This window comes from Manacus candei, unplaced genomic scaffold (genome assembly GCF_025592945.1).
Source record: "Manacus candei isolate 608988 ecotype Guabito, Panama unplaced genomic scaffold, ASM2559294v1 h1tg000010l, whole genome shotgun sequence".
NCBI lineage: Eukaryota > Metazoa > Chordata > Aves > Passeriformes > Pipridae > Manacus > Manacus candei.
The window spans coordinates 8,203,711-8,347,889 of NW_026138058.1; the positions used below are offsets into that span (position 1 = coordinate 8,203,711).

The 144,179-nt window shown below is 41.9% G+C and overlaps 1 protein-coding gene across 1 annotated transcript; it reads right to left on the reverse strand.

The window, feature by feature from the left end:
* Positions 1–4,001: 4,001 nt before the first annotated feature.
* On the reverse strand, positions 4,002–120,462 carry CPLX1 (complexin 1). Its single transcript, XM_051777528.1, has 4 exons — positions 120,265–120,462; positions 119,335–119,436; positions 46,513–46,688; positions 4,002–8,586 (listed from the first exon to the last, which is right to left on the reverse strand). Exons 2-4 carry the CDS (start codon positions 119,363–119,365, stop codon positions 8,389–8,391), a joined length of 405 nt encoding a protein of 134 aa, XP_051633488.1. The 5' UTR covers positions 119,366–119,436; positions 120,265–120,462; the 3' UTR covers positions 4,002–8,388.
* Positions 120,463–144,179: the final 23,717 nt, after the last annotated feature.

Genomic DNA, 144,179 nt, shown 5'->3' on the forward strand with positions numbered 1-144,179 from the left:
ATGGTAGGGAGAGGCCACTGTTTGATGAATCAATTAAAATTAATTTCCCAACAGCAAAGCCAGTTTCGGGCTCATTAATATGGTAAATTTCTTGTCAGTCTGTCATTTTTCATCACATTAATACCATCCTAAAGGCATGTAAAGCTTAGGTATAATTAATTCTCTTGAAGATGGGAGTTGTTTCTTTTTTTTCCCTCTGCAGAACATGGAGGTCTTCCTTGGAGAAGCATAAATAGTTTCTTCAGTGTCAAGTGCCAAAGTCTATTGGCAATAGCAAGGCAGCCTGTGAAAGATGTAAGCTTAAGTCTCCACCAATTAATGAACCAGAGCAGTGTTAGATGTCTGCAGAGACTTAGGGTAGACCAGAGCCAGACATTCTCTGCCAAACAGCAACACACTGGGGAAAAGTTGATGTGCATGTCTCCAAAAAAACAAGCTTACAGATGTTGGGGGTTTTTTTCTTACCTGAACACTCGGTGGTAACCTCACATAAAAGTGCTGCATAAGACGGGGTGAAGCGCTCACTCTTTGGAAAGAACTGGAGCCACCCTGTGAGGCAAATATGTTTCTTAAGCCCACCACACAGGATAAAACAAGTCTTAGGCTCCTAGGCAAAATGGATGCGTTTTGCCCAACAGCATAGAAGCTCAGCAAGAGCTCAGATGTCCCATCTGAGAGAACGGATCTGTTTCAAATCTCCCTTCCTGGCTGGTTGATACCTAGAAGCTGGGAGAAGAACCCAGGTTCTCACCAAATGTGTTGATAACCAAAGAGTCAGGATTCCATTAGGCAGATCATTGAAAAGAGTGTGGAAGGGTAGTAAGGAAGGAGGTATGGAAGCAGAAAGCAAAGTATGAAGGTACTGTATGCTGTCACTGACCTTCTTCTGTTCCAGTGACTCTTGGGGAACCTGCTGGCACAGTGTGCAGCTTCTGGAGTGATCTCTCAGAACGAATGCGGACATCAGCTTGCCAAGCTGCCCTTGAAAGCCAAGCTGAATCATCTGCTCTGCTGCCTGAAACTTGATCTTCACCGGCTTTTTTTCTGCCTGGGAAAACTTCTAGCATGCCTGTGATGGCTGGCACAAGGGACAAGAGAAAAAAGACACTACTAAAGTTACAAATTGGTAATGGTGAGGGCAGAGGTCCCAGCTCCAGGTCAACAGACAGGCACAGAAGGAATGAACCCTGCAAACAGTGTGGTAATGGAGATATGAGACATTTGGTGCCAGGGTGGAGCTGATAAAAAATGTTTTCACTCATTTCTGCTCTCCTGACCCAACAATACTGTTCTGCCACAGGAGATCTGCTGGGCAGCAGGCTCCTTCTGGCAGGCCCGTACCTCTACCCTGACAGCAGCTGGTACCATATCTGAGATCCTGGATGTAGCTCACCCTGCTTCTGTGGGGAACTGTCTTCACTGGAGACTTCCAGTCTCCTGTCTGACAGTGACTACAAGCCACATGACTACGGGTCGTCACTCACAATGAACTCTGCGTTTGTTCAGCCCTAAGCATTGCTTTCCATGCTGACTACAACCTCTCCTGGGCCCTCACTCAGAGCTACTAGTGGGTGAGAGAGGCAGGAAAGAGACTTGCAAAATTTTCCCTCTTCATTAATGTCTTACACTACTTATTAATATTAAAGTCTTAAGAGTTTTATTCTTCATCTGTTTTCATTTTCTTTAAAACAAATGAAAAAACCAAGAATTTTGTTTTCATTGTTTTTCCTGGAACATCCTTGGTCTAGAGAGACTATGATAATCATAAATTTTAAACAATCCTTTTCTAACTCAAAATATGCTCGACTGCTGCAGCTTCAGCTTGTCAAACACACTGCTGTATCTGACCCTCTCATATAAAAATAGGGTTTGAGAGAAAAGTAAATCTCAGATGAAAAAAGTATTTCCGTCCCACAGCCCTAGCAGAATTCAGCTTCTCTGTAAATGCTGAAGGCTCAAGAAAGCATGGGTGTTTGACATCACACGCTCCAGCCATTTGCCTTTCTCAGATGTACTTTTACCACCTATCTCAAACAGTCCGTAAAATCCGAAGAGACAGGCTGTAACAGAGTTATCTTCAACAAGGAATATCCCAATGCAGTTACATCCCTAGTTGTTGGGGTTTGCAGGGTTTTTCGTTTGTTGGTTTGGTTTTTTTGGGGAGGGTTTTGGTTTGGGGTTTTTTTTGGAAGGGGGTTGGTTTTTTGGTTTGGTTTGGTTTGGTTTTTTTTTAAAAGAGGAGGGATGGTTGGAGGGGAGAATGAGAAATTTCGATTGGGATTTTTTAACTGGGGATGTTGATAGTTGCCACAAACCTCCTGAGATGCCAACATAAAGAACAGCATTGTGCCAGCACTGTTCAGTAGGCTTCACTCAAGTCCCATTTTCAAAGAGAACTTTATTGGGCCTACATTACCCAGGGTACGTCAGGAAGAAAATTAAATCAAGCCATTAAAATAGACTTAATCAGAACAAACCATGATGAGTGTCTTTGCACACAGCTTTCCATTTGGAAGTTTAATTTCTACCTCAAGTATGTGAAGGCTGGGAGCTTCCAATAGGGCTAATCATTGCATCTCAGGATCAATGTCTGATAAATAGATCACTAAGGCATCTCCATAACTGGAGTGATTTTTCACCAGAAGCACTCATGATGTGCCTGCTGATTTCTTGTCATGTTCTGCTCTGGAGAATATTTTATCTGACAAAGTGTACTTTTAAAATGGTAAAAGGTAGATTGCACCAGCTTAACCACTGAAATGTATCCTTCTCTATTTTTTTAAATAAGGCAGAAGCTGGTTTGAAAGAATAATTTACCTCTGTTGCAAAATGAAACCTGCAACAATCATCTGCTTCCCTTCTTTGGTACCTGAACCTTCTCCTCAACAACACTGGTCTGATATGATTATTCTGGTTCCCTGGAGCTGGCTGTTTCTTAGGGGAACCAGTGATAAATATTTTCTTGCCCTGTCATCTTCCTCAAACATAGACCTTTCATGGAACTTTCATGGAGCAGACGGAGAGCCTGCCCTGGAACTCACAGCCTGCAGTAGCATTAGCATGTGTTAGTTTTGGCAGTGCTGGGCTCAAAGTCCGAGCAGGTGTTACATCATGTAACATATGAGTTGATTCTCTGTGACAGTCCTGTGGCTGCTTCTGTTAGCAAAAAAACCCAACAACACTATATCACCATGCAGTGGTCCTAAGGAAGAGCTTTCCTAGGGGAAAGGGTATCAGCTTTTCCTATGAGATGTATGGTAATATCTCTTTCTAACGTGATGCAACACTTTCATGCTGAATATAACAACTACTGATTTGTCCCCAAGCAAGTAAAATGAGGCTGAGCTGTGTGTAACTTGCTATCCAAAGAGTTTTATATATATATCACAAATTCTGGATCCCGAGATACATTTGGTGTCCTTGCAAATTAGTGTTTTACCTTTTTTGTCTTAAGATCCAAACATATTCTCATTAAACCTTAGTTAGATGTCTGTTTCTTTCAAAGGAGTGTTGTTTTTCTCTTCTAAGGAAAACTAACTCCTAACAGCAAAACTGATTTAAAATTTGATAATCACCTGCAGATGTCAAATCTCACCAGTGTTTTTGACAGATGAAAAAATGAGCATATCTATTCAAATAGCATCCATATTTCTCCTCTAGTCTGTTAGCATTATATTTGTATACCAGAAACCATACTTTGATTTCCAAGTGTAGCCTTGTAGCAGTTTCACAGGAAAGCATTGCAAACAATTTATGAAATCACTGGGGTTTTTTATTGGCTGTGATTCCATTTTAAAAGAACATCATACCATTTACCCATATCATGCAGGAAAAAGTACCAGAAAAATAACAAATTGAAATCACACTCACAAAGTTTCTACTTTAAATCATCTTCTAGTGCTGCATGCATCTGAAAGAAAGCTGGGGAGCATTTTTGCTAGAAAATGCATTGCTAAGTTGAATTTTGCTGTGTGTGTGAGAGAAAGAGAGAAAACAGGCAATTTTTTAATGACAATACTGAAACATTTTACTAACTCAGTGCATGAAGAAACAGTTATCTTGATAACATATATTCAGAACAGATACAGACAACTTTCAGATACATAAGACTTTACGTTTAGATCACAACAACTAATTTCTAACAATGCTTATTCTAGCACAGTAAGCTTGGCAAAAAGATGTATTCAGCAGCATTGGAATGGTCTTTTTTGATGAAGGAGAGGGGCTGGGAGGGATCTAAGTCAATGTATGATACTAGAAACATAGACAGAGGAACTCCAAAGTGATTTAGCATATGATCTTACATTTTGTTTTATTCATTTTAAACACAAGAGTAGCATTCATAATTAATATTGCAGTCTGATTTCATATGGCTTTCTCTAAATACAAATGTGATTTTACAAGGTCAATGGCAAACTAAATCATTTACCCTCCAAATGTGAAGGCCCTTTGACTATTTTTTAACTAACCAGTAAGGTCTTGGAGCTGTGAGGGAAAATGACTGCAGTGTCTAGCCACCAACCTTTCTGTGTAAATAAAAACCTGTTATAAAATTAAAATACCTCATTTACCTGAGATTGAACAGACCAGTGATGCAAATAAAACAATGTCATGAAAAGACAAAGAGATATTCAGAATCCAAACAATGAACCATGCTTCTCTTTGGTCTTGTTTAAGTGCTTCATCACCTGCTTGAGTGCCGAGGGGAAAACTGTCTGAGACAATTCTTCTCACTTCCATACATGAGCCAAAGGTGTCTGTGTACCTTGTTGCCAGTTCTGAGTGGGAAGGGAAATAGATGGGCAGGAGAGAGGGGAGAGTGCCTGCTCTCGAGTCTCTTCAGCATGGCTTAGGCACTTCAGGGACAGTGGAATGACTTGAGGAGAGGTCCACAACTCATGCAGCGTGCCAAGAGTCATGTGAGGCAAAACCAAGCAAAACCTACCCAGCACCTATGATAGATCTTCTGTCATGTTTCTATTTGAAAGTAAAGGAAAATGGGAACTACCAGCTCACACCTGGCTGAACTTTCTGCTGCCCATGGAGGAAGGTTTGCTGCAGATGTTGAGGTACAGAAGTGATGACATGGTTGAGCTGGGAAGCTCCCATAATGAAAAAGACTCAGTAGACACTTTAATAAACCACCTTCCCTTTCCCTTCTGCTTTGTGAGTCTGGCATAAGGCCTACCAGACTCAGCAGAGAGTTCCTATGGACTTCTTAAGTGTTTCAATCCAGATGTTCATACAACTTAGGAGCTCAGCTCACAAAAGGAGTATTTTTAATGTTCTGAGCCCAGGGATAGCAGTACCTGCTGAAGAAATTTGAGCACAGGCCACACAAGATCCTGACTTGTAGACCAGTCATTCAATGGCACAGCTGCTGAGGCAGTCAGACTAAACTGTACCAAACACTCCTCCTTTATCTCTCCTCTCCCTTTCTTCTTTAATTTCCCAACTGTCCACACATATGTGCACAAAGATGCACACCAAGCTGCCAGAGAGACTGTGAAAATAATCAGCGGTAGCATTCTGCAGGGAGGATGCCAGGCAGAAAATTCTGATACTGTGTCAGGAACAGTATTTGGTGGATGAGGAAGGGAGTCAAGGATGACGTCAGGAAAAGGTCAACCAGCAAGTGGTAGGGAAAAGCCAAAGTAAAATGGAGTAAGTTTATCCTCTTTGTTTGCAAAAGTTCTCCAGCACGAGGCCACGGGACAATATGAAGGGACATGTTTCTTTTAGCAGAGGCAGATTTCTGGTTCTACTTATGTATTGGAGGATGCAGGCCACGGAGATTAATGAGGGCACTGCAAAAGTATTGATATCTGTAGGTCAGTTTGATCTAACTTAGGAGATTTAACTACCAATGAGGGGCTGAAGCAAAGATCCAGACTCTGCCTTGCAGCTTTCAGGGGTGCTCTGTGGTAGAGCATCAAAAGGAGCTGCTGCCTTTGCGACAAAAGGAGGGTTTTCAATTCTTTGAGGTTTGCTTAAATAGGCTCAGATTACTAGTTGCTGAGTTTGCATGGGGTGAGTAGGGCACTCTCCCTCGAAAATGGTACATTGTTCAACACTGCTGTGCTGTATCCAAGCACTTACTCACAGGGCGTTCTGGGTCATTAAAAGTCTTAAAAGGGAGACACTCATCTTGCTTTAAATGAAAGTTAGGGTAAAAAACCCCACTGACATTATCCAAACGAATAAAACCTGCTTTCTCTTTCCTCTGGATAGCCTTTGGCAGCCTGTACTTGAATGAGCATGTCCTGTTTGAAGATCCAGCCTGAAATAAGTTGCATCTTTATCAGCTTGTTCTGACTTGTAGATCAGTCAAACTTCCTCAGAGTCCACCTTGGATTCAGCAGAAACTTACAGTCAAAATTATTTGGGAAGAAGCAAGGACTATAATACATGAATAAGAACTGGGTGAGGAGGGAATGCTGTATTTCTTCTCTTTCATAGTATTTTTCCCCTATTATGAGAGATGCTACTGGAAGGCACAGAGCTCACAAGCTCACTGCCTTAACCATGGTGCAGATTTGGTCTCCTTACCTGAAAAGATGATAAACATCTTCTAAAATTTCTTATTCAGGAAAATATTGAGATGTTTGCCCAAACTCAGTTCCACTGAACAACCAGTGCAACTAAGAAGTTCCACTGAAGTAAAATGCTTAATTTAGGTACACAATGAAGTGTCTGAGATTGTTCTCCTTTCTGTGGCCAGCTGAAAGTGTGTATTGGCTTTCAAATCTCTTCCATATATTTAGGAAATCTTTCTTTTTTCCAGGACAGGGATAAGCAATGCTAGTTCCAACAGACAAACCCTGATTTCTTTTACAAGACCATAAGACTGAGATGGCAAGATCCTCTCAGAGCATCAACTACAGAGACATAGCCAAATGCAAAATTTCAAGATTAGCTCTTCAGTTGACCAGCCAGATACCTAATCATGAGAATCTACGTTCAAAATAAGTCTGTCTGTGTATTGAATCTATGCATGTACTACCAAGTCCACATCTCCCACAGAATTTTATTTATCTTTTGTAGTTACTTCAAACCTACAGTGCTGTACTGAGAAGCCAGCCCTCTGTACCTGTATCTGCAAAAGGCAAAAAAAAAATGGTGAGAAAGATACTTCCTCCCAACCTATTAGCATCTAGGGATACCACACTCTGCACTAATATTAATTAACTCCTGCACAGTACTGGAGAAGCATCCTCACTTCATGCCTTTATAGCAGGCAGAGACCGAAACCTACATTTTGCCATTGGGGCAGAAAAATAAGTGACCTCCCCAAGGCAAGGCAGTAATTTAGCACGATACATATCAGGCATATCTCGAATTTCTGGATCTCCAGGGCCATAACTAACACTCGAGCCACAACACACACCCACACACTGCAGGAAGAGGTGGGCATGACACAGTCACAACAATATGCTGGAAACCCAAATGCCCAGCCTGCAAACAGTGCTGGAAATGCGAGTGTTGAATACGGTATTGGGCAGAAAGAGGAGGGTTAAACAGAGCAGCAAACGTACTTGGTCATTGGCTTCAGAGGGGCTGGGAAGGTCCTCTACCAGAGCACCATGCACTCTCCTGTGGTCTCAGCTCTCTGTATAGCAACTGTCTCACCAATATGCTCTTTCAAGTTAAGTGTATGGCTAATTCCCAAAGCAACATGACTCTTGCTTAGATTCTGAGGCATTTAACTTCTACAGCATCTGAGGGCAGATGACTCACTTCTTCCACAGTTCTGCGTGATGTCAGCTGTGTAAGTCATGCATGATTTACTTTACAAATGATCTTTTATTTATGTCAGCAATGGAATTAAAACTGAAAAGCTCTGCTTCCATGGGATAACTGAGATATCCCTGCCAAGAGCAGATGCGGTCAACAAAAAATGGCTAGTGTGACCTAATCAACAAGAACATTGTAATAATGACTAATTATTATCAAAAATAATAATTAAAAAAAGATAATTAAAAAAAATTAAAGAGGCCACTGTTCATACTTAGTGAACACTCCTTCTTGCTCTGGATGGAAATGAGATTGTTCCTTTTCTATGCTTGATGTGCAGTTGCCTTATTTAACATACATAGTACTATGGCTTATAATAAAAGTTGTGTAGTCTGCAGCTTTTTAATCTTTACATCCATTCAGAGGCATCTACTGGATGTGAGACTATGTACAAAAAAGGAATGGATAAGTCTTGGGGTGGAGGAAAGGGAAAGAGGCTGTTAGAAAGGAATGGGAAGCGAAGGGACTCCTAGTGAGCAGTAGAGGGCAGAGGTGGGGAGGGCTGCGTGATGGATGGCAAGATTGTAAATCCCCATTGGGCAAAAGAGAAATCCTTTGCAGTACTGTTTATGCCCATCTAACAGTCTGCAGCTATTACTTCTTGAACATGTCCTGCAGGGGCCCTGGTAGGTATTTGATGACTGTGTCTAGAATGCTCTCTTCTTCCTCCTCCTCCTCATCCCCACAGCCAGGAGGGATTGCCTTCTTTGGGCGTGTCAGACTCCCTTCAGCATTAGCTTCCAGTGCAGCCTGGGCCTCTGCTTCCTTTTCTTCCTTCTTCTTTATCCCATACTGCAGGAGAGAGATAACACATTGTCAGTCACCGACTGAACAGGATGGCTGACAAAGCCAGCCACTGCACATGGTGCCTCATATTCTCCAGTATGAACATCACTGTTAATATTCTCATTTTGCTCTTTTACACAGACACCAAAACCCAACCTGTCCCTAAGAATAGCCCATTGGATGGACAGCTTTCACAAGACAAGATAGTCAGCTGCTCAGATCACTCAGAAACAAGCACGTGAGAGAAACTGGGACTATGGAGCTGTGGGCCTAGTAAAGAGAATATAAGCTCTGTGTTAAAGTTTTAGGGTGACATTCTACTGGTGTTGGTCCTCCTCTCTTCCAAAGTCCAACATGATTCTGAAATTCCATCTGCAGCATTTTATTGTAAAGGTTTATGGATGTGGCAAAACTTCAGGGAAAAAATAATTATCAACAAAACAAAGCAAACAAGACAGGACAGACAGGACTGCAGTAAAAATGACAGCTTCAGATATTTTCATGTGGAACATATGCTATACCACTTCATCCATGTTTTCTTTGTATAAGTGGGACAGAAAGAACTCTTTGTGAAAATAAACCTTCATTAGAAATTCAGCTGTCCCATACTGTTTGAAGAGAAACATCCTTAAGTCTGTGAGTAGAACAGATACCTGAAATTTGCTACTCCCACTGAGAATTAAAGGCACTCCACTAAGACATTACATGAGTAACCAGAATCTCATTTTATGATTTTACATTCAAAATGCTATATTTAATAGAGAAGTAAAGATATGCATCTGTGAATCAGGCTAGGGAGAGAAATGTTGTAATATCTCAGTTCCCACAGTGACTAGGACATCCTTTCCAATTGCTAGTTTGAAGGCATGTCCAAGGAAAACAATTTCTGCACAACCAAACCTCATCAGTCAACAGTCTTCATACATTTCAGCATTCCTCAGGTTATGCTGATATTTCCTTAAGTGTTTGCAATGTTTTGAATGTTATGGTGCTACAAAGTAAAAACAAAAAAAATCAGCTCAAACTGTCACATGCAAATCTACAGGAACAAGTATACCTGCAAGCTACCCTCTATTACAGAATCATAGAATGGTTTGAATTGAAAGGTGCTTTTAAAGGCCATTTTGTCCAACCACCCTGCACTAAGCAGGAATATCTTCAACTAGATTAGGTTGCTCAGAGACCTGTTTATTCAGACCAATTCAAATTTAACAGACTGTTTCTACTTGTTCTGATGATAAATGGAGGTTAAACTTTCTTGGTACTCTGATCGTGATGCAAAGTCAGGAAGTCTCCCATTTCTCAGTGCCCAGCTGTGTTGCAAAGAGGCCAGCTGCACATTTCGAGGATAATTCTGGTCCCCAGGCCCACAGCTCACAGGCTGGCAGCAACATTCTTCTGCTCAGTCTTTTTACCTTTTAACCAGCTGCCTTCATGGCTGCTTTCATCCGTTCCTGCCCTATCAGCTCCTCAGCCACCAGTGACATCAAAAGCACCTGCACAATTGCTTACAATCCTTTCATTTCAGCTACATTAGGGAGGAATTTGACCTTTGTGAGGAAGAGGAAAGGCATTCAAGTTTGCTGTAGCAGCTATCAGTTTCAAAATTATTGCTTTGTAAAAGCCATTCCTTTACTTATGCCCAAATTTTAATTAAAGTACCAAATAGAATTAAGATTGTTCTTAGTACATTGGAGCTATAAAGTAACTAACTTAAACCCATGCAAAGGTCAGCAAAACATTTTGCACGAATAAACACATCAAAAAGAAAATTAGATATTATTTGAAAAACATTAAAGAACTATGCTGGTACCATGTACTCAATATTTTCAACTATCATTGGTATGGTACTACTGAATAGACATGAAGTAGATGCTATTTTCACTATTTTTTCTTTTCATTTTTCCAATTAAAAATAGTCCAAATTGTTTACCAGTAAAGCAAAAAGTCCACTCCTGCTGTCAAGACTTTCTGATTTCAAAGGGCTGTTAGGTTTGACGAGAAACATTTCCTTCCAAGCATTTACGAGCAAAGGCAATATTTTTGCTTCCTTTCTCCATCATCATTAATATTTAGGATGACAGCCTACAAGGTTGAAACCAGTAACTTCAAAAACACTCTAAATCAATTCTCTCAAGCCAGAATGTTCATTAGGGCCATTTGTCTTATGATTTTTGCACCTACTGGTCAGACCAGATTTCATGAGAGAGATGTTAAATGATGTCTCCATTCGTATCTGGGACAAAGAAAGCATTTGATCAACTCGTAGTCACAGGGCTGCACACCACAGAGGAGATTAAGCATAGGACCCGCTACCATGCAGGGGGAATGGCATGCAATGCTAGACTGTGGTCAGTCTGTATGGCTGATTGATACTCACTCTCCCTCTCAAGTCGCAGGCAGATGTCTCTAGGTGATCCCCAGTGTAATTTGTCTACAGACTGTACCTTCCTATGCCAGCTAGACAAGAACAGCACTGGAGACAACAAAAATCATGGTAACACACGGGTTACTGTGCTTTCAAATTCTCCACCTCGAAACAAGCATCAGCTCAACATGTGTTGATCATCCAGGCCACGGGAAACTGTGGAGCAAAAGCAGCCACTGAAGCGCTACTGTGTGCTAGGACAGAGGGAAGCTCAAAGACTACACGAAGAAATTAGCACTGTGCTTGTCAGCCTGTCCTGACATGTCTCCTTAGGAAGCCCTCACTGACTGCCATCAGAGAATTGCACAGTCCTAGACAGACCTTAAATTTTACAACTTACGGGCAGTCTTACAGGGCAGCTGCGGAATCTGGTAATACATTGACTGGAAAGAGCTTTCTCACTGTAAAAGGGCATTAAGGACAAGCAGATTCTACTGTTCCAGCTTACTGACACTAATGCCAAATACAGAAATTATTTTTTCTTCGTTCCTACCTGTAGTAATGCTACAACATGTAGAAAAAAGACATTTTCCCTAGTATATATATAGCATTCAAATACAAATTTATTTTGGACATAGGTATTCTCCTTTTGGAGAAAGATGACATTACATCAAAAGCAATTTAAAGGACCAGTTATGAGAATTCATCTAAACCTGGCAGTATTTTTATTTTTGTAATAAAAAATGTAAGCTGTGACGTTTCATAAAATGGCATACTTTAAGCTTGAAATTGTTTCAGAGGAAATAAAATTATACAAGGAAAATATTAATACGAGGAAAAATTTTAAAGTAGTGTCTTCACATGAAATCATTTAGGTGGAGTCAACAAAAAAATTTTTAAAATATGACTAAAACCAATCTTTCCAGTGTTCTGACTTTCCTGGGGACAGGAAATATTGCATTCAAAAAAATTTGCTTCCAACAAACTTGAAGGATGGGAACAGTTTCATTTTTATCCAAGGTTCAAGCCCACAAAATTTGGTGTTGTATTTGTATCATGATGTTGTATTTGTACCATTGCCTTCTTGGCCTTCACTCATGCACTCATGTCTTCTGCCATATGCAGAATCATGGACCTAACCCAGCAAGACACTGAAACATTTTCAGTATGTATAACACCTTGCTACTCCTAAAATCATTACTATGCTGCCACATGCAGATTGTTTTCACTGCGTACTATGTCACGAAAATACTGGCAGGAAAAGACCAGACTTACCATGCTGCCATCAACTTCCTCCCCATCTCTTTCCTTCACTATTCCTCCTGCTTTTCACAAGAAGCCAAAGTAGGTGCCTGAACTAGAAACATGCTGGAAATTTGATCAAACTCTAATGACATTAAGAGTGTCAAGGAGTAGAGGACTGTTGAGCCAAGGGAAGCTGCAGGTAAAATGTCAACCCACCATAAATATAGTTACAATTTCCCATAACAAGCTAACCATTGCTACTAAAATGAGCACATTTATCCAGTAAATATCTAGGCCACTGAATGAATCAACACTAATAACACAGTTGAGACACTTGCAGAAGTAACTGCCTGTCTTTGGGTCAGGTATGGAACTGGCTGCAGGATGACAGCTGCAACCAAGGTGCAAGTGAGTGGTTTTCTTTGGATCAGATTTGAAACTGCCTCCTTTGAAGCACCTGGAGAAGCTAGTGAAATACAAAAGGGGGACGCAAAGAAAACTCAAAGACTGTATGGTGTGATCAACAGAAGATTACTAGTGCAGAGGATCCTGGAGTCTGAGAACAAACTGCTGCCCAGATGAACGGACATTTCCACTGACAAGACGGGCAGGATGCCTCTCCTCTGACTTCCATACACTCTATGGGGATTCAAAAGACCAACAGAGTGCTGACCTTAGCAGGCTGGGTTAACCACAACACAACAACAATAACATTATGCTACTAATATTTACCATGATTGTATGCTCTAAGATTATTATATTTACTTGCTAAGATTATTATAGTAACTCACATAATTGTATCACTATTGCCATGGTTGAACTATGATCTTTTACAGTCTCTATAAACCACTAAATATCATTATGTATATACTTTATATAGTCCCAGCTTCTTTCTTTATTGAATATTTTCACTGTACACTTTTCTTTGCTCCTAGTTATCTGTACAAAAAAGGGAATGAGAACTGGTGCTTTTGGAACTACACACATGTCCTGCAGTACAGACTTGCAGCATCAGCTGTTGGGAATGTAAAGAAAATAAACAATGGCACATTTCAGTTCTTTGGGCAGGGAAAGGAACTATGATCCTTTGGCTATCTTGACATATTCACAACTCTAACACACAACTCAGCTAACTTAAGGTGTGCATGTGAAGCCTATGGCACGGAGTGGGATGCACACCTCGCTAAGGCAAAGCCATGAAGGCAGAGAGAGCTGGGATTTTGTAATGGTACAGCACGTCCTAGGTGGGTCTGTCTGGCCAGTATGTTTCATGGTTGTCAATAAAGAGTCCTCCATTATGGCTGCATCTTGGTGATTGAAATCTGGAGATAAGCATAGAGGAACCAGGCAACACAGCTGTGCACCACCCACAGCACTATGGATTGTTCATGGACGGTTGTTTTCACTATGGCAACTGGCAACATTGCTCTTCTTTCCCTCAGGAAACAACTCCTCCTCCCAAGGTGCTCTGAGAGCCTGAGATTGGCCTTCCGTCTACACCTCAAGAAAAAAAACCACATATCAGATAACACTGAGTTTTAGTTTCTGGGAAGAGGTTGGCATTATAAATGACTCTGGTTACACATCTATTCAGGGAGTTTTTCTTCTCAGTGATTTTGTGTAGCTGCAGGTGGTATTAAATATATGCCTGAACAGGCATGGCAGATACAGGCATCTCTGGGATTACTATTTTATTTACTAGCTAAGGTTTGAAAAGCTAGTGAGAGATTTAAAAGCTTATTCCTTATCTTGCCTAATATATTGGAGACTTTGCCTATTCTTACACAGCCCTGTCTATTAAATTTCATTCCTATTCTAACCCTCAGTACAAAAAACCCCAAATAAAATAAGAGACAAACCAAACCCAATCAAATAAAAAAAAACCACACAGCAAAAAAATTTTCAGCCAGTCTTGAAAGCATATGGTTAGAAAAGACACTAGGAGGGCAACACACACACACGATTTCACCTCAAAGGTTAACTTGACCTGAACAAATAATTTTTCTTAGAGACTTCAGCTCATGAAACCGATTCTTTAATAAATACCTTAAACAGAGAAAAAAATCTGGAAAACTGAAAAGACAGAGTTACTGCAAAAATATTTATCATTCATGTGTCTTTTGGGGATGTATTTATCAAGTCTGCAAAGTTCTTTTTTTCTCTTCTATTCCCAAAGAGAACATCAGCCCAATTTAGGTCTTCCCATCATTAACTCCTGGTATTTTCTGCCAGGAATATATGTAGGACTGAAACAAGTTGGGAGCAATAAGTAAGGTTTAGTTCCACAAATGTGAGAGTCCAGGGTACAGAAAATTACTCCCCTTTTATTTGATTTATAAAAGCCTGAAGCCTTTCTACGTGATTTGTTTGGTCTCTCTGTGAGTGAACAGTTTATCAAACACACCTCTGGCTTTAAGTTTCAGGTGAAAGTGAGGCAGTTTTGAGTCAGAGGCTTAGGAAAGTATTTGCCCATTGTGATGGACTGTCATCTGTTTCCGAATTTTTTCCTGATGCTACGGTATTGGTTACAGATCTTTCTGCAGTAAGAGTGCTGCTATGTGTTTGTGTGGCAGTGGAAACAGCCTCTTTTTCCTCCCCTACATCTATTCCCTACAAGCCCCTGAGTTGGGGATGTGGCGGAATGAGAGAAGGGTTTTCTACAGGAGGTGACAGTGCTGAAAGCCAGAGCACTGGGTACTTGGTTCTCATGACTGTTTGAAGAACAGAGCCTACTTTGATGTAGATCTGGCCCAACAATGTGCCCTGGTTTTTTTCCCATCTCAAATCTCTTGATTTCATTTTGTGTGAAAATTTGCTCTTTTTGTTTGTTTTTCCTGGTCTTCTTGTCTTTCCAAACAGCTCATTTATCCCTGGTTTGATGGACAGGATTAGTCCCCAGAAAACTTGTGGGGAAGCCTTTTAATACATATGAAAGGAGGATACTATCTTTGTCTCTTAAATTTATCCATTTCAGTGCAAGCTCTGCCATGCACTGTTATAATTACACAGATGGTTTCACGCAACTCAGACATGCTGACCCTGGATAACCTCTGTGCTTCATAAGGAGTAATGAACAAAGAATCACAACCTGCCACATGGGCAACCATGCCATTTTCAAGCTGTGGTGGAGAATGAAAGGTATGAGAGAGAGTACTGGGTGTCTCAGTCCCTGCCACACCATGGAGGTATGTGTAGGTGTGTGGGTGTGGTGTGAGTGTAGATGTGGGTGTTTTCTTGTCTCCACAGGCCTCTGCATAGCTCTGCTGACCTTGTCAATGTGTTAGTGGAAGAGGGCTGATTAATAATGGAAAAGAACAAGGCAGAGTCTGGAAACTGCAATCCTAAATTGCATTGTTCAATTGCGTGTGAGCCAAACAGGAGCATAACTCAGGAGAGAGGTGGTAGACAGAGAGAAAGGAAGACAATAAAACTTCGGATAGAGGACACCCAAGATGCACAGGCAGGGCTATGGATATATGAACAGCTTCTGCTTCATGCCTCATCTCTCCTGGAAAAGATGTTCCCAAACCATCTCTTCAGGGACTGTCAGAGTTTTTCAGCCAGCTTTCCAGCAGAAATTATTTGTAAAGCAGGCTTCCGTCCTTTGAGTCCTTTACCTCATCCAGGGTTCCATCTTCCCACAAGTTCCCTCTGGCTACACATGCCTTGCTACTCTGTGCTAGCTCAGGCTTTCAGCCCTTTCAAAATCACAGCAGCTCTTCATTCATGACCTATCTTGTTTCATGCCTTCCCATATCCTCTTCAGTCTTATCTCCCTTCTCCTCTCAGGCGGCTCCCATGGCAGATACGTAGAGGCCTGCAATTTTCCACAAGCACAGATCAGATGCAATGTGGACTTCAAATTACTCATCTTCATCTGCCTCCCATTAGCATCTATTTCTGGCGACACTGGGTGAATCTGGTTGTCTTCCTTCTGCCCCACAGCAACACTACTGTCTAAGAACCATGCATCTGGTTTTCATTCTAACTAGCTGCAGGATTGCAATGCATTCCAATTGGAATACCCAGTGATCTATGCATCCAAGAGTAGTGGTGTTCTAAGCAATAGGTAGGAAATTTGCTTTTCTGAAGCTCCACAACAGACAGATTGCAATATATAGCACTGCCCTCTCTCAGAGATCTGATCAGTACTCAAGAAGCCTTGCTTCTTTACTTTCAATTGGAAACAACATGACATCTGTCCATTGCTTGCTGTTTAAGTGAAAAACAGAACTGCATCAGGTTCCTGGTTGCAGAGGCCACTCTGAATTTTCTGCAAACTCACATCAAAGGGAATCTTTCCGTTGGTCTCAATGGAGACAGGACCAGATAAACACAGCTAAAAGCGGGAGATCATAAGAACACAGAATGTCTTGGGTTGGAAGGGACCTTAAAAATCACCTCATTCCAACCCCTCTGCCATATGCAGGGACACCTTTCACTAGACCAGGGTGCTTAGAGTTCTGTCCAACCTGGCATTGAAGACTTCCAGGGATGGGGCATGAACAACTCCTCTGGGCAACCTGTGCCTTACCACCCTCACAGTAAAGAATTTCTTTCTAGTTTCCAGTCTAAACCTGTCCTCTTTCTATTTATGGCCATTCTCCCTTGTTCTATGCCACAGGAAAGAACAAGATGTGGCTGGAGAAGGGGCCATACAGAGGTAGGGCAGCACTTTCCCAGGACAAACATCCTTGTTCTAGTTGCTGGAGATGAACACAACACAGTACCACACAAGCACAGGAATGAGGCCGAGAAGTGAGCATGGACTGTAAGGGGATCAGGACCATCCAAGACCCCCAAAGCCCTCCAACTCATTTCCAGAAAGGTGTGGAAGAACACACTGCCAATGATAACTAATTTGCATAGAAAGTAAGAAGCCTCTTCAGGGCAGGGAAACCTGTCTATAAAAAGGTACCCCCACTAAGCCTGGGCAGTGCCCCAGGAGCCCAGACATCCCATCAGCTGGACTGATGCTACAAGCAGGATTGGTGATTTCTTTCTTTCTTTTTATTTCTTTTTTCTTCTTTTTTCCTTTCTTTTTCTTTCCTTCTTTCTTTTTTTTTTCTTTCTTTCTTTCCTTTTTCTTTCTTTTTTCTTTCTTGTTTTTTCTCTCTTTTTTCTTTCTTTCGTCTTTCTTTCTTTCTTTCCTCCTTTCTTTCTTTCTTCTTTCTTTCTTTCCTTCTTTCTTTCTTTCTTCCTTTCCTTCCTTCCTTCCTTCTGTTTTTATTTACATTCTTCCGTTCTTTTCATTCTTCCCATTCTTTTTTTCCATTCTTTCTCTCTTTCTCGCTCACTCACTTGCTCTTTCTTTCTTTCTTGCTCTTGCTTGCTTGCTTGCTTGCAGATTCCTGAAGAGGTCAAACTCTGCTCTTCTGACATCCAACTATAGGAGCCGTGGCACCCCCTCCCTGTGTTGCCAATAAGATCACAGCCCTGAAGGTATGTGTGCATCTCTAACTCCTCTTGTTTCTTCCCCATACTGCCTGTGTTTGCATAGAGGCAGACGGGAAACATGTTTTGGCTCAATCTACTACAGATGCTGACTCTGTTGAAGAAAACTGGCCATTCTGCTCACTGGTCAACTCCATGGTTTTCCCAGTAAAAAGCTTTTTTCCCATTACTACATTCAGGTGGTGTGAACAGCAGTTTGTGAACAAAGTTATTACTCTTTGGAAAACAAAGCTCTATAACAAAGAACAGACACATGACTTTTTCAGAATGCTCAGCAGAAAACATTTTTTTCATTTTCTCTGTGTTTGTAAATATGTTAACCTTCTTCCTTTTGTATATGCAGCATCCATATTAAAACAATGCCTTACAGCTATTCAGTCAGCCTCAGTGAGAGGAATGACGTTTTGAAAGTTTCAGTAATGGAGATAATCAAATTACTACTGATTAGCAAAGTTTCCATCTTGTAATCAGAGAAGAATCTCCAGAGTAAGCAGAGAATATCTGACTTATGAAGAAGAGCATAGGACCAGAGGCTCCACAATACTGATTTTAGGTACCTGGAGGGCTGACTGAAATCAGTGCACTGACTCATGACCACAGGGCCCAAGATAGGTACAGTATATATTGTACTCCTAAGCCTCTTAGGTCCTGTGGAAAATCTCTCCCCCAGAACCCAACCTGCACCTTCAGCTAAGAAAATCTGGGTCAGTTCTACACTTCAAAGCAGCTAAAACAGGGTAAGAAGAAAGAAAAGTTACATATTCCACAGTAACAATTACAGTTGAATTGCTCGCAGGTTTCAGTGAAAATACAGTTTTGCTCCATGATCACCAGGATGGGGTCAAGCTGCAGAAGGTTCCCATGAGGCCAGAGGCGTCTTCCAGTGATGCAGAGCACGTGTGCTCCTAGCCAAAGCAGGTTATGATTTCTACTGTTTCCAAAGTCTGCATTTAGTTTTCTACAGAAGCCAATGGCAGAGACCTGGAAATGCACATGTGCAGTTGCTTGTATAAGTTTAGAAGAATTTATGTTATGGCTATGTATCTGGCAGCATAAATAAATCCATAGAATATATATCTCTGTTTATGTGCACACTGCACAAGATCAGAACATGGAGTATAAGGTGCTCATCCTTCTTCCTGCCTCTTGCAGTTTTTTGCTTTGCCAGGTGAAAACCTTCCTTTTAGTACAAGGCTGGCAAAATTATTTCCTCAGAACACTACAGTAATTTAGATTAGACATAACATTTCTTTTCTATAGCCTCTGTTTACCACATGTGAAAGCTCTTTTTTTGTTGTTGTTTTGTTGATTTTTTTTGTTTACCTTAGGGTTTTGAGGTTTATTTTTATTTTTGCATTATTTAATCTTATTTTGAAAGCTCTAATCCAGTCAGTTTGTCTCTACAAGAACCTTATACAAGGGCTTCAGTGGATAGGGAGTGGTTTACTGCAGGATAAGAAGTCTCTTTTTTTTTCTTACAATGCAAAGCTTGCTGGAGATGCAGATAATTGCCAAAAGAAATATAATTTGTCCTCTCCAGGGGAATAGGGAACTCATGGTTTGCTCATGAGGCTTAGAAATTATTATTATCCTGCTTTTCTGGGTTTATGCTTGGTAGGGTTCAGCACTTCATTGCCTTATTGATCACAAGCACTTTGGCAGACTTGAGCTTTAAGCCAGATGAAAATTCAGCCCTAAATTGCAGATACATTTAAAGTTCAGCTCTTAGTAGATAAACTATGTGAGCTCTCTGCATCTAATGTCTTTGTAGATCCCTAGAAGCCACTAATGGCAGATTTAAAAAAAAAAAAAAAAAAAAAAAAAAAAAAAAAAAAAAAAAAAAAAAAAAAAAAAAGTTTCTGAGTGCCAGTTTTGGTTCTATTATGTTGCATTCATTTCTTTGTGCACGTGTCAGCTCTTGGTATTATGAAAATTCAGGTTCTCCTTGGCATTTTGTAGTAGACTAAAAAGTGCCCTTGCACGTGTAGGAGTGTATTATCAGTAAAGAAAAGTGGCAGGTAACAGAGCTCATCACAGCAGATCGAGAAGGAACTTAGGATTTTGGAAGTGATACCCCTCTACATGATTGGAAGTATGCTCTGGCCACATTTATGTTCCCTGTAATTTACTGTAATTCAACACTGTGAGGGACAGTCTCATTTAACTCTAGTCTCCTATTAGACAGTGGATTTGAGGGAAATGAAAAAGATTAAAGTCTACCTAAACAAAGTCAACAGATCATAAACACAGCTTAATTGCTACACAAACAAAAAAAAAAATCAGAATAGAGCCAACCAGCAGTCCCAGATATAAAAGCAGCATTCATATCGCTACTGCTGAGAATCCTGAAGACTAACCTGGAAGTTAGTCCTCTACACCAACATTTAGGTATTCATCTGAAATTTTTCTCAGCTTTCTGTGAGACCGGTGTGGAGACAACTAATTTTTATTTTGTGAACAGAGAATTTAAATAAGATTTACCCTTCTGAAGGGGTTGCAGTGAGTCTGCTCTGAAACACAGTCATTGCTTACAATGAGGCTGCACTGAAATAAAACAAGTTGCTTCCATGCCATTTTCTTGAGTTGTACTGTCCTCAGTAATCCCTCTAGTTTGATAGGATGAATTTTACGGGACAATAAACTGCCTCAAACTTTTCAGTAGAATTTTTTTCCTTTCAGTAACCTACACCAAAGTTTTCAAAGCTGACTTCGTTTAAAGCACAAGATAATGTAATTCAGAAATAGTAAGAGCTCAGGAAAGATTAGTTAGGTGATTATCTTTAGTCCTTGCTTTGAGAGTATTTAATTGTTGTCATCAATTCCTTGAGGAGTCTTCTCTGTGGAATAAATCTTGCCATGCCCCATTGCAGCAAGGATCTAATTAGCACACCCACCCTGCTAGTACATCTGTGGAGACCAAGGTATTGTCACAAGCTCAGAGCTGAGACTCAGTAAAATCAAAGATAGTCAATCAATTAGTTCCAAACCTTTGACATATGCTTCCCTCCAAAGTACAAAAAGTATTTTTCAATCCCATTAACTGGCAACAGAGATGAGAACTGACATCAAAATGCTTTAAAAATAGGAAGGACCCTTTTGATATCCAAAAAGAGCAAGTAGGAAGTTATGAGTGTTTATTCATATGCTGTAGCTCTTTAGAGGGACATGAAAAAATGAAGGGCAAGTTACTTATTTTTCTCTAGCCCTTTTTGATCTGGCACACCAGCCTCTTCCTTATGTAATGTTAGACAGTTTTTTTGCTTTCCAAGAGACTGGGGAAGTCATGTCTGTAGTGAATGGAAGTTGGCAAAGGAAAATACCTGGTTCATCTTAACAATCCAACCAAACAGCAATAATGGTGTTACAGTGCTAGAAGGACCCACTCAGGCTATCTAGTGCTGCAAGGTTGGGTTGCTATTGCAGATATGGAGAACTGCTTTCACATGTAAACAGCCACTGCATAAAAAAACTCAGATCATTGCAACAGCAAGCAACCAGTTTGGGCTGATGGCTGAAAACCCACACCAGAGATGAGTTGTTGACCTTTTCTCATCATTTCTCTTGGCTGGCGGTGGTCAGAGAATAAATGTTTAGCATTGTCAGTGACATGTGAGCAGGGGCAGATCCCATGAAACTCACAACCCACATCCAGCTAAGAGCTATACAGCAAAATGGAGAGATGAACCTTGTATAGAAGAGCTTGCTGTCTCTATTGTACATTTCTCATAGGCACGCCTTTTTCTTTATAGAAACAAGACAAAGGCATTGCAGCTCACTCCTACCACCTTCAATTACTGAAGTAATGAAAGGAACCTTTTCAAGGTAGAACAGTTGCTATAATAATTTTCATAGGTTCTTGAGGTCTTGGTTGGGACATGCAGTTTTTCTTGCCCTCTCCATATATGCAGGTCCTCATAGCAATTCAGATGGGAGGGTATGGAACAGCTGAAGGTTTAACCTCTTTCTGCTGAGAAGCATTCATCCTCCAGACAATGAGTCAAAACAAGAGTAACAAGCCCATTTTCTTTCCCTCTTCCTTGATCTAACTGGGTGCTTTTGGTACAACAATGAATGGGATCTTTTGCAGTGGCATGTTGGTTTTTTGTTGTGTCATGTCAAAAAGCAGCAGCTCAAAGCACTTATTTATGGGCTAATTGATACCCAGCTGTGCTCATGTTATCCTCCTCAAACTGGGCAAATGTAGGCTGGCTTTCTATTTTAATATTATGTTGTCTGAGCATTTTGACATCATTAATGAGACTTTCAGTAGACACGTGGGAAGGGTGAGAGGCAGGGTATAAGGGCAGAGAGAGACCTTAAATCACATCTTGTATGACATCAAGTGGCAGGGATTGTTGGAAGAAGACACATCAGTAACTGAGCCTGCTTGTAAGTGTGACCATGCACATCAACAACATGCTCAGCTGATCATGCTGGTTTTGCCCTTACTACTATTTAGGATCTTCCCATCATAAAATACCTGTGCATGCCCAACAAAGCCATGAACAAGTAGGAATCCTATTACTTCACAAATTTCCATCGCTTCAGGCCACTAATGAACAGTTATTCTTCAGATGCAAATAAAGAGGAATTAAAAAGATCAGTTAAGAATACACTTCGCTGAGCTTTTTTTGGATCATGTGAGCTTTTTTGGATCAGCTGTTTGGGATTTTTGGCCAAAGCCTCAGCCTATCTTGGTAAAGGCCTTACTTACACAAATGGCTGCTACAATCTAGGTTCTTTTCATGTAATAGCTTTGGCTGAGAAGCTGAGAGAAAAAAAACCATTTCAAATCTCAGTGTTTGCTGCCACAAGAGAAGTCCCACGTTAGTGGAAGTGTATCTTTTACCAACAGTAGAGTACTTAAAAAATTCCTACCATGTACCATGCAAGTATACAGAAGCAGCTAGAACAAATGCAGCGACACAACCAGAAACTTTGATACTGAGAGAAGAAATACTGTTGCCTTTTAGAAGCACCTGAAGAAAAGGGCTCTTTGTGTGCTGAACAGAGAAGCCACCAACAAACTCAGACCAATCTGGAGCCAGGGCAGATCAAATAAATAGGAAAAACAGAAATGATGCTCTGTGTCTGAGCTGGCTCAGAAGTGAAAGGAGATGTTGTTTCATTCCCACTTAAGGACAACTCCTGGCACCATGTCAACAGGTCAAGCAAGTGATTGACCTGTGGTCAATCCTGTGATTACCTTTCAGATCTTGCTTAGCAGATGCTGACATATGTGAATTCTGGCACTTCTCAATCTTGACCTAGCGTGCTTTGAGAGTGGAAATCCATCATCTGCAGGATTTTTGTCAAAGGGATTTGTAGAGTGTGGGAGGATAGGAAGTTTGCACATTGGCAAAAACACTGTGTGCAGATTTTTAAGCTGGGCACAAGCTTCTGATTATGGAGTACTTTCAAAGAGAGTGGGAAATATGGTGTACGTTTTTTTTGCTGATAGAAAATTTCCCTCTTATTTATATATTCATACATTCTGGGCATCCTTACTGGTAACAGCTTGCCTGTCACTTTCCCAATGTGGCAGCTTACTCAGCCCCAGTTCCTGCTCGTTTGACTTTGTTCTCTCCATGGAAAGAGGCTAGCCCCTCCCACTCATGTGCCAGGAGGAAAAAGCACGAGCCTTAGAGACATACAGTCTCTGATTGTATGAAGGCAGGAACAACCCACCGACAGCATTATAGTAGCTGGCTCTAAAAGCACCTGCTTTGCTCTCTAGATTACCCATCAATATTCCACCATACACCTGCTTCCCAGCACAGCCACTGCAAGCCTGAGGACACTGTGTTATTATTCAGTAATGTTGTGTGAAAATGTTATTTGCCTGGCTGTTCAGGTTTGTGTTTGGAAAATGACTTTTCTGGGGCACTAACTTCATCAGCCTTTAGCAGAGCAGGTGTGGGGCTCCCAAGAGAAGAAGGTGCCAGCTCATGCCAGAGGAAACAAGGCAACACTGCAGACAATGAAGGATGTAGGAAGCAGGAAGATGATTTGCTTCAATGAATTTAATTAGAAGACATTAACAATATTTTTTTCCACTTTGCTTCGTGGCTTTTCCTGCTGGGATATCATCTGAGAAGTATATTCAAAACAAAAAAGAAAAATTCCAGACACAACTTCCCTTTGAACCATGCCTTAAAAGTGCAGGGCATTTCTACAGTACAAGAGACAAAGTCTGGGAAGCCACACAATAATGGGTTTATGTGTTCAGGTGCTGATAGATGGGGTCTAAGAGGTGTGGCCTCTGTGATAAGAGTTCTGGGGCTGCCCTGTGCCAGACACAGCCACCTCCAGCTCTGGAGGGAGACATGGACTGCAAACTGGTTTAAGGCTACGATTAAGAGTACCTAGCACAATGATTCACATGATGTTCTCCTGTTTTGGACACTCCTCTCCACAAAGGCTTTGCAATGAATGTGATAATAGAAGAAGCTCCTCATGAGTGAGCACTTGCTCATAGTTTGATAGTTACAAGTTAAGCATCTGTTTTGAGCTCTTCTAGTCAGTGGACAGCAATACATTCCCTTCTAAGGCATGCACCTGGGATATCATCCTTTGAGGTCTGCATTTCTCCCTATTGAGTGCCAAGGAACAGCTGACCACCAGCTCAGGTGGAGGCAAGGAACAATTTGATAGCTAAAGCTTGAAAAGGTAAACTCATTTATGAACCTAGCTATCCCTAAAATGATATCAGATATTCCCGAGGCTTCCTCCTCATCTGAGTTTATCTCTCTCTTGCTCTGAATTGTGTGGGTGCCCATTGTGAAGTTCTTTAATTTTTTTAAAAAGCAGAGACTTAACTACCCATTCTCATTCTGACTGATTCACTAAAATTAGAAAGCACCAAGGTTCTTCTTCATTTTTCTCCAGCTCTCTCTCTCTCTCAACCTCCCTTCTCTTATGCATATTCAATTACTTCTGCAGAAATGGAAACAACCTGGGAATAAATTTGGGTTCTGTTAATGAAAGCTGGTAATAGCTGCTAAATTTACTGTAACATATCCCAACTAGTTCCAATGTACGTTATGTCACACACTATCATTCCACAGCTAACATCTAGCACAAAGAAAAAGAGTCTCTAAAAACTGAGGCCAAACTACTTTAATTTAGTGCTGATTGAATATATTTCTTGGCTTTCTCAAATATGGATTCAGTTTAAATGTAGTTTCAGGACAGTCTTCCTGCAATTCTCATTTCCCTACAAGAAGACTTTTTGTTGCATACAAGACTAGCTCTTTTTCAAATGTGGAGCCTATGCCTTTGGGCAAACCTAAGATCAGTTTCACTAGTTCTTCTGACTAATATGAAAGACCTTCCACAGAGTTAATGGGTGCCTAGTCAGGATGATAATATTCCCTACCTTTACCTCAATTGCCCCAAAAGATAATTTCACCCCTTGCTCAACTTACATTTCTCTGAATGTACGTCAGGAATAGATGAGCTCTTTTGATACCAAGGCTGATGGCCCGCCTCACTAACCATCCCTCTTTCCCTGTGTCACCTACAGACCTTTTGCAATGGTGCTGCTAAGCTGGATATTTCCTGCCAGGAAAAGGTCAAGGAACCAGCCTGACCTGTTTTTCTCTGCACATCCTGAGCCACAGTGCAGTAAGGGTCATCTCCCAGCAGCTCTCCTCTTTGGGTACTGGTCTGCCACCACTACTCTCCAACAATCTGAGGCCCTTCCAGGCTGACCTCTCTATGGGAACTTAAGACCCATGTCTTAAGCTTTGAGTGGCTGCAGGGCATTTAAATCTCATTGGCCAGTCAGAGTTTTAGAGAAAATTTTATGCTTCTGGGGAGAATTAAAATTTTGCTACAAGAAAGAAGTTGCATCAGGTATCACTTTATGACAGTCTGAAGAAATGCCAGCAGTCGTGTGTTGGGACAATCTGTGAAATTGAACACTGTGTCTGTTTCTTGCAGCACAGACAGGGAAAGAACAAGTAGCAGGGCCCGACTGGAAGAGAAAGGAGCCTTTGGCAGAGTGTGTGGAGGTCCATATTTGCCAGAGTCAAGTGCAAGGATGAGAGAGCACAGTGCTGGGTAAAAATATTATCCCCTCAGTATTCTTCTAGTATGTAGTATCTAGAAAACCACAGTGACTTTGTCTTTCAGACAATGCATCAAAGTTTCCAAAAACCTATCCCAATGTCCCAAGTTCTTCCCAGTCCCACTCCCCTAGCAAGTTTCCTTCACTGCAGAAAATTAAAATCATAACATAGTCTTCTGCCAAGCTTTGAGCAGAGCAGTTGTGTTGTGGTTTGAACAGAGGACCTATTCAGGCTCTTTTCTTTCTGCCTTACAGCGTGATATAAGGCCCAGATATATCACCTAGAGTAAGGATGAATCAGAATGAGGTTTAAGTAGAAAATATCGATTTGTAGTAAAGTGATTTCTATGCCCACCAAAAATGGAGAGGAGAGGAGAAGAAGGGAGGGGAGACACAGTCACCAGTGTTAACAGCTCAGACTTGCTCTCTTCTTCAGTAGTATAGATAAGTCACAGTCTGGACTTATAAGGAAAAGAAAGGAGAAAAAAGCCCACAGATCAAAATTTGTATCAGGAATGCAATGGTACAGAAGAACTGTAATGCTGTGTTAGATCAAGGGTCCAGTTGGATAGCCAGAAGTTGCTGCTCTGAGAAGGATTGTAAGAACTAGGGTAATATTAAATGATCCTGTCTCTGACAACTACTTTCAACCATCAGCAATTTAGGGACATTGTGAAACCAAGTTTGCATTTAGGTCACCACATTTAGCTCTTCTCCATATGTAATGTTTCTTCTTTTCTAATCTTGTTATATTTTTCATTCCAAGTCTGTTGAAAGACTTCAGACATGATGCTTGAAAATGGATGCAGCCTGCACATAGACCACTGCAACGCACCTGAAACTGTGACAAGGATTTCATAAGCCCTGCAAAATCTTACATCCCTTCTCTTTCCCTGGTGGACATCTCTTACTAGGCATCTCTGTGCGAATTTGCTGAGACAGATGCATACATTAGTGGTACAGCATCCCACCTCAGGTTCTCTTTCAGCCACAGCTAGACACTGAACCACTGCATTAACATTAAATTCCAGACAGCATGAGAGTGAGTGTCGTGGGTGGACGTGACCATTCTTTAGCCTGAAGGAGCACTTGTTCTCTAGCAAAATTATTATTCAGCCAAATGTAGAATAGTTAGATACCCAGCTAATACTTCATTGTATACATTCAAAGACATACAAATACAGCTAACTCTACGGCCACGTGGAAATCTGAGTTCTACCTTTATTCAGATTCAGCAAACAAGTCTGAGACCTGGAGGAAATGCATGCTAACTGGTTTCTCTTGTTCAGAGCTGTAGTGCAAAGCTGGGACAGCACATGCTTAGAGAAACATTTTGGTGCACAGACTACCCATTCTGTGTGTTTTCAACTTTTAAAGCTTTATGAAAAATCAAGTGACTCTTCAGTATTCAGTGAAATCAGTTCTTTACAATCCCTCATTTGTCTTCTCTGCCTCTTCTTTGGGCAAAACTATGAATGTTTTTCCAGCGTGTGCATGTCATGACTACTGGTAATTTGCAATTGGTAAACCAACCAAAGAAACTCATCAGCTCTTTGTTACATTTTAGAAGTGTATATGTAGAGAATAAAAAAAGTTCTTGACACTTCATGAAATACATACCAGATAAACATAAAATATATCCTATATATTTACCATATTATTCTTTATGATTCAGTTAAGCATTGTCATAGTAGACTTTGCTGGTCTAAAAACACCATTCAGAACTGACTTGCTAATTTAGCAGATGTATTTATTTCTAGTTGCTATGCTTACTCCTTTCTGAGGTAATTTCATCAATGCCATTTCCCAATTTACATTTTATAAATATTAAAGGCACTGGGGCCATATTTTATTTATTACTTTGTGTCCTCTGATAGGAATACAAACTTTTATTTCTTAATATAAGATTGCATTTTCAACTGTGATTTCAAGCTAACTTAATGCTCCAAAAAAGATCAATCCACTCCAATTAACATTAATTAAAGTCTCTCAGTGATTTCTCTGAGCAGCGGATCAGGCTTAGGACTGTCTTATTTCTTCTTTTCATCTCTAATAAATTGAATAATTTTCACAAATATTACTCTGGTAATCTCCTCAGAGCATTTGCACAAGGCAGTCTGTTTTGCCTAGTCTGCCAAGGATCTAATGTACATGATTGTTTTGCTTTTCTCCACACCACATGAATAGTATCTCAATTGGATTTTTTCTCTTCTTACAGTATTGGAAATCAGTGGGATTACCTTCTCATGCTGAAAAGCCATACAGTTAAGCAGACATGGAGATTCAAGGAACATAAACTGTTTCCAGCTTTGCCACTAAATTGCTGTGTCATCCCGATGATGTCACTTAACTCATTTTGTCTCCATGTTCTTTGTCTTCTCTCAGCTATCCTGAGCTCTTTATGACCAACTTTTTTGATCTTCTTTTGCACCACAGAAGTCAAAAGTAGTAGTTTTGCTATTGGCTTTAACAAAAACTCAAAGGGCACAATGCTTTTGCTGTTTTGGAAGAAACTTTCAATGTCTGATTTTTTTCTTCCTCACTGAAATTCTTCCTTAGATAGGACTGCATCAACAGGCCACCAACATTCAGTTGCTCTGTAGCTAGATCAAATCTCTTTCAAACTGATGTATTTTCTTCAAAGGTCTTCACCATCAGTGTTTTCAGCAACATTTTCTTCTCTGACAGTGGGATGATGGGACTTTCAGAGCTACCCACAGCGCACTTCTTTTGGCTGAACAGTGATTTTGCTTCAGGTCTATAATGCTTCTTTGGCCAGAACAGAGATACACTTCAGGCAGTCAGGCTAAATTTATCTAAAATTCATCCTCCACCTGTCTGTTCCTCTAGGAGAGGGAAGAATTTGGTCAGGGCGAGACTGCAAGTTTTTACTCCCTTTCCTCTTCTCATTCATACCAGGAAAGGGGAAAAGCAACCTGAAACCCACTCATATTTCATAAAACTCAGTGATTCAATTCTGGTAGCATCAATGGCTTAGAGGTAGCTAAGTGAAGGGGAGTCATTAGCAAGCAGAGCTGTGCTCCTACCCTAACATCAACCAAAACACAAGTAAGTATTTCATTCTTTCCTGTAATTATCTGAAAGAATGCAAGGAAATTTCCAACAGTAGGAGACATTTTTATCATCAAATGCCTTTTTCCCCTTTTCTTTCTTTTTAAAAGGATATATAATTTTAATGAGGTTCAACAATGGTTCTCAGTAAAGCTGCAATTTTTGAAAGAATTGGATCTGCCTTTACTTCCATCACAGGCTTGATGGCTGAAATGAAATCCACAGCATTGTTATTGCCACATGATGATTCACATGGTGTTTTTCATGGGATGTTATTACTTGCTCTTAACCTGTCCAGCAGAAAAGAAAATAGATTTTCTGCTCTTTCTTTACACAACCGTCTATCTCCTTAATAAAAACATTCATTAGGTCTCGGGCGAAGGACTAATCATTCACAAGACTGAAAAGCTACATATTTGACAAGGATTCTGTTGGCAAAACCTTTATCTCTTTAATATGTGTTTCAGGCTAAGAATTAAAAAGTGATAACATGCCAAGTCTGAGAATGTCCTGTTATATTATGAAACAAACTTCTAACCTTGTACAAGAACCAATTCTTCCAACTTCAGATTAAATGCAGGTTCACTGGTACTATCTATCTGTATTTCTTTTTCTGATGTATCCACCCAACTGGCCCAATACCTACTATCTACAATACAGGTCACCCAGGTTCCCTCTTTTCACATCAGTGCTGTTATCTAGCACCATCTTTGGCTGTGAACAACTTTATAAAATTTTTACCTCAGATGCATTGCTTGTGTTCTCTGTACCTGGAAAAAAATTTCAGCACTAACAACAGTTTTGCAGAACTCATTTGATAGCTGATTAATATTATTGGAAGTATTGTTTCTTAGGCCATTTTTTTTTAAACAAGCACCTTATTGCCTTTACTTCTTCCAGTTCTAAAGTTCTGCTTCTGCTCCTTTTCTTCCTTTACAAATTCTGGTACATTTTATGATCTTGAGCATTATTTCCTTTATTCCAGTGTATTTTCTATTTTTAATGCTTACTTTTTTTCCTCCAAGACTATCAGGATTTTTTGTATAATGAGGGCGTTCATGTGATAAAATTTGTTCAACAGTTTCAAATTATTAATTATGTTTTCCTAGTCAAATATGATCTTCTAGCTCATTTAGCCCAATATTGTTTTGAACTTTCTGCAGCCACCCACCAGAAGTACCAAATAATTGTTCCTTGCTTATTTAAACTTAGCTTTGCAAACATGTTCAGACCATGATCCCTGAGACTCGTCCACCCTTAAGTATTGAGTTGGATTCCTACTTATTCGTCAAGATGAGGTCTTAAGATAGAATTTCCTTGTGAAAGCAACACCTCTTGAGCTAGGAAAAATATTTCCAAGGATGTTTATAATCCTGCAGTAGCAGGTATGCAACATATTTCATTTTAATTGAAGTCTCCCACGAAAAAGACTTTTTTTCTACACTTTCTGGGTAAGTATTTAAGATCCCTGAAGAGCTGAATATGCAGTTCTGTGCTGCAATATAGTTAGCCAAAGCAGACACAGCCCATCCTCTACGAGAAGCATGGGAGTACCAGTTCAGAAATATTTGGGATCACTTACCTCAGAGCCGCCTTAGGAAACAAAGGCAACTTCACCATGTCAGAGGAAGGGTGTGGAATTCAGCATATGGTGCCAGGGAAGACCTGACCAAAGTTTAACCTGACAGGCTTTCCACTCACTGTTAAAGAACGTTTCTATTCCCAGGCAATTTGGGCAACAGGTACAGCAAGTTGGTGGCATGTTGTCCAAGCTGCTTTCTTGCACTGGAGCAGTGTGGACATCAGTACGTAGGGAACCACAGGGAGGGACCAGGCAGGGTGGAAATTCTCTGGCCAACCAGGGACAGAGGTGTTTGGCAGAGCACTATTTTTACATTAGTTTGTAAGCACTATTACTGTTTCTATACAGAGCACAAAGGAGAGCCAGGAACCGCTCACTACCAGCCAGGAGACTGCAAAAAAATGGAACCAGCTCATCCTCCAAACTTTATGCAGAGTAAAGGAGACCACGGTATCATGCCCACAGCCTGAAGTACAGCCATAGGATATTTATATCTCAGGACTGTAAGGCTGAGACACATAACTACAGCCTCTGTTGTGTTGAAGCTCTGCCGACAGCACTCCATTTCTGCACCTGACAGAATCCAGCAGCTCCTGTCAGGCACAAGCCTGCTGTTCAGAAACCTGCTGAGGACTAGGAGTGACCACCAGCTGCATTAATGGCTTCGGGAACAAATGGTAGGGACCTACTGCCATCTGCACACCCATTGAAGCTTCTTGCATAAGTTAATGACATAAGCTGAGCGAAATTTGTCATGACTTAAATAGTCGAAGGACAAAGAAAATATTGTCAACACTATTTAATACATAGAAAACGTCTACAATCATGTAAGAAGATACTACATATGATATCAGGTTATGACATTTTATTATTAGTTGACACTTAGTGATATTGTCTCAGGAAAGAAAAAAACACCTCCAGGCTATGTGAAAAGCAATCACGGAGCAGAAAGGCTGATACCTTGTGTCAGATTAACCAAATCCATCCCACAGTTAAACACAAACAGAAACAAAACAAGCTTAACTACCCACTTAGAAATCATGCAAAGCTTCCTCCTTTGCAGTATGTGCCATATCCATGGCAAAACAACCCTGCACTTTTCCCCAGAGAATACTTCCACTGGTTCAGAACAAAGAATCAGAGCACACCAGCTCTCACAGATTCAAAAGAAAGGAAAAAACAGGTTTTAAATAGAAAACACTAAAAATGTTGAGCTTAGCATAACAATACCATCGCTCCTGTATTATTCTGTAAATTTGCATTTAAACAAGTTAAATACTGCAGGATATTTCTCTGCAGTTTCTAAATAAAATTATAAATAAATTTTTCAGTTATTTTGAATTGTAGATAATATTTTGATTTGGGGTTGGTTTTATTTAAGTGAAAAAATACCTATGCATGCTTTATCTTGTTTAAGATTATAATCACCAGCCTACTGTGACTTTGAATTAATCAGAATTTTTTTTATTTTTCTTTCTTTCTGCTCTGGGGGTGGTGTGGAATCCAAATTTGATAAGGGACATAGAAGAAACTTGTACCTGTTCCTGCTATGCTCTGTGATGGTCTTCACAGTGGTATGTCTCCTTAAATGAACAGCGTAGCATAAGTAATAGGAAGCATAACAAATTTAGGTCTACTGTCATTATTAGGATAGCAATCTATGCCAGAATGATTAACAACACTTCTCTGTTACACAGTATTCTTCTCTTAGCTGTGGTATCATCTTCCTTTCTGCCTCCCAGCTGCACTGGAGGTGACATTATCCTTATTCTTATGTGTTACTTCACCTTTTACCCTGTCACAAAAGTACCACCATAATTTCTGTTTCAGAAAGTGTGAGGCTGCTTGCTGGGGTGGGACTTACTGCACCTCCCAGACAATAAAGCCACTGCAATCCCTGAATTTTCACAAGCACTACCCATAACTACAAATGAGGTTCTTGCCTTTGAGTTCTACTTTCGTAAACCAGGAACCATCAGAAGTTTTAGCCACTGTGATTAGGACTATACTGCATGCAAGACCGGAGATTTTGAAAGCTGCATTAAAAAGCTTAATTGCCAGAAAGTGCACAGATTACCCTATTTAATCAGACTTGTGAAAACAGGGTTGTGTTCTGTTATCAAAGTCATGACAAAGGAGTCCAACATAGCCCTTTGTTAGCTCTGCACCAACTTACAAATTAGTCTGTTTCACAGGCATCCTGTTGTGCAGCTTCCAGTTTGATTTTTCATTCATATTGTGAAGTTGTTCACTGTGCCCTTGAGAACAGTAAAGTCAGGGAGACCTGGCATTTCCTATCAAGGCCCACATGCCTTAATAACTATTATTTCGCTTATCCAACACTTCAGAGCTTTCAGGTTTGATTTTAATTAGAGGAGCTGCGACATTTTTAGTATCTTTTAAGCAACTTCCTTACTTCACAATCATCATACCCTGATTACAGAAGACTAGGAGAACAGGAACTGTGCAATGCTGTTTTAAGTTAGCTGCATTAGGAAGAGCCACAGTTTTGTCCTGTGGATTTTTTTTTACAAACTACTTCAAAGCTGTGCTTACCAAGAGTTAAGCTTTGAATTTTTTATTTATTTTAGATTTCTTTGTCAGAATTATGTACAAATTCATATGTGCACAACAATGCAGCATTTACCACATTACTTCTGAGTCATCACTGAGCAAATGTCAAGAAATCTTCCTAAAAAAACAGAGTTACATTTTCTGTTAAAAGCTTGCAGGGTGTATGTGTGAGATAACAGAATTGATTTAATGCCTTTTGGTGCTATCAGGACAGAAAAAGCACCTTTAATGGTCTCTCTGCACCTGAACCACCCCCGCCCTCTGTAAATCAATAGTTGGTTCCTCAACTCTACGTCACATCAGACTTGGGAGAAATTGATGAATTTTTCCATTTAGGTTTTGAACTAAAAATTCAAATTTCTTTCTAAACTACTTCCCACTACTAGAGGCAAACAGCCCATGACAGTCAAATAAATAATTTCACTAAGCTTGAGGTATACATTTTTCATTTCTGGGCACCCTTACTAAAAGCAGATGACAAATCACAGTCTTTCATGGAGCTATTGTGGTTATGCCAGTGCTCTTATTCATGCTGCCCTGTGGTTAAGAGACTTGACAAGATATATGTCATAGAAATAGGCAGAGAGGAGCTTCAAATTATCATCTCCTGCCAGGATTTCAAATAGTGTTTTTTGTCTGCCTCAATAATACACAAAAACAATATGGGAAAAACTCAAGGAGTGCCCAAGTCACTGGGATTGGAAACCAAGATGTCTCAAAACTGTCCAAGTGGTGAGACTTCTTAATAAATATAATGTCATAGAGCATAAAGCCTTTCACCAAAGAAGTTTTGTCAAGGGTATGGTTTCATAACCATCTCTAGCAGATTTAAATTATTTTAATGGGTTCAAAGTCTGTGCTGTTGGGTATTTGCTCATTACCTGCCATGTGGTACCTCTAACATACATGGGCTCAAGTGGATCATTAAACTGAATAGAAGAGACAAAGAGTATAGGCAGGTCAGTTCACAGTTATGACACAGTGTGGTAGTACTGAATCGAAGGCAAAGCACCTTGACTTCTGTCCTTTGCCTGGGGCCTCTGTAAGTGCTCTCAGCACCCAAGTCCCACGTTTGCCCTTGAGACACAGCTATATTTTGCAGGGAAAAACTGCCTGTTGGAAACCCAGGACCAGTCAGTAGGAGGAAAGGAACACGATCTCGTTTGGTTTAAAATCTGATTTTGCATTTGTGAGCCGAGAAGAGATAAAAAGCAGTGCTGGGAACATGAATTGACCATTTTATGTGAACAGCACAGGCGAAGAGCCAGAAGGCAGAAGAGAAAAATTAATACAAATGTTGGTCTGTTGAGTTCTCCCATAATCTGTGATTGCTTTTGTCCTATCACTGTGATGGCTTTTGCCAACCAAATTCACTCAAAGATTCTTAGAAAAATTATTGATAACCAGACCTGTGACTCCAGCCTCTGAAAGGGCCCAGAGGATACATAATGTCTTTTACACAGGCTCTAATGTGACATGTCAGAGTGAGAGGCAGATTATGAGTAGCGTGACAGGCCTTTCTCTTTGGCACTCACTGAGCCTGTCAAACAAGGTTGAGTGCTAAGTCTCTGAGAAAATTGACACTTAAACGAGAGACCACGTACACCTGCCTATGGAAAGAGCCTTCAGAGCAGTCCTGAGCCAGTTAGGTTCCCGTTCCTTCCCTAAAAGTGCCAGATGCCCTGCAGGAACAGAAGCATCCTTATCTCTGGGCATAGCTTGCCAGCTTCTTACTTGATATTCTCCCACTACATGTTCAAAGTGAAGTCCTGAAGCACCCCCTACCTCTCTCTACTTCGGATCCACATCTAAAGCATATGGCAGGGCAGAATTACCCTAAACCACTTACCGAGCACTCAGTCTGAATAACAGAAGAGTGGACATTTATGCAGAAGCAGACCAATGCTTTTCCATTTGTTTCTGTTTGCAGATCACCCTTCCCTAGCAAATGTCATGAAGGAGGAAGAGTCACTTTAACCATGCATGGAAATTCAGCAACAGCACATTATTTTCCTTTGGAACAACCTGTAAGAAACATAACATACACCCTTACCCCACTTCCCCACTGAAAACCATTTTTGGGGGGATGGGATGTCCACCTTTCAAACACCTGTAGAGAGGTGAGTACACAGCCTCCGTTCCTCCTCTGGAATCTGTCTTCTTTCTCAAGACAAGAGAGAAAGGCAAATGAAGAGCAGAAGCACACATCAGACCGAGAGACTGCTTCAAGAGAACATACAGGTTATTGCCTATTTTATTGAAAGTTAGGAGTGAAAGCTGGCTCTCTGTAATAGCACGGACAGAATTGCAACGGCTGCAAGACCACACATAGGAGGCATTGTTGGTGTACTTCTTGACTTACAAAGCACCATCCATCTTTTAAGAGTTAACTAAAACAAGCATGCTTCTGTTACACAGCATCAGACTGACAGGGCACTGTGTTAAGCCAAGGAACTGTTCTCTCAGATTTCCAGAAGGCTCTGTGTCATGTTTAAGGCTTTGTGGAGATCCAAGCATGACTCAAAAACATGTTTCCCTGTTTCTGCTTTAAATCTTCTCATTCATCTCTCCTATCAGAGCTGACCAGAAGCAAAAACACTGCAGACAAGAGTTGCAGTAGTAGCAATGAGGTATGGATGGAGACTGTATCAGAAGAGTTGTTCTCCTAAAACTTGCAGCCTCACTTCCAGATCAAAGTGTGCTAAATTTAAGCCACAGATTTCAATTCCTACCTTGAGCTAAAACCCCATGCTATATGAGAATAACTCAAAGTGGACAGGGGCCGAAAAGTCTTCCTTCTCATTCAACAGATTAACTGCAGAAAGTGGAGGTGCAGTCCTTACCCAATTGAAGGCAGTTTACTAGCTTCTTCCCTTCTAAACAAACCTAATAGTCACTGCAAATTATGGTGCATGGAAATCTGTGATTATGATACCAGAAGACAGGAGGTGAGAAAACATTCTAGCCCGATATGCAGCTGGACCAAGCACACAGACATTGAAGCTGATCCTCTGCTTCTCTGCAACACTGTTTTTCCACTTTTGCCTTTGCAGGCCAGGTTTACAGTTTAAATTGGTGTGTTCTGCCTATGGCATCTTAGCCACTCATTAAACAGGGGAAAGAAATGCTTTCAGCACCACCCACAAGTCAACAACCAGTGATTCAACAGAAACCTCGGAATGTTGGAGAACAGTTGAGGAGTTTTCAAGAGAGGTACACTGGGATGCCTCTATCTCCAAAACAACTTGGCAGCAGCTGGAATAAACTTTCAATCAGGCATGCAAGTCCTGATTAAAAAACACCTAGAAGCCCCATTGTGATTTCTGCACTATTCAAGGGGAAGTTTATCAGTTGCTTCTCCCACATCAGGCATTTACTTGGATTATCTTTGTGTTTTGATCTCTGGCTGAAGAATCCCTCCTCTAATTTAGAGTTCAACAAAGGAGAATATATTTCCCTACAAATAAGCATGACAGAAATAATCCAGCAGCTGTAAAATTACTAGTGAGATCCTACAGAACTACATGGTGCCGGTTTCAAAAGTAAGATCAGCCCTTTTATGACGCTAAATTTCTAATGAGCTGCTGGGAGGCCTAGCTTGGGACCAAAAGCACAAAAGCACAGTGCTCAGTATAGGCTGATGGTATTGTGAAGATCATGTCAACAGTTCCAGGAAAGGATGGGGAATCTGAGTGTGGTGGCCTGGAGCTGAAAGGCTACCTTCTTCCTCCCTTCGTTGTAACCAAGGAAAAGAAATTCCTCTATGAAGTCTCCCACTCAAATAAATAACCTGATCCTGTGCTCACCAGCAGGAGTAGACATAGAGACAAGGTTGTGTTGAAAGCGAAAGGAGAGAACCCTGAAAAAAAATAGCCCATGGAAACGATGAAAGGGCGAATGTTTCCCTGCTTCTCTCCCAGCAGCAGCCAGTCTGTCTTCCCCAAACTCTCACATGGTCAAAGGAAGGCCACAGCCTTCCTCCTGCATCAGCAAGAGGACCGTCCTGGCCTGGAGCCTCCAAGAGGGCGCTTTGCACTGGTGTCTGCTAAGACTAAGTTAGCTCTACTCATGACTGCCTCAAAGCTGGCCAACAAGGAAGGAAAGAGAACTCCCAAGATCCTTAGGAAGGCCATATGAATTTCCAGTCACTAGAAATAGGGCATGCAAACCATCCTTTCTTTTCCCAGCTTAGCCATAAGCAGTAAGCATCTAAGGGAAACGAAGACACACAGCAGGCAAAGGCTACAGAACTAGGACAAGCAAAGCACACTTTAAACTTTACCACCTTGTCCTATGCATGAACTCAGATCTGGCCTTATATGAGCCCTTCTTTCAGGCATGAGGTGACTAACTCTCTCTGACAATCTTAAATCCCAGGCTGATGAAACTGAAAGCAATGCCAGAACAGATGCAGAGCTTCATGGTGAGGCCAGCACAAAGTCACAGCTTGCTCTAAGGAAGCAGTAGCATTTCAAAGGCTGAGCCTGCCTCTGATGACTTTCATAGGAAAAGAATGATACCTCCATTAGCTGAGTCATGAAGGCGTCAGGCTGCATTCTTAAGCAGGCATAATTCCACTGGTCTCATTAATTCCTGGTTAGTTATATGATCGTTCAAGACTCAGATAACAAACTGCCAATAGAAGAGACATAATGTAGCTATTCCCTGATTTTAAGCAGTAATGGGAGCTCTTTGACTGCAGCAAAAATGGAATAGACCTTTAAATCCTGTTTGGTGACCTGCATAGTCCTTGAATCAGCTTGACTTAAAAAAGAATCAACAATGGTACAAGCCCTCCCCCTTGCATCTGATTTATAAGCAAGGAAAAAAGTTCCATGAAAAAAATGCTGTAGCTGTACTTATTAGAGGCAGTGGTATTAATAAAATTACTCTCACAACATTGTCTGCATTTTGAGGCTGACACAAGTAGCATGATCCAGAAAGATTCAAAGGACAGAGCCATCTACTTTTAAAGATAAGATGAACCAAAAGATTTGGAGTGGCTGTGTTGGAAGAAATCTCAGAGCCCCTCCAGCCACTTAGCCAAATTTTATACCATCCTGACTAAGTTTTTTTTCCATCAAGGAAATAATATTTTATTCCCCAAAGCAGCAGAGCTGCTCTGCTTCCTGATGTTATCCCTTGCTGTGATTGAGCCAAAAAATGATTCCATGTAGCCTTAGTTCTAGTGGCTAAAGAAATTCCAAGGGGGCAGGTGTGGGCACGGCAACCACCTCTAGAGACCAGTGACAGTGGGATCATGGGTCATAAAGACTCTGGGATGGCCTCCATTTCTACGTCCTTAACTTCTGTCTGTCATGATCTGCTTGTCTGTGGAGGTGTCCAGGTTTTCAGGAAGAGAAAAAAAACCATTTATAAAAGGGGTAGACTATATCCCTAAGCCTCCAGCTCAGGAAATTGATTCCCTACTCAAACACTGCATGATTTTAGGTAAGCCACTCAATTTCTCCACCCTTAAATCACGCACAGTAATGTTAAGTAAAAATTAATAATAACCACATTGTTAATTAAATTATATAATTAATATAGTATTTACTATATTGTACATGATAGAATCTATCTAATTAATGTGTAAAATATCTAATATAAATAATTAAACTAAACACTAGTCATTAAAAATTACATTTTGGAGATTTCTTGAGAAAAAGCCTTTCCCCCTGTGTAGCTTGGTCGTGCCAGCTGATGTGAACAAGATCATCATTCAGTCACACTTACAATCACAAAGAGGCATCAAAAAGGCAGAAACAGTGCTAAATGGTATTTCAGAGGTAAATGCATAGTTGCAGTAGTACTGGAAATAAACTTGTAAAAGTTGAGATCCATATTTTGTGTCTCTTCAAGTACATGAGCCAAATGTGTGGAGTTCCAATGAGTCACATCAAGGACGGCTTGAGACACTATTCAGATACCTTCCCTAGTTAAATTGCAGCACTAATAACTGTATGTCATCTGCTTGGGTTTATTTTGCACCCAATCCTGAGTGGGAGGACCCTCTCAGCAACGCGCGTAGGTTTTGCCAGTTAGGTCAGTAAAACAAAATTTAAGTGAGGATTTCATCTGAACGACAGTACAGGACACCCCAGTCAGTGAAAAACGGCTGTATTTCAAGAGACATTTCAGTAACTTCAGAAGCATCACCCAGTGGGATCTCGTTAGCAAGTATCCAAAGTGACATCTACTGGTATAGATTTGGACTAGCGTGAAACATAGAAACCAAGTTAGAGCAAGGCAGAGCTACACAAAGAAGCAGACTAATGAGCCCCAAAGGAACTAGTGGGGGACTCAGCACCTTCTGGCTTCTGCTAAATAATGGAACCTCTAACTATTATGGAAGCACATTGCCAGTTTACTTCCAAGCTCCAATGGTTTGCTGAAGGTGCCTTCCTTTTATGAATAAAAAAAAAAAAAAAAAAAGGCCTAAAGTTACAGAGCAGGAAGGAATGCACGCAGCTTTTCTCATTAGGGAAGTTCTGTTAGTTTAATTAGTTCCATTCAGACCACCCAGAGAATTGTGTAGATATAGGTGGTTGGATTCACATAGGCCAAGACATGTTGCATATCCTGGGATTTCTAAGGGAATATAAAGACAAAACTACTAAATTATGTAGGAACAGAGTCTCTACAATCACTCTGAAGATGAGCACCTTTAATAACGGCCTTGGAGGTCCTCACCAGGAACATCAATCCCTGTTCTGTGCTAAAAAGCACATCTGGGAAGGCATCATTCTCTCTCAACCTGTAAGAGAGACTGCTGAACTTAGACATACCCAGATAACTTTATTAACCTTTCACTTTCTGGTTGTGCTTCCTCTTACTGAAGGAGACCAGTTTGTTCACCCTTTCACGAAAGATAGTAACTGCCTTCCACACAAGGGGACTTTGGAGATACAAAGCAGAAAATTAAATCTCGTCTGGAATTTACAAAGGTTGAAAGTGGTAGGGAAGTGGGTGACTTAGTAAAATTGCAAAGGGCTGTAGTTTGGGGAGAAGTTTGATGCTAAAGATCTGTACTCTAAGGTATGGAGAAAACTGATAACAGAAACTCAAGAATCTGGCTGAGAGGCAACACAGGCCAGTCAGGACATCCTCACATACAACTGGTAGGGGGACAAGTTCTGGCAGAAGGTCAAAAGTCTAGTCCAGGTCAAATCAGTTTATCCCCTTGGAACCCTTCAAATACCAATATGAAATGGGGTTACAATGTCCTTCAATCACCCTGCAGATGTGTTTCTTTCTTTTGAATCTGCCTGGGCTTCCTGCATCTTCTACCATCTTCAATAACAAATGAATCAAACGTGGCCAGAACATCACAGGATGTTGCCCTTGCAAACTTCCTCACCCAGAACAGCCCACGATTTAATTGCTGCAAAGAGTGCAATTCTTTTCAATTTTCATCATTGGTGCCATTACGACTGTTCCCACTCATCCCACTCACCCATTCCACTTCATGGAAGGCACAATGTAATCCCTGTCTTGCAAATCATCACACTGGTCATGTCATAGCCAAGCCTTTTTCTTTCTCATAGCTAGAGGGCCTGTGACCCAGTTGTAAACATTTCTGTCTATACTGCAAATAGAATCTGCACTGAACTAAACTAAGCAGAATATATTTTCTTTGGTTTTTTACCTTGAATTATAAAAATCTACTGTAGAAGCAGAAGAGTCCAGTTAATGACACCTCTCCATCTGTACAGTATATATAGATTTCTGAAAATCTATTTTAAGGTTCCCACACTGAACCACATCTTCATTAGATCACAACTGCTGGACAAAAACTCACATCACTGGTTTAATATCAATTATTTAAATTGGAAGAGATCAGACAGAATCTTTGTGTTCACTGAGACATGAATTTTATCTTTTGAATTAGAGAACATGATTCATTGCTGAGGAAAACATTTTCTTTGTGATCTTTCACATTGTGGCGTGCAAATAATACAATTTCAGTACTTTTTTCAGCTGTCGATAGTCTCCAATGAAAAGTGTACTATATATTTCTTCCTCGTGAGGAAAAACTGCACCATCAAAATTGCATTTTAAGGCAGTGAAATTTCAATCCATTGTACAGGGATTTTTAAAGCCCTTGGCAATATCTGCACCTGAAGGTATACAAGAATGAAACAAGAATGTTTAGCTAACAGTGGGAAGCTATTCTATAGCAACAAAGTTTTACCAAACCTAAGCTTGCACTCCTGAGCTTGGAGTTTAGTTTCAAAGGTCCGATATTGCTGAGGAACAGAGCCAATTCACATTTTGCTATCTCTCCTGCCCTACGACAGGATTTTAACGGCTATGCACCAGTTACATAAGGAAATATGCAAATGAAATATTAAAATGAAATAATTATATTATGTTGCATGCTGATTATCTCACATAAGAATCTAGGGCTGCAGCTATAAATCCTGACTGCATTTTGGTCTGAGTGATTTAGTTCTAAAAGTAAGTTCAGCAATCAGATTTTAAAAAAAAAAAGGCTCATTATGAGAACGTTTTCCCACTGGAGAAGATAAAGACATTAGCTTAGGACTGCTCCCGTTGCCAGCAACCCAAATGTTCTTACTTTCTTAGAAGCAAATTCCTATACCATCCACCTTAAGGCATGGAAGACCAGAAAATTACAAGTCTTAAATATCCACAAAGAACTGAATATTTTTCATGGTTTTCTGGGACACAGTGTACTGTGTTCAGCTCTGGGGACTCCGACATGAGAAGGACATTGACCTGTTGGAGCGAGTCCAGAGGAGGGTCACAAGGATGAAATGAGTGCTGAAGCACCTGTCCTACAAAAACAGGCTGAGAGGTTTGGGGTTCTTCAGCCTGGAGAAGAGAAGGCTCCAGGGAGACTCAGAGCAGCCTTCCTGTACCTAAAGGGGCTACAAAATATTTATAAGGGCCTAGACGGACAGGACAACGGGGAATGTCTTTAAAGGGAAAGAGAGCAGGTTTAGATTAGATATAAGGTAGAAATTCTTTATTGTGAGGGTGTTGAGGCACTGGAGCAGGCTGCCCATAGAAGGTGTGGATGCCACATCCTTGGCAGTATTCAGGTCCAGACTGGATGGGGCTTTGAGCAATCTGATCTAGCAGAAGGTGTCCCTGTCCATGGCAGGGGCAGTTGGGACTGGATGATCTTTAAGGCCCCTTCCAATCCAAACCATTCTATGATTCTATGGACAATTCCAAATACTGCAGAGAATCTTACTGCCTAATCACTGAGAGCATTTAATGGCACAATAAGAAAAATAGGAAGAATTAGTGGCTCGCATCCAGAGACAGAAGGATGTACACTTAAACAGAACAAGGACTGCACATTCTCCTGCTGTGTGATATGCTGCCTGCAGGAACAAACACTAAACCCAGATTTCACCATTCCCTATTGCATGCAAAAGGACAAGAAGTCCTGGGTATTTCTTACTGTGTCACTGAGGATCACTGATGCAATAAGTTGCTAACGTTCTCCTGCCATCAAAGCTTTATTCACATAATGACCCTTCTGCTTTTATACCTTGGAAACACAAAACACTAAACAAAACTCTATTCTCCACCCTGATAAATCTCAGAGGAACACATGCTTGGGATAAATTCAACTATGTTAGTAAATGCATAAAAATAATAGCAACAGAGAATTAAACTCCCAAATGAGGAAATTCATTATATTACCCTCAGAATTTCAACACTACATAGTATATGAGCTTGAAAACACACACTGTAAGGCATGACAGAGATGAAATACTAAGCATCTGCTTATTAAGAGAACAGTTGACTATGTCTTCTGCAATGGAGAGCTGAGGTTCCTAGAAGCATAAACATATAATCATGCACTGTGCCACAATCTTTACACAGCACCCAACAAAGTCAATTACAACTGAAGAGGCAACCTTAATTCTTCCAGCATTAGAATTTTCCATTTGACACCTTTCCATGCTTTTCATGCAGATTTCATGCTTCAGTTGAAGGATGGGAATTTCTGTCAATATAACTAATTTTCTGCTTCATATAGAACATGAATCCTTAATAATATAAGTACAAAAATCCTTATTAATATAACTAATTTTCTGCTTTGTAGCACATAAACCAAAACCATGTGCTGTATAGCACATGACCAGCACATAAGGCTGGACAAAGACATGATGGGCCAGAGATATTTCCCCCTTTTACTCTGAGAACTGAACCACTGAAGAAGCTCATGCTCCATGTCAAGCATGGACTAAATTCAAACCTAAATTCTGTCTTGAAGTCAAGACATTTGGACAGAGGACCAAGCTTACATCATTTTTGGTTTAAACCCATCATTGTGAGGATAGCCCAGACCTTTTGCTACTTTTCAGCATGGGTTCAGCAATGCTGACTGCCTAAACATGTGTGAGGTTTTCAGGAAGCCAGCCTACAGACACTGTCTCATTAACAGCCAAGACAGGTAGACTGTTAATAACAAAGCATGGACTACGGTTTCCTCGGGACTAGGTTCTGCAACAGTGGTGGAAATAATTAATTATGTAAATAACTAAGTACAGATTATTACCTGAAGAAAATAATTAGCTGAGGTATGCAGGTGTGCACAGACACAAACAAGCTCATCTGTTTATAGAAGGCCATATTCCACCCAAGAGCTGTGGAAACAAGAGCTGCTGCAGCATGGCAAGCTGACAGTACTTGGTATTAGCAAGGTAACAGGGATATTAGCTATCCAGAGCCTCACCTACCAGACACAGGGGCACTGAAGGCCTCTTGGTACTCTTGCCTGTGTTGGTCAAGTGAGGCATCTCTTCCCAGGGACAGCTATAATAGGGCCCAGAAGATCTGTGAGGCATTGATGTTAAGACCAAGAACAAATCAGATCAGAAGGCAAGCTGCATATACATCTCTTGGGGTAGGAGGAAGCTGGAGTGTACCCCAGTTACATTCTTTACATTCTTTCAGTCCATTTTCACTATCAGGTGCCGGACTACACTGGGTAGAAGCTTAGACAACTGTTAGTCCAGTTATTTCTAAATGTCATGTCCAAATATCATTCTTAAAAATTAATTTCCAAATGAGAGTGCAGCATATTTTTTACTGAAAAAAAAAATCTGATTTCTGCATAATTTATACTGTTCTTTCCCTAAGTCATTTCTGTGCCCAGCTGCCATGCTGAGCTAAGGGCATCTGCATCTCAATTTAAAAGACTGGATTTAAAACCAGAAGTTAACACAAGCTTAATGTAACACAAGCAAATGGCATTTGTCATTATTCCTTTCAAGCTTGCCATAGCTCCCACATTTCCTGAAGCCCTAAACAAGAGAGTGCATTCATCACATTTGTCGGAAAGCCAAGGCAAAAAGTCAAAAACAACAAACATCATCAGTCTGTTCCTTCTGTCAGCCTCACCTAGAACATCATTAACTAATTGATGAAAACGTGATTTCATGGCTTGCTTCCCCAACATCCTGCAGCTGCACTACAGGACTAACTTTGTGACTGTGGGTTCATGACCTAGGATACGCACTTTCAAACCTGTATTCTGTGTAAATAATCTGTTCCTACTCATTCACTCAACTTAATTGATCATTTCTCACTCTGTCTTGTGAGAAATGAGGAAATATCATCATGGAGCTGTCTAAAACTTCAAGTGTTCTGGATTTAATCCATACCTGTTAAAAACAACTTGCGTATGTATACATACTAGACAAAACTTCTGTTTCAGTTTTCTCCTTTTATACATTTTTGCTTTCACTGGAGTTGGCAAAGAAATTAAGGTAATTTCTAAATAATCAAGTAATGGAGGAAATAATCCAGCTATTTCTTTGATTCTTTCAACATTTGTTTTGTATTTCCAGCCACCAATTGACAGTACTTGAAGACAGAGCCTTGGATATAATCAAATCCATCTCTTTGTCAGGATGAAGTAATGTCTCTTTCATGAATTCTCAAACATAAAAAAAAAAAAAAAGAAGAAAAAGAAAAATGCAGTTCCTTTCTACAACCTTATTCATCTTTTCTGATTCTGCAGAAAACACCTTCATTTTTCAAATGTATGCTACCTGGATCACTCAAAGGAGAAAGAAAACCATAGGAAACCAAGCCCCTCTGTTTTGACAGTCCTGGTGTTCTGCCCAAAGCAGGACTTTCTGATGCTAATCTCAAAGGTAGCCCACCACACCATTAGAAAAGCTGCAGTCCAGAGCCTTGACTGAGGCCAGATAATGCTCCTCCAAGTATTCTTGGTCTCTCTCTCTGCAGACCCAACTCCTTGCCATATTGCTCAAGGATTCAATGCATTTCCAAGAGACTTTGCCACCCAGTACTCAGCCAATTTGGCAAAGTCTAGATAGCTGCCAGTATCACAGGGAAATACCCACTGGCTGGATGCTTGACTCAAGCTCAGGCTACATCCTACTCATGAATGTGATCACCTTGAAATTATAACAGAGGGCATCTCAGACTTTTTAAATGCATTTACAGCAGTTTGCCCAGCAGCAAGAAAAATGCAACCCCCATCTACCTCTGGGAGCACTTCAATGGTCTGGCAGAAGAGATAGTGACCAGTGGAAACAGGGCATTAGCTCATTTGCCTGCAACTCAGAAATTCATTACTTTTTCTTTCACCCTCATGACGTATGTAATTGCTTAGAAACAGTTCCACCTATAACATATATTAAACATATTATGCACACATTTATATGCTTATATTAGTATACTAAACTCTCTAGATATATATTGATTAAATACATTACTGCTGGGGTTTTTCAGCCTGGAGAAGAGAAGGCTCTGGGGAGACCTCATTGCAAACTTTGGTACCTTAAGGGGACTTATAAAAAGAGAGGACAGGAAATTTTTATACAGGCACGTAGTGACAGGACAAGGGCAATGGTTTTAAACTGAAAGAGAATGGGTTTAGACTAGCTATTAGGAAGAAGCTCTTTCCTCAGAGGTCAGCAAGGCACTGGAACAGGTTGCCCAGAGAAGCTGTGGATGCCCCATCTCTGGAAGTGTTCAAGGTCAGGTCGGATGGTGTCCTGAGCAACCTGATCTAGTGAACGGCACCCCTGCCAATGGCAGAGGGCTTGGAACTAGATGATCTTTAAAATTCCTTCCAACCCAAACCATTCTATGGTTCTCTGATTATAAAACAACAAATTTTGACCAGGTAGAGCTTCTGCATCTGGCTGTCTTGTAACTAGCACCCTCCTTCAAATAATCATATGAATACCTTTCTCTGGCAGAGTCACAGGTAGACAATTACCTCCAAGTCCTTTCTTTTCTTAGAAGCATAATCCCAAATTCCTTATGTGCAGAACTATTCTCAGTAACTCTTTCCAAAGTTCACTATGCCACCAGAGAAATTCATCCCTACTCGGGTTTCCATCCTTAATCATGAGGATTGGGTTGGAAGTTTGGCCCAGTGCAGGCATAAGGAATAGTGCACAAGATTAGAAAGTTCAGTGTGGTAAAGTAATTACCTGACTCTATTCAGGTGTTCAGGGAACTAGTCACAAATCATCTGAAAACAGCTGTTCTCCACTGGGCATTGATTTGACCAGCGTGTGCTGAAAGCCAGACACCTACCTTGTCTCGAATCCCTTGTCTCATAACTTCTCTTTCAGCCTCCATCTTGGCATATTTGGCTTTCCTCTCTTCCTCTTGTTGCCTGAGGGCTTCCTGTCGTTCCTCTTCTTTCTTGGCAGCATCTGGGTCTTTCTCCTCATCTCCACCCAGCATCTTACCCATGTCTTTGGTAGCCCCTGGAGAAAGCACAAAAGAAAATAAGCCTTGTTAGAATGCAGTGAAAACCACCATGATGCCAGCTTTCTCCTTCCCCACACTCAGGACCATCTTTCACTCGCTCTGCATCTGGAAAGGTTTCACCTTTCACTGAGGAGGCAGCACACTCCCCCCCCCCGGGGGCAGGAGGTGGGCAAAGCACTCAGCCTGACCAGATGAGTTACCCAGCACTGGCAGGAGAAGCACCGCAGCAAAAGGGAGAGACTACATCTGTAGACTTGCATGATGGCAGCATAGTTGGTTTGCAGTCCTGAGGGGGACAAGCTGCCTACACAATGTTTTCACTTCATCAGTTCAGTCAAGTGGCTGAAGATTGATTTTGAAGGGTCTTTAATGTAATAGGCAGGTAATACCTCCATAATGAAATGACACCAGGGCTAGGAAAGAAATTTGAAATCTTGATTGCAGGGATGAGTAATCACGGCCTTAATGGTTGTCAGGAATTACACACCCCATGGCAAGTAGGACCACACAGCACTAACAAACATTCAGAGTTGTTGACGAATTCTAGGCTCTTACTGTGGATCAGAAAGAAGCAGCATCTCTGCTTGTCTCTTATCTGCCCTTGGACACCATCACCGCTAATGCTTAGTATGTAAGTAAGATCCTGGTTCTGCCTTGTCCTTTTTCTAGCCCTGAATACACATTGGTCCCAAATTTTCAATCCCTGTGTGTTCCTGAGACAGCTTTTTGCTGTTGTACAAAGCCCTTGCACAGCCATTCAAAGAGGTGATTTCCTGCATGCCCTCCTGTCCCTACAGGGTTGCATAAACCCATTCACCCTGTATTTCAGAGACACTTCTATTAGCAAATCACTGTCAATCATTCAGCTGGGCAGGAAAGCAGATGCTGGGGAAAGGGGAAAGCCTGTATTGTGATACTGCATCATCAGAGCACCAGAGGGTTGCAGCAGGATCAAGCCTGGTTACATGGATGAAGTAAAGACACATGTCCTTTAGAAGATGCCTTGTACCTTGCCTGGAGCAGGAAAACACTCTGCATCATTACTAAAATAGTTTCCTTCACCCTGGAAAAATGCTGGAGGTGGCTGGTTAGTTGCTGTCCTTATTTGCTGAGTCAGGACACCTCCAGATTGGCTCACTGCTGGCTGAGACTTAACTGAATTAATCTCAGACAGCCTTGTTGTAACGCACAGTCACAGGCACATACGTGTATCCATATTTATCATCTCTCGTCTTACAAAGGCTTAGGCTGGAAGGAGACACCATCAAAGTCCTTCCAAATAATTGTTTGTTTGCATTATCACAGGTTTTCACAACCCCTTATGTCTCCCCTATAAATTACCTCTTTGGTATGTCAACTCTGTTTGGAGGACTGTGTTTGTTTTTGCTTTCCACATCAGTTCTCGGGATAATGATGCCAAACCCTTGGTCCTTAAAGGCAGAAACATCTGGAACCTGTCAGAATGATTCCTCCTGAATTGCCCCAGTAATCACAGAATCACAGAAATATTCTCAGTTGAAAGGGACCCACAAGGTGATCATCATTCAGTCCAGCTCTTAAGTCAATGGCCCATACAGGGATTGAACCCTTAACTTTAATGTTATTAGCACCAGGCTCTAAACAACTGAGTTATGGCAGTTATCAGATTAACTATTGCCTCTAATAAACACCAAAGAACTTTTTAAGAGGTAAGCAATTCCTTTTTCTCTCCACATTTCTTTTCCAGGTCAGGTGTTTTCCCACAGCTCTAAACTGAAAGCAACCCTGAATCAAAAACAACCCTCCAACCCCCAAAAATGTGATAGAGATATGTCCCCTTTACATCTCCCACAGAGAAGCATGGGGAAACTAAATCTCACAAGATTGGGCTGTTATACACAGGGGGTTTTTTGTTAGGTGAGAAATAATAACAGCAAACATGACTGTCTCCATTCAGCTAGCTGAACCACAAGCCTGTTGACACTTCCACTGTTGGGAAATCTGTCACTAAAAACAGGAAGACACCCAGGGACCCCAAACAAACCCTACCTGGAATACTCATGGTCCCTATCTACTGTCAGTCTTCCTCTACTAAAATTTTGCATCCTTCTTTGCAAGGTAAGAGTAGTACAGGAACTCTTGCATATGGGCAAATTTACTCAGACCATCTGGTAATTTCTTTCCTGTAATGCAAGGAAGGCTAACTGAAACTGCAAGAAAGACAAAATTTCATAGCAAATGCAAAGGAAATGCAGCGTAGTTGGGTCACTTATTCCTACTGCAGGAATCTCTCTAAGCAGCCTTACTGTGTATACATCATTGATCACCAGTGCCACTGGTAATTTCTGGACCCCCTTGAACAGATTTTTTCCACTGATGATCAGTGGAACTGATTTGGGTTCAATAATCTATCAAGTTTATCTCTTTTAACTTCTCTCCACCTAGAGCTTCTCAGACAGTATAATACACTAGTTACTTAGGAAACAGAATTCAGCAGCAGAAAGAGACTATTTTTTCCCTCTAAGCACTAATTCTAGGCTATCATTAAGTTATAATGTCAGCTCAGCTCATCATGTAAGAAACAAAATTGCATAACTTTCTTTTATCTCTTAGGCAAGAAGAAGATTTTAAATACTTTAGCATTGATTTTGCAGTTATTCAGCACACAGGACACTGAGAACAAGAAGAATGCAGTTTCAGGGTCCTCACAGGCTCTCTTAATTCACCTCTGATTTCAAAGTCACTTTGTAAATGTGCAAAATGCCGCACTGTGGTATCACTGTTAACTGATTGTAAAGAAATGTACTATCAGAAGAAAACTGTTACACTATACTTCAACTAAGGTCCCTTTTGTTACTTCTGGTGAAGAAAAGCTTTTTTTCCATCTAATTTGTTCTTCATCCTAAACTTCAGACTTTGTTGTAAACATTGTCTGGATAATAGCTTCTGTTCTTAGCAGCTCAGCACTGAATGCTCGAGATAATTGATCTACATGCAGCTGAGGTGCTGCTGTTACAGGCACAAGCAGAAGGAAAGAGCAGTTGTTCTGTCCTCAAGCCTACTTTTGAAGCTTTCAGGGAAACAGAGGGGAAGGACACACACACTGAATCTGTTCATATGATAAGCCTAGGTCTTTTTGTCTTCTTTCACATCCCAGTCATGACATCTACCTTGACATAAAGAGAAAATAGAGACTGCCACAGTAACCACTAGTCAGTGAGGAGTTTCAATCAACATTATTTTTAACATCTCTAGACAAGGCTACAGGAAGAAACCAGAAATGGCTAAAGCTTCAGGACCACATGTGCTGTCACCGTTCTGGCCACAACAAACAGCCCTGTCCGCAAAGGATAAAAAAACTTCCATAAGGGAAAGCATCCCAGAGGTGGCGTGTTTAGAAGACAAGTGGCATGGCAGTTATTTCAAAGTAATTGTCCTGTCCTTGACCCATATGGGCTAAATAGCTAGACAACCAGGTGTTAAACCAAATACTGTGAGGGCACTCAGATATGATGGGCTGGTTTGGCTGAGGTAGAGTTAATTTTCTTCACAGTGACTAGTAACAGGTTGTATTTTGGATATGTGCTGAACACAGTGTTGATAAAATAATTTTTATTACTGCTGAGCAGTGCCTATACAGAGCCAAGACCTTTTCTGCTTTTCATAGAGACACACTGGCAAGGAGGCTGGGAGTGAATTGGAAACTGGGAGGAGACACAGCTGGGAGAGCTGACCCCAGGTGACCAAAGGGATATTCTAGACCATATGACATCATGCTCAGTATATAAAGTGGGGGGAAGAAAGAGGAAGGTTGGGGAGGATGTTTGGAGTGATGGTATTTGTCTTTCCAAGTAATCATTACACGTGATGGGGCCCTGCTCTCCTGGAGATGGCTGAACACCTGCTGGCCCACGGGAAGCAGTGAATTAATTCCTTGTTTTGCTTTGCTTGAATGTATGGCTTTTGCTTTCCCTATTAAACTGCCTTTATCTCAACCCACACATTTTCTAGCTGCTGGGGGAGTGAGCAAGCAGCTGCGTGGTTGCTGGCTAGGTGTTACAACATACAGTTTCATGTGAGTTTTGCTGGTTTAAGTTGTCACCAGCCATCTGAAAAACAATAATACAGTTTTTCAGGTACATATGGGAGATGTTTCCCAGTGAAATAGCTGAAAAGCAGATCACCTGTCTGGAAAGCAGTTTTACAGTAAAGGCCTTGGTGTCCTGGTGGACAACAGGCTGACCATGAGCCCACAATGCATCCTTGCAACAGAGAGGGTCAAAAGCCTTCTGGGTTGCAGTGGGAGCACTGTTGTCAGAAGGTTGAAGGATTCTTCCCATCTACTCAGCCTTGGTAAGACCAAATTTGGAGTGATGTGCCCAGTTCTGGACTTCAAGATACGAGAGAGATGGACTATTGGAGTGAGACATCAAAGAAGTGAGACAGCCCTGAAGAGGAGACTCAAGGATCTTGGGTATTAGGAGAGGCTGAGAGAGCTGGGACTGCTTAAGCTGGAGAAGAGATGGTTCAGTGGGGGTCTCAGCAGTATGCACAAACACCCAACGAAAGGGAATGAATAAAGAGAGAGTCAGACTCTTCTCACTGGTGCCCAGTGACAGAAAGGATCATAAGTGCAAACTGAAACACAAGGAATACAACTAAAAAATAAGAAAAAGCAAATTGAGTTGAAGAAAGTGTCTGTGGAGTCTCCATCTGTAGAAATATTTAAAACTTCATAGGTCACAGCCCTGAGCAACCTGAGTAACTGAGTTACCTGAGTAACTCTGCTTGAGAATGAGATTGGACTAGACAACCCCTGTAGATGACTGCCAACCTCCTATATCGTGTGGCCCTGTGAGACCTCTCAAGTAAGTGGTTTAAATGGTATCTGAAAGAGACTGAAGTGAATTTTGCAAGGAAAATGGTGAAGAGCACATACTTAAACAGATCCTGCATCTAAACTGAAAAAAAGTAAATTCGTAAACTGCCTGACCTCTGTTGCAGGAGCACCACCAGCTACGACCTAACCCTTCAATAGCTGACTGACATCAATTCAGCTTTCATACAGAAAACATAAACTCACAGAATTATCTTGCAGGAGCAGTGATGATTTTGTTACTTGTTAAAAAAAAATACATCTCCTAAATAGGGCAGGCAAAGTTGCAAAAGTTACAGTATTAGAATTTCTAAGGATGACTTACAGAGAAAAAGATATGAACAACTCAGGCATTCTTAATTAAGCAAGGGATGATGAAAATTTGCACACACTGTTGCTTCAGGTAAGGTAATCAAGTGAAATCAAAAGAATTTCCTTTGCACAAATCTCATTGCAAAAAAACAGCACTCCATACCTGTCTTTCAAAATGTCTGTGTATGGGTATGCACAGATCTCAGAGGATGTTGCAGAAGTTCCCACTCTCAATTACAGGTTTCAGAGGAAGCAGTGAGAGGTTTACCCAAACCAGCCATGCACTGAGGAGATGTCAACTTCCATTTCATGACAAACTAGAAACCACCACTGGGCTAATATTGAGAATGACCCTATGGGTGTGTTTTTTTCCAGGTTGAAGCAGGTACCACATTTTATAATCAATTTCTGAAAGATGTCAAACACTCTTGATGGCCTGTCAGTTCTATCTCATTTATATGCATCAGAGTCAGTGTTCTTATCTCTTACTACGCCACGCACATTTGATTTAGTACAGTTAATATGTCTGAGCTGTGAAATGTTCAATTCATTCATTAGCTTGCAAGCCTTCTCTGCTGTTAAAAAAAAAAAAAAAAAAAAAAGCACACTTCCTAGCTGAAATCATTAACATTCCCTGATGGACCTTCATTCATTCTCTTTCTGCTCTGTGACCTTTCATGAAGCCTAGAAGGAGTATGAACAATTATATTCTGATACGTAGGTGTACTTTATGCCAAATAGCTATTAATATCATAAGATGACATCTTTTCATGTTGAGAACTACAAGATGGTGGTACATGATGAGATGATTGAGACAAATGTATAATACAAATGTGCAAAGACAGAGGCTGGGGGAAGGTTATAAGGCTCTGTCTGACCTGAAGTGGGTAAGGCTTTGCGGCAGAAAGAAACCTAGTTTCAGTTCCACACATAAACACAACTCACGTTCTGTATGAGGTCAGTTTCCCCATCATTCTACAACACTCAAAAATCAGTGAAGCCCTTCTGTCACTGTGTGAAGACACACAGGCCCTTAAGATAAGCTATTACTTCAGTCACTCATAAAAGCAATAATCCCATTGACTGAAAATAGATTGTCCAGAAGTGTAGTGAGTTCACCTGAGCAGGTCTTACTGAAGATGAAACCAGAAAACTGGCTAAATAACAGAATTTTTCTGCAGTATTTCAAACATAATTTATATTACAGCCTTGTTACACAAAGCTTTACTTCAGTGTGCATATGTAATTAAGTAGCACACCTGCAACCACAAATATCTGATGATGCAAAGGTCATGGAAGCAGGGCCAGTGTGTCTGGATCAGCCTGCCCCAAAAACGTGCCTTGAGCTGGGGTCACACCGTCAGACAAACCCAGCTCATCACCCTGCTGGCCCAGATCCCTCCAAAGGCAGAAGTTAGGTTTTCCCTCACACATACTTTATGCAGGCATAAAGTATAAACAGGCATAAACAGGTACCTTGAAGGAGCATTCTCCCTTCTCCATCCCACTCTGATGCCTGTGTCCACTGCAGAAGAGTATCAGGTCATGAGTCCTCAAGATCCTGTAGCTGTGTAAGGAGGGGCCTGGAGGAGGTATCTTTGCCCCTGAGACCAACACACACAGCAGGCAGGTTCCCGAGATTCCTTTCACCTAACTCCTGCCAGTTAAATCCTGCTACAAGGCAGCAGGAGGGAAAAGCAAAAAGCAAAAGCAATCACCAGTCTTCAGCACCCACCACTAAGGGAATATTCCAACAGTTGTGCCCCCACTGGTTACAGGCAGCTTGTACAGGAAGAGAAATCAAAATGATGCAGACGTGATGGGGAGTGATTCTGGTGTATCAGATTGAGCTGCCAGATGAAGAGTGCAAACCTGACTACTCTTTTGGAGAAGTCATTATTACTCCAAGATACCTGGAAGGCCACCAAGTCTTCTACTTGGTGGCCAAAGTGTGTGCAGTCTTTGTTATGAAAACACCCTGGCTTGCCTTCGGACATATTGCATTAGTATGTATCAGATGGACTACACAAAAACAGCTAATCATTCAGTGTGAACTGCTCTTTGAACTGTTATACAAATCTTTTCCCTAAAAAACAAGATGATGCTTTTTATGACTCAGTAATGGATTAAGAGACAGGTCAAGATTAACAGGATTAACAGTGATTCAGAAAACAGAAGGTTCCGCTGCTGCCTCTGCTCCAGAGCTGCTGTATACACCTTTGGGGCGTACTCCCATTCCTCCTTCTCAGTAATTCTGTTGATCTTCGCTTTCTGCATTATAAAGCAGGCACTTTTGAGCCAGATCTACACTGGAAGAGTGCAGTCCCATTTTCAGGGGAACACTCCATGCAACCCCACAAGCAGGAACAACTTGTGTGTAACGTGAATGCAGTTCCTGTTCTGATAAAGAATGACTGGCAAATGCTCGTCTTGTCCTCCTGACCCCTATGACCCAGCAAGGATGCAGCTCTATATAACCTCTACAGAAGTTCCCTTCCTAGTCCATGGAGATCTACTCCAGCTACTCACAGAGCTTGGGATAGGATTCTTCAGGCCAAGTTGAAGAACCTAATTTAAGAGGAGAATTTTCCTCTGGACTTGCTGGCCTGATTATATCAGGTATCTACTGATGGAGAAGAAAACCTAGGTCCTTGTTGACGTGAGCCCAACTGCACTGCAGCACCCTGGCACTAGTCACATGCAGCAGTTCCAACAGAAGAAAAGAACATGAAAGCATATCTGCTTGCCACAGTGTTTATTTGCCTGGAATTTATGATTGTTCCAGTCCCACTTCCCTGCTTCACAGAAATTATTCACTTCAGCACAGAGAGAACAGCTGAATAATAAATTGCTAACTGTTCGAATTTCTGCTGCTCTAACAGATTTCCTAAATTAATCCTGGTGACATATTCCAGACCTTCTCTGGAACATGACAGTCTTCCCCATGGTTTCTGGCTGACAAGGATGACAAGTCTACCCAGAAAGCCCAGAAACATCAGCCTGTCAGACAATCCTGCTGGCTGGAATCTCCCTGTTGTTTTAAAGAAAAGCTAACAGAGACTGGAACAAGACACTACAACAGTAACTTTGGTGACGTGTTTATGATTGTTTCTCAATTGGCAGCAGGCTAAAACCTATCTAAAGACAGCTGTGAGAGCAAAGAAGTCAGGACAACATGACTTCTACCTCTGGTGGGAAGCAAGTCACCTGTATCTGCTGCCTTGGAGGGGCATTAAATGCTGCTCCCTATATGAACTTCTGCCTCAAATTTCTCATCTTATATCTGGGCTGGGAGTGGACTAGGTGACCTTTCAAAGGCCTCTTCCAACAAACTACTCTGTGATTTCTTATCAGATATCTTCAAAACATTATGCTAGCACCAAAGCCAGATTAATTTGTTAAATAGTACTAAAAGTAAGAAAACTTTTTTTTTAATTAAAAAAACAAAAACTAATACCAAACAAAAAACAGAAGCCTAGACATTTTAGCAAGATGTTATGGCTGCCTCAGTTGCTTCCTCAGTGGCTGGGTGGGAGATTGCAAACTGTTCCCCTGGCCCTAGCAGATTTCCTGGAAGGCACGTCTCCTTGAAGGAGTCTAGTTCATTGGCAGGAAGAAATGACACTGCATAAGGGCACTGGGCCTGGTCATAAGCCAGACCATCACTCAAAAAACAACATCCTCATACAGTAAAGTCAAATCTTCAACAATCTTCATGACTCTTTCCTATGCAGTTCAGTTCTTCTGGTGATGTGAACTCTTCATAGCATCAAGAGAAGTTTAAACAGCTGCGATAAAGCTTAACTGGTAAAATTATTTGCCTATCAGAAAAAGGTAGGAACTCCTTAGAAATAATTAGTTCACTTCCACTTATTTTCTTAGTGTACTTCAAGAAATGTGGATGCTTGGTAACAGCAGCATAGTAATAACACTTGTGTTGGGGTGCTTCTTGGTAGCTAAAGTGATTTCAGTGGGATGGTCCTATACCAGACAGAGAAAAATGCTCATTGGAATGTACTTTTACTCAAATTAGGTGCTTGTAAACCTCATCTTACTGAAGACAATCAAGTTGTATGTGAAGAAATGTAGAAATGTTAACATATTTTCTGTCAGTGGCTTGTCATGTTTTCTCGAGCCTGAGGGTCAGTAGGCAGGTTGGGAGTAGAGGAGACAGAGTTTTCATGAGAAGCTATGGAACTTCCATAGTCAAGAAATACCAGTGATTACAGATACACCACACCCAGGAAAAACTCTTTAAATTTGGTTTGCTCTCAGCAGTTTCTTCATACACCCACAGACAGAAACATAACATATACACTCTCACATACACACAAACATTGTATCTGCTAGCCAGACTAGCTCTCTCTCTTCTCTCTGCAGCTTGGATTATTTCAATTCCATGTGGGAGTTCCATCTAGGATGCAGTACTGGTGGAACAGACAAATCTATCTGGAAGAAAAAATTCAGACAGTAAAAGGCAAAGTCTGCCTCCAGGACGTGTGTAACAGAAGATATCAAAAGCCATTACCTTCCCTTAATTTAAAAAAAAAAAAAAAAATACAACCACTTCTGAGATGACTGCTTCTGAAATCATCCATGTCATAACCTCCACAGGCTTATTAACAGGTTTGACATCATATGACATCATTTGAGGATTCTTTGTCAATGCCTGTACAGGTACTGTCTGCACTGTAGAGGTGCAGTGTAATTTGCAATGCCTTTGGAATGGAGGTGCAAATGAAGACTCCAAGGCTGCAAGGGTGAAGCAGTGGCAGAGGAGTGTGGTTTTGGCTTACATGAGAGGTGCCTCAAAGCCCTGCACGTGCACTGGGTGAATTCTCACTCAGGAGTCTCTGTGTCACGTGTTGCAGTCTCAGGCCATTCCCTCCTCTGAAGGCACTTGACGAGGCAGTCCTGCCTGCATCCCTCCCGAAGCCATGACTTGGCTGACCATGCCCTGCCATTCATTCCTGGGCTTGCCCACGACTGTGGTTCTCAAGGGTGCTACTATGACGCTGTGCTCTACTGGCAAAGAAGCCCTGCAGCTGCTCCCAGACAATTCTTGTCTCCTGCGTCCCCCAGGCTTTGATTCACACACAAGTTAAACAGCACAGTCTCCCTTCTCTCCCACCACATTCACACACATCCGCGTAGACTTCACAGCCTTTCCACTGGAGCAACAGTGAAATTTTAGGACAAGGCTTCCCTGAAACGAGTTGACAACGTGCTTGCTACCAGCAGGCAAGCTTGAGAATGCAGCACCGAGTACCCAAATCTGCTGAAACAGACCTGCAATGGACAGACGTGCTTTTCTATCTCTGTAATTTAGAGCTAATAGCAACTGTAGACAGAATCAGATCATGGAAGAACTAGCACATTCTGCCCAGTGCTTTCTCAGTGCTGTTGCCTGTCCAATGGCCTCAGGTCTGGTTGCTAGTATGGAACTCAGCAAAATGGTTGCCTGGTTTTTTCAATTATTCCATTGAAAATTAGTAGCCCACTAAGTGAATTATTTTCAGAAAGCTGCAAAAATTAAAAAAGTATCCAAAAGTTGAAGAAGCAGTGCTAGAGCAGTTGGTCCCTTGTAAGTCCAAACCTTTCAAGAGATCTGAGATGTCAAAACTCTGCTATGAGAAGCAAATGACTGAAGTCACTTTCAGTTCAAGACACATGCATTTATTTGTTAAAAAGTAATAAGAAAAATCACAATGGCAAAGTAGTCATTATTGTATTACATTGTTTTGTATTCTAGGAGACTGGAAATGCAAATGGAAAGCTGAAAATATATTTTAAAAACAGAGAAAAAATAAAACAAGAGACAATTCTTTTAACGTCTAACTTATCGGAAAGGTTTGCTGAACTGTTGTTCATTCTTCAAGTCTGATAATTAGGTAAGATGTGTGAGATTATTTTCAAAACTATCATAGTTTGGTTATTCTGTGATGATTGTCTCTCACCTAGAAACCTTATAATCCTTATCCTGGCAAGAAGCAGATTCAGTATGAAATGTTTGACCTGCAAGTCCTTTGAAGCCTGTATCCAGATTCCAGTTTGTGAAGTTGCCTGCACAAGCACGTAGAATCTGTGTGTCAGAATGGAATCTAAGTGTCAGAATGGAATCTGAGTGTCAGAATCTGAATCCATAAGCCCCCTTACTCAGTAAACACAACTCCCGTATTTGCCCATTGGCTATTGTCTCTTTTCAGACACACCACACTGGTTTAGCCTTTAGTGTTGATTAACACAACTCTCAACTCTACATCATTACCTTCCCTTCTTCCAAAGTGACTTCACACTTTTTCCACTGTCTGGAAATGCTTTTCAAGAATCTCATTACACAGTTTGCAACTCAGACCTTTGAGCACCTCAACAAAAAAACTGCCTCATAGACTGTGAGCAGTAAATCTCATCTGACATCCAGAAAAACCATCTCTCAGGACTAAGAAAGTCCATTTCCCTCAAATACCTGAAAAAAAACCAAGAAGCATCCTCTATTCTCAAATCAATGAATGTATCATTTCTGTTGCACTTGTTCCTACCCTGGAGGTAAGCCTTCCCTTTCACCCCAACATTTGTGATTCTGGGTCCTGCAAGACCTCTGTGGGTAACAATCTCAAAACAAAAGCTGCTCTTTCTTATTATATGGACAAAATCAGATTTGTGACACAGTTCCTAATATAGGCTTTATCACTTTTTGACAAATCTGAGATCACTGTAGCTATCTGATATTACTGAAGTTTGTACTTCAGCTTTACTCTAAGAGTCTCTTTCATATCCTGGTGTCTTGTTCAGTTTCCATAACTGAGAGATGTGTGAGAGATGCACAATCCCATTTGAATATGCAGATCTCAGTACAAATGTTCTTAAAGAAAGGAAAGTAAATTTTCTTGCAGAATTTTATGGTAATTTACTTCAGGAGACAAAAGCCCCACCGTGCTGTTGAACACTCAGGGAGCAAAGACCTTTTGCAAGTCACCTTGTAGCTTTGATTGAACAAGATGTGCTTGTTCTATTTTCAGTCTTCCATCAGTAGCTCTTTCTCTCGCCCTTTTTAATATATAGGCCATGCCTTCTATTGATCCATGCACTTTTCAGCATGGTATGGAGTTACTTCAGTGTATAGAATTACTCAGAAAAGCTCAAGGGATCATGAGATAATTGAGCAAGAAAAATAACTGATGTAATTTCTGTACTTTTTACTTTTTGTTTCAGGAGAGTCAAAAGAAAATTGAAGGGCATGAAACACTCTTGAACCAGAAGAAAATGTTTTTTGAAAACTTTTCTATAAAAGAATTTAAAATGCTGCCTCATTTGAGACTTTACATCCTCATTTAGGGATGAAAGATGAGGAAAACAGATTTTTAATGGCTTGCAACTATATTAACCTCAACTCACAGAAATATTACATAAAGGAAAGAGACAAAAATGCAGCCCTAAAGCAAAAAAATATTTTTACAAATGCCTATCTAGTGAAAAAGACAAGGAAGCTGTTGTGTAAGACTGTTGCTCTGACTCCTTGAATTCATCTTGATTTACATGTGAAAAGTTTACTATGTAAGCAACACAGCCTCATTCACCCTGCATTCACTACTTGCATGAACATGGCCTTGTCTTGTGCTCTAGTGGAACTATTGCAAATTATGGTTAGCACTGCTCAGACACCAACTATAGCTCAAGTAAACATTTTTTTTTCCCTTTTGGGAACTGCTGTCTATTGATGTAAGTCTACTATGTTTCTAAATACTCTACGATCAAATCCAGCACAATCAACAGGGATTACATCCTGCTCTTCTTTAAGCATTTTAAGGTAGGGGCAGGGGTATGCCTCGTAGTCATGAAGAAAGGACCACCATATTCACTTGGTGTATAAAAAGAGTACTTCACAATCTGAGATGCCAATATCATGCGAAAAAGCTGCATTTTTTTCTTCATGTGGTAAATAGATATTCTATGCATGCACAGTCTTTTCATTGGGCCATTGTACTCACAGATTCACACCTGAATCATTATCAAACAAATTGTTTCACAAGTGTGCAATAGTTCAGTGGTTTGTAAGTAGCTTAATCCTGTCATGGAAGCATCACAAGGAGGTCTATTACCTAGAGGAAAGATGACTATCAAATTCTCCTATTCAATTTTTTTTCACAGTCCATCCCCTAGGGACCATGCTGAATATAAATACGACTTAATATGTCATTACTGCCAAAATGCAACCAGAAAAAGTGTAAAGCAGATTTAAAAATGGACTAACTGGAAGATAACATGAGACTTTGGCAATAGCTGACTCTGAATAGAAAATTCCACAGCTCTGAGTTTGGTCCTGTTTGGTCTTTCTGTCACCTGTCTTCTAGACTCAGGGAGAATCCACACACAGTACATTAGCTACACTGACCTCTCCTTGCTGTGAGCCCAAGCACTGCAGTATTTGCAGTAGGTAAGAGGAGACAATACTTTGTCAAATGTCAGGACAGTATTTTTGGTGGCCACTCCTGTATCTGCCCTAGATGTGTGCTCATAATAGTAGGTGATGCATTTAAATGAATCTAAGAGGTATTCAAGGTGGGGCCTATAACACACTCTTTTCCAGTCTCTTGGTCATGTTAGCAGTGCTGCTGAACCACTTGGGAGCCCACTGGCCTCCCAAGACTTCCAGGAGAGAGCAGAGTAATTCCTGAGCATCTCAACACAACGGTGGCTATCTACAAAAAGTCAGCAGCATCCAGAGCCAGAGTGTTTATTGTACACTACTAGTGCTGTCTCTCCCTACCCCAGGCCAAGAGAGAAAATAACAGGCTTTTTAATACCTACTTTCTATAATACAATGTGAAATCACTGTCTCCTAAAAACCTGCCATCCATGGTGCTATAACATCACTGCTATTTCCCATGCCCACAAGCCCTGAGACTCAAAGGAGCTCAATGACCAAATATAAAGCTTTCATCATGAAAGAAGAAAAGCTGAGACCCCAGGGCCTTCAAGCTTCTTGGATGAGCTAACACTTCAAAAAGAGACTGGTGCTAACTCCACTGTCACCAATGCAGTAAAGCCACATTTCCACAGTGAAACTCAGCTGACAAGCACAATACATCATTTGCTACGAGGAAACTAGTTCACAGTAATTTTTTTGTACCCTTAGTACTAGCTCTGGAATCAAAGGTCACTGGAGCAAGGTTGACATGACAGCATGATTGGAATCCCTTCAAGACTGCAGCTTGCTTGCTGTTTAAAACATAACCCAGTGTGTTGCCTGCTGTACTTCCTGACATGTAATGCTGTAGCCATACACACAGACATACGCAAAGGAAAGGAGGGAAAAGCTTTACATAGAGAAACAAATACTGGTCCCTCCAACAGCCATATAAATACATTTAGGATCCTCATTTACAACCCAGAACCGCAGGCCTAAGGAGGGTTATCAGAAGGACAGGTTTTCAGCACTGAGATGTTCAACAAATGCTCTCCAGAAGAATCAGGAGGAGGGATTGTTATTTTCAATTCATCTGCAAGCACACCTGCAACTGGATTCAATCTCATTTTTGCAGACAGATGGGCTGCAACTCCGAGACGCTGCCCATTTTTTTCCTGTGAAAAGCTGAGAGCTCACCATTCACTCTATGATTGGGAAAAATTATTTTAAAAAAGATTTAAAGATAATATATTATCAGGTATAGGAAGTAAACATCTTTTAAACTAAGTCAAAAGAAACACTCTAATCAAAGTTTAGAAAGATCTTCTAGCCATGGAACAAAGTTTATCATTGTTCACTAACAACAATAGCCTGAAGTGGTAACCTAAGAGAAGCACAGTGCATTTTTTTGTGTGTGTTTATGCAGCCAGCATCTGTCATGAATAGGTGCATGTTCACATAAATGTGTAATTTAGACTCCTTTTGCACTACGGGAAAGGTCTCTGCAGCTTGTCAGGGTAAGTGAGATGACACGAAAGTAAGTTATCAAGAATGACAGGTATGGGACAGCCTGGCTGTGAAAACTTTTCACTTGGAGTGAAACTTTTCATTTAGTGAAAAAGAACTTTGCTGGAGCTCTTCAGAATTGGAAATGACTGAGAGAAGGAATGACTCTTCACAGTCTTTTTAAATAAAGGAGATAAGTAGGACCTAAGGAGGAAGCAAATTTCAAACAGTTAGTCTGAGGAAAACTCTGAAGAAACAGAAGAATGTGGTTGTTCTTAAAGCAAATAACTAACTTGTGAAAGTCCTTGCCTATGAATTTTCATGGCATGGAGGGAAGAATAGAGAAGTTCAAGAACTAAAAAGAGGGCTGCTAAATATAAAAAAACTACTTTCTGTTCAAGAAGTTCCTGAACCAGCATGGTTGGAAGCTGGGAGAATATTTTGGGAAGCAGCATTCTAAACTTCCTCTATACTTATAGCCTTCACTCTGAGCAGCAGGATGGGGAACTCAAGTGACCTGTGTTTTGATCCTGTTGCACTACTGTTCCAGCCTAGATTAGGATTAAGGTAAAACTGGAATTTACATCTACAGGTTATTTGGTTTCAGGCTAGGGGCAGGGGGATGAATGGAAATTGTGGCCTCTGTGATAGAATCCTTAAAAAAAGAAAGAAAAAAGAAAAAAAATTAGAAAAAAAATAAGATGTTAGAAATTCTATTACAATTTCTGGAAGCTGAGGCACATCATCTTCTCCCATGTCACATCAAAACATGATTTTTTTTTTGTTGCCACTTATTCCCCAAAGTGAAAGCAGTCTGTGGGTGTTTGTGTGAGTATTTTTACAATGTTACTACATGACATGGATAATTTCTTTGGTGTTTGGAAGTTTTAAAAGGGCTGTTACCATTAGAACACTTAGACATTCCAAGTCTGTTTTACAAGCAAGATCCTTTAGTAAGTAAAATGAGATTTCATTAAATATAACATACTTGATTCTGTTTATTTCATAGATGGGAAAAAAATTCCTTCGTGCCACAGGAATGGGCTCTGTCAAGGGAAGGATGCCTCAGCTCATGCTGACATCACTTTCACAGGTGAACTGAGTACTGAGACAAAAGTTTCTTGCTAAAAATTGAACTAGCCCTTCTTGTCCCTCAAATACACCCAATTCTATTGGGATGATTTTGTGCTTCCTGTTCAGGAAGCAACTGCAACCAACAGTAAGGATGCAAAATGTGAGGAAGATGTATTGACATAGCTGAGATGGACCCCATCTTTTCAGTATGATGAGAATAACCTTCCAGCTTCCCTTTTTTCTACTTCATATAAATGAACAACATGTGTGGATGAGAAATGAGCCTAAACTATGTAATAGTCACATAACTATCAGTGAAGGAGAAAAACAGAGCTAGACTGAAAATATTATTATCCTTTAACAGGTGGAATATGCCTGTGTATTAGTTTTTGAGTTTAAGAAGACAAGCATACTGCTCAAAGTCATCAGCTCTTTGGTTACAGACATTCAAATTAAACATTTGGTTATTTATTTCCCCTAGTAATTCAAGTGTACAAGCAACACAGGCACTCAGGAGAGGCGTCTGGGAAATAATACCCCCCATACCAAATAGAGCCATTTTACAAGTTCACGTAATTTTGTTTTGCCTTGGGAGTTAACACATTGACTTTCTCTGCTACATGACAAATGTGCTTCTACCAAACAAGAAACTTTGAAATAACTAGATCAACAAGATGTCCAAGATTGCTTCAGGCTTTTGGAATTCAACCCACAGACTAGCACTGTTCTTCAGTGTAAAACTGAAGGTCACAATAGAAATTAAGTAGAAATTAAGTATGCCATCAAAATTTGTAGCAGACAAGGAGATCATTCCAAGCCAGTCACCACTCTCTTTGTTTATCCATAAAAAGAGGCTTATACTTGAACAGAAAAAAGGTAAGTTGCATTACAATTCCATTCTTTTGCAGGACCATAAATGTATCGACTTTAATCCCACGAAGTCCAGGAGTTTGAAAACAGTTCCATTAAAAAAAAAATCTCATCATGTAAGCCTACCATTTCAATGCACTACATTTTACTTCACCAGTATTTTTCCATTAGCAGTTGTCAAACTTCAGCTGTGAGGGCTCATTTGTGATGTACAGTGTGCTGTCTATATGAAATACAGCAAGCAATAATCCTTTATCTCCCCATCTGCTCAGTGACAGAATTACAGGGCGCCCCACTGGTCATGCTTTGTCAAACACTGACACAAGTACTTCTGATTTGAATTGCAAATTTTGTGGAGCTATTTATCTAATACAAACTCTCTTCAAAGAGGTATTTGTGGTTAGTAGTCTCTTCCTTGAAGAGGGAAGAAGGGAAATGTGCATACTCAGGAATTTTATATTTTCTATTTTATTTAGGCATTCTCTTATGTCCCTGTGCATGAGAGTGACATTTGACTGCTGATCATACTTTTGTACTGAATGCTGCACTGCAGTGTAGCTGAGATATATGGATGCAGAAGCACTTGCCATGACAGAGTCTGATGCCCAAAACCTTCAGTTTTGAAGGGGGGGCAGGGGGGAACAGGTAAAGAATCTCCTGCCAGACTAAAAATTTCTTTGTTATTCATCAAATTACACACATTAATTGAGATTTTGCCTTCAGTCACAGAGTTGGATTAAGCGTTTCCATCTTCCCAATTCATTCCTCTTACTCCATTCTTACCCTGTAATCCCAAATGTCCCTGTTCAAATCTTTGCAGCTCTTCCCTGAAAATGGGAGGCTACCATAGGCTGCCTGATCAGGGGTAGCCTGTTGACAAAGCCTGCTTGCTTTAGATATAGGGAGCATCATGCTCGCAAGCTCTTATCCTGATGGGGGATTTCAACCACCCAGTCATCTGCTGGGAAAGCTGGCTGTGAACAATCCAGAAGACTCCTGAAGTGTGTAGAGGACAACCTGCTGGTCCAGGCATTAGACAAGCTAACCAGAGGTGAGATGTTACTGGACCTGGTGCTCACCAAAGCTCATTAAAGGGGTTAAGGCTGGCAACAGACTGGGCTGTAGCGACCACACCCTGGTTGAGTTCAGGATCTCAAGGAATGTGAGCCTGGCAAAGAGCTAAGTCAGGACTCTGAACTTTGGAAAATGTTTAAAGAGCTAGTGGATGAGATCCCCTGGGAAACTCTCTAAGAACAGAGGAGCTGACTAGAGCTGGCAACTCTTTAAAGCCACTTTTCCTAGAGCACAAGATCTCTCCATCCTGATGCACAGGAACTCGATCAGGCAGGGCCAGCTGGAAACACACATGACTGAGCAAGGATTTACTTCTCAGACTGAGAAATAAGAAGGAAATGTACAGCCAGTGGAAGCAGGGACATGGGGAGAGTATAGGGATACAGCTGAAATGTGCAGGGATGGAGTTAAGAAAGCCAAGGCATTACTGGAACAGGATTTGGCAATGGACATGAAGAATAGCAAGAAGGGATTCTATAAGTGTATAGGTCAGAAAAGAAAGACAAAGGAGAATGTACCCCCACTGATAAGCAAGAAAGGTGAACTGGTGTCCACTGATCTGAAGAAGGCTGAGGTAGTCAGTGAGTTCTTTCCCACAGTCTTCACTGGCAGTCAGGCTTCCCACTTCTCTCAAGCCCTTGATCCTCTGAGTGGGTGTTGGGGGAATGAAGTTCCTCCCACTATAAGTGAAGAGCAGATTCAGGATCACATGATAAAGCTGAACAGCTACAAGCCTAGAGAATCTGCTGACATGTATGAGGGAACTGGCTGTTGTTGCCAAGCCACACTACACTGTATTTGACAAGTCATGGTGGTCAGGCAAAGTCCCTAGTGACTGGAAAAAGAGAAACATCTTCCATTTTTAAAAAGAGGAGACAAAAAAATCCAGGGAACTACAGACCACTCAGCCTCACCTATGTGCCAGGGAAGATCATGGAGCAGATCCTCCTTGAAGATATGCTAAGGCATATAAAAGACAAGAAAGTGATCCTGACAGCCAGCATAGCTTTACTATGAGAAAATCATGCCTGACCAATCTGATTGCCTTCTATGATGGAATTATAGCAAAAACTGGCAAGGAAAGAACCTACTCAGACTTCTGTAAGGCCTCGATATGGTTCCACGTGACATCCATACCTCTAATTTAGAGAGATATGGATTTGGTTTCTTATCTGCTACTGAGTGGATAAGATACTGACTGGAAGGATGCAGCCAGAGAGTTGTGGTCAATGGCTTTTTATCCAGGTGGAAGATGGTGACAAGTTGTGTCCCTCAGGGCTCTGTCTTGGGACTGGTGCTCTTCAGTGTCTTCATCAATGGCACAGACAGTGGGACTGATTGCACCCTCAGCAAGTGTGCAGGTGACACAAAGCTGAGCAGTGCAGCTGACACAACAGAAGGCAGGGATGCCATCCAGAGGGACTGCACAAACTTGGAAAGCGGGCCCACAAGAATTTCATGAAGTTCAACAAGCCCAAGTGCCAGGTGCAGCACTTGGGTCAGGGAAATACCAGACACGAGCATAGACTGGGAGAAGAAGTCATTGAGAGCAGCCCTGAGGAGAAGGATTGGCGGGTTCTCATTGATGAAAAGCTGGACATGAGCCAACAATGTGCGCTCTGTAGTCCAGAAGGCCAACCACACCCTGGCTGCATCAAAAGCAGCGTGGACAGCAGGTCGAGGGAGGTAACTCTGCCCCTCTACTTTGCCCTTGTGAAGCCCCACCTGGAGCACTGCATCCAGGTCTGGGGTCCTCAGCACAAGAAATATGTGGACCTGTTGGAGTGGGTCCAGAGAAGAGTCACAAAGATAATCAGAGGGATGGAGTGCCTCTCCTATGAAGACAAGCTGAGAGTCAGAGTTGCTCAGCCTGAAAAGAAGGTACCAAGGAGATCTCATTTCAGCCTTCCAGTACCTTCAGGGGCTTATAAAAAATGAGAGAGAGGGACTTTCTCTCCAGGCAGATAGTGACAGGACAAGAGGCAATTAAACTGAAAGATGGAAGGTTTAGATGTTAGAAAGAAATTCTTCCCTGTGAGGGTGGTGAGGCACTGGTACAGATTGCCAGTGAGAAGCTGCAGATGACCCATCCCTGGCAGCATTCCAGGCTGGGTTGGATGGGGCACTGAGCAACCTGATTTAGTGAATGGCATCCCTGCACATGGCAGAGGGTTGGAACTAGATGATCTTTAAGGTCCCTTCCAAACCTAACCATTCTAAGATTCTACTGATGGGAACCTACAACAAAAGAAATTGCTGTATTGAGGACTGCTGCCATCTACCATTCATGGAACCACAGATTGTGTTATTTGCTTCACAACATGTGAGGTTGAACACAGAATTAGATAATTTTTTCAAAAGCCTCAACAACCCATAGCCAATTAAGCTCTTGGTTTCTCTTTAAAAAGCAATCCTCTTTACTGTGTACAGACCACACACATATTGCTAGGACTTACTGCACTCAGACATTAATTCCTGTCCCTTCTTTTCCCTATCAGAAGTTATCTTCCTAAACTCTCCAATGCCAGCCATGTGACTGCAATGCAAGGTAAAACTAAACTGGGCAATTTGTTTGGTTTGTAAGGCCTCAAATGTCAATGAAGCAGCCCAAATGACACCTTTCTGAGCCTTCAGTATATTCAGCTGTACAAGGAATTTAACCATGGAACAGGCAGTAGTATAAATGTCTTTCTAATCCACTGTTACTCGATCCCAGGCCAGCAAAAGACCAGGTTAAAAGAGTGTAAGGCACTTTCATACAGAGGCTGATTGCGTCTTTGAATGCAGTCATAATGCCAGCATAATTATGGAAACATAACATTCAGCAATTATACTGGTATCCTTTCATATTCCTCATGCAATTTGTATTTGACACCACATTGCCAAGAGTACTAGGACTATACAAAATACAGCTGCCTAATAATAGACTTGATTTACTTTTATTGTATAGTCCAGGCTACAATAATAAGAGACTCCTGGTTAGTACTAAGTGATTATTTTCAAGAAGAGTTACTCTTGCTAGATATAGTGACTTCCTGCTGACCCAGGCACCAAAATCACCATCAACATCCACAAAAGGATGCCAAATTATTCCATAAAACTGCTCCATAAGGAAGCATCCAGTCTTGGTGCCAGTAGCACCACAGACCATTCCTGGCACCATGTTCTTCCCAGTTTCACCTAGATCATAAAGGACTGTCAAGCTACAATTTTTCACAACTAGCTGTGGCTTTATCCTTGCCAGACTAATCAAGGGGGAAACATGGAATCTTCTCCAAAATGGAAATATTAACAGCAGAATGTCTGTACAATGGTAGGGTTTGTAGAGAGTGTGTCTCACAGAAGACCTTTGTTAAAGTAAGGTCAGAACAGAGAGAAGGGCCAGGATTTTTGTGATGTACTGGGGCAATCTTCAGAAGAAGCAATGCAGCTTCTTAACCTATGCAGGTCAGAGTGGAAATTCAGGCTAGTGAAACTCTGACTCATGCTGAAGCAAAAGTTGTAACAAAAACAGTAAAGAGACGTTCACTGACTTCAGTGCATGGTGGAGCAGATTCCATCTGTGAGCATTACTAAAATGACAGACTTCCTAATCACAGGAAGCCTACTGTGTATGATGCCTTATCAGCTAAATGGAATTCCCAGAGGAAACAAAAGTGCAGCCACACACACACACACACAAATGGTGACTGCAGTCTGAAGTGCCACATTTTGATACCTCTGCTTCATTTAGACCACAGTACTTTCATTTTCTAACTTCTCCTGACACAATTTTTCGGTTAGACTACATCATTTTTCCAGTGCAGAAGCTGTCACTATTGAATTTTCCTCTAAACCTTTGGAGATAATGCCTCTTGCCTTGGGAACACTGTCCCTTCACAGGTTCCCCAGACCTCAAATTGCTCACCAGAGAGAACAATAACCTTCAAACTAACATGTAACATAGACCTTTACTTACAGAAAGGAGTTTCTTCAAACTAGTTTCTAGGTTACCACAGCATACATGCTCTGTACTGTTCTATCTTTTGCTTTTTATAGAATTACAGAATACCAGGTTAGAAGTAACTTCAAACATCACTTGGTCCAACACTTGCCTGACAAAAGCAAGAAGGGCCAGCATCCCATCCAGGTGAATCTTAAAGGTCTCCAATGATAGGGAGCCCATCACTATCCTGGGGAAATTACTGAATTGCTGATTGTTCCCATTGTGGAAAATTAGAATCTCACCAGGAGTAACTCGTTTCCTTCCCCTTCTTTTCCATGTGACTCCTTATAAAAAGGAAGTCTCAATCTTCTTTCTAGTCACACTTTAAATACTAGAACATGGTGACAAGGTCTCTCCTAAGCTTTCTTTTCTCAAAACTGAACAAAGACAACTCTTTCAGCCTTTCCTCATATAGCAGGTTTCTCTGTTCTTCGATCAGCTTCGTGGTCCTTCTCTGGAAAATCTCCAGTCCTTCCATATATATTTTTCATAGAATCATAGAATCATCTAGGTTGGAAAAGATCTTTAAGATCATTGGGTCCAACCACTACCCAACGCTGCCAAGTCCACCACTAAAGCATGTCCCTAAGTGACACATTCACGTCTTTTAAATACCTCCAGGGATGATGGCTCCACCACTTCACTGTTCCAGTCTGTTCCAATACTTGAAAACCGTTTTGGTGACCAAATTTTTCCTAATATCCAATCTAAACCTCCACTGGCACAACTTTAGCATGTCCCTTGTTCCCCGGGAGAAGAGACTTAGGTCCATCTGACTACAACCTCCTTCCAGGCAGCTGTAGAGAGCAATAAGGTCTCCTCTGAGCCTTCTCTTCTTCAGACTAAACAACCTCAGCTCTGTCAGCCGCTCCTCACCAGACTTGTGCTCCAGACCCTTCACCAGCTCCACTGCCCTTCTCTGGACTTGGTCCAGCACCTCAATGTCTTTCTTGTAGTGAGTGGTCCAGAACTGGACACAAAACTCGAGTTCTCACCAGTGCCATGTCCTGCTGGCCACACTATTGCTGATACAGGCCAGGATGCCAGTGGCCTTCTTGGCCACCTGGGCACACTGCTGGCTCATGTTCAGATGGTTGTTGACCAGCACCCCCAGGTCCTCCTCCACTGGGCCATTTCCAGCCACTCTTCCCTCAGCCTGTAGTGCTGTGTGAATTTACTGTGGCCCAAGTTTGGGACACTCATACAACTGGACTCAGCCCTGGCCAGAACCCTCTGCAGAGCCTTCGACCCTCAAGCAGATCAACACTATTCTTCTGTTCCATCTCATTTGCTGATGGTAAAACACACAAAGCCTTGAACATCTTCTGGGCTTGACATACTGGTTCTTTTTGTCATTCACTGACACATCTCAAAATATATTTGTTCTTAACAAATTCATGAAAAATCACAGCATTCCTTCTTGCCCAAACTGTTAAATGAAGGGATTGCCCCTGATTTGTCTGAGATTTTTTTTACTAGATAAACATCAGTGCTGGTTCGTTTAATTTAGCTGGCAAGCTCCATCAGACTTTCTGCTGATCTCCTCCATTGTCAGTTTGCTTTTTCTCTCTCTGTCATTTTTCTTGTCCATAATATAAAACAGAGCAAGGTCTAAGAGAGACTTCACAGGAGCTTTATTTACAGTGTAGGTAAGGTAAGATTTGCATGCAGTCAGCAGAGAAATCTACTCTGATTATTAATTTGATGTTGCCAAAAACTAATTTATTGGTACAGCAGCTTACATATCAAGATCAAAAATACATGCAATGAACTTGTTAACATTTATAACTGTAAACTAACTGTCATAATAGCTCTAAACATCATCCTCTTTCAGAGTTTTAAGCTGCATCCAAGGCATCAGTCAACAAACTGCAGTAGCCTAGTGCTGCCTGATCTACCACTAGCTGGGCTGTAGTTCACAATGTGCAAAGCACAACTTCTTTTCAGAGCCTCTAAATTCCACCAAAATTTCCAGCCTTTCTTGTGAAAGATGCCTTTCTTCAGGTACCTTGAAAAAATATCTGGTCTAAGGGTTCTCGCAACGTAGTATCCAGGATAGGCAAGGAAAGGAGATCCTTTCTTACACGCTTGCATGGACTCTCCCATGCTAGCCCGAAGGATAGAAAGCTGCTAACATTTACTGTCATACTGTTCGGAACACATTTTGATTCTAACGCTGCACAGAGGTGAGTAAGGAGATAAGAGCAGATGAGGAATGCTTATCTGCTGTCCTGTTCTGAACACGCTGGAAGTGCAGTCTCATTTTAAAAGAGGCTTGTGAGTCCACGGCTTTAATTTGAATACAGAATTCAGTTGTTTACACCACAAAGCACAGGAAGGCCCTTGGCTACAGTTCTACCCTTGGGAAGAATGCTAGGCCTGTGTAAGCTGTGATTTTCAAGTCCATAGTTATAGTACATCCTGGTCCATCACTAAAGAGTGATCATTTTGCTGCCCCTCCCGAACATCCAAGGAGAAACTGGGAGGCAGAGTACAGGTCCTCCATCTTTCCTAGGCTGGGCAATCAATCCACTCCACCAACAGCAAGATGAACATGTGAATATGGGCACAGAATCAGAGGCTTCTGTTAAGGACTTTACCATGCAACCGCTCCCAGATTCTGTGTCTTTGTACTTGCAACATCCTAGTAAAGCTGCAAAACCTTTCCTGGCTAATTCATGCATTGAAAAGACCAGCTGAAAAGCAACTGGGCATCATGCACTTGGAAAGGAGATTGCAGATAACACGGGCAGTCTTGGCAAATCTGCGTGCAAGTAGCCTTATTCCCTCTGAAAGATGTTACTTAGTACCCAGTATCAGTGTGCCACCCCAATAAAGCAGGTTTTTTGTGGTCTCTATGGCACCTTTCAGGGTCATGGGCCCAGCTGGAAAACCAGCAGCATGGTGATTTCCATCTACTTTTTTGTCAGTTCAGCACAGGCTCACCAGCTCTTGCCCTGCCAGTCACCTAACAGTGCACATTGTAAATCCATGGCTTCTGTTTAAAAGTACATTCTGAGTTTGACCTAGGACTCAGTTTTGATGCTGTTCTTTGATATTCTAATCTGTTCAAAGATAGCATGCAGTGTCTACCTTCACATCTTTCAAAAACCAAGGTATTGTATCAGCAATACTGCTGATACTCTGTCATGCATGTGATATCATTTCCAGATGGATTTGGCTTAGTATGACATGATGCACTTTTAAGAAAATGTATGTTGACTGGCACTGATTAAATCACACAAACTGAAGTAAGCACTTACCTTCCTTGTGTCAGGCATTTTCTTGATTTCTTCAGAGACAGATGAAGTTGGGTCATCATCCTTCCTTTCAACAATTAACTGTGGAAGTAACATCAGTTTTCTTCTGGACTTCCCACAGAATTCAAAAAACTTGCCGGGAAAACACCATCTTACTTTTTCAGATATTTCCCAGTAATTTTGAAATTTTGCCAAAGCTCTCATCTTCTTGGGATAGAAAGACTTCACCAGTTTTATGCACTGTGACTGTACCATTTGTTTCAGTAAAAATACCTACTGAACGCATTCTTTCTTGTGCAGAACACTCAGCAGCTCAGTTGTCATTGAAGAAACCAGGTGTAAATCTTCATGCCTCCCTTGGCATATGAGTTGATTTGCCCTTTCTATCCTAGGTTGTTCCATTTTGCTCATACATCACAAAATTCACTCTAATTTATTACCAGAAAAACTTCATTGGAAGTTTTTGCTCAAGGATACTTAAAGCACACACAATTTTCAAAAGTAAGGCTGAATGGTGATCAGGCTAGAAACGTGAAGTTGACATTAAGAGAAGTATTTGTTTTCCAAGACAAAATATTTGATGAACTGTTTTGAATTACTGTTTTTAACAGTTTTATTAATATGCATATAGTTGTTTGCACAGGCATCCCTTTAAAATGCACGCATATTATCTCATTTCCATCACTAAGAAGAAGGACTAGTTATATTAAAACAAAACACACAAAAAATCAAAAACAGACAGTGACAAAATCTATTATCTTCATTTTTTCAGCAACTAATTCTGATTACAGTCAGGGATGGTTCTTCCTTTAACCTCTGGTAAGAACTCTATGCTAGTGAGGTTAACAGTCTTAAAAAATGCAACTTGCTGATTTCACCCAAACCTTCCTGAGAAATGGAAAGTGTCAAGCACAAAAACTTTGAAAGGGAATTAAGCTATCCTGGATTCCAGCTGATTCTGGAACAAGCATGCCTACACACACAAATATTCCCAGATGAGCTGTTCTTGAAAAAGAAACATGCAGATACATCTTAAGAGAAGATGTATTTGATTGTGTTTCTTTTTAATAATTTGCAGAGTTTGCTTTCAGATAGTCATCTGAATGCTAAGACAGGCTGAAAATATGAATAGATCTGCAAAACCCAGGTCTAAATGTCCAGAAGAGAAAATGCAACAATTCCAAACTATGTCAGGGGCTGGAAGAAAAAAGACTTGTAGGTCTCCAGTCTTATGAATGCACATAAGATCACCTGAAAACACAATGCTATGCCAAATCTATCCTACAGAAATGCTTCATCACAAATTGATTTCATATGTCCACCTGAACATTTGAATTAAAAATGAAGCTTGCCCCCAAAAGAGTAAAGACCAGGACCTTTCCAGTCCCTGCTCCTATTGCAACATCCTTCACAATAAACCAACAGAAAGTCTTCTGTGTGATCTTTTAGCAGTAGACAAGGGCTGTCACATTACACTGACCAATAGAAGAAGAAGACATGGCTCTGGACAAAGAGAGATTGCAAGGAGAGATGGAAATGAAGCCTGCAGAACTGATGTAAAATGTGCTGGTTTCAGCTAAGGACAGGATTAATGTTTTGCAGTAGCTGTGATGTGGGGGAGCCTGCAGCAGCGTGGATGTGGCCAAGACCTTAATGTTATTCTATACCATCTTATGTCATTGCCAGGGCCAGGGGAGGGTGGGTGAAAGGGACTCTCTCTCTTCTGAGAAGGGGAGCAAGTGTGGCTTAGGGGACCCATCCACCATTATTTCACTGTCTTGTCTTGGTGAGCATTTTGCATGTAAGTCACCCTCTCTTTGTACATTTTCGTTATTAATATTGTTGCTGTTACTCTTCATTTTCTTATCTCATTGCTGTTTCCAGTAAATTGTTCTTATCTCAACCTGTGATCTTTGCCTTTTGTGCCTCTAACTCTGCTCTCTGTTGACCTTCTAGCAGAAGAGAGGGAAGAGGAAGCAAGTTGAGAAGCATGTGCTTTTGGAGTCTTCAGGGGAAGAGAGGCGCAAAATCAGAGAATACCATTCCTAAACCACAACAAATGTCCCTTGAAACAGTGCCAGACCTTGCTGTTTGAAGATGGTTTGGCCTATCAGTTTTCATCTTACTTCTCTTTCTCTCCTTCCTTTGCCCCTACCGATAGACAAGGAAGAAGAGGGCAGCAGGCTACGGGAAAACCTCTGGCACTAAAGTAGGATTTTGGTGACAAGGGTTTTGGTAGGAATTCCAGGGCCAGCTCTCCCATGCACACTGTCTACTCAAGACTAACTTCTCATCTGTCCTACCATAAGATTTGCACAGGGTGGGCTGATAAAACTGAGGTCTGGATCACTAGCTGAAAGTATTAGGCCTGAAGCACTTCAAGCATTAGTCTAGCATCTTTTGGCTGTTACGCTGAACATTTGGGATCTCTAGAGAGGATTATGCTGTATGCACGACCAGAGTCACACTGGCTGCAAAGAAGTCTTGATGAGCTCCCCAACTTGCTTTTAATTGCACTATTTCTCATCTATATCCCAGCTCAACCATTTTACTTCACACATCTCAAGGACGGAGGCTGAGATTGCATACTCTGTACAGAAGACATTGGCAGAAAATCTCATCATGTCCCAGAACATTTTAATGACATTGGGGCTTCTGGAAACCTCAGTTAATGATTGATGCCTCCTGTTTCTAATGCCAAGCACAGATCAGATCGTCAAGATTTTTCAGTTAGCTACTGATAAACCTCTGCATCCCTTGACTTTCTGCTGCCTTTTGAGAAATGAACCTTTCCAAAAACATAAACCCAAATCCACATTCTTTTTCTCTGCCTGCCTTACCTGCTAACATCATTTTTCCACCAAGGATGATGGTACAGTTTATACAGTGAACTGCACTGCACCTTGTCTCTTTTTTCTGTGCTAAGTATTTCAGTTCAGTGGTGATATGAGACAAGCTGCCTTTGAGTATTCCCCTACTGTACTTTGGGAGTTTCACAACTGCTGCCGTCTCACTGATTCATTTCTTTTTTTAAATTGAGAATAATATTCATGGGGAAAACCAGGGCTTTCCAAGCATGTCATCTAGTAAAAGACACAGCAAAAAGTCCAGAATACCTTCCTATGACTTGACCAACTCCTCTTCACTGGCTAAATCGCAGAACATTTCAAGCTGGATGGGATCTCTAGGGGTGTTTAGCAAAAGCCTAGCCTAAGCAAGACTAGCTGCAAAGTTAAATTAGGCTGCCTAGATCCTTGGCTACTCACATTTTGGAAATCTCCACACAGAGAGATACCACAACCTCTCCTTTTAAAATGATTTTCTAAATGAAGAAGAGCAAGAATCATAAAAGCTTTCAGAGGGTGCTTGCCCACGCAAAATAAGTGGAGGGCAAAGATGTCTGGTATTCTCCAGTATCAAGGCTTCTAACATCCCTGATCAAAGTATATAATCATAGCAAGATCCCCAATAATGCTTTGAGATACTTAGATCTGCCCACTCTGTACCCTGTCCCCCTGGAACCTTGCACATCTTTGACTCCCTTTGGAGCAGTGCTGTGAAGCTCTGTTTGGAAATTATGACAGACTGGCTGACTCTTCATCATGGTTTATTTCCGAAGGTCTTCACCCTTCTGTGGGGACCTGTGTCGCTCCTCTCCCCCATAATTTAGTGACATTACTTGCTTTTATCCTATACAGCTGTCTGTCATACTTAAGAAACTGCTATTATTCAATGTGCCTCCCAACTCTGCCTCTGTCCTTCTTTTCTCTTCACGCTTTGTAGATAAATTAAGGACCTCAAAGAGAAGATCTAGGAAAGGGATGCGAGTCTCTCTTTTCAATTTTCCCTCCTATTGCTCTCAGACCTGGTTTGATGCTGACATGCATTCTGCCATCCCTGAAACATAACAAACAGCAGGACATAACCAGCAGCACCACGTTTCTCCCAGAGTCAGTTACCTACTCAACTGCTTAGTGCCTCAGAAGTAACACTTGTTTGGGAACTGAAAAGATGGTTCAGCCCTACAAGAGAGCTTCCCATTTGTTCTCCAGGATCCTATCTTCTTTGCAGCCTTTTCCTTTCATCTTTGCTAGTCCAAAAACATAAAGTCTACCTGATTTCAATTTTATGTTCAAATATTAACAGACTCAATGTACCCTGGAAAGATAAAGTAAGATTATTTTACTTGATTCTGTTTAAAGAAACAGGAGAAATCCTCGGCAACTTACAAGATTGCTTGGGGTTGTTGTTTTTTCCTTCTGTTACAGCACACAACCGTTAGGCATGAGCTCTTAAACTAAATATCATACCAGACATTGAAGAACTAACCCTTAAACACCCAGAAAACCATTAGACGAGTCTCTGCATGAAATTTGCTGGAGTTCTACTTAGTGAAAATCTGTCCGTGCTTCACTGGACTTCCAAAAGCTCTCATTATTTCATGGTCCATACAACAGTGATTCTGTGTACTACCAAAGGCTCATTCCCTGGGACTTTCCAAGGAAATACAACATTTCCTTGTGTAATTTCTTAGAAAGAACGTCTGAAAAAGAAGTTAAGTACACATTGCATCACAGATCATGAAGAGAAAGCTCTTACAAGTTCATTTCAGGTCTTCCATGATGTTGATGCTACTTCTTCCACGACGTTGATGCTACTTCTTCCACAGCTTCAGTGGAATTCTAAGAAAGGACTAAGCTTTTAAAGTGCTAGGGAGATAGTAGCAGGCAGAATTCCCGCCTTCCACCCCTCAGATGTGTCTTCTTTCTGCTGCAAAGCAGGCCTTGCTAATGTAGAGGTCAGCAAACCATTTTCAACACAGCTAGAGTCAAACTTCTAAAATGTATAAGGATTTCTGCTCTGTATGAGAAGTTATCCAGAAATCTTGCAGGTGTGGGAAGGGTTCATCAGGTCAACCACATCTCCCTTCCTTATAGCATTCAATCTTCTGCAAAGACTGCTTTGCAGCCAGGTAAAACCCATACAAAGCTTCATCTCAGATCTGGCAGTTCAGAAGATCTACTGATAAGGGGAATGGCAGTGCAACACTCTCTGGCCTCCTGAATTTGGCCACCAGCAATAAAGCATCAAAAGGAACTCCTGAAGCTGTCTGGGTTTACAGAGCGGAGAGAGTCCTGCCTAAGCAGAAGAGTTTTCATCTCAAGTCATTCATGTCCACTTATTTTCCTTCTGCAACTCTCACTTCTTCTTTATTTTGCACCATCCAGGGGTATGGCAGAAGGCTATGCAGACTTTGCTACATAAATAATGACAGAACAGCCTCCAGCAGTGGTGAATGGAGAAGGGGGCATCATGTTACATTTGTTGAATAATGCTGAAGCCAATTTGACCCATCAATCCCAAAGTTAAACATCCTGATAGTGAGATGAAGATGTGGCAGACCTGATAAAGGACCTAGTAAAGGAACAAACAAATGATACTATTGATGACTTATCTAAAGATGCTGAGCTGACATAGCTGGCCTGGAGACAAATGACTGACAGTCAGTTTATACTATAAAAGCTCAGTCCCACTTTAACGGCAGGTTCTTCTAACATAATCCTTCTGGAGTGTGTGCTGAGATTCCTTCCTTGAGCAGGAATACCCCTCAAGGTTACTCCTCAAGGTTGAGCAAAAGAGATTACCCATGATCATTAGTATGGGTGAGTGATATCAATCTCTACTTAATAATTGGGTTTGCTAATTTTAATATAAGTGGTTCAATATAATTGCTTTATTATAATTGCTTCAATACTGCTTCAAAAATAGTGCGCTATACTTTACCAGTAGTTACAGCTACCTATACTGTCCAATTAAGGTCTCTTGGTTCAATCATTATCAAAATAAATCATTTATATTTATATAAATATATCTGGTTTGCCATCCTTAATCCTGCAGGACAAAGTTGTATAAAGATTCAATTGCACCTATGAAATCCTTTAGACTCAAACCTTTGACAAAGTCTGGGGCTAAGGTTGGATCCAGGGGCTAAGGTTGGATCCAGCAGCACCTAGACTCCTCCCTGAGAAGGAGTTTAGAAAGCAAGAGGGTCCTTTCTGCACCTTGTAACTAAATAGGAGTTATTCTCTAATCAGCTTTGTCTGCAGCTCCCATTCTGCCCGTGACAAGCAGGGAGAAAATGCAAAGACAAAGGTGAGAGTATCTAAAGTCCAAGCTTTCAGTTTGCCAATTGGGACTGTGTCAATGTCTCATACACTTATGCACCAAGTAAGCTGAGTGGATCACACAAGCCTGTACAAGGCTTAAGGTGTCAGTACAGTGGCCTTATCCATACTCGCACCACTTAGTCTTCTAAATACATGGGATTTACGTCCTGGCTTTGACATCCTAGATAGACACAAGGCCAAAGTGAGAACAAGTTGCACATTTATCAATAGCAGATCTCACAGGATGTTTGATCCAGAGAAAAAGGCTTTTCAGAAAATGCTTGCCTTTGGAGTGTCCTGTGCTGATCAAAAAGATGGCAAGAGATGAGCATCGCACTAGCATTTTGCAGCAAGGAGCTATGTGTTCCCTTAGTTGCCAAGCAAACAGATCCATAAGAGCTCTGTTCTCATTCAGTACATCTCCCTTCGAAATCAGAAAGAAGATCCTCTATATTTTTCAAAAGGGTAGAAAATGGTGGGAAGGTAGGACTCATTTGAGTGCTCAGCATTGGCAGAGGTCACCTGGAGCCTCGAGTGCAGCACAAGGGGGTGAGCAGAGCAATGCCCATACTAGAGTCAGCATAAATGAATGCAGATATGCTTCTACCTCACAGAAAAGTCCAGGCCACTAATTACTTCTAGTTCAACACAGGATAAAGTGACCCAGGCATGACATTAACTTTGTCTGCAGGCTCTTATGGCTCGTCGTAAAAACCAACCATAAGAGCCTGAGCCAGCGCTGTCACTGGAGGTTGCAATCAGCACTTTCTGCGACATTTCCACGCACAGGAGGCTGATAGGGGCTTGGAAAGTAAATAGGAATTTACTACAGCAATCTCTCTACATATAAAGAAGCACACACACAAGCAGAATGCAGGTAACTAATTTTGTAGAAACTCGTTTGCTCATTAGTGCAGACAAGGAGTGAGTTCAGTGCTGTTTCGATGTGCAAGTGGATGCCAGTGCTGCTCTCTGGCTTATTAGCTGGGCGACATACCTGACACTTTTTCTGCCTCCACATAACAGAAGCCACACATGTCTCTCAAATGAGGCATTTATTCTCCCCACCTCCTACACCTCGAGCGAAACAGTGTTCTCGAGTGGCTGTTCTTCTAATAGCTTGTGTTAATCTACAAGAGCAAACAAGTACATCAGAGTCGGATCTTCCCTTTCCCACCAACAGACAGGTTCAGCCCAGGTCTTCAGAGGATTTGGGAACAAAACCTATTTTGCAGCAGTGGAAGAACTTATCCACCAAAGTGAAATTCTGTGCCTCTGAAACTGACTGGTAAGACAGGAGCACGGCATCATGCACAGTAAAAAATCCAGTCTTGTCTTCAGAGCCAGTCAGTTTTCTGGCAAAAGAAACAAACTATGGAGAAGATGAACTCTGCAAGTTTTATGACTGGTAAAAATTATTCTTTATTTCCCTGATCATGCAAGCAGGCTGGGAACCTGGGCCTTAGATGAAATGTAGTTTCTCTTTGAACTTTGGAAAAAAAAAGAAGTGATAGTCTGGTAGTTCTTAAATTTCTCCATGGCATAAAGGCTGTGAGTCAGTGAACCTACTGACCAAGCTTGAAGATTTGAGTGAGATCAGTTGATTCCCTGGTTAGGCTGTGAGGCCTCGAGGTGCTTTCCTCATTATCTCCCTACTTTAATTTCAATCTCTCTCACTATGGAAATCAGATCTGAGCAGGCCAAGAAAAAAACCTAACTTAATTCAAACTAGCAGAGACAATTTGCTTTTCTCCACTTTAAATGAGAGAGAGAGTAAGCAGTAAGACTAATAAAGAAAGCTTTGCAATCTAATAATAAAATATTTCTGTATATCCAGATGTTCAAAGAACTGTGGTAAGGTCCTGGTTACCAAAATACAGTAACACAAATAAAAAGCAAAAATAATAATATTTCAATCAGCATTCCTTAATAAGATATTCATAAACCAGCTGGTTTATATATCTGGAGGCTTTCTCCATATTCAAGTGATTACTTGCTACAAAACCATTACTTTTCAGGGGAAGTCTCAGAAGCAGTCAAAATCTTGTTCATGCTCAGTGAAAATCTCTGGAATAGTTGAAGCATTGTCTTTCTCGGAAAGACATCCCTTGGCAGGGCTGCATAGGTCATCTTCAACTCCTCAGAAAAAAATATCGACTATACTACCCTCCGCATCTTTTGGTTTGGCATTTTGTTTCGTTTGATTCTTCCCTGACTTTTAAGACAGCTTCCTTGGGAGATTGTTAATACGACACCACCCTGTGTTATATATCTATGCCACACCAACCCTCCTTCTGCTCTCCCAGTAACAGGGGGGGACATGCACAGTTTCAGCCCTGTTTTCCAGTTGCAAACAGATTAGATGGAGCAGGCCATCAGGACCACTAGCTTTCTAACAGTAACCCAGCTACTTTTCATATCCTCTTTGTTCCCACTCCACCATTTTCTTTGTTCTATACTGCCTATCTGTATGGTCAGCGTTGGCAGATAAAGAAAGGCTGACTGATCTTCTGATCATTGCCTCTTGGGACAGTAAAGGCCATCATCTCTGTCCTTGTCGGTGTTCTTTCCTTATCTTCTACTTTTTATGTAACAAGTATCTTCTAAACTTAACATGGCACGATTGAGAAGTATTACTATAATACATGGAGGCCTTGTTTTGAACAATTTTAATTTCATCAGCAAGTTCTTCCTAAGAGCATCAAGGAATTATTGGCTAGGTATTACCTTCCTGTCTAGGAATAAGACACTGTGAAATCCACACAGCAATGGAGCCAGGAAATACTTCCACTCTCCTCATTATCAGCTAGCAATGTGCCTGGTGCTGACTTCACTCACTGCCACAGAAACAGCTGTGGCAGGAGCCAAGCTGGACTCCTGATTTCACACCATGATGACTTACCAAACTTCACTGAATAACCCTGGCAATGCATCTGGGCTCTCGAAAGACTTGGAGATGACATGCCAAATCAAATTAGAGAACATTGCAACCATTCCATCAGAACAGCCATCTACCAAGGAAAAAAACTAAACCCCACCACCACCCCTCCCCCAAAGCCCTGAAATACTTCATAAACACATTTCAAGATAACAAAAAGATGCAACACCAGGTGCACTGTATGGCAGAACTCAGGTAGAACTCTACAATCAGAGCAAGCGTTCCCTCTCACAAGGGCTCTTAGAGTGACATTTGGAAGTCATGCCTCATTTTAACAATCAGCTCATCATAGATCCATCATCATAGCTGCATACTCTTCCTTGTACCCATGACCCATCTTATCAGAAACAACAGGGTCAAGGGAAAAAATTGAGTGTAACTTGTACCAGGTGAAAATGTGAAAGTGCACAGCGAGAAAAGCAAACGTATCTGAAAGGGAAAAAAAATCAATGGCAAACAAACAACTGGAAAAAATAAGTTCTACAATTCCCAAAGAACAAGTTAATTATTACTAATGAAGTAATTAACATCTTTTTAAAACCTCTGAAAAAGTGAAATTGGCTATGCAAGTCCTAATTAATACTGTAATAATTTATCACAACCTAAAATGAGAAATCTTTGCTCCTCATTAAAGCAATAATTCAGTAGAATTTTGTCAGGGAAAAACAACCATGGGAAATAGGGCTGGAAAAATCCCAAAGAAATCAAACACTCCATTCTCCCACCACGGTGAGAAAGCTGTTTCTGCATCACGTTATCTGATGGATTGTTTTTTCATCTGTTGTTAATTCTTCGGAGGAAGAAATTCTACCAGAACCCACCTCCACCCTACCAGTCATCTGAACCCTGTCTGCTTTCCCCCTCCCACTCCCTAACTCAGCATGGGGAATGGTTTACCTCTTCCTTCAGTAGTAAATACTGAGATGTTTCAAGCCTGACTGCAAAGTCGTGGGTACTTCAACTTGACCCTCCTTAAGCAGGAGAGTTGGAGATCTCAAGAGGTCCCTTCAATTTCTTCTATCCTGTGCTTCTGATAGTACTTCTGTTAAGAACAGGAATTAAGATTCAAACCAGCAGGCACTATCCTTCAGGTAAAGGTTTGGTCCAAGGCACAGCACCGTGCTTTTCTGAAATGGAAAGAAGCTACTGAAGACTTCATTACTTCTCATTCTCTAACAGTTATGACAAATTCTGTCAGATAGATCTTTCTGTCTCTATATTCATAGAGACAGCTCTTCCAGGAAACTGCGTCAGTACAAGATATTGTGATGGTATGTGAGCAAAAACGGAGCTCTAAAAGGCAACTGTCATCTCCATGTCCACTTCTACAGCAAGGGACTGTGCTGTCACTGCTGTGACACCCCACCTCACAAAATGAACATAGCACGTGACCCAGAGGACAACTGTGCTCAGAGATGAAAAGGAAAGAGACATGAAGGACAAAGAAAGAACCACAGAGCCTTTTCCTGAGTGCTAAAGAAATTTTGGACTGTTATTTGTCTCATAAATAACAGTTTGATGTGTGCCTGTAATAACAACTAAAGCTTCCAAGGCATTCATTCTTCAAGTTGTTTTCCAAGTTTCAGGTGCACTTCAGTACAGATTAGTTACCATGGAAAACCAAAAAAACCACAACAAAACCAATATTTCTCTTTTCTATTACTATTTTATCCCTTGCCTTCCTGTATATATTCTTCTCTTACCACAGTGAATTACGAGCACATCGAGTGTCTAAATATCAGAAAGGGATTTTAATTTACTGCGTATGCAGAATTTTCCTAGGGATGACACATAAAAAGCTGTAGGTCAGGATAATTTGTGTACTAGGAAGCCATAAAAAGCTGGATACTTATGTTTCCTCAAATCTCTTATCCTCTTTACGATCCCACTCACTCCTCCTGAACATCAAATCTAAATCATGTTTTCTTTTCCTTGCACTCTGGTAATTGAACTGTAAACTGACACTTTTTATTCTATCAAAGCATCCTATCAAACGTAATATAGCACCATTTTACAAAAGCCAAACTCAGAGTTCTCCCCCAAAACTACTCAGATAAGGGCAACAGGTAAAAGAGTACCACCAGTAATTTCAACTGCCAGAACTCATATGCACAGACATAATACTAAGGCAAAAGCTGGAACCTCTCTGCTTTGAAAGAACCAGAAGCCAGAGAAATTAATTTTTTGTTGTGACACAGGACACTACGACCTGCAGAACAATGTGTCACTGATGGGATTTTCTTTGGAGGAGAATACCAAATTGGAAAGCACAGCCAATGCAATTTCCCTGAGACTCTCCAACAGTTTGACAAGGACAACTGTAGACTACAGACTGCAGCTGTTTTATAGGTAAAAACCATCAGTGCCTATACCACAGAAGTACGCTAGCATCTCCAATGAACAAAATTTTGCCGTACAACATCTTCATGGAACATGTGGAAATGGCAAATTTAACTCTATCTTGCAAGTTTAACACCATGAAATTAGTTTACAAATGAAATATTTCTGTTTCCAATAGAAGGATGACTACCATCCCGGGAAACCCTTTCTAATATATCTTATTACACCTTGGCTACAGGTATAAGGCAAAATTGTTGCAAGGCAAAATTACCTTGGCTAGAGGATGGCAAGAGAAGCAAGTCCTATAACCTGCACAAAATAAAGACTTACTGGAAATAAACAAAAAAGAAAAAACCCAGGTAAACAAAAAAGCACTTGTGCATTATATACTTAGAGACAGATTTTTTTCATTTTTAATGTCAAAAGCACTCTTACTGTCAGCTCAGGCCAAAAAAAATCACCAAGACGTGACAAGGCCCAAGGCCCATCCTTATTCTGAACATTTTACATATATCTTGTACTAAAATTGTTATACTGAGTTGAGTAATAGAAGAAGTCTGAATTCTCAGCCCATGAGAGTGTCCGATGGCTTAAGTCATGATTTAGCCAACTGAAGAGTGTCTTGGAAGTTTGTTAGCTCTCATGGTCACCAACATGATATTTTTACATAGTCATGAGTCCAGTTTTACCATCCGAGAGAGGGAGTTATGAACAAATTCATGCTGGAAAAGGTGGGGGGGTTATGTTACACCATCCGTTTTTTCTGAGAGCTGAGGTCCAGATATTCCACAGCCACTGCCTTTAGCACTGCAGTCATTTAGGGTCAAAACTATGAATGGCCCAGAATTTCAGCTCTTAGGCAAGTTAACACACAGTTTCTCTGCACTGGGGTATATGGTAGGAAAGCAAAAGGAATTTCAGTTAGCCCATGCTACCCCTACAGAGCCAAGCACTCCTCCATGCAGAAGATATTTGCTCCAAAGAGGTGGTTCTCACAAAAAGCACCTAAGAGGAAAGCTGCACCCGCCCATTTTTTGCTCTTATGTAAACACTTTCACTCCTCAGGCTCAACCACTTGAATTATCTTTCTGCTGTCAACACAAGAGCAGATCATTTTTCTCCACTGTTTTTCACTGATGCTAATTTTTCAGACTAACTTAAAAACTGTAAGTAACAACAGCAACAATAAAAATAACAACAGCAATAATAGTTTGAAATGACCCTTTCATCCAAGAGATAGCTAATCTGTTCTTTGTTGTTTTTCTTCAAGCACCTTCTTTCCAACCAAACAGGTGGGGTTGTGACCTGGCTTCCTATCTCACGTCAGACTTAGACTTCTATAAAATCAATTCGTCCTACCTGAGTAACTCAGGGAAAGAACAAACAAGTGAGCCCTAAACTGATTATTCCCAATACATTCTTATTTGGCTGCAAAATTAGCAGCATCACTCAATCTTCTTTCTAATATCTGGGGGTGCTGCTATTAATTCTTCACTTTGCCAGCAGATCATGGACAGATGATTGGCAAGTGATGAAGTTTTCAGAACTCATGCTGGTGCTTCTTTCTTACGTCAGAAAAATAATTATTTGCTTAGGTCCCTGAGCATTTTCTATTGCTCCTTGACTGACCTACTGAATATTTAGAGACACCTTTGCAGTAATAGAAAGGTTTCCGGCAAGTAAATAAATAAATTCCATTCATTTATGAAGGCTGAGCAAGCCTTGTATAGCAAGAAAACTGTTCAGAATCTGTGTTCTTGGTTGATCAGACTCAATTACTGCTCAGGATCAGAACTAGAGTTTTCAAGAGTCCCCTTTCCTACAAGTCTTTCAAGACTCTTTGCAAGTCTGGTCCAATGGCACAGCAATGTACCCTATTTCTTTCAGAAGTACTCTCAGACAGCTAGAAGATAGTGTGAATTCTGTCTGTGAGGATGCAGTTTCCACTTTTGATTATGCAACTGTCTTCAATAACAGGTTCTTGAATGCTTGAGATGTGCACAGGGAATCATGCATCTCAGAAGAATTTCTTTAGGTGTGGGGTCATGGGACAACAGACCTCCTTGCTGCAGAAAAACGCATTTCCCTATTCTGACTTTAATTCCTGAAAATCAGCTGAATGATCAAGTGCAGGTATGAGGAGGAAGATCCAAAACCCTCAGAAAGAAATAATGGATCTTCAGGCAACATCCAGCTCGCTGGTGGAACATCTGCATGAAGTGCTGTGTAAACTAGAAGGTTCCACAGGTTCAAGGATAGGTTGGGCTCATGGTAGATAATTCCTCTGAGGATCATTAAATACAGAAAACCCAGGAAGCCACTGGACTAAAAATAGAGAATGAGAGAGACAAGAAAATATTAGGGAAAGTTACTGTTTTGCCTTATACTTAGGCTTCCATAAAATATATACCTCTGGCCAGTACTGGAGACAGGATGCTGAAAGATACAGACCATTGGTTCAATACAGTGTAGACCTGCTCTCCTACACACCTTCCTGGTGTATTGCATCCTCGAACAGTAAAAAGGCCCTACTGCGAGCAGATGATGTGAGACTCTGGTGAAACAAACAGTGTGAGCTGCCCACACCACACATAGGATCAGAAGGGTCTATGTTTCTCTCCTCAGCCTCTTCAGAACTTAAAAAAACCTACACATTAATTTCAGTGGTGGAAGATGTAGGCAGAAATTTGCCTACCTCTTTGCAGAAAAGGACAGCCAAAGCTAGCATCTAAATGACAGTAGGCAACAGCTTTTTGGTAAGATTTTCTAAATATTATATATCCTAATTACACAAATGGACAGCCAATGAGTTGCAAATTTCACAGTAAAGCCTGCCTAGCACAAGATCTTTTAATGCTACCTTTGAAGTGAGTGATTTACAGGAAATGGGCTAGAGATTTCAGTGCTGACTGCAATCAACACCCTTATCTTTACAATGAGCATGATTTATAGCAATTTTATGCTAATAGCTCTCACCCATCATTATCACAAGAGAAAATATATGTCAAAATTCTTTATTCACCCCAAATCACACAGCACCCAGGTTTTCCATCCAGTGTCTTTGAGTTTCTGATTGGGACATACAGAAGCAAGAGGCACAGCATGCTGCACAGAATTACTTTCACAGCCTTTTAACCTCTCCTCTTACTTTGAACAGCTTATAAAATGGCAGAGCTTTGTTTGTTTAAAACGACAAATGCAATTCAATACAAAATGCAAGTTTGGGGGTGGACATCTAGTTTTACAAAACTGATGAATATCAAACTTTTGTCCCTATTCAGATCCCATATCAAATTAATTTTTTACATAAATCCTCCCTTGCACCCCCCAAAAAGAACCCTCATGTTTATTAAATATATATGGATTTGAAAGTCACAGCTAGTGCAGGCTGGACAGTGTTCTGGGGTAGATCCCCACCACACTTACCCAGTTGTTGCCTTCCCAAACCATCCATTGTTGGAGGCAACACTGGGTTAGAAAGTCCTTTCATTTATCTGCTAGAGTCCTGCCATTTAATAAGCTTTTGAATTGACTCTAAACAGTGAAACATATTACACATATTTCTAGTGCACTTACTGTCCAAAACGAAGGATTAAACTTCAGCATGAGGGATACAAGTTGAATCTTGAGGGAGTTTCAGTGATGGTAGGTGCAAAGCAGCTGCTAGGAACTAACATGAGCTAGGGCACAGAAACAGAATTTGCTGCATTAGGATTTGTCTGGCCAGTGCTTACTCCAACTGGATTTGTAGAGAGGATTTTCAGCTTACATGATTGGAAGTGTGTTGGTTTCAACGAACGAGGCCAATCCCGCTGCACACTGAGCAGTGCTGAGTGCCACAAGGTGGTATCTTTCTTGCTCAGCACTTTTTCACCTCCTATCAGGATCCCCTCTGTGTTCATCCTAAGTCTATTTATAACAAATGCTTTCCTATAGGCCTGCTATGCCAACTACCAAAAACTGCTCCCACTCACAGCAAGGCAGAAATTCTATTCCTGTGTAATTTATTCTGTCTTTACATTTCTAACCTAGAGTACAGTGCAGATTCAAACCATTTGCAACCTTTCATCATTTTCAGATATAATGTGTGTACTGCAGTCATCTTCTCCCACATAGATTAGTCAGCTTGCATCACCAGTAAGTGAATGTGTGTAAGGGGGACACAGAAGGTGCTGTTTGTGAGAGATGAAGGTAAGAGCTGAGTTCTTGCGTTATGCAAACTAGCCCACAACTCTGTGAAGTTGATATCAATGGAGAATATGCCCTGGTGATTAGAGACCTGCAATCTATTTTGGTACATGTCAGATGAAGTGCAGGATGGGTAACCTACATGCACAGTGAAAGTCAAAATTGCAGCTCATCCCCCAGAAAAAAAACCTGTCTTCAGACATGTATCCTTGTTCCATAAAACTTTGGACTAGTTCTGGTTGACTATTAACATAATCAGTTTTTGATCAAGGTTCCATGTATATCCTTCCTCTTTTAATACCCTCCATTTTGTTCTTTTTTTTTTTTTTTTTTATCATTTCCAACTAGATTTTGGATCTGTACAAATTTTCTTCTTCAGTACTCTAAGTTTCTGCATGCGAGTTGGTCCCTCTCTCAAATCCATAGCAAGCTGCTGTAGGAGTCCCAGCCATTGTTTACCTAAGATGAGGTTCTGATGCATCTCACATGAAAATAAATTACAACAGTAAGGCAATGCAGCACACACATTTTGATTAATATGACAATTACAGGATCCTCTGAAGGCTACAGAACTCAGTGTAGTGTTACACCATATAATTGTACTTGTCCCAGGAAGGTTTCTGTAACAAGGTCTTGGTAACAAATACTGACAGAGTCAAGGTGCTTTTGATTATGGAAATCACAGAATATTTCCAGTGTGGCATTGTTAAGGATTAAAAGACATGTTCAAAAAAAAAAAAAAAAAAATCTGAGCCCTAGATTACAGGTACATTGGTGTAATCCTCATCTGCATGAACGACAGGACAGCACAGAGAAGTCAAGTCATTAAAATGCAAATGAAATCGAATTTGTGATAGAGCTAAAGTTTCCCTCAAAAGAGCTGAAAAAAGAGCTGTTAATGACAATGCAAGACTAGCATGCCTGCATTGTGCAATTGGTGACAGTAAAGCTGAGAAAACAAACAGGTCCAAGCCCTCCAGGTGGAAAGTAAGAGTCTGGCAGGCAGCCACAACACCCAGAGATTATATGTCCTGCTCTACCCTGGCTAATGATTTTTAGGTGATCATGCATTTGCAATAGTGACAGTGAGAGTCCTCATGGCCTCAGGCTTGCCTAGCCTTCCTCATTTGAAGTGGTTTGACCCTTTTGTAGTTACAGTTATGTTTGGTTTAACTTTAATAGCAGTTTTTCTAATGACCAGGTGGCTATAGCTAATTTTGCTTACTCTTGCTTATCTGTCTAGAGTAAAATCATAATTTATAAAAAAGTGGTAGGAGTAGGCAGTTATTTTGTGAATTTATGACTTAAGCATAATTTAGCATATTTTATGAGAAAACAGATAAAGGGGGCCTTGAGAAGTGGAAACACAGGATGCTGTACTGAAGAGCTGATGTGAGCAGCCATAAAGGTGACCAGACAAAGACAGGTACCTACTTAGCCAGGGGCTCTCCACCTCAACCTCCCTGACAAGCTCAACACTGTGCCGAACTCATCAGGAGTTCAAGATGCTCCCAGTGAGTTCAATGAGAGCCCACAGTATTCCTTATAAGCACTTCAGAAGCTGAGACATACTTGATGAGGTACTGCTGGCAGAACAAAGAAACTGCAATGATGAAAATAAGGTCCTATACTTACTTGTGTGTCTACACCAAAGCCATACCAAAATTAACAGGCTATCTATCCAAGATGAGTTTCTCTGTGGGAACTTCTCTACATGACATGTCCCAGACTGGACCCTCACTGGGGATGCCTGGATGACTCCAAACTCCATGATGTGGATCTCCTATGAAGAGACCCTTTCCCATCACTAGTTAGCCTGGGAACATTTTAGTGAGTGCTGTACAGGCAAGACCTCTGTAAATATATATATAGTTGAGCATAAAGGTAATGGTCATAAGTATTTACTTCCTTCTGGTAACTTTGCAATACCAACAGGTTGCCCAGAGAAAGTGAGGATGCTCTATCATTAGAAGTGCTCAAAGTCAGCTTGGATGGGGCTTGAAGCAACCTGATCTAGAAGGCAGAGGCATTGAGAATAGATGATGTTTGAAAGTCCCTTCCAATGTAAAACATTCTGTGATTCTAAGAACTTGGTGAAGGATTCCCAATACTGATGATTCAACCATTCCTCTCAACCAGATCCTCAGGACCTCAAGGAGCAGTGAAACAGCAAGCACCACTAAATGGGGTAGGAAAATAGATACTAGAATGTGTGTATGAATAAAGTCCCTCAAGCTCTGCCTAAACTTAAAGAAATAGTATAAAAATGAGTTAAAAATGGGTAGATGTTGAGCGGAAGACTCCATCATAATTTCTGGTATCTGTCAACAAGCCGAACCTGTTCCCTCCACCCCAAGGGACACCTATTTGGTAAGAACCTATATGTGCACTCATTGATTATCTCAAGGTAGCTTTTACTGGGGATTAGAGCCTGTTAGCACATTGCTTAGAATTAGTATATTGCTTTAAATATATTTTTGCAGTCAGATGCTGTGTCCTAGTTAGGACAGCTGAGATCAGTTCATCATGGTGGGTGTAACCCAAAACTGTATTCTATAGCCTTCCATGTCATTTCCCAGAAACTAGACTATTGTTGTCAATAGACTATTCGCACCCTCTGCCCATAGAGCATGGTGGGTGTAACCCAAAACTGTATTCTATAGCATTCCATGTCATTTCCCAGAAACTAGACTATTGTTGTCAATAGACTATTCGCACCCTCTGCCCATAGAGCCTGACTCCTCAGGCTATAAACTAGGTGTTAAGAGGCCTGTGAGATAGAAGGATGTTTCTGTCCTCACACCCTTTGTGAACTCCCCGCCCTGAGGGGAGTACCAAGCATTCCTGCCTGAACTGGAGGATATATAATCTTGGAGTTTTGGAACATTTTTTCAACCCACTCGTGGGATCCAGAGGACGGCTGCATCTCATCGCTCTCAACCAGATTTAGACCACCACTGGACTGCGATCACCAGTTCTGGCCAGACTGCAGCAGCTCTCCCACCAGCAGGTTCTTCCCCTCTCCCTTTACTTTGGACTCAAACAGGGCCCAAGGAACACCACTTTGTTCAGGCCCCAGGGTACTGGGTTACACATTTGGGTTTTTGTGGGTTGAGACCAATTGTTTGTTTGTATTATTGTACTTACTGTATTATTTTAATAAATTGTTATTCTGACTTATAATCTCTCCTTTGAGTTGGGTTCATTCCCCCTGCTGGTTAACTTTTAAACCAGCACATTTTGGCGCCCAAACGTCGGGCAGAGAGAGAGAAGTCAGAATCACAATTTCATTTGAAGCATTTGTCTATTTGAATATAGAAACTCCCTGATCACCATGTTGTTTGATGCACTCACATGGATGTTGTATTTGAGCCTGTTCATATTTCCACAGATGGCGTATTATTTGCCTGTTTTGATGCTCTCTTTAAGACCAGGGAGAGGGATCCAAATTGCTTTATTAGTGTATTATGTTTATGTCATTCTAACATCAGAAGCAATGAGTTTCATTGTAAATGTGTATTCAGTCCTGTTTGCCTGTCCTGGTTTGGGTTGCTACCTCTGGGGCCTCATTAAAAATCGTACCCAGCTTTTTGGGGGAACAGGGGTGGATGGTTTCCAGCCTCCCACCTCCTTCTTCCCCTTCAGACCTGCTAAAACAGTTTTTGAAAATATTGAGTTCCCTTTTGATGTTAAGGACAGCATAATGTTATTGTTAGTGTTGCTCTGTCTGCTCTGTACTGTGTACACCATGTTTAGGGTCAGAAAAGTGCCTTTTAGGGAGGTTGGTTGGACACCTGCCCTGGGAGCAGATAATGCTGAGTGGCACGGGAAGTGGGAGGACATCAGCCAGTATTTGGAAAAGTTTTCTCCTCCAATGATCTGGAAATTCACCCCTGAACAACTGCAGGATCCTGTTAGCATGATAAGACTGGTGAAGGAAAAATGCTCTGGCAGCTCCAGAGATGGCCAGCTCACAGCAACCTGCTGGGCCCTGGCCACTGCCTACCGGGCACTGCTTGACATGATACAGCACTGTCAGGGCGAGGAGAGAAGGACCAAATCCGCAGACACCACGTCCACCCAAACCACAGCTGAGTCAGAGGGAGAAAGAAATAAACCAACCGGCACCGTGTCCACACAAACCATCGAGGAGCCAGAAGAACAAGCAAAACCAATAGCAGTCGCCCCTGTCCAGAAAAGGAAATCAAAGACTAAATCAGTCCGTATAGCAAATGATGACGAAGAGGCAGGACCTTCACATCCACCGGAGGAGACAGAGCCAGAAATAATCACTCGGTCCCTATCCCTGGGTGAGCTACGTGAGCTCCGGAGAGAGTTCACACGACAGGCGAACGAGTCCATTCTGACCTGGCTGCTCCGAATCTGGGATGCCGCAGCTAACGATACGATCCTAGATGGGAGTGAAGCCAGACAGCTGGGATCCCTGTCTCGAGATGTAGTCATTGATCAGGGGATTGGAAGGAGGCAGGAAACTCTCAGCCTCTGGCGGCGACTGTTGTCCAGTGTGAGGGAGAGATACCTTTGCAAGGAGGACCTCCACGTACAGCAAGGACAGTGGAACACGATGGAACAAGGTATCCGGTGCTTAAGGGAGTTAGCTGTACTGGAGATAATCTTTTCAGAGGATGAAAGATTCCCTAAGAGTCCAGATGCCGTACAGTGCACCTCCCAAATGTGGTTAAAGTTTGCACGACTCGGGCCAGAAATGTATTCCCGCTACTTAGCAACGCTGCAATGGAGGGAGGGAGAGGACAAGGTGGGAGCATTGGTTAGCAAACTCAGGATTTATGAAGACACTGTCACCGCCCCATTACGAGCCCACGTCTCATCTGTGGAAACCAAACTGGCTGAACACGTCCGAAGCCTGGAAGAGAAAATTGAAGAGGGACACCAGAAGCTAAGAGAAGAGATTAAGGAAGGGATTTTCCATATCTCGCCAGGACAAACAAGAGTCTCTGCTATCAGGAGCCAGCGCCCCCCCAGCTAAGGAGAGAAGGTACACTCCACGTGGCGATCTATGGTTTTACCTCCGTGAGCACGGAGAAGATATGAGGAAGTGGGATGGGAAACCCACCTCTTCCTTAGCAGCCCGGGTACGTGAACTGAAAAGAGGAACAAATACCATAAAGAACTCTTCAAGGGTGAACGTTGCTCCAGTCTCTCGTGGGCAAGACTCCAGACGGTACAGGAATGATGATACGTCTGATCCTCTTGAAGGGACCTCCAGGTCATACCCACAAGAAGAGCACAATGAGTACCATGACCAGGACTAGGGGTGCCCTGCCTCTAGCCAGGTAGAGGAGAGGGACAATCGAGTCTATTGGACTGTGTGGATTCGGTGGCCTGGCACATCAGAGCCACAAAGATATAAGGCTTTAGTGGACACTGGCGCACAATGTACATTAATGCCATCAAGATACGTAGGGGCAGAATCCATCTCCATTTCTGGGGTGACAGGGGGATCCCAACAGCTGACTGTACTGGAAGCTGAAGTGAGCCTGACTGGGAAGGAATGGCACAGACACCCCATCGTGACTGGTCCAGAGGCCCCGTGTATCCTTGGCATAGATTACCTGAGGAGTGGGTATTTCAAAGACCCAAAAGGACTTCGTTGGGCTTTTGGCATAGCTGCTGTGGAGACGGAGGAAATTAGACAGTTGAACACCTTGCCTGGTCTCTCAGAGGACCCCTCTGCTGTGGGACTGCTGAAGGTTGAAGAACAATTGGTACCGATAGCCACAGCAACAGTGCACCGTCGGCAATACCGCACCGACCGAGACTCTGTGACCCCTATACATAAGATGATCCGCGAACTGGAGACCCAGGGGGTGGTCAGCAAGACTCGCTCACCCTTTAATAGCCCTATATGGCCAGTGCGTAAGTCCAGCGGAGAGTGGAGGCTGACGGTGGATTACCGTGGACTCAATGAAGTCACACCACCCCTGAGTGCTGCTGTGCCGGACATGCTGGAGCTCCAGTATGAGCTGGAGTCCAAGGAAGCCAAGTGGTATGCCACCATTGACATAGCCAATGCCTTTTTCTCCATTCCTTTGGCAGCGGAGTGCAGACCACAATTTGCTTTCACTTGGAGAGGTGTGCAGTACACCTGGAATCGACTGCCTCAGGGGTGGAAACACAGTCCCAGCATTTGCCATGGACTGATCCAGACTGCACTGGAAAAGGGTGAGGCTCCAGAGCACCTACAGTACATTGATGACATCATTGTATGGGGGAACACAGCGGGCGAAGTCTTCGAGAAAGGAGAGAAGATAATCCAGATTCTCCTAAGAGCCGGTTTTGCCATTAAACGGAGTAAGGTCAAGGGACCTGCTCAGGAAATTCAGTTCCTAGGAGTGAAGTGGCAAGATGGACGCCGCCTAATTCCAATGGAGGTGATTAACAAAATAGCAGCCATGTCCCCACCAACCAGCAAGAAGGAAACACAGGCTTTCCTAGGCGCTGTGGGCTTTTGGAGGATGCATATCCCCGAGTATAGTCAGATTGTAAGCCCTCTCTACCTTGTGACACGGAAGAAAAATGATTTCCAGTGGGGCCCCGAACAACAACAAGCCTTTGAACAAATTAAACAGGAGATTGCCCATGCGGTAGCCCTTGGGCCAGTAAGGACAGGACAGGACGTGAAGAACGTGCTCTACACCGCAGCCGGGGAGAATGGCCCTTCTTGGAGCCTCTGGCAGAAAGTGCCTGGGGAGACCCGAGGACGACCGCTGGGATTCTGGAGTCGGGGATACAAAGGATCTGAAGCCAGCTATACACCAACTGAGAAAGAGATCCTGGCTGCCTATGAAGGAGTTCGAGCTGCCTCAGAAGTAATCGGCACCGAAGCGCAGCTCCTCCTGGCACCCCGACTACCAGTGCTGGGCTGGATGTTCAAGGGAAGAGTTCCTTCCACACATCATGCCACCGATGCCACGTGGAGTAAGTGGATCGCTCTGATCACGCAGCGAACCCGGATAGGGAATCCTAATCGCCCTGGGATTCTGGAAATTATCACCAATTGGCCCGAAGGTGAGAGTTTCGGACTATCCTCTGAAGAAGAGGAGGAGAAGGTGACACGGGCTGAGGAGGCCCCACCATATGACAAGCTACCAGCAGATGAAAGGCGATATGTGCTCTTCACGGATGGCTCCTGCCGCATTGTAGGGACAAACCGAAAATGGAAGGCAGCTGTATGGAGTCCCACACGGCGAGTTGCAGAAGCGACCGAAGGACAAGGTGGGTCAAGTCAGTTTGCAGAGCTTAAAGCCGTTCAGTTGGCTTTGGATATAGCTGAACGAGAGAAGTGGCCAAGACTCTATCTCTACACTGACTCATGGATGGTGGCCAATGCTCTGTGGGGATGGCTGGAGCGATGGAAAAAGGCCAACTGGCAGCGCCAAGGGAAACCCATCTGGGCGGCGGAGATGTGGCAGGACATCGCTGGCCGGGTAGAGAAGCTGAGTGTGAAGGTCCGTCACGTAGACGCTCATGTAGGCAAGAAACGGGCTAATGAGGAGCATCGTAACAACGAGCAGGCGGACCGAGCTGCCAGGATTAAAGTCTCTCAGGTAGATCTGGATTGGCAGCACAAAGGAGAATTATTTCTGGCTCGATGGGCCCATGACGCCTCCGGTCACCAGGGGAGAGATGCAACATACAGATGGGCTCGTGACCGAGGGGTGGACTTAACCAAGGACATTGTCTCACAGGTCATCCATGACTGTGAGACATGTGCTGCCATCAAGCAGGCCAAGCGGGTGAAGCCTCTATGGTATGGTGGACGGTGGTCAAAGTACAGGTATGGGGAAGCCTGGCAAGTTGACTACATCACGCTCCCCAAAACCCGCCAAGGCAAGCACTACGTACTGACCATGGTAGAAGGAAGCACTGGATGGTTGGAGACATACCCCGTGCCTCATGCCACTGCCCGGAATACCATCCTGGGCCTTGAAAAACAAGTCCTGTGGCGACACGGCACCCCGGAGAGAATTGAGTCTGATAATGGGACCCATTTCAAGAATGGCCTTGTAGACACCTGGGCCAAAGAGCACGGCATTGAGTGTATCATATCCCCTACCATGCACCAGCTGCTGGAAAAGTTGAGCGGTGCAACGGACTGCTGAAAACCACTCTGAAGGCACTGTGTGGGGAGACTCTCAAACACTGGGAGCTGCATTTAGCAAAGGCCACCTGGTTGGTCAACACCCGAGGTTCCATCAATCGAGCTGGCCCTGCCCAATCAGAACTTTTGCATACTGTAGATGGAGATAAAGTCCCCGTGGTACATATGAGAGGAATGTTAGGGAAGACTGTTTGGATTAGTCCCACCTCAAGCAAAGGCAAACCCATCCGAGGGATTGTTTTTGCTCAGGGACCTGGTTCCACGTGGTGGGTAATGCAAAAAGATGGGGAGACACGTTGTGTACCACAAGGGGACCTAATTTTGAGTGAGAATGGTCTGTAATGTTTCATTGTATATATATAGATAGATAGATAGATAGATAGATGTATATAGTTTTAAAGGGATATAGTTTTTAAAGAGGGTTAATTTGGGCATGACATGGATGGCATAGAATAAGGGGTGGATAATGTCCTAGTTAGGACAGCTGAGATCAGTTCATCATGGTGGGTGTAACCCAAAACTGTATTCTATAGCCTTCCATGTCATTTCCCAGAAACTAGACTATTGTTGTCAATAGACTATTCGCACCCTCTGCCCATAGAGCATGGTGGGTGTAACCCAAAACTGTATTCTATAGCATTCCATGTCATTTCCCAGAAACTAGACTATTGTTGTCAATAGACTATTCGCACCCTCTGCCCATAGAGCCTGACTCCTCAGGCTATAAACTAGGTGTTAAGAGGCCTGTGAGATAGAAGGATGTTTCTGTCCTCACACCCTTTGTGAACTCCCCGCCCTGAGGGGAGTACCAAGCATTCCTGCCTGAACTGGAGGATATATAATCTTGGAGTTTTGGAACATTTTTTCAACCCACTCGTGGGATCCAGAGGACGGCTGCATCTCATCGCTCTCAACCAGACTTAGACCACCACTGGACTGCGATCACCAGTTCTGGCCAGACTGCAGCAGCTCTCCCACCAGCAGGTTCTTCCCCTCTCCCTTTACTTTGGACTCAAACAGGGCCCAAGGAACACCACTTTGTTCAGGCCCCAGGGTACTGGGTTACACATTTGGGTTTTTGTGGGTTGAGACCAATTGTTTGTTTGTATTATTGTACTTACTGTATTATTTTAATAAATTGTTATTCTGACTTATAATCTCTCCTTTGAGTTGGGTTCATTCCCCCTGCTGGTTAACTTTTAAACCAGCACATGCTGTCACCAGCAATTCTCGAACCTTAAACTTTCACAGTTTTATTCGTAAAGAGTGTCATTCTGTAGACCGTTGATGATCGAGTCCTTCAAGGGTGCTGGCAGTTGCCAGCAGTGGGTAAAGGTGTGGAGACCCAGGAGGGGGCCCCCCTGTTTGGTGTGTGACCCTGGACAAGTCAGTCGAACCGCCCTCTGATCTAGTGAACTGCCCGGTGAAGGGTCCCCACCATGGGCTGCTGACAGGCTGGTTGGGCACAAGGGTCTCAGCTTTCCTGGGACACTGGCAGACTAATCGAACATTAAGGGTTTGAGAAAATCTCTCCTCTTCGTGTGACACCTGTGTCAACCCTCTGTCACTGCACACACTCAACAGGACAGATGAGCACTGGGGATACAGCTGGTCCTCAGGACGGCAAATTCACCCAGTTCACAGCCCAGTGACTGGGCTTTTCCTTGAGCTTTAATTCACTCTTCTGTGAAAAACAGTAAAGACCTTTCCATCCTTTAGAAAATACCTTACAGTCTAGCAGTTCTAAGGAAGCAGAACCCATTGCTAATACCGAAGAGATGTTCCAGTGCACGCAGGAGGGATGAGGAGGGTACCTCCTACCTACCTCATCCACCTACCTCATCCACCTCTGTGGCTGACAGCAGTGTAAGAAATCTAACTGTTTTATAAACAAATGGTTAATTTTGCTGCTACTTCTCAAATGAACCGAAAAACAGTGGCTACTCAGCCCCAGCAGGATGGAGAGCCTTCAGACATTGTAATTACAGGGTATCATATGCTCCCCTAAAATGCAAATGAAAATATAAGTGTCTCTGCGAGCTAATGAGACCCTAAGCCTCAATTCCAACTACAAGCTGCTTATCACAATTTTAAATCTGCCATGCAAAAGAACCCAGAAGCGCAGCTGCATCTGAAGCAATATTGGAGACAGAGGACTAATGCAAAGGAAGATGGGACATGACCTAGAAGCATGGCTGCAAAAATGCGTGACTGCCCACTCTTCAAATGGGCCAAACACCAAATGTTTAAAATGAGGGGTGTACAGGGCTTCCTGTTGCCAAGAATAAATGCCAGTGCCTGCACAGAACAGGGCCTAAAGACTCCTATAAAGGGAGGTAGCAACTGATGACTGTAGCCAGGATCTCCTTACAGGTCTCAACACATCATGGTTCTCACTGTTGTTCTTGCCAGCTCTCAGCAGCTGTGCACTCATGTTCAGCTTTCTGTCATGCACAGATCTCATTCTAAGCCAAGACAACAAAGAAGGAGCAACTATAAAGACTTGGCAAATTCTAGTTTCCTCATTGTGCATAGAAAATTATAGAGCCCCAACCTAGAAAAGGGGTTACACATATGCTTAATTTTAGCCTATGCTTTTTACCTTACTGACCATAATTTATTGCATTTCCAGATTAAAGCTACAAATCATTACCTGGAATCACAGTAATTCCATTAATCTCCATCTTCTTATGCTAAACATTCCAACTTTTCAGCTGTAGAAAAAGTCATGCCTTAACATCGAGTAAAATATTACACTGTTGAGGCAAGAACCAATGCAACTGTTAAAAGCTCATGGGGTTTTTTCACTCCTTTAGGTCTGTAGCAAAGTTGACAGACAGTGACTTAGTGACAGACAGTGACAGATGGAGAGAATGGGGAGAGTTGGGGAACAGGTAGCAGCACCAAAATAGCTCTTTGAAGCATTGTTTTTGCTTAGAGGCTAAAACAAAGTCCAAGCTTCAAACACAATGAAAAAGAGAGAAGACCACTAATAGAGAAAAATTTGAGTGCTCTTGAGGTAAACCTTTTTGTTGATTGTCATACCTCAGCTATGACTACCACTGCAAACAGGGCAATCCGATAAATCCTTAAGTCACTTTCATTCTGTTTCTTCCTTTTGCAAACACCGCCAAGAAATTTCCAGCTGCACAACGGAACAGGTTAACTCATTTTGTGAATTCAGTGCATTGTTCTCCAGTACAGAAAGAATTCTTCCCACCACTATGCAGTCAACTTACACACAAGGGGCCACTACGCTGGCCACAACTGCTGGGATATCACACCCCCTCCTAAGAGCCAGCACGAAAAAAAGAAGAAATGACAATGCTGCTAGAAGAAAGCTCAAACATAGTCCCAAATTAGCACACCTGAAGATTGCCATGGGTTTAGATACTTTTTTTTTTTTTTTTGATAGAACGGAAGATAGAATTAAGAAGATCTGTCTGCCTCTGCAGGCAGGAAACAGGAAGTGTTGTTAGACTGGTGAGTATATCCAAAATGCATGTGTCACTTATAAATTTATGCCAGTCACTCCTGTTCAAGAAAAGTACAACTGTCTTGGATAGTCAGAAAGAGAGGCAGCATATCTTATTCACAGCAGCTCCAGGCAGTTGTTCAAGGGACCTACTCTCAGTACTAGACACTGCACTCCTTTTTCAGCTCCTGTAAACCATGCTTCTCTTCTTGTGAACATGGCAATCTCAGGTATTTTCCCCCATATCCTCACCTCTCGTTTTCATTATATCACCCCTGTTTGAGATCAGCCTCTCGTTGATTCTGACGAGGGAGTCACAGCATGTAGAAATGGTTCATGCTGGTTATGCCTTCCTTTCCATCAAATACAAAGCAATGTCCCCAAAATACTTATGTATTATGCATACTGCCTATTGCATATCGATTTAAGGCTCAGATGCCTCCTACTCTAATATGAGCCCAGTACTCCTTTAAGAGGACTGTCATACTGATGGAAGGTTTTAGTTTGCTCCAAAAGAGACCAACATCCATCAAACCAGACTGCAGAGCGCATAGAGAGAGGTAATAGCACAGTGCTAACGAGCAACAACCTCTTCCTTGCACCTATAAAGAATGTAATACTTTGGAAGACATAACACAGATAACAACTTGGTTTGTTGGTTGCAGAGGAACACCAATCACAAACCTTACAGATGCTTTGCCAGCATTATTATCTAAATTCTAGATGAGGGGCATGTCTCAGTTCCAGGATACCCACAGCTCTAAGGCAACTAATAATATAAGACCTGTAAGACACCACATTCTGCTGGTAGGATACCCCCTCATTCCACTCAAAACCTTCCCTAGTCTCACAGTCCCTTTCTTTGTTCCATTTGCCTACCAAACTTTCACAGAAGCAAGCAAAGGAGTAAAAGAGTAAACCAGTGAAATGAAGCAGTTAAGCTGACTGCTGGTTAGCAGATTTGAAAGCAAGTACAGACAGTCTTTTCTTTTTGCAAACATTCTGAGCCAACTTAAATTGGGTCTGTAGTTGTGACCTTCTCCCAGGAAGAAAATCCTAATGTGAGCCATCTCAGGTAATATGGGCATCCAGCATGGATGGGAAAGGTTTCTGTGGTTAAGGAACACTGCCTGTGTTCTCTCCAATCACCTGAAGGGAAGCCACTGCCTCTTGGAAGTCCCTTGGAAGGTCAGTTACTACTGCCTCTTTGAGGGAGCCTCAAAATCTGCCAGTTAGCTGTGTTGGTTTTATCCATCAGTATGTTTGCAAAACCTGCCACAAAAAGGCTTCTGGAAACCCCTTGTATTGCTTTGTCAAGTCTGGAAGCTGATGTACAATTGATTTGCTGTCAAGTTGGAAGGATGTGCAGCAGGTAGAGTGTTCTGCAAGGTCTACCCTTCATTTTAATTAATTGCTTGAATGACCACATGGACATTTATCCCACTGTAGCACCAGAGTAAAATGCAACCTGGGTGATGTAAGAAAGTAACAGATTCGTGGCTTATTAAGAGACAGAATAATTTGCATTGCCAGGGAAAAAAAAAGAGCAGCTTTCAAGCAAACAAGCCTTTCTGCAGTTCTGTATCTAGATGATGGCAAGCAAAAAGGGGCTGCCCCACAGGGCAAAATTAGCATTACAAATCCTCTCAAATAATGGAATGAAACAGACAAGGTGCAAAAGGAAAGTTGTCTACTAAGAGAGGAATATTCAAGTGCACAAGTATATGAATACTTCCTGCAAGGGACTCACTGGCAGTTCTGCTGAAAAGGAGATGACAGATATCTAAATTACTGTCACAGTTAAGGCATGGAATACATGAGATTACATTTGTCTTGCCTCTACAATTATAACAAGATCACAATGAGGTGAAAATCAATGCAATGTGCCAGGAAATATCTTATATTGCAGATTAAAGATAAGAGCCACTAAATACAGCTCTCCATCATCCTGACACAGGGTGTCTCAGGTAGAAAATCTTCCCAATGTTCTGAGTGATTCTGTTCTGCTGAAAATGTTTAGATGACCTTTACCTTGTTTTTTTTATTAGTGGCCAGAATATATGCCAATGCTGTATTTCATTCTCCTCTAGCAAAGAACCACCACAGATCCCGTTAAAGACTTCATTATCACCTCTTGGGTCAGAGAAGGAACACATGCTTACTCATAAGAAGTTGTAAATGTTCCCCAGAGGTGCTGAGATCTGCCTGAGAAAGATATGGGTTTTAAATGTTAAATAATGAAACAGTCCCTAGTTAAAATGATTTGTGTTACTTTCCATTGTCAAACTGGTCTATCCATTTGAGCTCTGTAATGAGCTTGGTCAGGAACTTCAGCTGGAATGTTACACAGACGAATCTGTCAGAAGTTAATTAAGCTGAAGCTGATTTAACGATGAACAGCTTTTCACGACAAATACATCCTTCCACCAAAACCAGTTCAAATGTCTGCATCCTTTGGTGTTGAGTGGCTAACTGGTCTGTAGCACACAGCCACGTATCTGTGCTTATGCTTACCTGTCTTGCATAGACCATGCAGCAGTGAAACCATAACACCTTTTTTTTCAGATAGACTGTCACAGCTGACGTCCAACCTACTTGTGCCGTGACACTGCACTGGAACACCAAAGACATTGCCCCAAAAAGCAGTAACAGCATCACTGCCTGTCCAACTCTCACACATTTCCTCTCACACATTTGTTGCTATAGGCACAGTCTCGGAAGTAAGTCATGTTGGGTTCAGGCGTACATTCTGCCCTCTTCAAATAACTAAACATAGCCGTACTAGTACACATAAAGGCCAGTGTAGGTATCAGCCAGACTGAGCTTCTCAAAATCCAGAGGCCTGATGATAGTTCATGGACAGTGTTGAGAAAAGATCTATCGACTGACTGCCATTCAGAATCAGAAGTCAATGCTGTGTCAGGAACGAGAGAAAGAATTAGCTCTGCTTCTGACAGTGAACTAAGGTGATGGTAGACAGAGAGAAGAAAGCTCTTGGCTCACAGCTTCTGTTCCCCAATATCCTTCAGGGGCCCAGAATATGCCCATGTCCAAACAGGACTTTCCATATCTCCCATGAAAAATTATGTAATCCTATGTAATCCAGAGAGGAAGAAAAATCCATGGATAGACAATTCTGTCTCATTTACCACATTGGCACAGGCTCATGACCGCAGAGTCAGCCGAAAGTGAGCCAGGTGTCCGAGTAGCTGACTACATGTGTTTTGCTCTCTATCCTTGAGCAACTGAGGCTGCAAGGTTAGGCCAGCTTCTCCAAGGAGCTGGAGAGAAATTATGCCAGTGTTCTTCTCTCCTCTCACTGTCCCAGGGTACACTTCTTGCTTTTGTTTTGAGAGCATGGAAGTGGATTCAAAGGAGAAGAAAAAATCCCAACAAACCCTGCCCTGCCCAACACAACTAATTTATTATTTTTTAAAGGGTAATTACTGCTAGTTTTAAAACATATCTTAATGAAGACTGATTCATGAGTTGATTTCCTTATAAAGGCTTTGTAGGTAAAGAGACTGGGAATAGGAACCTGGCTAAAATAAAGCTCTACTGAGCATTTTGCATTTCAAGACAGTTACCTCTTATGACTTTCTCTATCTGGTTCTCTAGTTAAAAGGTTAGCAAACATGAACAGTGAGAATTTGACAGAACATAAGGATCCTCAGGTCTCTCTGCTTAAGCCCTGAACTGAATTTAACTACTCAGAGACTGTCAGTGATATAATTATGGCAAGCCTCCTTGATTCCTGGCACACATTGCACATGGAAAGGACATTGTGGGGAACGGGGAAAAACAGGGATTATTCTCCTACCTCTGAGTCTGCTGTTCTTATATAATCAATACAGTCAAGGAAGGGTTTCTTCTTGCTCATATTCAATGTCCTATACAACACTGGTATTCTGCAGTTAGTGTGTGCACACTAGTGGGAGGCACAGACAGGTCACCTTTTCAGCAAGGCAGCTTAGCAAAGCCAGCTCAGTAGGTTTTCTGTGTTGTTAGAATGCATCTCACAGATGGAGAGGAAGTGTCCTCTTCAACACAGAATGGTTCTTCAAAGGGTGCCATGGGCATTCTGGGAGGAGAGATACTGAGGTTCTGAGCAGACTCCACCAGCTGTGGTCCACAGTGCAACACAGCCAGCAGCAGCACAGGGTAACTTGCCACCATGGGAACAAAGTCCTGCAATTACTGCTGGAAGCTCCGAAGTAAGCCCCATGCATAAAGGAGGTCATCCTCTCCCCATCACAGTCAGGATGTCCATTTCTGCCAAAGATCATTCTTTCTCATTAAAGCCAAGGCCACGACTTTCTCAGGAAAAGCTGCACAAACACTGCCCCGGCACAAACTGCTGTGATTCTACCATGACTCCAGTTCACCACAAAATCACCAGGTCCTCGTAAGCACAGTCAGAACCAAATCTCACTGGATGAAGGTTTTTGATAGCATCAACCCCTACACATATGCTCCACTGGCAGTTGCACCAGCTCTTTCAGCAGCACATGTGAATATTAGACCTCTAATTCAGACTGCTGAGCTGTGTAAATTCACGGCTATCATTTATTTGTCTTTGTCCTCCCTGCTGGGCCCAACAAGCAGCTGGCTGTAAACAGTGGCAAGCACCAGAATCTACGCACGTGGTTGCAGGGAAGAAATTGCAGCAGTCCAAAGAAGGGTAACAGGTTTGCTGGTGGATATCTCAGCAGCTGAGCCCTTGAACAAGAATTATTGTTTCATTTCCCTCCTTCCATCATTGTGATGGTCCTGGTAGATCACCAGGAAGAACAGACTCCAGCATTTCTATGAAGCACAGAAAAGGGTTCTGATCCTACCAAACAGCACTAGCAAAATGTCAGTACATCCATGCTGTTACCTCCCCATCAGCTGCACCATTAAGAAATGTCTGTTCCTAAGGAGTACATGAGAAAGGGATGCCCAGAAGTGCCACACAAGGGTGTGCCAGACAAGGGTGATTTACCACTCTGTGCATGGCGATAACATGAGCATGAATCACCAGGTGCCTTCAGAGGGCAGCTTGACCAGAGCTTTTGTGATAAGGAAGACAGGTAACAAAGCATTATCCGGGCTAAGACCTGCCTGTCTTTCTTTTATGAAATATGTAAAGGATTCCTGATCCTGGGCGTGACTAAATAAACAGATCCTCTCTGTGCCTCCTCAGGACACTGCAGCAATCCTGACATACCTGAGACAAGTGATGCCAATGATATCCTTCTGCTAGGGGCTGCATTTTAGATGAGAAATACCACACAGGTAGTCTGATCCTGGTGGAAGCATCTCAAGAGACTGTTCCTAAGCTCTCCTGCTAAGTGGTTGTACTGCTATCTTAGCACAAAAGTAAAATGAATAGAGATAACATTCTGACAGAGGGTTCATGGAATGAAGAAAAAAAGAAGACTGAAAGACAAGCCAATGTCCATGTCAGCACATGTTAGCTATTGAGAGGAAAGAAAATTAACCATTAAAGTCACTACAAAAGCACAAATAAAGGAGGTGCAGAAAAGAATCTGAAATCATGTGTGTGTCTCAGATGCTTTCAAATTTCAAATAACAGAGAGACCATTTGAAATTAAGTGTGGCCTTCCACATGATGTCAGTCACCTTTAAGTCAAGGCTTTCTAGGGACTTCAAGGTCCTCAAATTACATGACTATTATCTTCTGTGGTATCTCTGACTAATCCCTCCCAATAGAGGAAAATTTCCCTACAAAGATGAATAGTCCTTCATTCTTAAAAACCTTTGAAGACAGTGCTGTCTTTCTCTTTTGCTCTAAGTGAGCTGCACTTGGAGCAGACCTGGCCCTTGTCATAACCCATGAACTCAGCCATAGCTTCATACACTGTCTCCCAGAATATCCACATACTGCTTCCTCACCAATCCATTCCTTCCTGATAGGGAAGTTCAGCACAAACACAGGAAGGACAATTTTCACAGGCCCATCTCTCTGAGCTCTTCTCTAATCCCTGAGGAAGTTCTTCAAGCCCCAAAATATCAAAGGTGAATTGATACAGATGGATACTTCTCTCATGTGTTGCTGAAGCCAAACGATAGTCTGGGAAGGTAAGGAAAGCATCCACCTTACACTGTATAGAACAGATTTTGTAGCTCTGGGACCACTTCCAAAAACTGAAGTAGTAAGTGAACAGCAAGACAGCACACTGCCGCTGAAACTGGGTAACGGGACTTTTCAGAGGAGGGATGGGTGGGCTTCCTCTGTCCTGCCATCAAGAAACGTATTTGCAGAATCAGCTTCCCACACTGTCAGAGCCAGTGCTGAATTCCAGTTGCTTTTTCATCTGGCAAAGTCGTCTTGCTTGACTGTGAAGGTGGCAGCAGTGTGAAGGCACATTGCTCGGCTGCAGGTGATGCAATAACCCAGCACGAAGCCATGCTAAGCATCCAGCCCAAGGAAACAAGGTACTGCTCCCAGTACTTGGAATCCACATATAAATCTGATGCTGGGTTCCAACCACAGCTTCATCCCTGATCTCCCCAGAGATATCTGCCTAGGAATGTAATTGATGGGATCATGAGTTCTTGTTGGATACTTTTCCTCCCTGAACTTCACAGGAAGAGGAATTTTACTTTCCAGGTTGTCCTGCACTGAACAGATTTGCTTTTGTTCTGTTCCCCGAGCATTAAGTGAGAGGAGACAACAGATGAGGAGACAAATACGACACTAAGCCAAAGTCAGCTTCCATTAAATACAGTATTTTTTATCATGGACCACATGCTACCTGACTGTCATGTCTTTAACCTAAAGGATAATTCTGTTACCAAAGACTGTAGGATGGGAGTTAGGTCAGCTCCTTGGTAAACTCTACCTAGATGACTTATTTACCTTCCTAATGCCTCTGATGATTTATTAGAGAATTTGCAGGCACATAAAAGTTAGAAATAATGCACGAGATTTAATGTGTTTTATGCATTCACTTCAAACAAAATACGAACCATGCTGTCCCTGCATTTGCTGACTTTGGGCTTATTTTGGATTTAAAGCCTATTTCAGATCTTTTATAAACTAGACCATTACCTTTTTTTTTTTTACCATGAAATATACAACTTTTCATTAAATCACTTTTGCATTCCCTGCTGCCAGGCAAAGCTATTGCAAGATGTCTGTCACTCAAAAAGCTTTTGTCACTTAATCCTAATCATAATTTCCAGTTAACAAATAAGGCAAAAAATAAATTACTTTATCAGCTTCAGTTCCCTTACATTTGCTTTATTCCCAGCTGTAACACAACCAGCTATAATTGAGTTGCAGTTTAATCAACTAAGTGGGCCACCCCGTGAGGAAAAAGGGAGGGGAAAAAAAAAAAAGGAAAAAAGAGAAAAAGAAAAAAAAAAAAAAAGAAGAGAGAATCTAGGTCACTCTGTTCTTAGGGCAGCAAAATAGATAATTGCTTCACTCTACAGCATCCATGCTGTACTTGAGGTATGTTTGAGATCTTATGTAACTAATGCCATCCCTAGGTTAGCCAGGCCCTCCCTAATAATGTGCCATAAAAGCCTCTTCTATGCACATCCAGCAGTGAAGGTGGCAGGTCTGACTTATCCTTTTCAGACTGTGTGAAAACACGGAATATTGCAACCCACGAGATTCTGAGAGGATTTTTGTGACTTTTTAAAGAGAAGAGTAAAAAAAAAAAAACAAAAAAAAACCAACCCTGTGATTATTTTACTTGCATCTGCAAGAAATTACTAGAAATGCTGGTTTTCAGCCGTAGATTGATGCACCTCTGTTAAAAAAGACGTGTTTAGGACAGCTCAAATTTGTAAATTACATTATGCTGTGTCAAAGCAGCACATATGAGGGCTCAGGACCTCATTGTGCATAATCAAGCATTGAGTTTCACTTGTCATCCAAAGCTTGTCTGTGTTAGGCTAGATTATCTCAATTGCTGTCTTTTATTTAGAACTAATTTTTCAGCACATAGAAAAGACCAAGAACAGAACATTCTACAGTACAAAGCAAAATACACATTAAAGTGAGTCCTAAATAAATGTCAGACAAATAACCACATAAGCATGCCTATAACAGAGAGAAAAAAAATAATTGGTGTTTTTAACTCAGGGGAGCCAATTCACGATAGTTGACTTGAGCAAAAACAACAATGAAACTAACATACTCTACATTTCAGCCAGGAAGAGGACTCAAGATGTGAAGCAAAGTTAAAACTGTAGGAACTTGGACTTCACCTTGGCCTGCGTGGAAGCAGAACGCTCTCGTCTGTGCTGATGGTTGAGAGGACGTGTTTCACTCACCTATTTTAAGCAGCTGTTAGTGCAGCTGCCAGCATAGCAGGAGCACATGTATACTGCCTTGGAGGAGAGGCACTGAGTTCCAGGCAGAAGGAGTGCCACCTGAACAGTTCTACCAGATGACATTTGAAAAGCAAAACCAGAAGTCCCAACCAAGCACCTTAGCCAGGAGGCAAGTCATTGTCTCCGTGACAGTAGAACTTGGGACACATGACCAAAAAGGTGCTAAAGAACAGCTTGACATGGTGTTCAGAGAGATGTAAATTGCAGTGGCAGAGTACTCAAGGGCAGTACAAGATGCACAGTCAGCAGAAAGGGATGGCACATTCCACTTTTCTTCCAGAAGCCAACATCCCACTGCAGCAGTGATCTGGTGTCCTACCATTTGCCTCTGTGCCCTTGCTGAAGGTTTCCTTTGGACAGGCACTCCTGAAGTCATCAGGCAGCTTTAAGGTGACCGGGGTGAAAAGTTATCATTCATGGTAAAGAACCCTCACAGTGAGAGACATTTGAGCCCAAGAGATATGCATATAAAACATGCATCTTCTCCTGAGTGCTAGGCCAGCACAAGTCACCCTCCAAAATCGTAGGTAAGACATCTAAGTAATACTGTAATTTGAGCCTGAGACCATAATACTGAGATGGCAGACAGCAGAAGCATAAAGTGAGGAGCACAAACTGAGTCTAACAATCTGCCAGCACAAGTGGAATAACAAATATCGGTACCGAGGAAGACAAAATAGCTCATTCTCAGGCAACAGTTCAAAACTGGGAAGTGGTTCCAGAGAAACACCTAGTGCTTAAATTATTTATTTCTTAACTGTAGCATAAAACAAAAAAAATTACCAAACGTATTGAAAAGAGCTGCTTCCACATAGATTGCAGGTAGATACCATGGTGGGAATTTCAAGCTACGCTTGTTATATGCAACTCAAAATCCTTGCCTGGGCTGAAACACTACAGCTGGAAAAAATACCCAGAGTAGCCAGCTACTCCAGAAATTACTTTGTAAATCCACTAAGTCCTTTCAAATAAGATCACTTTCAATCTGAATCCAATAGTTGATTTCAGAGCTTCCTCAGAGCACTGAGATCCAATAGCTGGCAGACCTCTTCTCCTGTCATACAAACACAAAATGGCTAAAATGTTTTTAGAAAAGGCAAAATTAATCACTGTTCTGTAACAAACTCACCCAGAGGAGCACAATGCTGCTTCCCACTAAGCTAAGTTTGACTTCTGGACCTCATTGTAAATTATCACGTATTGGAACAAAATCAAAATTTAGTGTAAAATATAAACCGGTTTTAAGGACAATTTTGTTACTATGGACAATCTTACAAGTGAAGACTCAAAGACGTCAGCTTTCTATAGAGGTACTCAGGACCAAAAATCATTTCATTCCTTACTGGCCCTATCCCTCTGGGCATGTACAGTTATTTGAAACCCACCCAAGACCCAGATTCCATTTCTCCCTGCTTGTCCAGCAGCAGACTCTCCCAGAGAGAGCACCTCTCTCCTCTCCCCTAGTCAGACACTCTAATTACTGACTCAAGGATGCTCATGGCCAACCTATTCATGTTATTCTTTTACTAATATTGTCCTTCAATTTAAGTAGGTCTTCCTTCACTGCAATGTTCACCTCTCTCATGTATTTAGAGAGAGTAGTGGTGTCCCTCCTTAATCTTTTTCCTCAGCATTTTAATGTATCTCCATGTAATTATAAATTTCCTTTCTCATGCTCCTTTTAATCTATCATTTTTGCAGATTGGCTGACATGGAACAGAAACTTCTGATATTTAAAGAAAAACACAGAGAAGAAAGTTTCAATAGGCACAAGAAAAGTGTTTTAGATATACAGAATTAATAAAAAAAAAACCCGAACAAACAAAAAAAAACCCACCCAAAATTTAAAAAGACTCATCTGTTTCTAATGGACTCCGGATTTTTTCTAAACACTCTCCCACGCACTTTTATTCCCAGCTAGAATTGTGCACAGCAGCAACGATACAGATGTGCTGGCAAAATACCTTCTCCTTCAGTTTTTTTTTTTTTTTTGTTTGCTTGTATTCCGTTCAGGTTTTTAAAATAAAGTTTCTTTTTTTCTAATGAAAAAAGTAAATCTAAAGGAAACTGCAAAGAGAAATTGATTCATTCACAAAGAACAGAACATTTCACTTAGGTTCAGGGAAGACTAGCATGCATACACTTAACTCCAGTATAAAATAAATTACTGTCAGAGATTAAAAATACATTGTTTTAGACACGATGTCTTAGTTTCATGCAGTCTTTCAGGTTCATGATGCGCCTTCTTTTCTTAATTACTGAGAAAAAAAACTGTGTGTTTAAATGCTTTTAATTAAAAAACATGTCTTAGCAAAACCTTTCCGAAGTCCTTTTACAAATTAAGATTTTGATTAATATATATCATATAATATATTAATATATATTATTTTCAAATAATTCAATTGACACACACACTTAAGACAGGTATTGGAACAGAGATCATGCAGTTCTGCCCCTTCAGGGGGGCATGCAGAAAGTCTCACACTACATGCAATAACATGGTGGCAGGGAGGTAGAACGGGCAAGAAGGTTTCTCTGCCAATACCCAGTCAAGAACAGACCTTCAAGTCCAGCTCTGGACTTGAAGTTCAGCTCTGCCCAGCACCAAAAAGCAGAAGACGTGTCAGGAGGAAAAAAGAATGCTATTTACTTCCCATGAAGGGAAGGGCAGTGTTCAGTGGTCCATGAGTCTAGTTGACTCTGTCCTGTTCTTGGGATAAGGGATCCCATACTGCTTTCCAGGCAAGGGGACTGGGAGAGGCACCATCTAACCTAGAGATCAAGTGACTTTCCCAAGCATACCCAAGGTTCTCCCACAGACAAGGCCAGCAGTTGAGACAGCCATAATACACTCAGTTACCTTTAATAGAAGGTTCAGACTTCTTTTCTGTTGGTCAACTTTGCCTGAGCTCACCAGCAAAAAAAAAAGAAGAGACAGATGCAGGGACATAGAGATACGGCAGCTCAGCTATTTTCCTAGGCATTGACACACATTTCTTTCCCTTCCTTTTTCCTTTAATTGTTGTCTGCCTTCCCCTTCATTTCTCCAATTCTCTCTGGAGACTGGAGTCTCCAAAATAGCTCCCCCATTCCAGAGCTGGGTTTAGGTTTTTTTTTTTTCTTCACTTATTTTCCACAGAAGGTAGTTCACAGCCATTTGAATCCCAAATTTCTGTTGATGATGTTGTATGTTTGACATTCCTTCAAGGTCAGTATCACTGCAAATAAGCCACAAGACTCAAATCAAGCTGCAAAAACGTAGGTAGCTGCTAAGCAGCTTCATTCTTAGAGGTAATAACAAATTCAAATTGCAAAAAATATGCACAAAGTCAGCAGATTAAATTTGTTGTTTGTGTTAATGCACTTCTGCAGTGACAGCATCCACCCCACTTGCAAGCAGTTCATTTAAAAATACAGGAGAGAAAAAAAATCAATCCTCGAACTACACAGGGTGATCATTGATTTACACCTAGGAGAGAGACACAAATTGTTTGGAGTATTTTCTTTCTAATATGCGCTGTGACTTGTACCACTGATAGATCACTACTAACCTTTGCCATGTCCATAATTGCAGCTGTTACCCTTTGGCAAACTACATGATCATCTGCTCAGTAAGCTGTGGAAACTTTCAGCCTTCTTGGCAATGTTCTACATCAAGAGACATGTACTCCAGCCACAAAAAAAAAAACTAACCTGAAGGAAACATAACTGACTTTATCCAAGCTCTCAAAATCAAACTGTAGGTGAGGAAGTATGGCGGCAACCAGCATAGTGCTTGAAGCAATAAGTTAGCAAATGTTTAAGGTTCTGTGTTGCCTTGATCAAGCACTTGATTTCAGCACATGGAATGAGTATACAGAAGCTATGCAGAGGTGCAATCTTATAAAGAGGCACATCCAAGGCTAAGGCAGAGTGCTTTCTGCCCCACTATTGAAAGAGGAGAATCAGTAAACTTGGAAGAGCCCTTAGCACGCTGCAGCTGTTGGAAGTGAGAGTAGAAACTGCACCTTTGAGGGATTAATGTCCCAGTTACCACTTTATGAGCCGTATCCCCTCTCCCAGGGCCTGAAAAACTATGAATTCTCACCACAGATAACACCAGACCCTGTATTTGTCTCTGGGTCTCAGCACTAGCCTCTATTCTCTCTCTTTCTTCTCTGAACACTATCACATAACGTTCAGAGAGTGTACCTTGACCATCAAACAGAAGAGTAAGCATTTGCATGTAACCCTCTGACATGAGCAAGCCAGTGACAACACATTAGAGATCCATCCTTTTCTTTCTGCCAGACTTTCCTGCTTATTGCCATTTGTATTCCAGGCCTCCTCAACAATCTGGTGGACTTCAAAAACTGCTGGAGGAGTTCTTATCTTCATGCATCTGCCACATGCAATTTCCCATGCAACTATCTTGCTGCTAGTATGGATTTTTGTGCTCGTGGCCTTGGGGTGTGCCCCAGAATGAAAGAGACATTCCTGTCTTCTGTGAAGGCAGGATGTCTGTCTTCCCTTAATGGAGAGCCTTTGCAGCAGTTACTTTTGGAGCCTTGTACTTTACTGCAGGGCTAACAAATAGAGGCCATACACTCTTGACTAAACTCAGCAAGATTTCTAAATCCAGATAGCCCTGATGGATTTGATTTTACAGCTTTATGAATCCAAACCTTTCATTTCTAGTCAGGGAACAAGGCTCTCCCAGTACATCACCATTCATATACATCAATCTCTCCTAATGTCTGTCCTTTTGCCAGCATATGAGCAAGCAAATAGATCTCCACAACTAACAGTTGAACTACATTCTGAACTTCTGTCTCTTTAAGAACCAGTAGCTTATATTTTCAGCATCCCATTTCACCAGGAAGGTCTGAATTAATTGTAATGCATCATTCACTAGACTCCTTTCTGGTTCCAAATTCACTGCACCAGAGAGCGTTTCCTATGCAACACAAGCCAAAATTTCAGCACTGACGAACTCTATTTATGCCAAAACCATGCACCTGGCAAGAAAATACCACTTTTCTCTGCTTCAATGATGAAAAGTAAAAAAAAGGAAGTCAGAAAGATTCAGATGTAGAGCAATAGATATTAAAATCAAAAGTAAGCAGAACTTCCTTCGAAGTGGATAGAAAACCAAGGAGAAGCATCTTTTTCTCTGCCATGAATAAATCCTAGACAAACTACTTAATATAGGTGGAATTTTTTTATTTCCCCCTCTCTGAGACAGGAAACTTCCTTCTCATCCATGTCACTCTAGTCCAAGCAGGCTTTCAGCAAGCAGAGCCTCAGCAGGAGAAATCTCAGTTCAGCTCTTTGTGGGACACCTCTACAATCAGCCGAAGGTTACACATTTCCTCCAAGGATACTAAATAAGCAACTCTGCTCTCAGTGCCTGCTTGCAAGTAAGACAAACACAAGTAAGATCCCTGCAGACACAGTTGAGAGCATTTGTATGATTCTAAGAGCAACAGACCCAACAGAGGCAGGCAAATATAGAAGGAAGGTTTCTCAAAAAAGGCACAGGAAAAAAGGACCTGGCCGGTTTTTCAACTCCTGGTTTGGATCGTGGATGGAATAAGTCATCTGACCATCACGGCAGTTGTTTCATTGGTATCATCTGAATAGCAACAATTTACCTCCTTGGAAGATACCTTGCTCCTTGGTGTTAATGGGAATTCCTGAAGAACAAATTAAGCCCTACAGGTGCCATTGTAGGATCTGGCATCAAATAAATTAAAAAAGAAGATTCAAGGCTGGTATAGATTTGTCAGCCTTGAACAGCATGTCTGTTTTGTTTTTGTGGAAGCACTGAGACACCTACACGTCATTTTCCTTTCTATCTTTGTCTTGGCAACAGACATCATGATTACACTCAATCAAATTTCTTGAAGAAAATCTCTTTGCCAGCAGTATACATTAAAAAAAAAAAAAAAAAGCCTATAACATAATTCCTTGCGAAAAATGTATCCATCAGATAGGCCACCTATCCCAGGTTTCTGCATCCTGTCACTGGATCCCAGGAAGAAGAGATCAGAACCTCCTTGACCACTTCCCCTCCTCAAGAATCTGTAGAGAACAATGAGGTGACCCCTCTATCTCCTTTTCTCCAAAGAAAAAAGAAAAACACAAAAAACCAGGTCCTTAACCACTCCTCAGAGGACATTCCTTCCAGTCATCTCCCCAGCTTTGTTGCCCTCCTCTGGACACATTCAACTACCTTAAAAACCTTATTAATTTATGGGAACTGCAGACAGTACAGGCAGAAGTTAGATGAGAACAAAGGTAGGTGCCCCCCCAACATCTATCACATGCTACAGTGGCCTTGACACCTCCTGTCTCTTGTCATATTCTTCAGTCTTCATGATTTGGATGCCCCTGACAGCAAAATGAAAGACCTCACGTGCTAAAGGTTTCAAGGATCAGACAAAATAGATCCCAGAGGTAAATATCAGCACTGTTTGTTGGCACCATGTCTTGGAGTTCTGCATTACAGTTTCTGTCCTGCTACAGAACTTCATATATTAACAAAACAGTGGAGCACAGCCTCGTTGATGTACAAGGTGCCAGAGCAGGATGGAAGCTCTGCAGAGAACCAGAAAGGTGAGAAACAAAAGAATGCATTGGACAAGGAGAAGACAGAAACCACCGTGTTTATTTCACAGTCTGTTCCCCCCTGGACAGGTCTGTATTGCCTCTAACTGCACTCAATCTAGCTGACTTCTCCAGGAAAAAGTAAGGACTTAATCCCCACACCACAAGCTACTAAAATGAGGCAAATGCATCAGCAGAATATACAGAAGGTCACTGCTAAGATGTATGGTTTTCATTCAAGCTTATCTGGCATTCACACATACATCTTCAGTAATGTACACTTAGCACAGGGCTGCTTTTTCTGAGTTTATGGACAGTGACTTAAATCCCATTACCTCCAAGAGTGTTTAAATCTCTGTCTACCTTTAAGCAAGGGGACTCCCTCTGGACTATGTTTTGTTCTATACACAGCTGGATCAAAGTTGCTGGTAAAGGACATGAAGCAGGCAGTGCCTCCCTGCTGACATATTCCAAATGGCAATCTGGCTGCATTTGACTTCTGCCTACAGTATTTTAAGAGTCTTTATGAACTAAAACCAGTGTCCACCAATTCTTGACAGCTAAAGCAATGCATGTGAAGTAGCAGTCCTCACTCTACACTGCTGCCAATAAAACAGAAAATCATGCCCATAATATCTGTCACAGTGATTATCTGTCCAGAAATGCAGATGTTTCCTTCCTTCTAGTGGGGCTTGCACTGCACAATGAATACAAGGGGTGCTGGAAGCAGGAAGAAGTAGTATAGACAGTACCACTCACACAAATCATTATATGTGAAAGGAGTTACGTGATTTATGCACAATCTGATATTAGGAAAAGTCAATATTTAAGGCAGGCATCCCAAACTTATCCTATCTAGTTCTTGCCATTTCTCGTATTCAAGGCAATAAAAGTAGCACATTAAAAGGGATCAGCACAACATATAATATAGAGTTGGAGCTACTGTGTGTTCTGTTCATCTTCACAGCATTCTAGTCTGCAAAATGCCGGTTTCTACAGCAAGAAATCTCTCTCTCTTCAAACACAGTATGATTCAAATTCTGACAAGTCCTCCTCTTTTCCATAGGTTTTCCTCTCCTCTTTTTCGTCTGAAAATGCCTCAAACCCTTGGCCCTCAAGTCACCCAGTAATAGAATGACACCCAGCAGAGCTTCATGAAGTTCACTGTCTCCTATTTCAATCCGGTTTCCCTATCTGTTTGAAGAGGAGGTGATATGCTGCAGTACAACATGGGAGTCAGATGTTCCTTCACCCTTTGTTTTCACACACAAACTTAAGAATAAATAAACAATGCCCACCGAAAAGATTATAGCTAAACTCCCCCGGGGCCCATTTCAGGTCCTCCACTTCCAGCTTCTTCCTGGGAAGTCAAACACATTGGTCATGATGACAGAAGTCCAGAGCTCTGATCCGGTTTGGTAAAGAGCATTTCTAGCGTAAAATACAGTCATGAAATCACTCTGATTGTCTTCATTTGGTGAACTGTCACACAGTTCCTGTGAACAGGAGCAGCAAAGTGACCAATCAGCCTGGCTACACACCTATGTCAATGTCTGCTGATGCAGCAGGGTCAGAGGTACAAAATATCCCCTTGCTGTAACTTCTGTGGAAGAAGCAGAAGCTTTAAACCCTTAGGTTTCTTCTTGATATTTTCTTCTTGTCTTACACAGCTAATCAGCATCATGACCTCTCTATGGGTTCTGTCACTGTCAGACAACAAATGGAGTGACTGTCATACAGAGTGTTGAAAGGTCTGAGAAGTACAAAAAAAAAAAAAAAAAAAAAAGCCCACAGTAGCAAATTGGCCAAATAAGCTTATATTTTCCTGGACCACAGTCTCCACTGCTAATGAAAGGGTCAAGGATTTTTCCATTTAGGGGCCAGGGATTTGGAAAGACACATTTCAAGCTGGTCAAACTCCAGGCATAAAATGCTGCCAACACCAACAGCAAAATCCCAGTGCTGGCAGTACAGCAGAGGATGACCTTCCATTGCACAGAAATAGCAGGCTTTTGCAGACCCCCTTTAACAACAAGTCAGGGAAAGGACACATTCTACTTCAGCAATACAATAACACGTCAAACTGATTCCACAAAACTTAGATCTCCTAACCACACAGACTTCAAAACAAAGCACCTCTACCTCACATAACTGCCTTTTCTTGCTTGTTAACTTAGCTCGCCTACCCTTCAAAACACCTTGCTCCCTTCTTCCCCTCTGACTGGCAAAACTGCAAGGAAAAGCAAATCCTGTCATCCTATGCCATTAGAGACAAGGGTAACATCTTCAAAGTTTGCTTCAAAGGCGATGGGAAAACTCGCACGGAAAGTGTCCTCCTAAGGCTACGGTTACTGCTAATTAGCAGAGAGTGAGACCTCCTCTTCCTCAATAAGGTGAGTGAGGAGGCAGGAGAACCATGATGCTTCTCTTTCAGTACCTCCTCTGATCACTCCATTAGGACACAACCTGGTCTCAAAGTCCTCACATGCTTCAGAGTCCTGCATAGTCCTATCCAGCAGAGAAAGGTCAAAAGCACCCCACCTGCAAACCAAATCCAGGCTGTTAGCTATCATAAGCTCTGGCCTAAGCCCCACTTTGGTGCTGGACACTGGGAAGAGAAAATTACATACCCATTATGCTCAGTCGAGGACACCTAGTTGGCCCTCAGCCTCTGTGAGTTGTCACCAGCTGAGATAGTTGAAGGGTTAAACTATCATAGCTGTAGGTGGTCTGCAAGCAGTATCTATAGCAAGTCTGATTCTCTGTAAATTAAGGGGGACCTTACTGAGAAAACTGCAGTACTTTTTTTTCTTTCTTCCAGGAGTGCCAGAAGAGATTTTGAAAATGGGATAAAAACTATTCAAAAAATCTTATCAGACAGCCAAATGAATTCAGAGATGTTCCGGGAAAAGCCGCATCAAACTAAAATCAAAGAGCCATGAAATCCACACAAAGGTCTCCCTGAAAGTGAGGATAATAAAAAGGTCACTAGCAGATCACACCATGTATCCTAGGCAAAGCACACCTGTCAATCACTAGAGGTTTGGTGCTTTGCTCAGTTTGAGCATCTCCCTTTGGATGTCAGAACTGGCATACAAAAAGAGTTCTGGCCCCATAATTAAGGAAACAAACTATAACTTCTAGTCCTTGACTTGCTGTACCAGTGTGGCCAGCTTACATGGTTTACATCAGCTTGGGCTTTAACTCTTGTGAGAAACGAGTGTCCAAAACGACCTTTACTTTCCATATTACATTTGCACTGGGAGATCCTGTTTTTCTTCATTGAAACTATTTCTAATTTAAAACTAGGACTCTGCTTAATGAATTAGCATTTCCTGGATTTTACCACTCTGCAGAGACTTCTCCTTTATTGAGTAAGTGGGCAAGTTCCAGACACATTAAGTCAATCTGGCAGAAGAGCTGGTGCCCTGGGCAGCATCTTGAAAGGCATCAGGAACTCAGACTTCACAAAAAGATGCTTTTCGAATTTGCATTCTCAGCAAGTCCTATTATCATACAATATCAATCCTGACTGGGGTATGCAACACTATATTAGAATGAATGTCTGCCCAGAGTGAATGCTGTTAAGCACGGGCACACACTGCTTCCAACACAAGGTTAAGTCACTAAGCTGCAAAAGAAGACACGCATCTCAGCTGATACTCCTTTGCTGCAGCCCTCCTCCCCCTGCCTTTAACTGCAGTCTCTAAGCAGTTATTTCCCTTTAGTGGATTCATGGATCTTCAGCTGCAGTGGCTGTATCTCCAGTTTGCAGGTACACTTGTCCATTTCTGTGCAAGCAACCTTATTAATACTATAATGAATAGTGCAAAACCTGCATGTCTCAGAACTACTTCTCCTTCAAAACACGCACCGTAGAGTAATGAAACATAACACTGCTACCACACAAACTGTTATCTTCTCACATAGAGGTCTTCATATATTTCTATTTCATGCAACCAAATTAGTCCCTTTTTCTCCAATTTTATCTTCCTATTCAAAACACACCAGCTAAAACTTGGGTTGCTTGGTCTGTTCTCAACTGTGAGAGTTTTGATCCCCTGGTGAAAAACACCCACCACTTGCAAAGATGAGAACACTTCTTCCATGCCAGAGAGTCCTGCAGTACATGCTGAAGTTGTATATGACATCAATATCACCACACATTAAACATTCACAAAGTTCCACAACTCTACAGTTTATTCAAAGGAAAAACAATGGAAAACGCACACATGAAAAACAGTACAAGAGAGAATGACTTCCTCTGAGGCCAACTATTCCAGTTCCCAGTAGCAGCCAGCATTGCCCCAGTGACAACATTGCCTAGACCCAATGTTCAGGTCAAGCAGCCTAGAAAGGCAGCAAAACTGGCAGAATGAAGAAACCTTATTCCTAAATGCTTATGTGTTATTTTCAATTTCCCACACAGACCTTTTCTGTCTTCCACTATTAGGTTAAAACAATCCATCATACATGGAAGCTAAGATACTGAAACACATAGAAGTTTGGCCTCAAACCCAGGTAGGGTGTGGGGGGGCACTTTACTACTGTTTCCCTCCTTATTGTGCCAACATTCTTATTAAAAGTAACTCTCAAAATACCAGGTGCAAAAATTTCTACTCTGGGCGTTTTTTGTTCAAGATTTGGCCAGTGTTTGGGGCAAAGATGAAAAGAGGGCTTACACACACACACAGACAAAATGCCACTCTTTCTTTGGGTTTACTCTGCTGATACCAGTCTGCAGCCTTTATAATGCCAGTCTCAGTGGCATGGCATGAAGCAAAGCAAGACCTGCACACTGTACAGCAGGATATGCAGTCAGTTGGTAGGGTGCCAGATGAGGCATGACCCAGGGCCTGCACACCTTGTGTGGGAAGCCTCTTCTCTGACATGGGGCTTTGGTCTCTGCTTGTTGCTGCCCTCTCCTGCTCACACTCTTCAAACACTTTGCTCTGGGATCATGAATCAGTGACAAGCATGCTCTTCCAAGTCCTCGAAGAGCTATTCCAGCTGCAGACCCCACCACTGTAGACCATGCCCTCTCTTGCCAGATGCAAAGGGGAGGGGTGGGAGGGATTCAAGGCTCCTCACATGCCAACCACACTTACCTCCTAGAGCTTGTTTCATAACAAAATCCATGATGAGGGCTTTGGGCTGCTCCCACCTTCACACCTCACATGCACAGAGACCAGGAATCCTTGGAGGGCAGCCTGCAAAAAGGCACAATCAAAAGAGGACTAGTGTCTCTAGGAAAAGAAAAGGCTGATACCCGGTCTTTCTCAGCTCTCTCTCCACAGCCTTCCCCCCTTGTCTGAGAGCAGACAACTTTTCAATTCTCCATCCCTTCAGGCCCTGTTTTGCACGACAAGGCACCTGAGGAGCAGAGCTGCATGCTGGTGAGCGGTCACCGGGTGGGAGGAGGCAGGGGAATGCAGTAGTTCCTCCAGACAGGGCAAGTGGCCGGGAGCAAGCGTGGAGGAGCAGTGCGGTGCCCCTCCAGGCTTGTCTCCTGCAGACGGGCAGGAAGGGGTTAAACCTTTGAACTTTCTTGTTTCCCCGCCTGCCTCTCGCCCTCTCGGCTTTCGGAGGGCTTGCTCCGGAGTGTCAGCTCCGCCGGGGACCGCCGAGGGGGCATTTGAAGGTGAAGCGCCCTGCGAGTGCCTGGGAGGACAAGCGGAGGATGCCGGGGCGATCTGGGTGCGGACGCAGCCCGGGTGGCGGGATGGAAAGCTCAAACGCGGGGCAGGGCCCCCCGCCCGAACCCCTGGGAAAGCCCCCCCAGCGCAATGCCAGCGAGGGCTGCAACCTCCGCAGGATGAGCCGGGAGGGCTGGAGGCTGAGACCGGCCGGCCGCAGGTGCAGCTCAGCAGCCCCGCCGCGCACGATGCTGCCTCCAGCTGCTGGCCCCGGCCGCGGCCACCCCCGCCCGGCTCCTGCACCGGGTCACAGCCGTGCCAGCACCAGGGCTGTCCCCGTCCCCGTGTGCCCGCACCCCGCCTCTCCTCTCTGCCCCTCCCGGCGCGGCCCCGCGCCGGTACCTCGCTCGGCGGCGGGCGCGGTGCTGAGACGGGCCGGCGGCGAGTGGCTGCGGCTCCTCTGCTCCCCGGGAGGCTCCGGCCGGCGCCCGTGAGCCTGAGGGCTGCCGGGGAAGTTGCGGGTGCAGTGTGGAGGAGAGGGAATGACTCCAGACCTTCTCCCTACTTTTCCCCCGCGCCCCTCTTTTTATCACAGCATTTCCGGACCATCCCACCGACACGGTCCCTCCTTCCTCCTCCCCTCGTTGCGGGAGCTGGACTGTCTCCCTCCCCCTGCCTCCGGCTCCCCCGCCCCTTCCCTGCACCTCCCTGGCCCCTCGGTGCTCGCCGCGGAGGAGGCCTCCAGAGCTCCCCTAGCCCCTCGGAGGGGTGCGTGTGTTTGCGTGTCCCCCACCCCATCTCCGGCTGTCTGCAGCAGCCAGGTGTCCTTGCGCTTTGCCGTGGGGGAAGGAGGGGAGGTGTCAGCTCGTTGTTGCATTTTGCAATCGCTTCCTTGCATCTCCTCGGGAGTCTGTGTGTGTGCCAGGGGAAATATCTGCAAACACGGCTTCCTGCAAAAGGGAGAGGGTGTGGGAAAGCGTTCTGCGTCCTCTGCTCTGAGTCCTTCACGGGGATCCCCTCTCATTCCCTAGGTCCCGAAAGGAGTTGGAGAGGCAAGGAAGAAGACAGGGAAGGAGCAGACCCTTCTCCTCCCTCCCGCTTCGACTCGGATATACTGTGGCCGGAGAAGAATCGCCGGCTGCACGTCTCTGTGCTTTCGCTAACCAGGCTGGGGGGAGGGAGGAGAGGTGAAGTGGGGCGGGAGGGGGAAAGAGGAAAGTCGCCTCCCTGCTATTGCCGGTTGAAGGACGCGAGTGCAGCGATCCATTGTCCAGCCCGGATTCGGGACAGCATCTGAAGGTGAGGAGGAAGGAGCTGCGAGGGCTACTTGACAGAGTAGAGCAATGCCCTCCCACGGCACCGGCACCCACCTTTAGGGATGCCTACCGCCGGCTTGGAGCAGGGTGGGGAGGGGACGAGTTCTGCTGCTGATCCACGCTCCTCTCCAGCAGGAGAGGTGGGACAACAACCCCCGAAGTAACCTATATGGGTCTGAAAGGAGGGAGGGGGCTAGAGCAGAATGGTGCTGGCAGTAGTGTGAGCCCGGGGATGGGGGAGCAGCGGCGCCTGCATTCTGGGGAGGCGCTGGCACGGCCCGTGGGCGACCTCCTCTGAAGGTCAGGGAGGACGCCGGAGCTGTACCTGGCACCGCTGGGAAAGGCGTGTAGATCCAGCAGGCACGACAGAAATCTTTCCCGGGGCAGCGATGCCGGCCACTGTGGCTCCGCAATCTGCAAAGCTCTTGAGTGCCAGCTGCAGATGCGGGATGCAGTCCATGCTTTTAATCTCAGGACAGTGCCTACCCACCCGGCTCTGCCTCGGTGCCCCATGCCTTTCAGTGTTTAAGAGGCACTTGGACAATGCCCCTTACAAAATGCTTTAATTTTCAATCATCCTCAAGTGGTCAGGCAGTTGGGCTAGATTATCATTTTAGGTCCTTCCACTGAACTGTTCTGCTATTCAGTTCTACGAGCTCTCAGAAAACCACTTTTGCAACAGACTCTGTTGTCAGTCTAGGAAACTCAGCTGGGTAGGCATGTGCTACACTTTTACTAAAAAATTTCAGAAAGAAAAAGTTAATACTAAGAGGGAGTGGAGAACCCTCTTCTTTTAAGCCTTAACTCCCCCCGAGAATTTGCAATTCAAAGGACATAATGCCATATTTTTGATGCTCTCTTTTCCATACATACCATAGGAGTGTCTCAGCAAAAAAATTACTGTGCTCAAGAAATTAATCTAGGAGACTGCTGGAGCTGTGTGCCTGGGTTCCTGTGCAATTAACACAGTATTTGCAAATCTGTGTTGCCTCACTAAGTGCCCATATAACTTTAAGGAGGTCTTATAGTTTGGTTCTGTCGCAAAACACCTCACATTCCTTCATCATATGATTGCTGTTGAAGAGAAAGGCAGTGTCCCCACCCCACACTATTAAACCTCCACATGCACACATTGCTCTTATATCCTGGAGTTCAGGAAAGAACAATTCAAATACCCTCAAATACAAGGATTAGAGAAGTGTGGACTAACAGCTAGAACACCCAGTTGCCTAAAATCACCTTTCTTCTTCATGCTTTGGATCATACTGCATCAAGTAACTCCTGTAGCAGCCAGGACTCAGCACAGCCAAATGAGGTTGCTGAGAAATCTCGTGCTTTCTGTTCACAGGCTCCTTACAAGCTTTGCAACAGCAACTGTCCTTCTTTGTGTGCAGAGAATAGTGATGTCATCCACAGGGGCTTTCAGAACCCAGAAAAAGAATGAGCACATTAAGTCCCTGCAAGGTCCGTGAGCTTCTTTTTGACCTTTTTAGAGCTGCTGGTCTCTCTCCACAGCCAGCTGACCCTCCAAAGTTCGAGTACCCATTGTTCTGTCCCCAAACTGCTCCCACTTTTTCCAGATTATACAGCTGCCACAGAAAATCGTGACACATGAGACAGTGAAACCTAACTCTTAACATCAAGTAGTTCACAGCTCCCTCCTCTTCAGGAGAACAAGCCACAGGATCATCAAACCATAAACTCCACTGAGATACTTCTAGTCTCAACTTCAACATCTTTTACCTACCCTAAGCATCAGCTTCCAAATAACTGGAAGGTATCTTCCAGTACCAGAGGTACCACAGGAGGTACCTTCCAGATGAAAACCTAATCACTTGTGAGCCTGATTTGGGTGCCTCCTACCAAGGTGATACCCTGACTTTTCAGTCATTCTAGAGTTCCCACTAGTACACTCCTCACCATATGAGGTTCAGTACAGAGGCAAAAAAGAGCACCACAAAAAAGAGGCGATGTCCATAGATCTGTGTCTCATAAAAGCTTCTGGAGAAGGCAGATACAACCTTTCCTCAGCTTGCTCAGAAATGCAGCTGGACAGATGAACTCATGAGGATCTGTTATGTTATTTGTCTGGAATACATAATCTCTGCTACAATAGAAATAACAACTTGTCCAGCCATGGTAATGATATAAGCAATGCCATATGTATCTTCTTTCTGGTGCTGTATAAAAATACACTGGGCCCATAATAGTTTATGACTATAAATCTGGCATTAATGCAATCTAATAACATTTACTAGAAGGCAACAAATCTCAGAAATAGCAATGTTTTCTCACCTGGGTGAGGGTTAGAGTTTTGTATCTGTACATAGCACCTGTCCCAGCACCATGGACAGAGGAGAACTGCTGCACACACACATGCACGCTCTGACACCTTCCAAACTGCCCAAAATACCAAAGCCACTTCTTATTCTGGTTTGTACTGTCAGATATGCCTGATCCTGCTTGTGGGAAGTCTTGTTCTTCCTTTACAGAACCAGAAGAGTAGGAATCCACTCTGTGACCTTGCTTGGTGCAGATGAAGAGTACAGAAAACTCGGTGCAAATGTCTCCTCCATGGAGCTTTGTCCATGGAACTCAGCCTCCTTCTTTGGCCACCAGCTGGGAATCTGTGCTTACAAATGTCTTTGTAAGAAGGTGGAATAAGCCAGTTATTGGTCTTGGTGACACTTTCTATAGAGAAATGGATATCAGGGTCTCCAAAAAGAGGGAAAGCTCTGTTTCTGGAAGAGAAAAAAAATTTAAATGAGTCATGAAGTTTCATTTCAACATCTTTAAATGCAATGTTTGATTATTCAATTCCATATGGTGTTTGGCTGCTAAACTGAAATCAATGCCGTCGTAAGAACGATACCAATAAGAAAGCTCACAGACCAAGTATGAAGGTTATGGAAAATACTTGAGCTGCTGCCCAAAATAAACATACTTTGTGTCTTTTTTCCCCCCTGTCTTATTATCAGTTCTCACTGTTGTAACTGCAGCACTGTTCAGTGCACTGCAGGCGAGACCTGTACAGCAGCAAGATGATTAGCTTTTTATCGATACAACTACTGAGACAGAGGAGCCAGGTACTTGCTAAGGGTAGTTTGTGTACGGCAGTTGCAATTCATTCAGTGGTTTAGTTCACTGAACACAAATCTACTGTGTGCTTCTTCTTGCTGTCAATTCTTCAGCTGTCAATTCTGTCTGTCAAAACATTTCAGAATTCATATTTTTTTTTGTCTCTTCGAAAGTACTGCTTTGTTTCTTGCTGTTCCGTTCAAGTTATAGCAGGCTTTAGATAAGCTCTTTATTTCCCAACAAAATAGAAAAAAACCCAATATATAATATTCCTTTTAAGAAGTGGGTGTTTCCCTTCAGCCAAAACTGTGAAAGGACTTTTCAACTGGTTTTGCTAGCTCTGAAGAAAAGGTCCCTTAAGATTTCTTGAAGATGACCTTTCTAGGTGAGCATTTGGTGCCACAAGACCAAGTTGTAGCTGCCTGCCCTTACAAAAGCTGAACCAAACACATATTGGTTGCTCTGTCTCTGTGACATGCAAACAAAAGAATGCAAATTACATCTTACTTTTCTTTTTATGAACACGGGTGCACCAGCCTAGTTTATGAAAAAGCCCCTCGGTAAGTTACCATTTACACCTTCTAGCTCCTGGTGATTTCTTGTTGTACTCTCCCTTTGCTACTCCCTTGTTCCTCTAGCTCCATTCCCTTCTCTGTTTGCTGTTCTCTGAACAAGCTCTTGCCTTACCAGGCAGGTTAAGAGTCCTATCTCAGTGGGGCTCTGATTCCTGTGGAATATCCTATAGCTCTTATCTTCAGGACTTACTGCTCTACCTCTTATCTTCAGGACTTACTGCTCTACATTATAAGGCTTCTTTGGCAGACAGAAGTTGTCATAAAGATGAGAATTCATCTTTATCACTGCAATGATTAAATAATGATGTGTCTATTCAAAACATATTAAGTTAATGTCATGAGATTATTATTTCAAGTATTTTGGCAGGAATTTTTCCATCAGAGAATAAGAATCATCCAAACTAGAGCATTCTATGGAGATGTGTCAGTTTATACAGAAGTTTAAAGGCAAATAAGCTACAATTTTTTTACTGTCTTGTATTTGATGCTGTTGAGACATTCTGCTTCGGTATAGCTGCACTTTGTCAATGATCAAATCATTTTGCCTTGACTCTCTGCTTCTAGGAATACATGTCTGTATGAAAAGCAAACACATAACTATAGTAGAGTACCTCTTTTTTTTCAGAATTTTTCATGTCATGGAGGTGGGGGAAAGAGATCAGTCTTTTCCCCTTTGTTGCAATTTAGAGTGCAAGCAAGATTCAAAATATCAAACATACTTCAGAAGAGAATTTCTATTTTCCCAGATAGTTCTGTGCCTCACCTTCATTTATTACTCTGCTTCTTGGAAAAGAAAACGAACAGAGGGAAACAGCAGACTCAGCTGAGATTCTATCTTGGTGTCAGATGCTGTGGCTGTGTAAAAAGAGTAGTCCCAATTTCTGAACTCGACTTAGAAAGGAGCTACTCACATCAGTAGGTAAATTTCCCAGCGTAACGACAAACTTAATTGTTTAATATTTTAATCTTTTCATTAAGCATAAGGTGAATGTGTGCATATCTTTACATGCTTCAGACACTTGTAGAGCAATTACTCTTAGGTGTGATGTGCGATGCTGGCAAGTTAAGCTGTGACAATATTATGCTCTTTACACTTGGATGTCTCTGAAGAGACTATAATAGTAAGATGCAAAATAACAGCTCAGGAATCCTCATACCATCCTATTTCAGTCTTGAACATGCTCTCCACTGCCTCACTTTGGTAAGAAACCTAAGCATGTGATGAAATAATTTTCTATGTAGAGTGTATTTGCTGAATCATATGAGGGAAATAGCAATACCTGAAAATAACAAACCTATGTAATCCACAAAAAAATAGACATTTATGTCACCTTAGAATGAGGTTGCGGGGTTTTTTTTACCTCAATGGAACTGTAGAAGGTGATTTGTAATGTCACATAAATAAATAAAATTATCCAACTAAGTCATTCCCTGCCTTTACTGGCATGATATTTCTGCCCCTGGTCATTAAGTGTCACTCAACCAACAGCTCCACAGAGTTGTGGAAACAAAGTTATATGCAGGTAGAAGTATTGGAGATTCTATCCCCTTGGGTTGCACAACCAAACACAAGGTTTATCACGCAGTGAGGAAACCCACCTACTAGGGCATATATGGCCTTACACACCAGACTATTACATCATCAGCTTCTCTCCATGAGGCTCCAAGGACATCCACTACCATCCCTCCTCCTGTTTCATCTTTATATTACCAGTTGATCATATAAGTCACAGTCCCTATAATGTTTTTTTCTTCCTTCTGGTATTTTTCTAAGACTTCCTCTCCTCGACAAGTGGTACAGTTTCTGACAATACTATACCTTTGCATTTCATCTCTCTTACTGCAAATATACATTTGTGCGCAAATCGGTGCAAATGGAGCTAAAAAGTTGCATCTGTTATTGATTCTTCTCTTACTGACATGTTCTTTACACCACATCTATTAAACCTATAACATTATCCCACTGTCTTCTTGGGCTGTGGCAACTCCTCAGACATTTATTCTGACCCTGTAAGTTTTATGGCTAGAACTGATTAAAAAAAAAAGAGCTAAACTTTTTTGTCTTTCAGTTTCCACATCTTCCCCATGCCCAGTTCATGCAAGTGAATCCCTTAACAAAATGGAGAAAAGTTAACTATGCTATACTATATTAGTGGAACACATCAGCTGTGACCCTATTAAACAGTCACGAAATTGGTAGCTGAAATGACAGTTTAGTAGCCATAATAAAGTTCTTACATCTAACTATGTTGAGTATTAGACAAAAGTGGCCAAAACACAAATTCCAATGTAAACTAAAGCACTAGGGAGTTAAACTTTAAATAGACTGAAATAACTGGACTTAAACAGACGCTTCCATTAGTGCATGTGTATGGGTGCTTTGCTGAATCCAAATTAGCTCCTCTAGGCCTGAATGTCTCAAATGATGAGTATCTGTGAATACAAATTAGGGGATTCATAAACACGATCTGTAAATTTAACTCTTACATGGGGCCTTTATGTATGATCAGTCCTTCCTAAAAATTAGTAACAAAATAAATGAGAAAATTCACTGTATTTAGTGAATCTTTGGGGGATGCAGACATAAAGAGGAAAATGTCCTGTGCTGAGAGTCAAAGCATTTCAGAATTCAACTGAATGCTTAATCATTAATGTTCCTGAATCTTTTTGAAAAACAAGCATTGTTCCATACGCTTCTCTGCCTTTTAATTCCACAGTGCTTCCTGCTAATTAATTACGTGCCATTTCCCATCTAATCCCGTTTTGTAAAATTTAATCTTCAAATGACAGCATTTATCAAACACATAATGCCAGCTGATGCACATCAAGCAAAGCAGATCTTTATGCTCGCAGATAGAAATGAATGCCTCAGTCCAAGCTCCCTCTTTCTGTGCCAGTTATAGTTTAGCAGAGTGAAGTCATCTGTCCAAGCATGAGGGGCAGGGCTGGGGGAGCAGAGCTGGAGAAGCCTTGTTGATGTTGATGCTTGGCCCATGGAGGACTGAAAAATGTGTGTTCAAAGCCAACTTAAGCAATCACACAGAAAACTTTGTTTTCCTATTCCATTTGTGCTGTTTCTCAGGTTTCAAAGCCACCTGGGAATGGTGGCAAATTCCCTGCTGGGGCTTCCTGTACAAGTCGTTGTTTCTTTCACTCCCACTCAGTCCCTACCACAATTACGCTGTGGACTAAATCCCTCACTTCAGAGAGTTCCCTGCTCCAGTGCCACAGTGGAATAGTGAAAAATATTTAAATAATGGGTTAGGACTCCGTGGTTAAGCACACACTTCAGCAACCTGCCTGAAAAACAGATTCAGACCCCAAAGGAGTACACGAGAATCAAAAGTTATTTAATGTGGAAATGGGACATATACAACCCACCTGTGCATTCATTTGGTGTTGTCTATCCACTTTTAATCCATCCGTAAGTTTCATCCTCTTGTAACACAGAAGTAAAACTCTCAGATTAGGAGTTTCAATTAATTTCATGGAAATTGTTGGCTTGTTAGAGGAGAGTAAAATTTTATTGAGTCTGCATGAGGGAATAAGAGTAGTGAAAATCCCTACTATGAAATAAAGAATCTACTCAGAAGAGGTTTCAAGAAATTGACAGTATATTGAATTGGTGATGTGTTGGTGTTTTTTCCACTTCAATTTGAAATAGTGGGAGACTCAACTGAATTAATCTTTTCCATACTCCACTTTTCACTTGGAGCTACTTCTGTCACAAAATTACTTTATAAAATAACTTCAAATGAATGTACGCTTGCAGATATGAGATTTACCTTCTGCTCCATGCCACATGAGACTGCACTGTCACTAGAAAATTAAATAAAAACTAGAAATTGAACTTTGACAGGCACTAAAAGTCTGTTGCCTGTTATGTGCATGGATTTCAAATTGCCCTACTCATGTATTGAAAATTCCTTGAACAAGTATTTCTTTCACTGTTGATAAGAATACACCCACGAAGACAGCTTTGCAGCACAGAGAGAAAAGGAAAGCAAAACAAGAAAGGCATCACCTTTCTGCAGGAACAGAACACAAGCATCTGGAAATGAATGTGCTCCTAATATGAACCAGCAGGTCCAATATTAACAACACTGCATAATAACACAAATACAGATATCCAAAGTTCATCAGCAAAGTCAAGTGGAAGAAGTGTTGAGATAGTTACTAAAGCAGGGCATAAAAGGAAGTTTGACCCCTGAGAAGAACAGTAGTGTATCCAGAGGAAAATCTGTCCCAGCTCACCTTAGTGATGGGGGCAGGAATAATAGCAAAACCAGGTCTCCAAGCACAAGACTGGGTTTCTCTGGAAATGCATTTTCAGTTTCAAATAAAAAGTGTGATTTTTAATGTCCTGCCTCTAGACAAGGCGCCAGTCCCTTGTGGTCCTCTTAAGAGTTTCTTTACACAGGGGTGATACCAAACTACTGATCATGCATGGATGGAGTCTTCTTCGTGAACAGAGACCTCAAGAAACAAGTGGGTTTCCACTGCCCAGATAAGGCCAGACCAGAGCCAGACACTGGATTTCAGCTTGCATGCCACAGGAAATCTTACCTAGACTGAATCATGTTCGTCATTGGCTAGCACAACTGATGTGGGTAGATATCTCTCCTGTCAATTCAGAAGTCTGTGGACACCCAAAGAAGAGCACTTGTCCCTAAAGAGCTGATCACACTTCCAGGACTGCAGAATAGGATGCTGAGAGAGTCAATATTTGCTAAGGTGGAGATTGGTGGAGTGGGGGTGGGGTTAATTTGAGATCAGAGCTAGTTCCTTCTCAGTTAGCTTTATCTTTATTAAAGTTCAGATTTTTTTCTAGTCAAAAGAACAAAAAAAATTATTTTCTGTGCTACCAATGTCTTATAAAGGGAGGAGGTTGGTAAAAATTAAGATAGGTAGGTCGGTATTTTCTGTTTACCTTGCTGGGTGTTTGCTTCCTTCCCTTGGCCATAGATCAAGCTATACACATCTCAAAGGCAGTAAGACATTCTTCAGGGGAAGAAAGTTTTTGAGCTCTTTCGTAGGGAATGACTCTTCTATGTTGATGAATAATTGTATATAGGGTATACAGGGTAAATTCTTTTGATCCTTGTCTGTCAAATTGTACTGCATCAGGTAACCTAGCTCCTGATATCTGCCCTCATAGTATGTCCTGAAGATTGCAAGCCCTCTGCCCCTGAGGTCCTGGCAGTATCCAGTATTTTTGGTGGTGAAAAAGGTTGAGGTTCTGAAAAAATCACTTGCTTCAGTGGGGAAATACTGATTTTGAGTTTGTTCTATAAAGATTTTTAACAGAAAGGGAACAATTGGTCTGAAAGATGAACTAATAAAAATGTGTGTATTTGTGTGCATGCACCTAACAAACAGCAGAGTAAGTTTTACATGAATAGACTGTATTAATAACAAAGGGCATAAGGGACAACAAATAAACTGCTAAACACTGGCAAATGTGTTTTTTGCATTGACTCCAGAACATGACTGCCCTTGTAAGGTCACAGTCCATGACCTGTCACTGACATTTTTCTTAACAGGAAGGTGGCCACACAGTTATAGCACATCCTATGCTGATCCTTTTCCTCCTGTCTCAACAAGAAAACAGACTGTACTCTTAAAATGATCCCAAAATCAGGAAACAAGGACAATGGTCTTATTTTGTTTAGTATTCACGGAGGTTTGAATAAGTCTCAATGTAAAACAGCTGGTGATTCCTGAAGTGTATGAAAGGCCTATCCAAAAACCAATTAGTCTGATAACTTAGCAAGATAAATCCAAGAGATGCAATGGAGACTCAGGGGTAAGTATCCATTGTCCTCTATGTCATGTGTCACTGATTTTAGTCAGAGCAGCTGGACACACTCCTCTTGGTGCTGGTGACCGGATGTGAAAGTATAAGTGCTGAGCTTTAACCTACTTAGAGACTGTTTAAAAATAGTCCCTCACCCTTCTATAAGGTCCTGCACTGAATTTTGTCACATTTGTCTCCTACAGTATATATTAGTGGAAAAGTACAGAATAGTGAAGTGTAGACTTCCTGAAGCCACAAGGAGATTAGTGGGACATGGCAAGTCACTTTGGGATAGAACAGCAGCAGAAATGTCATGGTTACTTGGTGACCAGTTCCCTCTTTGGCTCCTGGCATAGGATAAAACTTTGTAATTAGCAGACAAACAAGTTAGAGAAACCTCATTACAGCTCTGAATTATTTTCAGGCTAGAATGAAATGGATATTCAGCAGGTAAAGGTCAAGCTTTCACAGTTGTACATCAATCCAGAGGGAATGGAGAACCCCATCCATTTGATTCACAAATCCCAGAAGAAAATTCAAGTCATGGTGATATATTTAGCTGTCTAAAAAGGACACTCCCTGCGATGCAGCTGAGATGAGAGTTCCTCTGACTTCATGGAAGCTGCAGCTTAAAATATCACAGAAGGCAGAAACTGAAATAAATGAAGCAGAATCTACTAAGCTAACACTAATGAGAACTTAACTCCAAAGGAAATTAACGCAACTTGTGAGAACAGTGTTAACCCCCAGCCCCCTAGAAAGGAGAATTGAAATAAAACCCGCATGATGGCACACCTTCTGTTTTTAAAACAAGTGCTGGATTAAAAATAGTGATAATTTAATGTCTGAAAACCATTTTTAGCACGAAAAAAAATTAAACCTCACACATTTCTGTCAAAACCACCTGAAAACTGAAGACTTCAGCAGAAAATGTTACAGATAAAACCTGATGTTTTAAAAAGTTATTACTCATTTCTGCTTCCAGTTTCCAGAAGAAAAATATTTTTAACCGCAAAAGAAAGTTTGCTTCACAAAAGGTTTCTTTTGATCTTACAAGGAGTTTCTTTGATCACAAAGAAGTCTAAAACTGTTTTGTTTTTGGAAATGCATTCCATGGAGCAAAAGGTAGGAGTCCGGTATCTTTTTTCCTAGGAAAAATTGTAAAAATACAATAGTAGGAACCCTTTGTCAACTTCTGAGACTAGAGAAGCTTTTGGAGAGGAATAAAAAGGATATGAACAGAGTGTTTCTCCTTTTTAAAATAAAGGCTTTCAGAGCAAAGACACGGACACTGTCAGAAACGCAATTCTCATGTCTTCTACCAGTTTAACAATAAGAGAAACTACCAACTGGAAAGTAGTTCTGTTTCCTGACAGGGTATTTAAACTTTGCTCGAGTCTTAGTAGAAATTCCAGAATTGAGGGGCTTAATAATTAGACAACCTTTTCCCCATGATTACCACATTTGATGCAGAGCTATGATTGTGTTATTGCTTGATGACACTACAATTTCATGTGGGCCCCATTTTAGGCTGATTACTTGCATTGCTTAATTATAAGGTACATCACTGCTTGAACTGATTTACTGTTTTATTTATTGTATCATGTGATTGCCTGATTCACAAAAGCAATTATGCTCAAGCAAAATCACCACCAGAAGCTTGGAGAATTGAACTCCTGCAGTGAGCAAACTGTGTCTTCCCATGTGAGTTTTTGTTACTGTGGGTTTTTTTCTTTACCCTTTTCATTTTTAAGCCTTGTGCTTCTTCATAAGTGTGAAATAGCACATCGATTACTTGCTCTGGATGGATTTTGTGAGCTCATCTTTTATGGTGCATAGAGCAACATAGGTGAAAGATAACCTCCCTCAGCTGTCAAACAGGTCTGATATTGTTGTTGGTTTGTCAGGAATGGATGAAGGAAGGCAGCACTTCCAGAGTGTCATGTTGTCAGCCCTCCTCATAGGAATTTACAGTGATATTTTCACCTGTACATTCCTGCAAACAGATAAGAAGGGATAATGTATGAAAGAGGAATTTCCACAAAAATTCCAAGCAGGGGTTTCCCCTGTACCAATCTCCACTGAAAATGCAGTGCAGTTTTTTGGATTTGGTTGTTTTAAAATGAGAAAATTCCAGGGCTTTTTTTGGTGAAAAATTATCTGCTCCATATGGACACTCAATCTCCTATAATAAACATTTTTTTTTCTTAATCCCTTAGAAAACTTTTTCAATGCCTCATTGAAAGCATGAGGCATCCTTTGTCCTTTAATTTTTTTTTATTTTTTTTTTAGATAAAAGAAACCAAGAAACATGAATGTTTCACGTACGGGGAGGTAGGTAGAGGTAAACCAGTTCTTCAGCCACAAAATTTACTGTGAGAAATTGCCTCCTTTTTGTTCCCCCCCCCCCCCCCCCAGGAAAAGTACCCAGTTTGTCAAAGGTAGAGAGAAGTCTGCCTTTTAGGGGCATTAAAGGGGGGCTGGAGCATAGTTTTGAAAGAATTTGGCCTGAGAATATTGAAGATGAAGTTACAGCTAAGGCCACATGTGATGTTGCACACTTGGGCTGTGGTGGACAGGTTTCTGTATTGTCACATCAAAGGTTAAATTGAACCATAGGACCAGATGTGACCCTTATCAGGGAAGGAAGTTTTCTGTAGAAAACTACTTTGTGTAGCTTTTGTGACACAAAGCTCTTGTGTCATGACACCCAAGGTCAGACCCTTCCTGACACAGCTGGTCAAGAGAAGCTAACTATTGGGCCTTTTGCCCTGCACTAAGAGCTGCAGTCACAAGAGAAGAATCCTGTCCTAGCACTCCTGCTGGGCTGATCTCCATTCGCTCCCGAGTTTTTCAGTGATGATGAGGATAAGCGAGGCTTGCCCCTCTGCCTTGATATAAAAACAGCCAGCTTCCTACTTACATGAGTTGGTGTTGCTCACACAGGGCCAGCACAAGACATCCTTGTGCTAGTACCCAGGGAAGTCAAGGTCCTTTTGAATTGTCACACAGCCAGTACAGTCACTCCTCCCAGATTTTGAATGGTCTGAAAACTTGTTGAGGATTCATTTGGCTCTTGAGCTCCAGTCAGTCTCAGTAACGCATTTGAGAATACTTAAAGTGAAACTGTTTCACAATCAGCAGGACAACTGAGCTGTTCTAAGCCAGCCAGTCCCATCCTCGGGCCCACCTGCCCAGGACCTTGCTGAGATACAGAGATACAGGCATGCAGGCTGATGACATTTGCTGTGCACACAATTCTCAGAAATGTCACTAAACTTTGCTGGCTTCTCTTACCTGCTCAATCCCTGTGTTTGCGACACTGGACTGGTTTTTCAGAGGTGCTCAAGTGAGTCCTGTTTAATGGTCTCACTGGAACCAGTGTCTCCCCATGTACCATGGTAGCACAGATCTGCTGCTCCATGCATCAGTCAGGTCAGTCACTGCCAGTTACTTTGACACAAGAGCAGACAGAGTAACCAGTAAGTGACTCATTTCAGAGTTTTTCTTGTAGTACCTTCACCAGATACAGAAAACCTTCAAGCACTTGTATTGAGACACAATTGCTGTAAATTTTGGGGGGGAGGAAAGAAAAGTTATGTCAACATACGGTTTCTTTCAAAAAAGGTCTCTTCCTCTCAAAACAGGACTGAGAAGACTAAGTAGCAAGACGTTTCTGTACACTTTTACTTTTAACATGGCAGTGGGAAGCATGAGACCCCTGCTTGATTCACCAAGGCTGAAGAGAAATGAGACTATATGCTTACAAAATGTTTTTCACTGGGGCAAAAACATGCGTTGGGAGAAGAGCTGAAATTCCCTTTATTTCTAACCCTTTCAAAACTCAAGTAGATTCCATTTTAATTGCCCTTTCTTGCAACACTGTCTCCTCTGGATATTTTGCACTCCTTTTAACTCCCTACTGACAAACAATACGAAATGGGTAGATTACCAAGATTACACATTACGCATAGAGAATTGTATAGGGGAAATGACATTTTCTTCCATTTGAATGCAGATAAAAATATCAAAGATCATCACCCAGCTGTCTAAATGGAGTCAGCTAAAGCCATGTAAGGAAACAATATTCTGGTGAGTTCATTTTGTATTTTTTTGATCTGGAGGACAGGCAAAACAAAAGGCCAATTCCTGTTGATTTTTTGATTCTACATTTTCGCAGAACTTCTGTATGAGTTATTCCACTGAAAGATTTAGTACCCAATTAACTAGAGCTAAAGAGGTTTTTTTTAGATTTAAAATATCACCTTTAACAAAACAAACAAAAATGCCTGAGAATTTTCCTCTCTTTAAAAGCTTGACAAATCTAGAAAGAACCATTTATTATAGAAATGAAGCAAGCAGAGAATAAATATATGATGCTTTGATCACTGCCAAATTACTCAGGGTTTTATAAAGCTGGCCTTTCCCCTCAATTTTAGTTTCTCAAAGTCTATATTAAAGCAAGGTTTTTGTAGCTGTGAACTTAAAGCTAATTAAAATGAAATTACTTGTAAAAGTGAAGACATCTGGCTTTGCCATGCAAAATGACAAGTTTTTAACACAGTGGAAAAGAGCTGTCCCATGACTCATCTCCAATTGCTTTACAAAGTTTTCATCTTCCCTTTTTTTTTCCTCTCCTAGTAGTTAACAGTATTCTCTGTAAGTTTATCTCAACAGACCTTCTTGGGATCATTCCTATGACATTCAACTAAATATTGTAGGGGTATGTGGAAGGAGAGTCTCTTCTCCTATAATGGTATCTGGCTAAAGAAACTATAAATAAGAACATGCAGAGACAGAAACCAGGCTGACAAGTTATAAGGGAGATCCCTATATAAACAAGCCTAGTCAGTCACACCAGCTGATGAGCTATCCAGAATCTTCAGGTAAACTTGGAAATTTGCAAAGGATAAGGATGCAAACCTGAGGGTCCAGGATGTGGGGGGGTGTCGGTAGGACTACGCCAGTCGAGGAGGCAATGTGCAGGAGAAGAGGGAGCAGGGAGGAATAAAGAGGTGGGGGTAGACAGATAAGGGTACAAAACAGGCTCGTTGCCCTTGACCTGTGGCCAATCAGTCCAGCAGAGCCCGGTGCCCGACCACCACGATGTGTCCTGTCTGTTCTTAACCACCTCTCTGTGTGATCTCACTCTCTATCCCAGGCGTGTGAGTGCTGCAAAGACTCAGTGCTGGCTGCTGGGGGAGCAGCACGTGAGGAGTGGGAACCACCTACTGGAGTGAGGCTGGGGCTGTGGGCACCCCTGGGTGGTGGTGTTGGCTGCTGAAGTGAGTGGGGGAGCCTCAGTGCCAGCAATTGGAATGAAGGGGATCTTCAATCTACAGCCACTGGGGTGGGAAGAGTTTGTATCTGAAAACCAGCTTCTGGGGTGATCAGTGTGAGTGCATGGCTCAGCAGTGTAGCTGGAGTGGGACCACAGATGGAGTGGGACCACAACCCCCATGACTGGTGCCGACTGCTGGAAGGGATGTTTGTACCTTCCCCAGACCTGATGTGCAGGGGAAGTGTGTGGGAAGTGTGTGGGTATTTCACTGGCAATCTTCAAGATGATAAGCAGGGAACTCAGTTCTAGGATGGGGTATCAGGTGGATGGAGAGGGCCTGTGAGTGTGAGGTGTCTGCAGGATGAATATATGAGTGCTGTGTATTCGGCAGAATCATACTTAACATCCCTTAACATGTAGTAGAGAAAGAAAAGGTATGATCTATTTTATCCTTATACTTAATACTAATGGACAACTTTGTGTCAGAAAGCGATAAGAAGGTTGTTCTTCAAAGAAAAGTGAGCTGAGAGCAGAGCACAATAAAAGGGAGGCATGAGCAGGTACCTCATCTGCAAGGAGTCAGGATATAGAGCAGCATGTCCAGGTCAGGATCAGGGCCAGAGGCATTACTGAAGACCAGATATAGGTCACTGATCAACCAGCACTTCTGTTATGATGAGGCAGGTCTGAGCCCAAACCAGGAAACCAAAGCTCTGTGCCAGTCAGGACAAAGGAATTATAAGACCAGGCACAGATGTGGCTGCTGCATGATTGTGCTGTGGGTGGCAGGCAAGGGACTGCAGTAAAGCTTCAGCTTAAAAGTAGTTCCCAAGGGAAAAGAGAGGCAGGCTCTTATTTCTACCTTTCCTTAAAAGAGCTCTGAACAGTGAAGGAGCTGAATTTGGTCTTAGGTCAGATGCACTCTTTAACTCCCCTAGGTAAACTAGGAGGGGAATGTGCTCGTGTCATGTTGGATCTCTCAGATGTAGCCAGATTTTGCAGACTTAGAATATGCTGATGTGTTGAACATTGTCAGATGAAGGTTGTCATCATACAGAGAGAAGACTCTTTACACCTTGGAGACAAGGCTGGCAAGGGCTCTGAGTACTTTCTTCCTTGCATTTTCAAAACTGTCTCCATCACAATCATTTGGGAACTTAAAGATTAGACCTAATTTTGTTCCAACCAAGACATGAACAGCTAAGCACACCATAAATTAAAAATTGGGCATCATAGTGTATTTACCTTTGGCTTTACCTGTTGGTCAGAAGACTCGTTTCCAAGCAGCAGTTTTCTGACCCATCAGCATGTTGTTAACCTACCTAACATTAGCACTTCCACGGAGTAGGAAGGATTCAATAAGTCCTTGAAGATAATAGTATTCAACTAGCTCCATAGCACAGGTTGTCTCTAATTCCCACACCAAAAGCTATGGATGTGTTTTTCCTAAGCATGGTAGAAGGACAGCATAGCAGGAGCAAATAGTTGAATAAAGACTTCCTCCCGGTAATGATGAAAACAGATGTGATTAGATATAGATGGTCCATCCGAGGGGCTGCAGTTAATCAGTTCTCATTTGCATAGTGAATTAACATTAATTTGGAATAAAGGTATTGTTTCTCTTCTGGGGTTGACAGGATGTTGAAATTTTTCCAATGCTAGAAGTCAACCAAATGGATAAGTACTTGGGGTAAAAATCTTTAAAAAGTTAAATTACCTAGAAACTTCCCTAGAGGGATATATGAATATTCCCAATACATATGTACTAATATTTGTACTTATAATTCATGACATATATATCTATACTTCAATATCTAATTATATATTTTCTACGACTATTTTCCACTTCCTGAAAAGGAAATTACAAACTCAGAAATCATCCTCAAAACAGGCCAAATATATCAACCAACTCTTCAGGTGAATCCAGCTGAAAGAAGAGAATTAATTAATATAATTTGACATTGACCACAAATGGATTTCTGACTCAAAGCAGTTGAACTATTTATTGCTGCATTAACTGCTGTGAGTACTGCAGTGGCATAGATTATGTGTTCTACAAAGACAGAATCTTCTTCTTACAGGTGTGCAACATAAACCTGACCATGAGGACACTTGCTTTTAACTTGTAAGTTTTAAGTTCCTCTTCACCTCATCGGAGAAGGTGACTCACTCTAACTGAAAGCTTTTTCATTGATTCCACTGGATGTTGGAGCAAAACATGTAATTAATATTAGATTCAGTATGCTGTCAGTATCAATGTGTCCCATTTACAGTATAGCAAAAATTCACTCATGGATTTCAGGAAAGCAAAATATCAGCCTATCTACTCTGTCTCTTTCTTACTTCATGTTCTACTTTCCTAAATATGGTTGTTGTTTCACCAAGGTGGGTGGAAAGAGTCCTCTGAGGATACTATATCTTTTTCATACATCTGCAAACGTGGGCTCCATGCCCTGCTTTGCCATAATTTGTGTGAGCTTGGGAAAAACACTTTGCTTATTCACTAACAAGATAATAACATTAAAGAATGTCTCCAGCTCTAACAGGAGAATAAAAATGAAGCAATGCAGAGCAGATTCACCTGCATGAAGTAACAGGAGTTATTTGGCAGAGAAGGCAGAGGGTAAGTTCTACAGGAAGGACTTTTTTTTTTTTTTTTCAGAAATGCACTCACACGTCCATGACATTCTTAATTCTCTGTTATAAGAGGAGTTTAAAGTAGTTAACACTTAAACCTATGGATTCAAGCAAGACCCAGGGGAAAAACTGTAAAAATGTTATACACTGAGAAAGAAGACCGGCACAAAAATTGCACTTGTTTGCAAGTGATTTACAGTACAAAAGAAAGCATTCACTAATTCATTCATCTTGAAAAATGTAGCCAGTTCTAGCTAGAGACCCTTTGTTAAAACAGCAGGTCTCATTTCCAATCTAAATTACCTAAAAACCCCAAAACCTAAATAGAAATTACAGATATTTCAAAACGCTTACAGAAATTGAGCAATTATCTGTGTTTAGGACTGCATGAGCCCAATCTTCAGCCAAGACTTAATTGAATCCCTTCTTGGTTTGAGAATTGCCTATCAGAGCCCTGACTGGATAATCCCCACTCCCTTGATGTCATTTATGGCAGATGTCCACTTGAATAGCTCCCATGTACTCTCCAGTCTCTTTCCTTGGACTGATTTCTTGTTTGTTTTCAGGTGAGCAGATACTACCTCCAGTAATTTTGACATTGCTCCAGGGCTTCATCTGGCCTTGCTGGATCAGCACAGACACGTAAAGCACAGATAGGTTTTGCAATCTTTTCTTTCTGAAGAAGCACCCAACTGAGCTCTGCATCTTATCTTTCATATGGCAGTACCTGCAAAAAAGAAGATGGACTTAGCTTTATGGACAAATATACCACTAGCTTTGAAAAATCTGACAGCCTGGAGGACATAAACATAGTAACAGCAACAAGAGAAGAAATAATTTTCATATATGTAAAAATAGTTTCAAAGGCAGCTCAGTACCTGGGTTATCAAGCCTTCCAAATGTCACCATGATGATGTTCACTTCTGCATTTGATCAATAGAACATAAACACTTCCCATCAGCCTGGGATCTGACACCTACAGTGTTTCTTTCTTTGCAGCAACAGGACTTCATTCAGCTACACAAAAGCATTTGAGTGCTAAACTCTAACTCCATGAAAGAGCTGTAGGACAGCGTCAACACACCATACAGCATCAGAAAGGACAAGAAAACATGAGCCTCCTCATATCTAAGATACTGCAGTTTCAGAGTCTGAACCTTCAGCTGTAGCAGAGGAGCAGGAAGTGCCTGTGCCCACAAAGTAAAAGTGAAAACTGATCATGATGAAGGCTGGAAGCTGGCAATGACTCACATTAAGAGGAAGGTCCTGTCCCACCTAAAGATTTGCACCTAGATAACACATTTACTGTTCTCATTCCTGATGAGAGGATGAAAGTGCTGCCAAATGCATCTTTTCTTGCAGCTGAATCTGAGCTACTTGGGACCACTAGAAGGAAATGGTGAGTGGTAGCGGTAGGAGACCCTACCACAGGTGATGAAGGCTCTCAACTTGATTTTCCATTAGGGAAGGCTTGCTGCTTATTGGAGGCTTAAATTCAGGATGATGTGTAGAGACTCATCTAACCTGTGGCTGCTGTTCTACGGAGGCACTGCCAGGGGAGACCTAGGAAGTGACTAGAGGGCTCTGGGAACAGTGGGTGAGGGCATGGGCAACCAGATGGTGTTCTCCTCAATCATGCTGTTGAGGGACAAGGGTCTGAGAAGGACTGGGTGGATCCTACAGATCAACAGTTGATACCTCAGATGACGTTGGCAGCAAAATCTCAGTGTCTAGGAACTTGGGACCCCCTGTGAAGACCAATTTGGAAGAGGCAGGATCCACCTGACAAGGTGAGGCAAAAGGATCTTTGTCAACAGGCTTGCCAACCTGACAAGGAAATGTTTAAATTAGGAATGATGGTGTCACAGAGAGATTTGTCAAATAGCAGGTGAAAGAATTGTGGATGAAGCAGGAAAACCAAGAACCAGGGCGACCGGAAGAGAAGGGAGATAGCAATCAACAAAAAACGGGTGAAATGCAATCACTCCAAGCATGTAAAGAAAGAACAGCCACATAGATAAAGCTCTCGTGCCTGGTCTGGGAAATTAGCATGCTTGGTTGTCTCTCTGAAACATCTCTACATTAACGCATACAGCATAGGGAACAAACAGGAGAAATTAGAAGTCTGTGTGCAGTTGTAGGACAATGACGTTTCTGGGCTTATGGAGATACAGTGTGCCAACTCACATGACTGGAGTGCTGCGATAAATGAGTGCAGGCTTTTCAGCAAGAACAGGCCAGGAAGGTAAGGAGAGTTTCAGTCCTTAATAAAAGAAGGGTTCAGGAAGACTAGACATACTTTAAAAAGGAAATTTTAAAGGCACAGGGGCAGGCCATCCTCATGTGTCAAAGGTGTTGGAGCATGTCCAGAGAGGCAAAATAGCTGAAGGGCAAGTCCTATGAGAAGCAGTTGAGGGAGCTGGGGTTGTTTAGCCTGGAGAAAATGAGGCCTAGGGGAGACTTTATCGTTCTCTACAACTACCCCAAAGAAGGTTGTAGCCAGCTGACGGTCAGTGTCTTCTACCAGGGAACTATCTAGAGTACAAGAGGTCAGAGACTGAAGCTGCACCGGGGGAAGTTCAGGCTGAATATCGGGGGGAATTTCTTCACAGAAATGGTTGCTAAACATTGGAATGGACTGCCCAGGGATGTGATAGAGTGACCATCTGTGGAGGTGTTCAGGAAACAACTTGATGTGGCACTTAGTTATGTGATTTAGTTGACAAGGTGAAGATTGGTCAAAGTTTGGACTCAATGATCTTGGAGGTCTTTTCCAACCTAAATGATTTTGTGATTCTGGCTATGGGTCAGGACCAAGTCAAGAGCTGGTGAATCTAGATGAATGGGCAGAAAATCATAGATGAATTTATAGTGAGTGTCTGCTGTAGATATCCTAATTGAGAAGTAGACAAGTCTTTCTGCAAACTGAAAGAAACCTCTCATTCATAGGCTGTGGCCCTCACAGGGAACTTCAAACACTCCTGTATCTGCTGGAAAGAGATACAGCAGAGTACAAACCTTGAAGATAACTAGAGTGTGTTGATTACAACTTCCTGATATAGGTGTTCAAGGAGCCATCAAAGAAAGGTGCTCTTCTGAACCCAGTTCTTATGAATAAGGAAGAATTGGTTGTGAATGTGAAAATTGGGTGCAATTCTGGCTGGAGAGATAATGAGGTCATGGGTTTCAGGATTCTAAGAGGAGGGAACATTGTAAAAAGTAGGGCCATAGACATGGTCTTCAGGAGGGCAGATTTTAATCTTTTCAGATATTTGCTTGGAAAAATCTGTGATATACAATTCTGGTGAGAAGAAGGATCCATGACAGCTAGTTTATATTCCAAGATCCACTTTAAACTCTGTAAAGAGTCATCCTGAAAAGAAGGGAGTTAAGCAAAGGCAGCAGGAGGCCTGCATGGATAAGTAGGAAGCCCATGACTGAACTCAAACATAAAAAGGAAATATAAAAGAGGTGGAAGTGGGTGCAGGTGACCCAGGAAGAGTATAGAGATGCTGTCAGATTGTGTAGGAGTGGGATTAGGAAATTGAAACCTACCAGAATTTAATCTAGTGAGAGACAGCAGGAAGACCTTCTACAAGTACACCAACAGAAAAACAGAAAGACCAGAGAAAATGTGGCTCCTCTGTTAAATGGAGCAGGGACCATCGTCACAAAGTTCACAGAAAAAGCCAAGGTATTCACTGTCTTCCTTGTCTCAGTTTTACTTGTAAAATCAGCATTCAGGACCCTCAAGTCCTTGAGACAAGAACAAAAATCTGAAGTAAGGAAGACTTACACTCAGTAAAGTAGAAACAGATTAGGAAATAGTTAAACTGTCTGCAAGTCCACGAGGCCTGACAAGATGTGCACACAAGTGCTGGAGGAGCTGAATTGGGGCCACTGCAAGGCCACTCTTTAAAGGCTGTGATGAAAGGGAGAGGTTCCTGAGGTCTCTGGAAGAAAGGAAACTTGACTCTCATCTTCAAGTAGGGAAAGAAGGAGGATCAAGATGATCTCAAGAAGTGCCTTCCAACCTAAATGCTTCTGTGAGTCTCTGATGAGAGAATCAGACTTCAGAGTGGCTGAAAGCAGAGAACATACAAGTACTAGAAGGACTAAGTACTTTCTGTGGACTGCCAGGTGTAATTGCTCAGGAAACCCTCTTTCATTAGCTTTTAGATTTAATGTTTTCGTTTTCCACCCTATGCTAATGTTTCATAACAGACACCTCATGAGAATAACCTCTGAAATTTGGTTCTTAAAAGTTCTTACAGAGAGCTTGGTGAAAATAAATGTTTTCATCCAATAAAACATTTCAAAATAGACATTTTCTTCTCAAGAAACATCACTAGAAACCATATTCTGTAAGGAATATATTAGTATTGCACCTCTTATACATGTGCTAACTATATTTTTCATGCTTGAGCAAAGCTTGCTCAGCCAGGTCACTCAAAGCCTTTATGATCTGTTCATCTCTGAAGCTTTCAATTTTCACATATAAACTAGCTGAAAGCCTGCTGTGAAGAAAGTTGATGTGTATATACTTGCCCAACTAATATGGATATTAAAGAATGAAAATATTTTAAATATTTACACAAAATATGTGCCATCTACTGTCTTTAAATTGGTATTGGTGTCAGCCTAATAGAACAAGAAAAAGACAAACTTAAATATTGACTATAACACATTCAAGAATAAGTAGTTTCAAATTCTAGCCACAGCCAGCAGTAACATCTCTCTTTCTTCTGTCATATATGAGCACAAATTAGAGAAATAGAACACATAAATATTATCCCTCTGAAGACATCTGTAGCCATAGAATACTACATAGCCTAAAACTCATGAGTTATAATTTCATTTTAACCATTTCAAAGGCAGCTGTTTTTCTCATGCAGAACATTTTTCCTCAAATAAAAAGTTCCAATATAAGGAGAAACAAAATCCTAACCTATCGTTAAAAAATTCAGTCAAAATATTGAGTCCAATTTTATGATAAATTCCATACCAGGATGTCAGCTTCCCTGTAATTAGGCATTCAAGTGAACCAGAAGTGTTATTTGTGGCAAACCAAGCTTAGTCAGAAGAGAGAGGAAAACACATAAAATAATCAGGCATTTGTTACATCGTGCCTAAATGTCTACTGTTGTTGACTGTGTTAAAAAATTAGTTATTATACACTCAAAGCAGTAACAGGATCATAAAATTTTTGTACTTACTTTCAAAGGTAAGAGATCTTTTCACAAAGCTAGCTTAGAAATAGTGTCTCCTGAATGGCTGTTAATGTGGAGAATCTAAGTAACTAAATGCCTTTTTTAAAAAATCTTCACTTTAAAAACATAAAAAAAAAAAAAAGGAAAGAGATTTTAATTCCAAAGAATAGGTTGCATGTGAAAGAGAATAGAGAGAAAGTAAATTTCTCAGCAAGAGCAAAAGAGCTTATCTAGTTAATTTTGCTTGATGCAGGCAAGAACATCTTCCCTAAGCCAGCCTTGTCTACACACTTCTGTCTTGTGACCCAAATGACTCTTCAGTTAAAGAGTGATCACACATACTTATGGGAAATTTGATGTCTTTGCAGCTGAGGTGATCAGCTTAAGCTTTGGAAGCATTAGTAGAGGCAACAAGGCACCAAG

What these genes read in the sequence shown, in the direction of transcription:
- CPLX1 (XM_051777528.1), bottom strand. Translation starts at nt 119,365, where the DNA reads ATGGATTTTGTTATGAAACAAGCTCTAGGAG. An exon ending in TATGAAACAAGCTCTAGGAG is followed by an intron (nt 46,689 to 119,334) that starts GTAAGTGTGGTT and finishes TGCTTTCTCCAG; the next exon opens with GGGCTACCAAAGACATGGGT. An exon ending in GACAAGGGATTCGAGACAAG is followed by an intron (nt 8,587 to 46,512) that starts GTAGGTGTCTGG and finishes TCTCTCCTGCAG; the next exon opens with TATGGGATAAAGAAGAAGGA.